Source organism: Dipodomys merriami, unplaced genomic scaffold (assembly GCF_024711535.1).
Source record: "Dipodomys merriami isolate MVZ:Mamm:240054 unplaced genomic scaffold, mDipMer1.0.p SCAF_20, whole genome shotgun sequence".
Lineage (NCBI taxonomy): Eukaryota > Metazoa > Chordata > Mammalia > Rodentia > Heteromyidae > Dipodomys > Dipodomys merriami.
The window spans coordinates 7,679,184-7,801,079 of record NW_027203382.1 but is presented as its reverse complement, the minus strand read 5'-3'; the positions used below and the strand labels follow the sequence as shown (position 1 = coordinate 7,801,079).

Sequence of the window (121,896 nt, the reverse complement as noted above, 5' to 3'; positions counted from 1 at the left end):
CACTGGCACCTGGCTGCATTATATTTTTTAATCACAAACTTTTTTTTTTAAGTTTGGTGGGTAGAAGCCAGAAAATAATAAACAAAGCATAATGATAAGTAGTTCTCTGTTTTATGGGGTAAAAAGTCACGTTCAGAGTTGATCCTTTTAGAACAGTGAGTAAGGGTTACTAAGAACTAAATTTAGTGCCTCTTCAAACCATCTCTTGTTTTCTACAGATACCTTCTCCAATACAGTAAGCCAATGAGTGACACACAAAGCTGGAGTGAGGAGGGCTCATATGTAACACAGGATGCTTGACTGAGAGGCCTTGAAACTGGCCTTTGACTTTCATCATGCATTTTGCATTTAGAAGGCAGCTGAGCTCTTTTCTCAGTGGATGGAATCCAGGGGAAAATTAAAGTAGATCTAGATTTTTGTCTTATCCTTTGTTCTTTTCACTTTGATGTAGAAGTCTTTGATCAAGACAGACATGAGATGCAAAACCTCTTAATGAAAATAGGAAAACTAAAACAGGCTGGGGATCACATACTCTGCTTCATTCTCTCACATAGTTATGTGTGTGATAGATTTTGCAGAAAGTAAAATGTGGAGTGGGGGAAAGGGAGGTATGCTATGATATTGTAACTGAAGGGTAGCTAGCATTAGAAGCAGGGAGATCTCAATCTCCAAAGCCATCGATTTTAAAGATGAAATCAAGTTAGGAAAAAAAGACAACCCTCTGTACACTATTTTTTTAAAAAACATAAAAAGACATATATATGCAATTAAAACATCAGTGTTTATTTGATGACACTCATTAAAGAAGTGGGGGGAGGGGTGACTACTGCTTTGTTTTGTTTTTGTTTTTGTTTTCTTAAATGCCTTAAGTTCTTTATCAACTAATACCAAGGGCTGTGCTTTGGCCCTAAAGTTTCAACGTTGATGAAAAAGTGAGCATTTCAATTACATAAAGATGGATATGGCTGCAAAATTGATTCTGATGATGCTTATAATAAAAAGATGCCCAGTGGTCAAATAGGTTAGAAAGAAGCTTAGCTCAGTTCAGCTGCTGCAAACATAGAGAGGTATTACCATATACCACAAACTTGTCAGTGTAAGTTTTGTTTTCATCCAACAATTGCCACATATTATTTTTTAAGAATTTAACTCCACAGTTGGATACTTTCTCCAAATCAAATTTATATGGAAAGTCGAGAACTTAAAAAGAAAGCAGAAAAAAATTCACATGTTAGTGTCATGAAATAAAATGATATTATTTTTTCTTTTGGCAAACTGCGATGGTTATACTATCAATGGTCTCTAAAATATTTTCTTAAATGTTTGAAGAAAAACAATTGTAGGTTTTCTTTTCTTTTGATGGACTTTTCTGCTGTTGGAATTTAGGCTTGAAATCAATTTTAGAAAACTTATTTTTTTACAGCTATTATTCTTTTTTCTTGTTCCTATTTGAATGGCTTGTGTCAAAAATATAAGCATCACACAGTAGAATATTATTAATCCATCTTATACAACCTGCTATAACTTCTTTTTGACAGATATGAGAGTTCAACAGGTTGCAAATACCTATAAAATATTTTGGGTAAAGTTTATTTACTCTTATAATCAAAAGGACATAACTAAATATTGGAGAAATTTTTCCCCACCAAACTCCAAGATTGCTAGTATGAATTCTAGTGAAGAATGTTCTTACAAAGATTTGATTGCTTCATACATTTGTGAATTCAAAATAAAATTATTTACACATCTTTTCTGTACCAGCTAAGCATTTCTGAAAAAGCTAAGGATAAAGTAGTGAGCAAAACAGCCTATGGCCTACTAAGAAGGAATTAGTGATATATTTATTGTATATGGTAAAAAAAAAACCAAAGGAATTTGAAATTACTTGTTATTTTATGATTCAACTGACACTTGGAATATTTAAGCACACTAAGTGTAGATGAAAAGTGGCATAAAGCTTTAGAATTGGAGCTTTAAATCCTATCTCCAAAATGTCATTTGTTATGATGCCTTGTACAAAGTACAATTTGCTTTCTGAAATTTATTGCTACTTTTTAATATTCAGAGTAGTAATTACTTCACAGTAGTCTTCAGAGTTATATAAGATGTAGAGAAAAGTACAATGATATCAGAAGTAACTTCAGGACAAGCAAATTCCTTGCTTCCACCTCTGTGTTTTTCTGAGCTATCAATATGGATGCCACTTCTTGATCTAGTTTTGTTGGAGAGAAAGGGAATAAAATAATGTACCAACTTAGAATAAAAACAAATTATTACCCTAGGTGGCAATGAAATCCCTTTTGAGGACAGAAAATAACATCATTGCATTTTATCAACTTTATAGAATTATAAAATGATTACAGCCTAATTTATTATGCTAAATTGCAATCTTTCAAACCTGGCCAGTCAGATAACTTCTATACAGGCCTCCGAAAGTACTTTCAATCTGACATAAACATGTAAAGTTATTGTTGAGTGATATAGCCCAATAAATATTATGTATAATTTAATTTGTACAACTAATAGTATTATACATCAAAAAGAATAACATATTTATGGATTCAACCCACTTCCTATTTTTATTGCAGAGTAGGTTAAAGTCCTATGGTTACTAATATTTTATTATCAGTAGACAATAATTTCCAAAGTAGAATTATATGAAATATTTTAAATAAAAGTTTGACAAAATACATGGGGAAATAGAATTCATTGAGGATTGATTTTATTATAGTAGAAAATTTGTAATAAGAATTTCTTCTTTTGTAAAACTTTTCCTTTTTGTGAATACTAGTGCAATATTCCAACAGATATTTTCTTTTGTCTTAGTATATATTAATTGATACAAGGGGGTTTCTTTGTGATATTTCAATAGATGTATCCCTCCTATTAGAGTCCTTTAACCCCATTGCTTCTCTCTGCCTTTCAAATGGTATTTAGTGGGTTTCATAATATTATCTTCATGTATTTATATGGGTGTGTTTAACATATTTTTATCCTGTTCATTTCCTGGTACCCTTTTCTTAGAATCTCAATCTTCACATCTCAGTCTCCTGAGTAGCTAGGATTTTAGGGGTGTGGCACTGGTGCCTGGCAATTTCATTCTTTTTTATGATTGAGTACTATTCTGATGAAAATATACACCTTTTATCTATTTATTGGCTGTAGTGCATTGACTACTTTCCTAGCTTGGCTATTGTGAATAGTACTATAGCAAACATGAGTATGTAGGAGCCTTTGTTTTATTCTGACATATCCCTTTGGATAAATGTCCAAGACTGATAATTTCTGGATCAAATGACAGTTCCACTTTTTGAAGACCCTCTAAACTGATTTTCATAGTGGTTGCACCAGTTTGCAGTCCCAGAAACAGTGTCTTAAGGTTTCTTTTTCCTCATATTGCCTGAATTTATTGCTGTGTTCTTGATGGTGTTAACTCAGACTGGAGTGTGATGGAAATCTCAGTGCTGTTTTGATTTGCACTTTCTTTATGCTGAGAACATTGAACATTTCCTCCTACATTTAATTGGCCATTTGTACTTATACTTTTGAGAAGTATTTCCTTTGCCCATTTATTAATTGGGTTATTGATTCTTTGCAAGTTTGATTTTGTAATTCCCTATATAGTCTGCTTGTTAAACCCTCTTCAGGTGTGCAGCTGGCAAAGATTTTCTTCCATTCTGTAGACTGTCTTTTCAGCCTGATGACTACTACCTCTCATTTGCAGAAGTTTTTTGTTTTTTTTTCCTAGCTCTACACAATTCCTTTTTGCAAGTCCTTTTTCTTATTTATGTAGTGATTGGAGTTCTATTCAGGGAGTTACTGCCTGTACTAGTAAATTCTACTGCTTTTCTTATTCTGTTCTGTGGATGTTTCAAAGATTCAGGTTTTACAATAAGATTCACTTTGAATTGGTATTAGCACAGGGTGAGAGATAGGGTCTAGTTACATTCTTCTGCATGAATGCATTCAATTTTCTCAGCATCATTTGTTAAAGAGACTATCTTCTCTCCAGCATATGTTTTGGGCTCCTTTCACAAAAATCAGAAGGTTATAAATATGTGGTTTCATTCTGGGTCTTCTAAAGTGTTCCATTGTTCTTCAGGGCTCTTTTTGTGCCACTAACATATGTGTTTGTCTTATGGCTCTGTAATATATTTATAAAGACTGGTGTTGTGATATTGCCACAGCATTTGCTTTATTTTATTTTTCTTCTCGAGTTTGCTTTGGCTATTCAGATCCTTTTGTGGTTCCATATAAATTTTAGGATAGCTTTATCTATCTCCCTGAGGAACAACATTGGGAGTTGGATGAGATTTGCCTTGAATTTGAGGATATTATTTGGCAATATGGCCATTTTCATGATTTTGATTCTACCAATCCATGGACAGGGGAGATCTATCCTCTAGTGGCTTCACTTTCTTTATTCAGAGTTTTATAGTTTTCATTCTAGAGGTCCTTCTCCTCCTTGGCTACAACTCAGGAACTTTGATGAGAGCTATCCCGACTCTCAGTTCCCCTATGGAAATCTCAATTGAGCTCTGTAGAGACCCTAGAGCAGTTCAAAGAAAGGCCCCTTCCAATATTGGATTGATTCTGAGGTTGTTTGGGGCAGAGAGGTTCAACTTTTGAGAGTACTATAATTTATTGCAGCATATTCCTGGGTCTAAAATATCAGGAAAAACCAATCATCCAAGTCAACATGTTACTTGTGATTTATATTGAAATAAATAACTTGATCATCTGTGGATTTTGATATTCTGGGATGTTCTGTCCCAATTCCTGTAGATACCAGATAGAGGAATTTGTTTGATTGTCTGTTGCTTAATATCTTAATTTATCAAAATCCACTCTCCAAGAAATAAGGAGGAAGGGGAAAGGGAAGTATGCCAGTAGCCAGGCTTACCCTCATGGCTCACTCTCTACCACTTGATTCACACCTCCACTGCTGATATTTTTCTAGTCAATTGGAAGTATATGTCAACGTGTTCTCTGTCCTGCCAGCTCCAAACCTGATCCTCATATCTGAGCCTCCTGATTAGCTAGGATTGTAGACACGAGCCACTGGCAGGAGTGTTAATTATATCCCTTCATCCTGTACTGGTCAGTAACAGATGTTAATTGTTTATCTCCACTTCCACTTCTGATATACAACTATACTACCATTTCTTTGAATTTTTCTATATGCCTTAGTTTTAGATGAATCTTTTGCAAACTGTATCTGCACTTATACTGTCCTTGAATTTAATTTGCTATTAGGTCCTCCCATTTAGTCAAGCACTGGGATATGCCATCTATTCCCAACATTCTCAAAGGCCTAAAATTCTGCTTCAGATGCCCTTAAGGTGAGGTTGGATTCACCTTTGTTTTTACCTCTCTGTGCTCCTGCCTTCAGTTAGATGTGGTGTCATGGTTATTCCTTGCTAAGTCTTCAGGTCATCAATGCACGAAAAAAAAAACTTAAATAATTTTATTCTATAATTTTAGCTGTAGGGAAATCAATAAGGGTACCTAGTCTAGCATGTTCCCAGAAACCATCAATATTTATACTCCAGTATGCAAATGCCTAGCACTTTTACATTAGAGATTCCTTAAGATGGAACTTTGTTTGCAGTATTGACTATGTAGGATTGATTTCCCATAAATAAGGCTGTGGGCATGCATAACACTGTGCCATATTTATGAAGTTGTCAGTAAAAACAGATCAATTGTCCAAGATTTAAATTTGGAAATTTTCTTTTATTCAAATTATTTTTATTAGTATAATTATATAAAGGGGATTCATTATGATATTTATGTACATGCATATGATTTTATTAATTAAATTCATAGCATGTATATTTCACTTTCTTAGCCCATTCCTCCTTCCCTCTCCTTAAGTTTTTAATGAATTTCATAATGATGTTTTCACACATGTATAATGTACTTCTAGTGTGTTCACCCCCATCATCAACCCCCCTTTCTTTCCCTAGTACCCCTCCTGCTGATTTCCTCAGAGATCTCTCTTTTTACATTATTATTATTATTATTATTGCTATTATTATTTTAGGTCTGAATTCCACATATAAAGGAAAATATGCTTTGTCTTCTGAGCTTGCCTTACTTCACTTAACATGATGATCTTTAGTTCCATCCATTTTCCTGTAAACAACATAGTTTATTCTATACATACATGGAAATATCCCAATGAAAACCCTTTGTACTATAAATATATGCCAATAATTGGGATAAAAGTAGTATATAACAATAATTCACCAAATTATATTTATATAGTAAAGTAAGATATTAAATTGGGACATTTTCAAATATTCACAGGTAAAAATCATTAGAAAATCTAGGAAATACTGACTTCACTAAAAATATAGGAATATATTCTATATCTTGCTCACTTTTGCAAACTTACTTCCCAACAATGAGTTGAGATTTTTTTGCTAATTTATTCTCCTATCCTTCTTCTACTATGCTGCCCTAGCCTACTATGCTCAGCTTTCTATTTTCAGCACATGACTAAGTATTTCTCAGTTTTTAGTATCTAAACACATAATTTCCCGAGCTTTTCTCTGCTGAGGAATATTTGTGTTTTAAGTACAATATCTCAGGCTCACTTCTCTATAAGGAATTCCCATATTAATGTTTTCACTCTAGTCTTCTAAACAATACCACATTTAAAATTATGAACTTCCTGGGGGCTGGGAAGGTGGCTCAGTGGTAGAGCACTTGCCTTGCATGCCTGAGGCCCTGGGTTCGACTCCTCAGCACCACATAAGCAAAAAGAAAAAAAGCCGGAAGTGGCGCTGTGGCTCAGGTGGTAGAGTGCTAGCCTTGAGCTGAAGAGCTGAGGAATAGTGCCCAGGCCCAGATTTCAGGCCCCACGACTGGACCCCCCCCCAAAAAAAAATTATGGACTTACTGTTAAAGTAAGTAGAAAGGCCTTAAAAGAACCAAAGGACATCATTTGCCTTGCAGATCAAAGAAAATATCAGATCTGTGCATAATCCAAATGAAGCAGACAGAGCCTTCATGATTAAATAAAGCAACTCACACTCAGGCTAGGATAAGATTACCTAAACGCAACAAGTAAGTTGTTGATTAATGAAAGAGAATGGATAGCAGCTAAGGATTTGTGTTTGTGCATTCTTGGTCAAAGTTGTGCCTTGTCTATAGATAATAATCATAAGACTACTGATCAAAATAACTTTATATTATAAATATTGCTCCATCTTATAAAAATGTCATTATCAAATAGGTAAAGTACATTATTTATCAGTTTCATATAATTGTGCCTCCAGGAAGCCTACCTAGTTATATTTTAAGGACAAGGTAAATATTCCAACTACTAAATTATCATTCTCACTGAGACTCAAGAAATAATAGACATCATTTGACAGAAGAAATAATAGACATCATTTGACAGATACTTGAAAGTTGAAAAAATTAGGAGATGGGACATAGGAGAACTTAAAGATGAGTTTACTTTGCAATTTTACATCAGGCTGATCTTGTTAATACTTGATTTTACACATTTGTGTCATGTGTTACGCATTATGTATGTATCTTACAAGCTTGTCCTGGTTATCCCAGTAGATTATAAGAGCCTTCAAAGCAAAGCTGTAGTACTTGTTTGGGTTTTAATTCTTTTTGGTGCTCTGTGTACTATCGGCCCTCCATGAATAGCTGAATGACTGACAGCTTGTGCTGGCAGTCTTCATCCAGAGGGTGGAGAAAAGCACCTGAGTCAGCTGAAAGTCAGCCAAGAATCACAGTCAAGTGTAATCTGCTGCATAAATATTACAGGACATTCTCATGCTAAAACGCAAACAAACAGATGAGGGACATGTGTTACAGGAGTAAAGATTAGGCTCTATTTCAATGTCTCTGGAACAAATAAAACACAAAAAAACCCACTAAATCAGAATCTTCAAGAGTATGAATGTTTTCTTAGAAAGAGCAAATCGGTAATTTTTTCCAGCTGGAGACTGAAAAATATGTTATGCTTTCTGAGTTATATAGAAAAGGGCCTATGATTTGCTCATCATCCCTGTTACTTCTTAACTTACCCAGGTACCTTCTAATCCAGGGTTCAGATGCTAACTCAACATGGAAAAATTGGTTTTGTCAGGACATTCTTTTTCTATCAGGCTAGAAACATCAGTATATACTAGAAACTGGTTATTACCTCATTACACTTCAATATACTCTTTCAGGCATATTTTTTGTATGCAATCTAAATAGTGTTTAAAAATTCATCTCTTCTAAGCATTCTTTAGGTATGCTAATTCATCCTGTCCTCACATTGTGAGGACTTGTCTTCCATTCACAAAAGAAAAAGTGAAGCCCAGGAAACTTATGCAATTTGTCCCCAACACAGATGTAGGACATGTTTAATGAAGGCAGAATTTGAGTTCTGAGAGTATAACCCCAGAGGCCAACTCTACTCTTCAATCCCATGCTGTCTCTCATGGGTACTAGGAATCCTATTGCATATAGTTAACCCTTAACCTCCACACATAATCACCAGCATTATTTGGCATAATGCAGATTTTAGGGAATATTTTAGACCTACTGAGACAAGGCCCAGGAAGCCGCTTCGTTAACATCGTCTCTGAGAGACTATAATACTCACAATCTTAGAATGTAGCTTCTAGAGTGAAAATTTCTTTTTAAGCATTTTCTAGTAACTTCAGTGTACCTATTTGGAAAAGATGTATCTGTACCTGCAGGATTTTCTACAGCATTTCCCTATACCTATATAGACCAATGTTCTAAACCTTTCGAATGACAGCAGCTCGCTGACGAACACAGTACATACTTGTAGTGTGTGATTTGTATTACTGTTTAATTCAAATCAAGCATGATTATTATGACTTCGTAAAACCCCTTACTTCTTAATGTTTTATATGATTCATCCATTAAAGGTCATAGATGTAAGTTTTAGAATAGTCAGAGTTAAGGAGCTATGAATATAATTTTATTTTTTCCCTCTCCTGCAAGAGTCTTACACATGGTAAACAAATGCACTATCAGTGAGTTACATCCTCAGCACCATATAAATCATTCTAGAATATTCATTCCAACAAGAATCTCTATTAGTAACACTTATTATCCCCTTTCTCAGTCTCAGGAAACCACTAATTTTCCTTCTGTCTCTAAATTTGCTAAAGTTTTGGCATTTTATAAAAATGGAATAATTTGACTAGCTTCTTTCACGGAACATAATGTTGCACCTTTAAGTATATTGTGTGTTTAATTTACTCATTTATTGGTTGAACATATCATTATTTATAATCATCAGAAATGCTGTTATAAAAATTCATATTAAAAATTTAGCGCATAGATGTTTCCAGTTCTTTAGGGTAAGCATCATATGGTGCCTCTGTGTTTAACCTTTTAAGAAATTGTCAGACTGTTTTCCAAAGAAGCCGCACCAGCAGTGTATGAAGGTTCCACTTTCTCTACATTTTGCCAGCATTTACTACAGCTGGCTTTCTGGTCCTGTCATCCTAGTGGCGAGAGGGGTTCTGGCATCTGGGTGTATCACAAGACAGCAAAGAAGCAGAAAGAGAATTTGGCTGTACGCAGAAGGGAGAAACAACACAGAAGACAATAAGCAAGAGGCTTGGGAAGGGGGTATGTTTACTTTTTTTTTTTGGTCTTGTGACACCTGAAACTAATTCAGCTCCAGATTTGAGGCTTCCTGTAAGACAGCATTGATCTATTTCTAAAGCTGGAGCTCTCATGATTACCTTCCAATAGGTTCCATACCTCAAAGGTTTTACCCTTTAACACTATTACACAAGGAGTCAGATCCCATTAGATGGACCTTTTGAGAATACATTCAGACCATATCAAAGCCATAGTAATGTTAAACATGCATTTATGTGTGTCTTTGTCATTTCCATACCTCTACTGTCTCCTTTTAATTGGATTATTTTTATTATTGGATTTATTTTTATTATTGGATTATTATTTTTATTTTAGAGATAAGTCTTCTGTGAATCAAATGATTTGCAAACGTTTCTTCCCATTTGTGTGTTGCTTTTTCATTTCTAGATGTTATTTCTCAAGGCCAAATCCATCTCATTTTTTTTGGGGGGGGAAGGTCTGGTCGTGGGCCTGAACTCTGGGCCTGGGCGCTATTCCTCAGCTCTTCAGCTCAAGGCTAGCGGCTCTACCACTTGAGCCACAGCACCACTTCCGGCTTTTTTCCTTTTTGCTTATGTGGTGCTGAGGAATCGAACCCAGGGCCTCATGCACGCAAGGCTAGCGCTCTACCACTGAGCCACCTTCCCAGCCCCCAAATCCATCTTAAAACATACTTCCATCCTTATTTCTGTTACAAAGATGATGTTTTGAGTTGAATAATGCTCTACCAAAATTTACGTGTAAATAATCCTCAATCTCTCAGAGTGTGACTTTATTAAAATAAAGGGTTGTTGCAGACTAATTTAAGTAGAAGTAGATACATGTTTAATCTCGGTAGAATACTTACAAGAAGGGCAAATTTGAACACAAAGAAGCACTCAGGGCGAATGCCACTACCAGAACTAGGAGAGACAACCAAACCTGATCTTTTATCTGGTGTGCGCAGAGGGAGGAGAGTCTTGCTAACACCTTCATGTTGGACATCTGTTCTCCAGAACTCGGAGCCCATGAATTTCTTCTAAGTCACTAAGATTACAACAGTTTTTAAAGTATCTCTAGGAGAATAATATAGATGCTTAACATGAAAGTTAGATTTATTCTTCAGTTTTAATGATTACATCAGATCAAAAGTCAACATGAAATAATATTTGTTTGGTTTATACTCCTGTTACCTAATTTTATGAAAATTAAGAGGCTGTTATCTTTAGTTTGTCTGTGTAAAGATCATAGGGTTCTACTTTAGTTTTATTGAGACAGTATCTTACTAGGTAGCCTTGTACATGCAGAAAGGGGAAATTTGAGGCTCATGTCTCAAGTCTCTTGTGTGCTGGAATTACAGCTATGTGCCATTATGTCTGGCCCTGTCACAGGGCTTTAAAAAGTATCAAAATAGGGCTGTGAAGGTGGCTCAGTGGTAGAGTGCTTGCCTTGCATGCCTTGCAGGCATGAGGCTCTGGGTTCGATTCCTCGGCACCACATAAGCCAAAGAGAAAAAAAAGTGGGAGGTGGTGCTGTGGCTCAAGTGGTAGAGCGCTAGCCTTGAGCTGAGGAGCTGAGGGACAATGCCCAGGCCCAGAGTTCAGGTCCCACGACCAGACCCCCCCCCAAAAAAAAGTATCAAAATAGTGCTAAAACATATCCATCTTTAATGGACATAAAAACATTTTGACATGACTTTTTCCCAAGTATTCCTTCCATTCTGTCATATGAAATAAGGGAAGTGACTTGAAACTCAGCACTTCAACACTGCTTTGCTTAAGAAAACAGTCATTCTACCCTTTACATTCCTGGTGGGTGGATTAGAAATGTACAAAATACAATTTCAGGGAATGAAATTTTAGGTGAATTTTAATGGAGAATTTCTGAGAAAAGGTTTCCAAAGAAAGCTTTCTTGTTCTTAACAAAGAAGTATGAAAAAAGTGTACTTTCTCCTCCTTAACTGTAGCCACATTTTAAAAAATATAATTTAGTACAAAGGAGTTGCCATTCAACAGAGTAGTTTATGAAATTCAGTGCCTCTTGATCAATGTCACCCCTTTTAACATTCTCACCCATGTGGCTATATTTTTGATCACATGGAAGATGGTCTTTCAAAAACTTGCTCACACAGAGGATGTCAGGATAATAGCACGGGAAGTTGGATTCATGATGAGGGGGAGAAGATTTCCCAGTTGTCAGACTTGCTCTGAGAAATGATAACTTCCTTATGGTTTTCACTAGTTTGGATCAAGGTTTTGGTTTCTGTACTCCAGAGCAGCTAAACTAGCATATAACCAATAATAGAACTCTTCTAATAGTTTCTCTTTACTTTATTTGGACATTCTTCTTATTAATATGTAAACTATAGAAGAAATCTCTTTGGTAATTGTTCTGCATTTTTGAACAAAACATTTTAAAATTTGATGTAAGTTTAGACATCATGAATTAATGCATAGTGGATGTGCTGAAGGTGGGTAACAGAGGTAATGAGATATTGTCCCTAGTCCTTTGGGCTGCTGGAAACTTCCCAGTGGTAATTCTTGTAGAGCTGCTGCTTTTTTAAATTTTTGTTCAAGACTGCTGAGTAAAAAATGTTTCCAAATGGGTATGCTGAACAAATATATTGTTTGTTGCTTACTTCACACCAATTAGACCAGTTAATACTGATAAATTTATACATGATATTGAGTATTCATAGTGAATGGAATGGCTTTCTAGTAATTGCATGTTAGCTGTGTCTTTTTCCCTTGAATACAAATCCCTTTAATAGACTGTTTAATTGACCCTATACTGACAAGAAAGTTGGGGGGAGGGGAGCAGCAATGTTTTGGGCCAGTTCATGCTGGTCTCCCAGACTGTGAGTCATCTGTTCAATGTGAAGTGTAAATTAGCAGATCCACAGAAGACCAAGTTCTTTATTTTGATAAAAAAAGTCTCCATCTTTATCAATTATTCAGTTTGTTGGTTCTGACAAATATATACTAATTATGTATATATAATAAGGTAAAGTATTTCACTATGCATACTTTCAATCAGGATATTTGATGTTCTCAATTCATTACTTCGTGATTTTCAGCCTTTGCACTCCTGTCTTCAATTTATACATAAATATACAATAGGATATTGTAAACAATATTCACTGTAGGTCACTGGAACTCATTGCTTCTATTGAATGTGACTTGGTACCATTATCCAGTCTCTCTTCATGTCCTATCTTCCACCCTTCACTTAACCAATCACTGGTAAACATTCAGATTGACTATTGACTATGCTTGTGTATGACAGAACACATGGTATCTGTCATTCTTCACCTCACTTGTTCACATCACACAATGCCCCTAGTTCCATTCATTTTGCTAAATGTTCACGCCCCCATCTTGGGGCTTGAACTCAGCCTGGATGCTGTCCTTGATCTTTTTACTCAAGGCTAGAGCTCTATCGCTTCAGACACAGCTTCACTTCGTGTGTGTGTGTGTGTGTGTGTGTGTGTGTTTCATTGGAGGTAAGAATCTCATGGACTTTCCCATACAGGCTTTGATCCATGATGCTAAGATGTCAGTCTCCTGAGTAGTTAAGATTACAGTCAAGTCGGGCACCGGTGGCTCAATCCTAGCTATTCAGGAAGCTGAGATTTGAGGTTCATGGTTCAAAGCCAGCCCGGGCAGGAAACTCCGTGAGACTCTTAATCGCCAATTAACCACCAGAAGACCAGAAGTGGTGCTGTGGCTCAAGTGGTAGAGCGCTCGCCTTGAGCTGAAATGCTGAGAGACAGCGCCCAGGCCCAGAGGTCAAGGCCCATGACTGACAAAAAAAAAAAAAAAAAAAAAATAGAAAAGTTTACAGTCATGAGCCACCAGCACCTGTCATGGTACATTTTTTCTTTATAAACAAATGGTGTTTGTTATTTTTCCTTTCATTGCTATTTGTTATACATTTGAATCCAAACATTACAATAGTATTCAACAATGATCCTGAAAACTATAGATGGGTGTGGGAGATAATGTCACCTCTCTGTTGATTATATTGACTTTGCAATAATTTAAAGTATCATGACTTTAATCTAAAGTGGAAGTTAGAAACTGGATTTTAGAAATGAAACTGTTTAATACTCTTCCCTCAATAAGGCTTCACAAAGTCAAATATTAAGATAGTATCAAGCATAAAGGAAATTCTTTATTATTTCTTTGAGTGTAGGGAGTCTGAAACATATTTGTTTTGTTTACTCTTTTATCTCCAATATAAAAACCACGAGTCTTTTAAATGGTCCTCAATGACTTTGTGTATGTGGGAATAGTAGGGATGAGAGGGAAGAAGTTGGCAAAGAAATTGTATTTTTATCACAGAAATCTCAGATAGGCATCTTTATCCACCTGTATTTGCTAATGCTAATTGTGAAGCACTTTCACCAGAAATCTTCAGAGTTGAAGCATTTAAACACAAGATAACGTGTTTCGCACTTAAAAGCATGATAGACTGTAGCTTACAGGTGAGGTGAAGTGATTTAACAAGCGATGGAGTTTTAAATATCTTGGATACTAAGTGCTTCAGTTGAAAAAAAATAACATGACCTCAAATAATAAGAGTTTCTTATCTAAGCAATAAAATGTGAGAGTCTATTTGAACAAAGCCCAAGTTGTTTGTTTTTGTTTTTTTGATACCATATGATATCTGGGTATCCATACACTAGTCCTGTGCTTTACTTTCTGACTTAGAGTCTGAAGTCCCCCTATATATCGACGGGGGCCAGCGGAAGGGCGCCCATTACCTTTCACCAGTGGAAAGAGGAATCAGATGACAGAACAGAAGACAAACCAATTAATCATTCCCTGAAAGGGGTGGCTGTAACATGGACAGGGAATTAGGACTCTTAATGTCACCATACCCATGCCCTTGCTCACTCAAAGTATTCACTGCATACATTTCTAGGATCAGGATATAGTCTCCCCCCCCCCCAAAGTAATTATCTGTCTTTCCCAAATTTGTGTTCTTGAGAAGACTGAGAAATTAAACGACAAATCCCAAGCATTGTTTCCACCAGGAGTGCTGTGAAGAAAACAAATCAGGACCAAGTCTTGGCAGCGTGGACTATGTACGTGTGAGGCTATTTTAGATGTGTGGTCAGAGAAGGCTTCTCTGCAGAGGTGACATGGGCTGAGACCTGAATGGCATGAAGAAACCAACAAGAACACTCTGCAGAAGGGCAGCTCTTGGGCGAGGAGGCTGCGCTAGCAGCTAGCAACGTAAGGCGGGACGGGCCCTGGCGACTTCCAGGAACGGCATGAAGGCCTCTGCGGCTTGGTAAACATGTGGATGAGCTCCCAGAGTGTAGGTACTCATTCTTGCTTGTATTCAAAGTGCGGTGGGTATTCATGGAAAGTTTCAAAGCAGGAGTGGGAAGTAACGGATGTAAGATAATGGACATTTTACACTACGAGATTGCATTTTTGGAGTCTTTGAACCTAATGTCTACCTCCCCGTGTTGGTCAAACAAGATCTTGGCCATCTCTGTTTGCCCAGGATGTTTGCGCACGCCGAGACTTGTTTGCACCCGACACCCTGCTTGCTGACAGCCTCGGAGGAGCTTGTGACAGTTGGCAGGCGCCGAGTGGCGCTGGGCCAGCCAAGTGGCGGCCGGCCGGGGCCAGGGCTGAACAGGAGGGGAGGAGAGAGAGGCGCAAGAGCTGCGGGCCGGGAGGGAGGAAGCCTCCTCCGCCAGGGTGGCGGCGAGGCTCTCCTCGAGGAAGGCAGCGGCGGCCCCCGAAGAGCCTTCCACCGAGCTCACGCGCGGCCCCAGGAGGTTCGGTCTCCAGGCTGGCCGGGGTTGCCCCGACCTGGCGCCGTAAACAATAGGGCTTCGTGGCTGGAGGCAGCCATCCGAGTGGCTGGCCGGGAGGGAAGCTGCAAAGACGAAAGGAGCTGCTGGAGCCCGGCCCCGCCGAGCCGGGCTGGGAGCCCAGCTTCAACACCCGCAGGGAATTGCAGGTGTCCATTTGGGACTGGGGTCAGGTGGGCCTCTACCCCACATCCTGCAGCGCCCCGTCCGGGTGGTCCGGGTCGGGCGATCCGGACCCGGGTTTTGCTCTCCGCCCGTATCTACAGGCCGCGCCCGGAGTGGGGTGCGGCGCGCGGTACCCAGACGCGGGAGGGGGGGGACCGAGGGAGGCCCCGCCCCGTCCATCGCTCCCCCTCCCCACCCCTCCGCCGCCCCTGGGACCCCTCTGCTTCCCTAGAGCAGCCCGATCCAAACCCACACGGAGCTTGCAGGGCGAGGGGTCCGGACCTCAGCCCCGCCAACCCACGCTTCGCCGCCCGGGAAGCGACTGTGGCCGTCGCAGGTTCCAGCTGCGCCCACGGAAGGCAACGTCGGGGGGGGGGCGCCGCGGCGAGGCCTCTCCCCCACGTCCCCCGGATTTAATGCACAGCGGGCCACCGGCGGCGCGGTGTGACTCCGGAGCGTCCGGGCGGGGACGGGGCTCTTCCTGCGCGGCGTCGGCGTGGTGCGGACCGGCGGGACGCAGCGGGCTCACGCAGGGGCTCAAACGGTAGAGCGCGGCGCGCGGCCGCGGAGCGCCCGGGCGCCCCGCCCCCAGACACGCCCCCTACCCTAGCTCCTCCCCCCGGCCCCCTAATTTGGCTGGGATTGAGCGGCTTTTGGCGCTCCGGCCTCCTGGGCTCCTTCTGCTGCAGTCGTGAAAACCCGGAACGACGGAGTCGCTGAAGGGCGGAGCGGCGTCGCCCCTCGCCGCACCTCCCCGGCAGCCCTCCCAGGCCGCGCTGGGCATGCTCAGTCGGCAGGGCCGCTTCAGCTCTCGGAGTAGGAAGCCTGGGCGCTCGGGTAGAGGAGCCGCGGCGGGGTAAAGATGGAGCCCTTCACCAATGGTGAGTGGGCGCCCCGGCACCCGGGTTCCAGGGCTCTCGCGGCCCAGGGGAGGGGGGGGGTCTTGGATAGCAGTGACCAGCGGGGCTGGAGGATGCAGGCGCCCTCGCCGAGAGCTTCCCCCGAGAACTGGGGTGGGGGCGGCGGAGGGAGGCATGGGGGGGGCCCAGGTGGGTGGGTGAGGGGTCGGGCCGGGCCCCGCGCCGCCGGGGGCTGGCGTGAAGGTCAGTGCCGGCGCCCGGCCGGGGCGCCGCCGGGACCCGGCACCGCTGCGCTGCCAGGTGAGCGGACCACAAAGTTTGGGCTGCGTGCGCACCAGAGGGGGCAAGAGGAAAAGTTGGCAGCCTCGTGGGCTCCTGGAGGAGGTGTCGGCCCCGACTGGGCCGAGGGGGATTCATTACCAACTTGTGTGCCCCGGGAGCTGTCCCCCTGCCCTTCACCGAGTTGCCAGCGTGACTTTCCGTAATAGGGCGGGGTGGGGTGCGGGGTTTGGCCCGGTAATTGCGGGGGGGGGGGGGGAGAGGAACTTACCGAAAGGCGGGGTTGGCCCCGGGTCCTGGCGACCGAGGTGCCCTCCCTGGTCAGTTGCGGGGCCACTCAGCAGGGTTAGCGAGTCTTCTCACCGCCCCTGATTTTCAGTCAATCCAGGGCCCCCAGCAGGGTGAGATCACAATGTGACAGGAGGCCAGAGTCAAAGCAGGCGCCTGCACCCTGAAAACAGCCTTGGCCCTTTACTGTAAGGAGAGACCCAAATCCCCACCTAGTTAAAACGATGGCTTTTGTTTGGACCAGAATTGCGGGAGTCACAATTTAGGGGTGAGATTTCTTACTATTTTTTTTGCGGTGTATTGAGTCTATGCGTTCTTCTTTATGATAGAAAGTGGGAAACATGCGAATGAAAGAGGCTACATGCAAAACTTAGGAATTTATTGTCAATATGCCTTTCTCTGTGGGTGGTTGGTTACTTCAGGTAGGTAGAATATCTCCATAATGGGAAGCAGTCTGTGCCCCAGGTGGGGTGGGTTTACCTCTAAAAGACTGAGACTTTGCCTACTACTGTAGTGGACAGACTTGGTTCTGTGTTGCAATTCAATGATGAGACTGTAAACTACTCATTATAATCTTTTTGTCCCTAATTCAGCATTTTTTATTCTATAGCCGTTTTTCTAAATGTGCTGTTTAATTTGGCTTAATGACGACAACCTGAACTCTGAATTTTCTTTCTCATTCGGGTTCTATTTATAATTACTAAGACTCTTAAGAGTAGTTTGGTGAAGTTACTCAGAGAATTGGGAAGACTTGGACTGAAAAGTCAGACACCATAGAGACCATTTAGTACTTGAACGGGAAGTATGTTTAACACAGTTCTTAAATCCCTGCAAATGAACCACTCCAAAGCTTATTCATTGTTCTAGGCAGAATACTTGGGAGTTTCTGTGTTTGTAGGATTTTAAATGTGAAGTTTCACCCAATTCAGTAAAAAAAAAAAAAAAAAAAAAATCTCCCCAACAGGGCTGAGTCACCCATGTGTGTGGTCTACATAGTAGTGCTGTTGGTTTGCTTACCCCTTCACCTAGCAGGGCTGTGGCACCACTGGCCACTAGGCATTATGAGGCCCAGTGAAAACATTTGGTTCCTGGTGGGACAGCATGCTTTTCATAGACTGCCCCTGGCTGTATGCCTGTATAGCTAATTTTGTATGGCCCTGGAATGATATAATATCCAAATGACCCTTTGGAGAAAAGTGACCCCACTCCTGACAACATTAAAGTGCATTCTCAGGTCTTAAAAATAGTCTGTATTCTCCCCTCATGGAATATGCTCCTGTAAATAAGAATATTTGCAAATTGTCACATTTGGCAGAACAGAAGAATCCGAGAGATGGTTTTTAAAAAAATAAGCAAATTTTAAGTTTCATATAGGAGATTGGATTTCAAATCCTTTCCTATCTATTTTCCAGACTTTTCAAAATCCTTGCTGAAGACATACTGACAGTGTATCATTTTAGTTAATGTAGTAATCTTTTAACATGGAAAATAGAAACTGGAACATATAAAGTAGGCAAGGTAGATGTTGATAATGTGAAATGGTTTGAAGGTTTTAGATAGGTATTTACCTCAAAACTTTTTTTTAAAAGGTTTACTGTAGAGTTTTCTAGTGTCTTCAAACAACATAGTATAATGGAAAGTATACTTATTTTTGTATGAAATCCTAAGTACAAAAATATTGGTCCATGTGTTCTACGGCTGAATATTTTGTCATCTTAGAATAGATGATTGAAAGATTTCTAAAAGCTCAGCATTGGCTTTTGTTCCACATTCCCCCTCTCTTTACCCAGTTAGACTTTTCTTGTGTATATCCCTGTATATACAGAAAGATAAGGGATTTTAACAAGGACAGTTTTTATAATTCTGAACTGCATATCGTTCAGCTATAATGGTTTCATTATCTGACCTATACATTTGTAAGGGAAGATAACTTAGTTTCTGTTTTGTCATTCTGGCTTTCAGTACTCATCTATCTCATTAGGGCTATTAGTTACTCATTTCCCATGAAAAGTTGCTGCTATGAGGCTATGTCTTAGTGCCAGGAATTGGCTCAGGAGATATTTTTGTCCTTGTCCTTTGGAGCGACTACTGAGTATAAGACTGAAGACAGTATATTTGGACCTCTGGTGACTTTATTATGGGGGAGGGAGATGTGTTAGACTAATACTTAAGATTGGTTTCACAGGAACTAGTGTGTCCTGTGAGATAGACATAAATGAAACTTTGAAGAAGTAGTGACTTCTGTATTTTCCACCACAACAGAAAGTTGATGGCAATTTTTAGGCAGAGGTACTAGATTAAGGCAAGTGTTAATATCTATTTACTTTTGTCCTCATTTGCATGCAGGGTTGAGATAATTCAGCTTAACTGAAGTTCACATTAAGTCATGCTAAAGCCTTAGCTCAATCCCCATTATCTGATTGAGAAAACCTGAGATTGGGCCCTGAAATCTGTAACTTCATTTTGAGGGTAGTAAAAGCATTCACTAGAAAGGAGTGTTTGGTAAGTTTATTAAGTAAACAAATTCAGGATTTGGGAGCCCAGCACTGAATAAATATCCTGATATACACTTGCTGGTTTGTGATGTGATTTGAAATAAATTTAGAGATTAGAAAAACACTGATATTTTCATCCCAGAACTGAAAACATAGTTTGTCTTTTTTACGTCATTGTTTTTTTAAGAATAGAGACTTGCATTTCTCTTAGTGCATAATGAAACAGGAGGCATTTTTTTTTTGTCAAATTAAGTTGTGTTTGCTTTGTTTTGATTGATATCTGAAAGTATTTTCCAACTTACCAATGGCAACATATTAGATATTTTGGGGTAGTAAAGCAGTGTAAAATTGTGTTGTCATCTTTTTGTCTAATAAACAATGAATTATATATATATATATATTTATTTATATATATATATATTTCCGGAAAAAGAAATTGTCGTATTATCTCTCAAAAATGTGAACTTTCCGGGTGCTGGTGGCTCATGCCTGTAATCCATCCTAGCTACTCAGGTGGCTGAGATCTGAGGATCGTGGTTCAAAGCCAGCCCTGGGCAGGAAAGTCCATGAGACTTTTATCTCCAATTAATCACCACAAAACAGGAAGTTACACTCTAGCTAGCCTTGGGCTGAAGAGCTCAGGGACAATCCCAGGCATGGAGTTCAAGCCCCATGACTAACAAAAAAAAAAAAAAAAAGAGCTTATAACATTTTATTTACAGATACATAAATAGACACATATATGCACCCCCCCATATATATATATATACATATATATACATATACATATATTTAATTTGTTTTGAGAGAGAATGTGAAGTGGAAGCCTGTAATTTCTCTGTAATGGCATATGAGTTGAATTTTGTTTTTGTTTTTGTATCTTAAGTTTTTCAGTTGGTAATAAGATACAAATGTTGATTTTTTTTTTGTTTTTTGTTTTTGGTTGGTTGTGGGGCTTGAACTCTGGGCTTGGGCGCTGTCCCTCAGCTCTTCAGCTCAAGGCTAGCACTCTACCACTTGAACCACAGCACCACCTCTGGCTTTTTCTGTTTATGTGGTGCTGAGGAATTGAACCCAGGGCCTCATGCATGCAAGGCAAGCACTCTACCACTGAGCCACCTTCCCAGCCCCAAGATACAAATGTTGAGATTTAGCATCATTACCAGTATAGCTAACTAGAAACCAACCCATTTTTTATTAGAAAGTAGTAGTAAAAACTTTCTTTCCTATTACCCATTTTCAAAAAAGTATCTTGAGATAGAATAGGAAACAGTGTATTTTAGTGATTATCATTGTTTTGTACATGATCCTGTATCTGAAGGATACAGAACTATAAGGAAGTTATCATATAGAACAGAAGCCAAGGTGATTTCCTGCTGTGTAATTCAGTCAGACACCCACCTTTGAATGTTCATTTACAAGTAAATTTTCTGCTAGGCCTATTTACTCCACAAATTACTCCATGAATGTGTCATCACATAATGTTAGCTAAAGAGAAGAAATGCTTGGAAGAATTGAGTTCTGTTTTCATGCTAGTTTAAAAGTACAGAAATGCAGAAGAAATAAAAAGCAATACAACTTTGTCTATATTGTCTAGACTATTTGACAATATTCTAGATATGAAAGAATGTGTAGAATTGTCTTTATATCCTTTTCATAGAATACTTGTCATCAATACACTGAGATTCATACTAATTTATGATAATATACCTATTAGGATATAGAGATATGGAAGCATTAATCCAAGATCACTCCAGACTTTGAGATAGAGATAGATTAGGCCTGTGAATCTTGGCAATTGAGGGGAGAAGGATGGTATAGCCATGTTCTGTCAATGATTACCTCATGCCTTGAAAACTATAGGAGTTAGTGCTGAGCTAATACTTCTAGGCATGTTCATAATATTGCTGCAACAAAGAGGAAAAATTGGTCTTTTAAAACTTGAATCCTTAGGTATTTTTGCATGTTTACAGGAAACCAGAATTGGGACTGGAGGGAAGTTTTGGAGCTCTTATTATGACTTAGGTCCTCCTATATATTATAGTCTGTAGAGAAGGCTGCTCATTGCAGTAGTGTTTCTGGATAGTAAGTATAACAGGAAGATATCCTATGTCTATGGAAGGATCTTCAGGAGTCCCTTGTAACCTGATCCACTGCATAATCATTTGTGAGAATCTAGGGGCACTTGTAGGACTTCAAATCTTGCAAAAATCTTTAGAGAAGATTGGAGCTTAATTGAAGAATTGTGAGGAAGATAAACAGAATACGGAGATTTGAGGGTAAAAAATGGCATTGCTACATAGAAAATTTCAAAATGGTGTGTCTTAAGGTGTGCCAATCTTAGCTCAGAAATGAGCCTTTTTAGGGGAGTGAGAACTTAGGTGAAGTCTTTCAACTTTCATGAAGTTGAAAGGTAGGAGTAGAAGAGGGAAGGTAGATGGGCGTGGTTGGACAAAAGGAATTGAGGGATTTGGAAGTGAATGAGTTAAGACTGGCCTTTGAAGTTCTAGGCAGGAGACAGAAAACATTTGCTTGGAATTTAATCATACTGTTTTCTTCATAATCAGGAAATTTATAGTCAGCTGTACGTTAGTACTATTTATGTTCCTGAGAATTTTAGATTTCAAGGGGAAGAAAAAAATGGCTAATGTCATCTACCCTTTTCTATCATAATAGCAGTCTCTCTGCTTTTGTAGTCTGTTGTGGTTTTTGGGTTTTTGTTGGGTTTGTTTTGTTTTTTTTGGTGTTGATGGCTTTTGTGTTTGTGTGTGCCAGTCTTGGAGTCAGGGCCTGGGCACTGTCTCTGAGCTTGTTTATGTTCAAGGCTAGTTCTACAACCTGAGCCACAGCTATACTTTGGCTCAGCATCCTGAGTAGTTAGGATTACAATCGTGAGCCACTGGTGCTTGGCTACTATAGCCTGTTTTTAATTCTTTTCTATTGGTTGAACAATGAATTGATTAATTTTTAAAATTTTACCATACTATCTAAACTAAGAGGAAACCAGATTACTTGGCAAATGAAGTTGAGGCTACTAGGGAGTTTCTAAAGACAGTGGAGAATAAAGATTTGTTGTAAAAGGCCCTTTGAAGTTCTTTTTCTTCTGTGTATTGCACAATGAAAGTTCCATGTATTTCAGGAATGTAGTCACTGAAACAAAATATGAGTCAGTTGTGTGAACTTTTCTAAGTTGGGGGATTGATTGTAGGTCTTCTAGAGCTTCTGAGTACTACGTGGGGAGCCTAAGCCAATGACATAAGATTTTGGGAGTCAAAAAAAAGCCTTCTTGATTTTCTTTGAGAACAGCTTCAACTGAGGGCATAGGAGAATAAAGAGTGCAACGAGTAGATACCTCTGTAGGTCACTGAGCCCTTCTTGCAGTAAATGAAGACCGGGGTTGTGAGGTAGTGGTTCTCAGACAACTGGCGCAAATGCCATTTGGTGTCTTCGAGGAAATTTCTGCTGGGAAGGAGTCTTTGGAGCATGGTATTTCTTACAGCTAAAACTGTTACTTTTTAAGATTTAAAATAACATTCATCACTAAAAGAGCATTATGTAATTTAAAGGTCTCCTTTAAAGAAAAAATGGATAGAGATTATCAGTAGCACTTGAGGAGAAGTAGGTGTTTAAAAGATCTTTCTTTTAAGTTGATATTGGTAGTATGATTTCAAGAAAACATAGAACCAACACTTGTTTAGTTTCAGTTACCAAAGGTTCTCTATGTTCAGTTAGGGAAAATGTGGTACTTGATGCTCTGAGCCTTGTGGGACTAGTATTCCTAAATTTACCAAGATCACATACACCATTATCCTTAACACTAATTATACCCTTAACAGTAATTTCTCTGCTCCTCAAACCGGTTACTAAGTGCCATCCCTCATGTCCACTGATTGAGTGACTAAGATTGAGAAGACTGATCACAGAGTATGTGAGGGGTGCTGTTCTGTATAAATAAGAAATATATTGCTCTTTAAAGTAGTGGTTTCTCTCTTGTATGTATTACTACATGCTACTAAGTGATTTTCCATTGGGAAGAAACACACAACAACAATTGAACATCCAGTGGAAAGATCTAGTATGACAGGAAGGGAGATAATGTAGAGGAGGGAGTCTATTACTCCCTAGAATTTTCCAAAATCACAATCAAAGTTCGACCCAACATTTCCCTCTTCCATCTCTCATTTTCTGTGACTGGAGAGTTTTTGAGGTTGTGCATTTGAGGCTAAGGGGTACGGCTAGATCAGTTCCTCTATGTGCAATGCTGTAGGGCTGTCTGGGTGACCTATGTTGAGACATTTTGCCCTTTATTAAATAGTCACAAAAACAATTCCCAACCCAATTAGATTCAGCTTTTGAGAAGGAATTTTCTAGTATCCCACAGAGTTGGTATGGAGGCCTGTATTGGTCACACACAACCTTTCACATGGCCATGTGGAAAGAGTAAAGGAGCTGAAGTTCTGTCATAGCTGCCCATTGGATAAGATCACTAAAAAGTAGGGCTGTGTTAGTGACATAACAAAATGACTAGTATAATATGTTAGTGATAGTATGAAAGCATGATATTTAGTCTGATCCTAACCAGAAGGAAAAATTATGGTGGTTTTTGTTTTGATATTAATCAAAAGATAAATATCAGATACATTTTGAAAAGAAATAGGGCCTAATCAATACTTTAGTATTGATTGTTGTTGAAATAGTAATAAATTACATATACATTATGATGTGAGTACTGCATGATTCACAACTCATTTCTTTTTTTTTTCTTTTTTTTTTTTAATTGTGAAAATACTGTACAGAGGGGTTACAATTACATGGGCAAGATAATGAGTACATTTCTTATCAAGCATTGTTGCCTCCTCGTTTGTTTTCCCTTCCCCTCCCTTCCTATCAACTCATTTCTTTTAAACATTCACCATAATTTCTTCCTTCCCTTACTCTTCTTCCTTATTCGTTATGTTTATTGAGCAATTTACAGGACACCAGGATACAGGCAATATGTTAGTCTACTTTGGCTGCCTCAGTGAAATAACAACAGACATTTATCTGCTCAAAGAGAAAGGTACCAGTGCAGTTAGTTTTGCCTCTCTTTTATCCTTACAGGTAGGTATCTTCTTTCTCTGTCCTCACTTGTCCATTTCTCTGTGCAGGTATGGAGAAAGTGAACTTTGGTGTTCATTCCTCTTCTTGTAAGAATTCTAAACTATCCTTATCAGATTAGGGTCCTGCCCTAGTGATCTAATTTAACTATAATCACCTAACCTTAAATCTTTTGCATCACATTGGGGTTCAAGACTTTAACAAATGAATCTCAAGGGGATCCTAATTCATTTTTGTCAGTTCTGGAATTATCAGGGTAAAGAAGATTGTGGTTTTTTCTTTTTTCTTTGTTGTTAAGGTGATGTACAGAGAGTTACAGTTACATAAGTAAGGTAGTAAGTACATTTTTTATTAAACTTGTTACCCCTTCCCTCATTTTTCTCCTACTTTCCCTTCCCTTATCCTCCCCACCCCCAAGTTGTATAGATTATTTCCAATATATTGTCTTGTGTATATCACTGTTGCATTGGTTCTTTGTCTCATCATTCTGTTGTTCCCCTTCCCTTACCTAATTCAAGTAAACATATATACTATATTGGGGTAACAAAATCAAATACAGTGACAACAAAGGATACACCATAGTGGGGAAGAACATACAAAAGAAACAAAAAGTCATATAGCATATTGAAAACAACAACAACAAAGAAAAACCTATTGTGTCCATATCTTGGAGTTCATTTTGCTTAGCATCATCTTACATGCTCATATGTACATAACTATTGAGCTATTCTGCTCATCTAAGATTATCCTAGATGTATACTAATTATTGCAAATAAGGCAAAGAACCTATGGTTCTTTTTTTTTTTTTTCCTGGTCATGGGGCTTGAACTCTGGGCCTGGGTGCTATCCCTCAGCTCTTCAGCTCAAGGCTAGTGCTCATCTAAGATTATCCTAGATGTATACTAATTATTGCAAATAAGGCAAAAAACCTATGGTTCTTTTTTTTTTTTTTCCTGGTCATGGGGCTTGAACTCTGGGCCTGGGTGCTATCCCTCAGCTCTTCAGCTCAAGGCTAGTGCTCTACCACTTGAGCCACAATGCCACTTCCAGTTTTCTGGTGGTTAATTGGAAATAAGAGTCTCACCTACTTTCCTGCCCAGTATGGCTTTGAACTGTGATCCTCAGATCTCAGTCTCCTGAGTAGCTAGGATTATAGGCACAAGCCACAGGTGCCTGGTGGGACTTATGTTTCTTTGGGTCTGGCTTAGTTCACTTAATGTGATGTTTTTTCATAGGAGCAAGTTATTAGAATTCATAATCCTACTTAGAGGTGTTCAAATGAGCATATATGGGTTGTTATTTTTCTGAAGATAGGTGTGCAGAATGGCTCAAAACGGGTCCCCTCATACATCTTCCCATTTTATATTTGCTCTAATGCCTTTTCAAATAGTACACATGCTCAAATAAAGAGGTTTGGAGAATTGACAGTTTTTTTTTTAAATCTTCAAGGCTGTTGTTCTTCTCAATCTGTTCAGTCTCAGGATCTCTCTTTTTTTCTGAAAAATTGCTGTGGATCCTAAGAGCTTTTATTTATGTCAGTTTTATTTTTAGCTACTGTGTTAGAAATTAACAATGAAAAAAATAACTTTTCCAAAACAAAAAGGTAAATGAGACACTTTTTTTTTTTGTCAATACACATCTATTAATGTCGGGCTTAATACAAGATAACTGGATTTTCAGATTGTGTTTTCATGCAGTTTGTTGTGATATCATATACCATACATGGCATGAAAAAATATTCTATGTTCATGAAAGAGAGTAAATGTGAAAATATAAAATAGCATCTTATTATAAAAATAATTTCACTTTGAAAGATCCTCTGGGAGTATATCAGGTCTTCCCCAGGGTATCTCTGCCACATCTGCTGCTTATTAAATCTGTCTTTTATTATAACTGAAGAATAACTAGGAGTCCAAGAAATTAGGAAGTGGAGTTGGAACTGAGAGAAAGGAGGCAAAAATGCTTTAAATGCTTTGGCCTAGGCTCTGGCCTAGAATGTCTGCTGAGCAAACTTATTGGATGTCTGCTTATTTGACAATCCCACAGTTATTTTTTTCAGCATTGGATGGTTCTAAATCAGGGAAGATGCTGAACTTCTTTAAACTGATTATGTTATAAAATTTTATTTTTTAAAATCCTTGTTTTAAAGGGTTTTCAGTTTCCCCCATTTCTAGCACATACAGACTTCCAACATACGATAGAGAGACATAATTTTATCTTCTCAGGCATTTTACAGTTTCGTAGACTTACCTTAATTTTAGTGAATTGAAGGTCTCTATAGCTATGCTTTATTTACTTGGCCCAATCTGTAGACCTAGGGGTCCAGGATGATACAAAAATCTTTTGTCTTGATATAGAATGATATAGAACTTTAAGAGAATAAGATAGGAAATGTACTCATTAATTGCTCATATAACTATAACCCCTCTATACAGCATTTTTACAATAAAAAATGTACAAAAAGGGGCTGGGAAGGTGGCTCAGTGGTAGAGCGCTTGCCTTGCATGCATGAGGCCCTGGGTTCGATTCCTCAGCACCACATAAGCAAAAAGAAAAAAGCCGGAAGTGGCGCTGTGGCTCAAGTGGTAGAGTGCTAGCCTTGAGCTGAATTGCTGAGGGACAGCGCCCAGGCCTAGAGTTCAGGTCCCACAACTGGACCCCCCCAAAAAAAAATGTACAAAAAAAAGTCAATCCACTCCTTTCTTCTGGGCTGTCATAGGCCATAAATAACTAGGGTTGATCCATGTTTCCAACCTTTACCCTGTGCCTAACTAGGTCAGTTGGGACCAGCCTGTGAGGTTTGTCTGTTGTACCTGAAACAGAGAGCTAATCTGTAATTAGCTTACTGAGATACGGTTTCCATGTGCCTGTGGGGAAATTAGGGCACATCTAACACCCAGAGTGTTGGATGCTCACATTCCTGACTGGCATTTTGTTAGTGTGATTGGTGATAAAAGGTATAAACTGGAGACCAGTCCTATCACAAAATATGTGGATATTTTTTATCTTGTCCTTTGCTTAGAACAACTTTAATAGAACAGTTAAGCACATAAGACTTACTTAAATCCAAACTAATTCTTTTGTTTCTACCAACAACTACTTACTGTGCCTCCCGTCTCCCATCTGTCTTACACACACAGGCATATGAGGCCACTTAAGGTCCAGTTAATTTTTTTTTTAATTGTATTTTATTTTATTTGAGAACATACTGTACAGAGGGGCTACAATTACATGGGCAGGATAATGCATACATTTCTTACCAAGCATTGCAGCCTCCTCCTTTGTTTACCCTTCACTTCCCTTCCCCGCCTCCCCCCTCCCCCCACCCAATTTTACCCCCCTCCCCCCACCCAATTATACCCCCCTCCCCCCCCCACACCGACATTGTAAAGCTGGTTTTGACATGACATTTTGTACTTCTCATTGTTGCAACAGGTCCACCTGAATCCTTAAACAACTTGTTTGTCCCCATCTCCTCCACATGTTATACTGACATCAAATATAGTGAAAGCGGGGGTTACACTGTGGGGGAGGGACATACAAAGCAACAAAGAAATAATCTTATAAATGCGTTAGAAACACATGCATGAAAGAAACGAAAACATTAAAATACATATTTAAGGGTTCATTTTCCTAACATCACATTATCTGACCTTTTCCGCTTGACTCATACCTATACTAGATATTGCAAATAAGGGAAACCATGGGACCTATGCTTCTTTGAGCCTGGCTTACTTCACTTAATATAATTTTTTCCAAACCTTTCCATTTCCTAACAAATGGGGAAATGTCATTCTTTCTGATGGAGGCATAGAATTCCATTGTGTATATATACCACATTTTCTTGATCCATTCATCTACTGAGGGGCATCTGGGTTGGTTCCATGTCTTAGCTATGGTAAATAATGCTGCAATAAACATAGTTGTGCTGGTAGCTTTAGTGTGGTCTTGTTTGTAAACATTTGGGTAAATGCCCAAAAGTGGGATTGCTGGATCATAGGGGAGATCTATGTGAAGTCTTTTGAGGAACCTCCATACTGCTTTCCAAAGTGGTTGAACAAGTTTACATTCCCACCAACAATGAAGTAAGGTTCCTTTCTGTCCACATCCCCTCCAGCATCTGTTGTTGTTAGAGTTCTTGATTTTTGCTGTTCTAACTGGAGTGAGGTGATATCTCAATGTTGTTTTGATTTGCATTTCTTTTATGGCTAGGGATGTTGAACATTTCTTCATGTGTCTATTGGCCATCCTTCTTTCTTCTTCAGAGAAGCTTCTCTTTAAGTCTTTCGCCCACTTATTTATTGGGCAGTTGTTTCTTTGAGGATTTGTTGTTGGGTGGTTTAATTTTTTGAGTTCCAAGTATATTTTAGATATGAGACCCTTGTCCGTTGTATGGCTAGTAAAGATCTTCTCCCAATTGGTGGGCTTTCTATTGATCTTGCCAGCTATGTCATTTGCCCTGCAGAAGCTCTGCAATCTTATGCAATCCCATTTGTCCAACCTTTCTTTGATTTGTTGTGCTTCCGGGTCTCTATTCAGAAAATTTCGACCTGAGCCAAGGAGACCTAGGGTTTCTCCTATTCCATCCTGTAATGTTTTCAGAGTGTCTGCTTTGAGTTCAAGGTCTTTGATCCATTTGGAGTTGATTCTGGTGCAGGGTGATATATAAGGATCTAGCTTTAGTTTTCTACATGTAGTTAACCAATTTTGCCAGCACCATTTACTGAAGAGGCTGTCTTTCTTCCATTCTATTGTTTTAGCTTCCTTATCGAAGATTAGATGGCTATAGGTCTGTAGGTTCATTTCTGGGTTTTCAATTCTATTCCATTGGTCCTGAGGTCTGTTCTTATGCCAATACCAAGCTGTTTTGATTACTATGGCTTTATAGTAGAGTTTGAAATTTGGTATTGATATTCCTCCAGCAGTGTTCTTTCCGTTGAGGAGCGTTTTTGCTATTCGGGGTCTTTTATTGTTCCATATGAATTTTTGGATTGCCTCCTCTATTTCCTTGAAGAATGAGGGTGGAATTTTGATAGGTATCGCGTTGAATTTGTAGATAGCCTTGGGAAGTATTGCCATTTTCACGATGTTAATCTTGCCAATCCAGGAGCATGGGAGGTTTTGCCATTTTTTAAGTTCTGTGTTGATTTCCTTTTTTAAGATTTTAAAGTTTTCATCATAGAGGTCCTTCACTTCTTTGGTTAAGTTAATTCCTAGGTATTTTATTTTTTGTGGGGCTATTACAAATGGAGTTGCTTTCCTAATTTCAGCCACACTTTTCTCATTGTTGGCATATAGAAAAGCCATTGATTTTTGGGGGTTAATTTTATAACCTGCTACTTTGCCAAAGTTTTGAATCAGCTTGAGTAATTTGGGAGTGGAGTCTATGGGATTCTTTAAATACAAGATCATGTCATCTGCAAAGAGGGAGAGTTTTATTTCTTCTTTCCCTATTTGGATCCCCTTTATGTCTGCATCTTGTCTTATTGCTGTAGCTAGGCATTCTAATACTAGATTGAAGAGAAGTGGAGAGAGTGGGCATCCTTGTCTTGTTCCTGAGTTAAGAGGAAATGGCTTTAGTTTTTCACCATTGAGTATAATGCTGGCTGTAGGTTTGTCATATACAGCCTTTATTGTATTGAGGAATGTTCCATGGATTCCTAATTTTTCCAAAACCTTCATCATAAAAGGGTGTTGGATCTTGTCAAATGCTTTTTCTGCATCTATTGAGATAACCATGTGGTTCTTATTCTTGCTCCTGTTGATGTGATGAATAATATTAATTGATTTGCGTATATTGAACCAGCTTTGCATCCCTGAAATGAATCCTGTTTGATCATGGTGTATGATTTTTTGGATGAATTGTTGAAGTCGATTGGCCAAAATTTTGTTGAGAAGTTTTGCATCAATGTTCATAAGGTCCAGTTAATTTATCCTATAGAATAACTAAATGGAGAAGGACAGTTGCTTCCCACTTTGGCTTCCGTTATATGGAACATAATATGTGGCTAAATAATATGTTTCTTTATATAGAAATGCACGTCTTTCATTTTCAGAACTTTCCAGTGTCTCAACTGTTGGTATGAAAGTTTTCTCTTGCCTAGTTGTATTTTGGTAGTTTCTTTTTTAACTAAGAACTTTGTTGGTGGGAGTGTAAACTTGTTCAACCACTTTGGAAACAGTATGGAGGTTCCTCAAAAGACTCCACATAGAGTTCCCCTACGACCCAGCAATCCCACTTTTGGGCATTTACCCAAATGTTTACAAACAAGAACACACTAAAGCTACCAGCATGACTATGTTTATTGCAGATTTTATTTTCTTTTTTAACTAAGAAAAGCTATGATCATTTGTAAACCTTTACATCCTAGAATGTATATATAGATTCAAGTTGTCTAAAGTAGACTAATATGAATGTAGATGATATGTCTATCTTTTTAAAAATACATTGGAGTAACTATTAACATTTACAGACAACTAGCCCTTCATTCTGCTAGTGTTTGTAAGAAGTATCAGTAATATTTTTACTCAGAAGACCTTGTGTGGTTCCTTTGTATCAGTGGACTGAAAGTAACTGAGAAACAAAGACTTAGAGTCTAGCTTGTGAACATGAAATTATTTAAATGAATACTCCTCTCAAAATGATCTTTGTATGATTAAAATAAGTAATGAAGCCTTTCAAATTCCTGATTCTTGGTGTTATATTTAAAGTGAAGGCAAAAATTAAAGTAAAGGTAAGATAACAACAATTAAAAACATGCCAGACATAGTGGCACATCCTTGTAATCCTGCTACTCAGGAAATGGGGATGAGGAGGACTGCAATTTGAGGTGAGCCTTGGCAAAAATTTAGGTGTTATTAAAACAAATAAGCCACTTACCATTTACTTACACCTGAAATCCTAGCTATGCAGGAAGCTTCAGGGAGGATGATCTCAGCCCATAGCAAATCTGAGACCATTGTCTGAAAAGCAAACTAAAGCACAAAAAGAGCTGGGACAATCAACTGGTACAAGGTACCTGCCTGGCAAATTTGACGCCCTGGAATTATATAGATCTTTATGTAAATAGAATCCTTTTCTACTTAGCTTTCACTCAGCGTAATTTCTCATTTAAAAATAATTACTGAATACTGTTCTATTGTAACATGTATCATTTTCTGTTTTACTATATGGTGTATATTTTTCAAGTCTTTGCTTTTGTTTCTTTTTAAATACATAAGAGTGGAATTGCTGGATCATAAGATAGTTCTGTGTTTAATTTTTTGAGGAACATCTATGCTATCCAGAGAGGTTGAACAAGTTTATATTCTCATCAATAGTATACTATGGTTCCTTTGTCCATATACATGCCAACATCTGTTATTATTTGTATTCTTGATGATGGGAATTCTAATGGGTAAAATGGAATCTTAGTGGGTTTTTTGTTTTGTGTTGTGTTGATATTTTTGTTGGTTGTGGGACTTGAACTCAGGATCAGGGCACTGTTCCTAGACTTTTGTGCTCAAGGCAGTGCTCTACCACTTTGATCCACAGCTCTACTTCTGGTTTGCTGGTGGTTAATTGGAAATAAGTCTCATGGACTTTCCTACTCAGGCTGGCTTTAAACTGAGCTGCTCAGATCTCAGCCTCCTGAGTAGCTAGAATTATAGGCATGAGCCACCAGCACCTAGCTTTAGTGTTGTTTTGATTTGCATTTCCTTTATGCCATAGATGTTGAACATTTCATGTGTTTATTGTCCATTTTTACTTCTTCTGAGAAGTCTCTGTTTAGCTCGTTTTTTCATTGAGTTTTTTCATTGAGTTGTTGAGATTAGACCTTTGTTTGATGTATAGCTGTCATATATCTTCTCCCAATCTGTAGGTTGTCATTTTGACTTGTTACCTGTGTCCTTTGCTGTCAGGCACCTTTTAGTTTGATGCAGTCCTATTTATCATTTTTTTCTTTGATTTTCTGTGCATCTGGATCTATACTCAGAAAATTCCTATGTTGAGGAATTGTGATATATCTCCTACTTCTTTCTTTAATAGTTTCATGGGTTCAAGTCTTACATTGAGGTCTTTGATCCATTTTGAACTGATGCTGATGCAAGGTGATGGACAGGGATCCAGTTTCAGTTTTCTGCAGGTGACTGTCCATCCAGTTTTCCCAGAACTCTGTTAAAGAGGCAGTGCTTTTATCCTCCTCCTCCTCCTCCTCTTTCTTTCTCTCCCTTCTCTTATTTTTCTTTTTCTCCCACAAACAATCCCACAACTAATATATATTCAAATGTCATCCAATAATCATATATGCATATATAAACATTAGTGATATATGTTTATCTTTTAGGTAACATTCACATCTGAGTGAAAGTGTGACCTTGTCCTCTGAACTTGGCTTACTTCACTTGCCATGTTCTTCATTTCTACTCACTTCCCTACAAACAAAATAATTTCATTCTTTTTGAAGGCTAATTTTTTAATTTAAAATTTTCAATTGTTTTGAAATTTTACCTGCTGAGATTTGTATTCTAATTTGTTTCAATATGTTCTTTATTTTAGAGCAGAGACATAATAATTTAAAATGGAAAGGTCTGTCAGCTATTGTCTTTTCTATGGAAATTTGTTCATATTTTCTTGGTATATACACTAGGTTTGGATTATATCCTGGACATTGTTAATGATATGATATATTGTATAGACTCCAGTTTCTGGTTTGGCCTCTGGAAAATGCTGAGTTTTAGCAGATAGTTAGCCTGCTCAGGTTTACACCTGAAGTTCCATTTTACTTTCTGTGCAGTATCTTTTCTAATCTCAACTGTTTTATTAGCCTTTAATAATGATTTCCAAAGATGTTCATGTCTTAATCCTTGAGGCCTGAGAATATGTCATGTTACATGGTAAAGGGGGACTAAGGTTGCAGTTAAGAGCTATAGTTGGGCTGAGTGTAGTGGTGCATAGTTATAATTCTGGCATTGAGGTGGCCAAGGCATGAGGACTGGGATTCAAGGTTAGTTGGGCTACAAAGTTAGACCCTGTCACAAAAAGGCCAAAAAAAAAAAAAAAAAAGGTTTAAAATTTACAATGGTTAATCTGCTAATCGTAAAATGAATGCTCAGGATTATTCACATGGGTTTAATGTAATATAAAGGATTTTAAAAGTGGAGGAAAAAGACAGAAGAATCAGTATTAGACTGAGGCTTTTGGAAGATATAAGTGGGCACAAGCCAAAGAATGCAAACAGCTTCTAGAAGCTAGAGAAAAAACAAAGAAATATTTTCCTCTAGAGACTCTAGAAGAATCACTGTTGTACAAAGGGGTTTCACTGTTAACCCTTTGGCCCACTGAGATCCATTTTTTATTTCTTTATTTATTTTGTCCATTTGGGGACTTGAACTCTGGGCCTGGGTGCTGTTCTTCAGCTCTTCAGCTCAAGGCTAGCGCTCTACCACTTGAGCCACAACCACTTCCGGCTTTTTCTGTTTATGTGGTGCTGAGGAATTGAACCCAAGGCCTCATGCATGCAAGACAAGCATTCTACCTCTGAGCCATCTTCTGAACCTCCACTTGTTATTTCTAATCTCCAGAACTATACGCTGAATTGTGTTGTTTTGATCTCCCAAATTGCTGGAAACTTATAATAGTAACAGCAGAAATTAATGTCATTTGCTATATAGATTTTGATCTATCTTGAATATATGTAGCTCAGTGGTCATTGTATATTCTTTGAGGGCTCATAGGCTAATTTAGCGCATCCTCGTTTCTTGGCATTCCCTCCTTTTGGCATTCCCAGCATAGCCTGGAAGATTTCTGGTTCCTCTGTGTAGAGATGTGGGTTTCAGTGAAGTTTTACCTAATTGGCATTGTCACCACGTCTGAGACTGAAGCCTTCCCTCAGGGATAAGTGGAAAAGGAAAGAAAAGAAAACAAAGTTAAAATGGCCGTTCATCCCCATGTGGATTGCTTCACAGAGTTGTGACTTTATAATTCACCATAAAGTGAAGTGACAAATGAGAAGTAATCTGAACACAAATTTGTCTAGATTTTTATAGCTTTCCTCCAGTCTCTTTTAAGTGTTGTCTCAGATCTAACTTAAGTACACTTAGTGGATTGCCTCTATTGTTTTTTTCCAAAAGTTTTATCTAGACTTCTTGGAATAGCTTTTTTCATCTGTTTCATGAAGCAGTTAAGTTACCTAACTGCTAGAGCAAACATGACTGGAAATGACGCAGCTGACTTTGGGTAAGCTCTTAACTATACTAGAGTGTTGGAAGGAAGCAGACCAGTCACAAATGTTAGATATGTTGTGGATGCCAGTTTCTTACTTTTCTTTTCTCACCATAACAAATGATCACAAATGTAAACATTAAAACAGATATGTATCATCATATAATTCTATAGGTTAGAGCCTTAACATGAATCTTCCCAGACTGAAATCAAGGTGTTACAGGGCTGTGTTCCTTTCAGTAGCCTCTAGGTAAGGTTCACTTTCTTCACTTTTCCAGTTTGTATAGGCCATCTGCATTCCTTGGCTACTGGCCCCATTTTTCATCTTCAAAGTTGGCAATGGGATGGTAAGCCCTTTCTATATTACTTTACCCTGCTTTCTTATACTGTTTCCCTGTTCCACTTTTAAAGATTGCTGTGATTATATTGGCCCAGAGTAGTTTCTACAAGATTAAGTTTAGTTTTTTAAGATGACTTTACATTTAATATAACTATGCATTTTGTGGAGGTTTCTTTGGGTAGAATTGAAGAAGGGATAGGAGTGAGATTATTTTTGTCATGGTTCATGTTATACCAGTATTTTTCCCATGGTCAATTCACCAGTATAGCCATACGAATTACTTACATATTTCTTTTTAAAATTTTCCATGGTATAATTATAAAATTCTGCAAATTCAACATTGATAGAGTGCCAATACTGTAATTTTTACTTTTGACTCAAAAACATCTGTCAGACCATTTCATTCCCTGTATAAGATGCAGTCCAGGATCACACAGTACATGTAATTATCATGCCTTTTCCTCTTGGAATACTTTCTCAGATGTGGTCTTTCATGACACGAATGCTTTTGAACAATGCAAGACAGCTTTATTGTTGTTGTTTAATGTATTGCAATTTGAGTTTGTCTGAGATTCCTCATGATTAGCTTCAGGATTTCCATTCCCTGGCTGGAATACAACTTAAAGAGAGACTGTGGTCTGGGAAGGTGGTGCAGTGGTAGAGTGCTTGCCTCTCATGCATAAGGCCCTGGGTTTGATTCCTCAGCACCAAATAAGCAGAAAAAGCCAGAAGTGGCGCTGTGGCTCAAGTGGTAAGAGCGCTAGCCTTGAGCTGAAAAGTTGAAGGACAGCACCCAGGCCCAGAGTTCAGGCCCCATGACTGAAAAAAACAGAGAGAGAGAGAGAAAGAGATAGAGACTATGTTCTTCTCAGGGGATCACATCTATCCTTCATCAGTGAGGAACTATTTATCACTGGTTCTGAAATAGGTACATTTGACCTTAGAATTACTTATATATTTGTAAGTGTAAGTCTTGTATATGCCTCTAATATTAGGCAATGTGTATATTAATTGAGCATATTGCAGCGTAAAATTATCTTTATTTCACAGATTATACAAGTGGCTTTATTAAATTAATATTTTAAATAAAAGGAATAGTTTACTTTCTGAAACTGTAAATCATAATCAGAATTGGCCTTCAGATGAACTTACAAATTTTCTGAGACAGGCTGCTTCAGTAAAATTTAGTGAACACATATAAACAGTAATTTGAACAAAATAATAGATTGTATTTGGTTTAAAGCTTAAACTGTTAACTGAAATGTGTTTTTGTCAATTGGGAATTGTCATAAGGAATTACCTTTTCAATATAATAGATGTCCTTTTCAGTACAATATTTATGTCCAAACAAGTAACAGAACAAATACTGATTTTTCTCCAGTGATCATATTTTTATTTTTTTCAGACTAGTATTTTTAAGAAACTAGTAAAAAGTGTTAGAAATAGTTGTAATAATTTTTTCTCATTAATGAGTTTCATCACTTAGACAAGAAACTTTTACATAGAATTAACAATTGCTCATCCCACATTCGCACTTTACTATTATTATTATTACTACTTACTATTATTATTACAGGGAAAAAAAACAGCAGATAGTATTTTTCAAAAAATAACTTATAGTACAACATGAGAAATTTCTCTAAAAGTACATTTCCCCTCCCCCCATTATCATATTGGCTCTTCATTTTAGCTGAGATCAGTATGAAATTTTGTTGCTTTAAAGACTGTTGAGTCCTCAACTAATAGTTTGCTCCCTGGCATGACTTTTATTCTTCTGATTTGGTTTTTAATCTTGAGAATTTATTTTGTTATAAAATGTAAGCATCCATTTCTGTAGCTCTTTTTAAAGAAATGAATATGTCTGGAATAGAGCAATGACATGGAATCATGTAGACTAGCTTCAGTTGATGAATACATTGACAATTTTAAGATACCCTATTATTTGTACTTGTCTGTGGTACAGAGACAAATGAACTTTCTGAGGTTGCTTAACCATTTCCTGTGAGTCTGGGAAAGAGGTTTTCTTCAAAAGACAGAAGTTAACTTAGCTGGCGAGTTCTGTGGGTTAAACTCACTGTTTCATTTCTGTCTTCCTGTAGAGAAGTAAGTGTTTACAAATTTAAAAAAAAAATCCCATCATTTACACTGACCAGATACATATCTTTAAATAAATGGCAATTACTTTATGTATAAAATTTTTGAAAATTTGGTTGGGGCTAAGTTGTGGCTACCTCCTTATTCTCTAAAAATTCATACACTTAAGTCCCTCACAAAAGTAGTTTAGAATGTAAATGTGGACTTATAGTCTTCAAATAGATAATTAAGTTAAATTGAGGCCTCTAGGTATGCTCTCATTCACATCTATTTCTGTCCTTATAAGAAGAAATTTGTGAACACAAAGAGACACGTGTGCAAACATAGAAAAGGCCATGTGTGGATGTAGTTAGAAAGCAGCAGCTGCAAGAGAGTGAACAAAGAAGAAACCAACCTTACTGATACCTTCCTCTTTGATTTCCAGCTTCCTGAATTATGAGAACAAAGATATCCTCTGGTTAAGCCATCTAATCTGTGTATTTTTTTCTGTAGCAGTTCTAGAAAACAAATACTCATGCTTACTGTCATCAACACCAAAAAGCAAAGCCCATATATGTGTATTTGTAAGTGAAATGATTGATTCAGTTAAGTGTAGATGTTGTGGTGGTTAAAAAGGTAAATTGAGGAAGTACATGATAGAAAATCAGCTAAATTAGCAATTCAATATTTTAGGCTGTTTTTAAGTAGATTACACAATGGATATTTCACATACTAGTTATACAGCAAGTAGAATACTAGAATTAGATTTTCTGAAAGAGGTGAAATCAGTTACAACATAAAACAAATTGAGAACCAAGTCTATCTAAGAAAACTGTGGTCAAAATAGAGAAGAATTAGTCCAAAGTTTCAGCAGTGTGGGAAACACTGTTATACAAGTAGAATTTCCAAAATGCAGGACCCAGAAGACATGCCAATTACCAAAGCTGGAGGTTATATGTGTGCAGTAAGGTCAGATTAATTACTTCATGTCTTCTTTTGGTAAACAGCCTAATTTATGAATTTCCTGAAGTTTTTAGGTGGAATAGTTGTTAGGTGACTGAGCACAAGGACTGCAGTAATTTTCTTGTTAATTTCTAGTGCATGCTTAGCTAGACACCTACACTACAGGGAGTGCTCATTGAACACTTGTGAAACAAATGACACACACCACAGATTAACAATGAAGGAATGAAGGAAGAAAGGAAGGAAGGAGGGAATGAAGAAAGAAAGGAGGAGAATAGGAAAGAAGGAAGAGAGAGAAAGAGGGAAAGAATAAGGGAAGAAGGGAGGAAAGATGAAACACAACTGCTTTACCCTCATTAAGTCTTGGTTCACCATGACTTTTCCCTTTAAACAACATCCTTAATTAAGGCTCAATTTTAAAGACCTAAAGTAATATGCTTTCTTGTGGTTAAGCAAACAAGTCTGCACTCTAAATAAACCATAAGGGCATCATAACAGTCTCAAAAAAAGACACTGTCTCAAAGAATACCAACACTAGGAGAGTGGATGAGAGTGGCTCAGGTGATAGGAATAACTGAATAGCAAAGGTGAGGCACTAAGTTTATAGCCTAATACCACCCAAAGAGAAAGAAAAAGGAAAAGAAAACCAATCTAAAGCATATATGAAAATAAGTCTGGAAAGAAGCAAGTTAGCCTTAGCAGCTGTGGTTATTCTGTGCCTTTGGATGGACATCATGGTAGCACAAGTGGGTAACTCAGCAGTTCTTTACAGTGAGGAAATTGGTTTGATTTTGTAATATACAGGCGGATGCATCTATTTCATTTTGTATCTTAGAGCCTACTTTTGTTCCAGCTCAAACAACAGACACAATACAACAAAGCTAAGCAGGCTGTGGTAGAAAACACAATTTGAACTTTGCCTTTTTCACCATTAGGTCTCCCAGATCCTTAGCATTAAATACTCTTGTTTAAGTTTAATCTGGGTTTACTCTTTGTGAAAATTGAATGGGTGCCTGTTGCAAATTTTGCTAAAAGGACTTCTGTGTCTTCCCAAAGATCTTCTTTCCTTTTTTTCTTTCCCTTTGTTGTTTCATTTCACTTGCACTAAAATTAAATCAGTATTATACAGATCAAAAGAATTATTTCTTAAACAAAATGCTTAATTAAATAGGGATGCAGGTTGACCCATTGTTGTAACAATGAGATGTACAAGACACTAAGACACTATGTTGAAAATGAACTTTACAACTTTGGCGATGGGGGTGGGTTGCGGGGGGAAGTTGTGGAGGTGGGCGAGAAGGGATGGTAGAGAAAAAACAAAGGAGGAGGCAACAATGCTCGATAGGACATGTACTCATTACCTTGCTTATGTAACTAACCCCTCTGTACTGTATTTTTACAATAAAAAATACAAAAAAGAGAGAATTATTTCTTAGTGAATAGTGTCTCTATTTTCAGACCCAGGAAAGATATCATGTAGAAATACAAGTATCATAAAACAAACTCTGTGAAGTCTAGACTGCTGTTGATCAAGTAGAAAAGATAGCACAATGTAATTTTCTTAATTTCAGCTAACCAAGCCTTATTCCTCAGCAGTAGTCTAGCTAGAGAATTTGCATCAAAATGCTAATTAAGCTAATATATCTGGAACTCTTTATGAGCCTTAAGGAATGGAAGACCATTCCACTAAACAGTAGCCTACAATGTAAAATTTGAAAAGATTAAATTTCTGTAATATCTTTTTTATTTTTTGATAGGTCAACCATTGTGGCTCATGCCTGTAATCTCAGCTATGAAAAAAGTAGGATGATCATAGTACAATATTAACCCTGGGAAAATGAAATTCCTTTAGGATATTGCTTTAGTGTTAATAATAATGTGAACACTAAAATAGATGCAAAATAAAAATTTTAGGCTGTATAAAATCTAAAATTCCAAAATGGCATTTCTGTGGCCGATCCTAAACGACATCAAGAGGCATAGCACTAGTGTTTATGGGATCCAAGGAACAACAGATTTCTGGATTTCTGTGAATTGTCTATAGATGTGTTACAGATGACATTTAAGAACCATCTTTCAAGGCAAAGGTGTGAGGAAGAAAATTTGTTTATGTATCTTGAAGGGAAATCTTACTATGCTTGTTTGAAAAGTAAATAGTATGTTTATTTGTTCATGACTTTGATGCTCCTACACTAATTACTTAATAGCAATGAACTCATTGTTAATATGATACTTCATAGTTTTCAAAGCAGTGACCTACTTACCTTATTTGATACTGGGATCTTATTTTACTATTGGAAAAAGTAGTTTGAGTATTTCTAAGTGTTGGCCCTTGATAGAGTCTCTAGGTTTTGCTTCAGTGTATTTAATGCCATAGCTGATTTAAATTATATACCAGCTTTGAGAAAAGAAGAGGAAATGTAATGAGTAGTCTTAGTGTCCGATATGCAATGGTCCTGTGTCCATAATCTGAAGTATTATGATATCCAGCTTTTTTATTACCCAGCCCACTGCAGGTGTCTGAAGGACTTTGTTAGTATGTAACTAGCATGGATTCCATTTTACAACAAGTTTTAATAAACCTAGATTCCGACATTGAAGATTTTAAGTCATTTTCATCAATTAATACTTCATTTTAATGTGTTAGATACTGTTCTATTTCAACATTCTTTGCAGGCTTCTTTCTTGTTAGTCACTGGGAATGCCAAGATGAATGATATAAGAGCTTCTCCCTAGAAGAATTTTCCAAAGGTGAAGCAAACTTTGCAATTGTAATTTATTTGGAATTTCCTTTTTCTACAGAGTAAAGTAGGCCTAAGATTTTTTTCCCTAAGCTTTCTTTCTTTAAAACTATGATTTTTTTAAATTGTAAGGTATGTACAGAGGGGTTACAGTTACATAAGTGAGGTAATAAATACATTTCTTGTCAGATTTTTAGAAAGCAAAAAGTAACTAGGATTCATATGTACCCTGTATACTAGAAAAGTACATATGGTGTCTGTTTTGGAACTCACTATTTCATCCTTCAGGAAAAAGGCTATATGGACTAGCAGTATTTTCAGTTTTCATATTTCAGATCTGAGAGGGCTGGTGGTGTGGGATTACTCATGATTCTAGAATGGGTGTTTTGATTGCTGTCTGTAACCTCTGTAGAACACTGGCAGGGCACCAGCCTAATTAACACTGCACCATCTAATTATAAACAAAACTATATGCAGTGGCCACCATGAAGCAAGCCAGCACTGGATAATCTTCCAAATTGGCAGGATTATTTCAGAATAACTAGATAATATGAAGTTGACTATAAATCAAATTGTTTTTCCTTAATTGTCCAGTAGTTACCATGGAAGGAAAATGAATTGTAGTAATATATGTGTAAGTCTTACTGGATTATTTTTTAGAAGTCTTATAAGCACTTCTCCACTGCATTTCTTCTAGCCATTTTTTTTCCTAAAAGAGAGCTATGCATCTTAAATATCATAGTACACTGTTTTAGGAGGAGGAGGAGAATTGTTTGATTAATAATAGATTTGAATTTTGTGTTTGTATGTGTATGTGCTGGTACTGGGGCTTGAACTTAGGGCCTGGGTGCTATATGTGAGCTTTATTTTTTATTTTTTGCTCAAGGCTAGAGCTCTACCACCTGAGCCATAGCTCCACTAATGATTTTTTGATGGTTCATTGGAGATAGACATCTCATGGACTTTCCTGGCTTCAAACTATGATCCTTAAATCTCAGCCTTCTGAGTATCTAGGATTACAGGCATGAGCCACTGGCTCTGGACTGGCTTGAATTTTTTTTCTTTTAATTTAATTTTATTCATTTTTTGTTTATGTGATACCAAGGAATTGAACCCAGGGCTTCATGCATGCTAGGTAAGCACACTACGACTAAGCTTCATTCCCAGCCTGCCTTAACTTTATAAAAAAGACACTAGGAATTTTAGGAAAGGGAAGGGGAAAAACAAAATGGTGAGACAAAGGACAAAGGGTGAACCAATACAACAGTGATACTCACAAGACAATATGTTGGAAATGAACTTTACAACTTGTGGGGAGGAGATTGAGGGGAGGGAAAATGGGAGAAAAACCAGGAAGGGTAACAATGTTCGACAAGAAATGTACTCACTTCTGTATGTAACTGTAACCCCTCTGTACATCACCTTCACATACAATTACATTAAAAAAAATCCTGTGAATACTGATAGATTTTTTTTAAGCCCATGACTGAAGAGAGTGTTATAAAGGGATGGGAAGAGGGTTCAAGTGTAATGTGGGTTTAGCAGCCATACATGCTTGAAAGAAAGCAAGATGCTTAAATTGAGTATGGTCCCACGTACTGGTCAGAAACAGTGACAGTGTGTATGGTTGTATTGCTTTACAGATTTATTTAAGCATGGCTGAGAGCCAAGGTCTGATTTAATTAGTTTATATATAGAGTTTAGGCACTAAGTCTCTGAGGTCCAGAGCAAAGGTACAAGCTGTGGAGATTCATTACATGTAGCTGTAAACTATACTAGTACAGGATCCTTTTGTGTCTGCAAAATGGTCTTACAGTTGTAATTATTTTAATGAAGTAAGATTTTTTAAAGCAGATGCTTAACAATAAAGCCCTTTTTCTATTCATAAGTATATAGTCAAAATTTAAGTGGCTATTTATAGTAAAAGAGGTTTCCCTTTTTAAAAAATGGGCATGTTTGGTGGCTCACACTGTAATCTCAGCTGCAAGGGGGGTGAAGGATCTGCAGGATTATAGTTTCAGGCCAGTCTGGGCAAATCGTTACCAGGACCCAATCAGTAAATGAAGCATGGTGGTTCACATCTGTAAGCTCAACTATGAGGGAATAGGTAAGAAGATCATGGTCTAAAATTGGCCTTGGGCAAAAATGTGAGATCCCACTTGAAAAATAACTAAAGCAAAAATGGGCTGAGAGTTTGGCTCAAGTGGTAGAGTACCTATCTAGCAAATGTGAGGCCCTGAGTTCAAACCCTAAGCTGAAAGAGGAAGGGGAGGCAGGGGGAATGAGAGAGAGAAAAAGAAAGAAAAGAAAGAAAAAATAAGAGAACAAATGGTATAAACATCAAATACAGAGATGGATGAAGGCTTTTTATTAAGGGTTATGGAATATGAATTTTCTTAGCTTCAGTGTAACTGTTGTTACTACTGGCTGAATGATTTTTGGTTTGCCAGATGTTCTTGAGAGAGAGAGACAACTGTAAAATGGGCTTGTTAAAGAGAGTATCTGTCTCTAGGCATGACCCAGTTCTAATTTGTCATGTTAATTAGCATAACTGGACTTTTGAAATGCAAAAGATTGATCTTAGAGATTCATCAGGGATGTATATATGTGGGATTTTATGTCAGTTTCTAAGTTTTAGGAGGAAAATTGTTCCTTCTTGCCTGCCAGCAGCAACTTTTGCCTTAATTTTCTGTTTTTTCTGTCTTTATATTTCATTAGTTTCTGCTCTGTTCTTTATTACCTCTCCAACTTTCTTATTATTAATTTATCTTTTTGCAGCTTCTTTGAATGAATAGTTTTATCAATAATTTTAAAGCTTTATCAAAGAACCCAAAGCAACAAATTTCTCACACATTTTTATATGATTTTAGAATTTGTTTCAAATATTTTTGTAATTCCTTGAAATTCCTTTGACTGATAGATTATTTACTAAAACATTGTATATTTCCATTATAGAAGGAGAGCAAGGTTTCTAAAAAAACAAAGGAGGGGTTAACAAGGCTTGACAAGAAATGTACTCATTAACTTACTCATGTAACTATAATCCCTCTGTATAGCATCTTTAGAATAAAATAAAAAAAATTAAAAAATACAATTTCCTGGACAATTATACCTCTCTCATTGATAAAGCAGGTGCTTAGAATACATGAGGCTCTGGCACCAATGATAGGATGGATAACAATAATAAATAATAATGACAATAATAATACTATTTTGGTCATTTAAACTTTATTGAGGTTTATTTTATTTTGACTTGGTGACTGTTTTAATCTATTGTATTCAGCAGTTGTTTACTTAAAAATTTTTAGATGTCAGATGGATCAAGTTGGTTGATATACTTGGTAGGATCTTCTGCTTTTTGCCCTGTCCAGTATGAAGAGAAATGTGATACATTCTGGGGAGAGGAATTTTATTTTTCTTTTTATGAATTTTAAAGCTCTGTGGTTAGATATGTATTAATATCTTATTTACGCTGTTGGAATTCTCTTAATTTCTATCTACAGCAAACCTATTTGTGCCTTTAAATTTAAGTTGCAAAGTGTATAGTTGGTTCTTGTTCTATTTCCCATATGGTGATACTCTTTGCCTTTTAGTTGGAGTTTTTGATTTGGTAACAATACATGTGGTTATTTATACAGCTAGGGCTAAGTTCATTATTTCACCAATTTTCCTTTTGTTTATTTCTCCTATACTGCTTGAGGTAAATTTTGTCGGTTTAGCTGAAAATGTCTTTATACTATTCTTGCTTCTGAAAGATATTTTCATGGGTATGGAGTGCTAAGTTGATAGTAGTTTTTGCTTTTGTTTTGTTTTTCCTAGAAATGTTGTCTGTGTTAATATTCTGGCTTCTACTGTTGAGACGATAATTGGTGTTCTTTGAATTATTATGTATATATTACATACAATAATGTAGGTAATAATAATAATAATAATAATAATGTATCAGATAGTTCATGGCCTTTTCTCTCTGTATCTCCAAAGATTCTGCTGCTAAGGCCATCCAGTGAATTTTTTTTTCTTCATTTAATTTTAGTTCTTGAATCTTTCAGTCCTGCAACATTTTTTTTCTCCATTTTGTTCCTTACATTTTTCTGACAATATTGGGGATTGAATTTGGGGCCTCATGCTTAGCAGGCACTCCACCACCTACTGAGGCACACTGCTAACCCTTTGGTTCTTTTGTTTGTGTAATCTCAAGTTCTTCGCCGAGATTCCTATATTTACATAGTCTCTTTTTTAACTAAAAAATTCAGTTCATTCTTTGTAACGTATTTATAATAACTGCTTTCAAGATTTGGCTAAGTGCAGTATCTGGGCCATTTAATGTGGCCCACTTAATGTTAATTTCTAATGACATTTTTCCTTGAAGCATTTTCTTGTTTCATTTTTACATTATGATTTGAACAGTAATGAGGACACATGATAGAGGTTTTACTTTTTTAAATTTCATTTTCTTTTTTTGTAGGCAGCTAAGTTACTAGGCAGTCAATAATGTAGGCTTAGTTTCATTGTTGGTCTCTGGAAGTCTCAGAGTGGTTCTTGGGCCCTAGCAACACTCATCTTCAATTTTTCCTTTTTTCCTATGGATTTTATTAGAGCTTGGTTTTCCAGTTTGTTAGTATGAGTGTACAATATACTTGCTCTAGGGTGTGACTGTTCTTACTGAAGTCTTCCTAGTGTTTCAAGGTGATGTCCATGGTGTTAATGGGTTTTCTTCATTCTGGCTAACTTGGACTGCTCATATTTCCTTACATTGCTTGATATCTAGTATTTCTGTTCCATCTTAACTTCTTTGCAACCACTATTTTGTAGATCTTGTATAATTATGTCCTGTCAAAGAGTCTCGGGAAATCTGTAAAAACTTCTCTGTGTCCTCTCCCCCTAGTACTCAGCTCTCACCTCTTTGGTACCCTGATCTCTGCTTGTCAGCTCTGTATTACTTGGACTCCAGCTTGTCATATTACAATTGAGAGATTGTCCTAAAGCAGAGTACCAGAATGATTTTGAGCTTGAACTCACCTTCTCTCAAGGGTCACATTATTGTTCTTTATTTAGTATGTGAGAATGGTTGCATCATTTTGTGCAGTTTAATAGTTGTTTATAAGAGAAGCCATACCCTCATAACTAGTTACTCTGTCATATCAGATGAGGAAGTCTTCCACAGAAATATTATGTATTGAAGTGAATGTTGGGGTGGCTTTTAAAGCAAAACCCTTCTCTCTCCTTTCCTTTCCCTTTCCTCTTTCTTTTTCACTTTCTTTTCTCCTGCCCTGCCCTATCCTTCTTCTTTCCTTCTTTTCCTTTCCTCTTCTTGAGATGGAGTCCTACTATGTTGCCCAGACTGACGTAGAACTCTTGAGGCTCAATTAATACTCTTTCCTGGGTAGCTGGGACCACAGGCACATACCACTGCTCACTGCTGAGAAAAGTATATCTTGATTCCTCATGTTGAGGACTAAAGGTAAAATGAACTTAGGGTGTTAATAGACTAAACCATTTTTCTGTGATCTTTTTGTCTCCTATCCTGTCACCCACTTCTTCCTTCACAAAAGTGATAAAAGGTTAATAATGGAAGAGAGCTAGAATAAAGACTTTATTTGGATTTTGGGTTATTATCTTTCTGCATCTTGTCTGGAAAATTAAAGATTGTTTGGGAAAAAGCAAAATATACCAGGGGTAAAATATATCCAGAGATTAAAAAAAAACATAATAGGGAGAAAAGCATACAGGAGTTTCTGTGTTTGAATTTTATGGCACTGCCTATACATTAAGGTATAAGCAAACAAGGTGTGTTAGCAAAGGAATTATTTACATGCATTTTGTTCTATGTTAGTAACTGCTTTTTAGATTCTGGAGAGATAGGATATATCTAAATGTGCAACATAACCTGAGCCCTGTGACTAATGACAAGAGCTTTCCTTGATCATGGGTTAGGAAGGTTGGGTCACATTTTGCCTGATAAGACTTAGGCAGGGGAAAAGAATCAACTTGTTTTTGTTTCTGAAGTCTACATTTTCTTTTTCTATTAAGCTAACCTTCATTAAGATGAAATCTCTTTTTGATAGAAGAGGATTTTATTAGGCAAATACTATGATAATTTGCCACCATTTTGGAAATTTACTTCAGTTTCCAGTTTGAAATGGTTTAGAAGATAGAAATCCGCTCACACCTATAATCCTAGTTACTCAGGAGGCTGAGATCTGAAGATGGCAGTTCAAAGCCAGCCTGGGCAGGAAAGTCCGTGAAACTCTTATCTCCAATAAACCACCAGAAAACCGGAAGTGGCGCTGTAGCTCAAGTGGTAGAGCACTAGCCTTGAGCTGAAGAGCTGAGGGACAGTGCTCAGGCCCAGAGTTCAAGCCCCATGACCAACAACAACAACAACAAAAAGATATAAATCCTGTTTTATACGTGGAGCTTTTAGCTTCATGTAAATATATCACAGGAGCTGGAAAAAAACAGAACAATTTTGTTAGATCCTTATTTGAATATAGCTAGCTTGTGTCTGCCCCAGAATACTTACTTAGACTATGCCTATTCTTTTAAAGATGTTTTGGCTTGTTAATTTGAAAATCCTATTTCATTTTCTCAGAAAATGGGATGGTTAGTGTGGGAAGTTTGCGCCTTTTAATTCAAGTTGCTCATTGTTATTTGTCATGGCTTTTTGTACTGACTTTTTAAATTGCAGTTTAGTCCTCAATCTCTTTCCAGCACCATCTGTATATTTTCCCTGGCCTCTCACCACTTCCTCTCTATATTTATAAAACCAGAGCAATCATTTGTGTGTTTTTTTAAACTTTATAATTGTAATAAAATGTAACATTTCTCTTCTGTTTCAACCTGGGCTGATAATATTTCTGAATATGTTTATGAAATCACATGGTCTGACAAATTCCACCAGGCTTTCTGAGTTTCTTAGTCATCTGTTGTCTATGGAGCTAATGCTCCCCTGTTTCTCCTAAATGTCACCTGTCCTTTATTATTCTCAAGCTGCCTTTGTCTTCTCCACAGTTGCCTGTGGCTCTGGGTAAATGAGCTTGTTTCTCCTGTCACCCAGAACATAAAGCCTTCTGCTTTTCCACTCTCCTAGGTTTGACTTTTCTCTCTCTCACCTCCAGGCTCAGAAGAAGCATGCCTACCATTATGATGATTAATCCATCTCTTGGAGTTCTTGTGATCTCTCTCATCTTTCTGAAATGCTATTGCATTTCCCTTCTCTTATCTGTCTACATCTACATTTTTATCTTTCTTTACTTTTTACTATAAACACATGTACTTAATTTGTTTCCATGTTAAAGCAAACAATAAAAAGATTTAATTTTTCTGCAAGTTATACTTTTAGTCCTATGATTTCCCTTAGTAATTCCTTCTTTGGAAAATTAGAATCTGGATCCCAGTCCCCTGGTTCCACTGAACATACCTGATAGAAGAATCACTGATTCCTTAGTTGCTAAACTCAGGCACTTCTCTAGGCCTCACTTTACTGACCTTTCTAAGTAATTTAATGTCAAGTACTTCCTTATGAAAGTTTACCTTTGGTTTCTGGGATGCTCATGATTTTCCTATTTCTAGGCAGTCCATTATTTCTTAGTATCCTTTGTCACTCTTCTTTTTTGTGCCTCTCTTAAAGTGCAGATGCCCCTTGACTCTTTTCTCCCATTCATGGTTTAAGATAGTAAACACAGGTTATTCATCTTCCAATATCCCTCTTCTGGGCCCTGGCCCATATGTCACCCTTATGACAATCCTACAAATTTGTAAGATTGCCCACATTTATACATGAAGAAATTGAAGTTAACAGGTAACCTGTTCGAAAGTAGTTAATAGAAAAGTCAGGACTTAAACATTTTCATCTAAAATCAAGTATTCAGCTTTGCACTATGCTATTAATGAAATACTTCTACACAGATACCTGTTCAGTATATTAAATATATTATACCCTATTCAGAATGCCATTTCAGAAACCCATTCTTGAGAGAGAGAGAGAGAGAGAGAGAGAGAGAGAGAGGAGAAAGAGAATATAAGAAAACTTATATTTTCACTTTCAATGAATGACTTTGCTTCTTCCAGTTTTTCAAACCAGACTGTATGAAGGGATTAACATTTATTTCCTGCCATCTCTTGCTTCTTGGCTCTTATGGTCCATTTGGCCTAAGAGAGCATTGATTCCTGTATACTCTACCTCTTAATATACCTAACTTACCAGTTATTTCCTCTTCACCTCCACTGTTGTTGTAGTTGAGAATTTTATCTTGAGCTAGGTTTTCAAAATAAAGACTCATTGAACTCAAAGTATCTAACCTATGAACCAAGGTTTTTGATTTTTGTTTATTGGGTTAAATTTTTTAATCTGTTGCAGAGATATTGTAACATATAAAATTAATAATTGGAAAAATGACATGAAAAAGGACATGTAAAAACAAGCATTTAAAATGCTATTAAATTCAACAGACACAAAAGGATTCTATCAGATTGCAATTAAATTTTTGAATACTAATTTTCTGTCCTGTCAGATAGGTAACAAAAGTGTATGGATTGGCATTGTCCACAGACAATGTCAAGGACCACAGGTTTGCAGTACCTGATGAGAAGACGTATCTTCACATCTTAAATTCTGACCATGTGGGTTTATGTTGTATAAAAGTGGAATGTTTCAGATAGGAACATTTGGCTTATAAATAACTTCTGTGTGTAGGTTTTTAAGTGGTTTTAGAAAATTCCTGCTTGTCTAGGATACTATCTTTAGTAGTAATAAATTCTATTAGAGCAAGGAGTAATCATTTGTTACATTGTAGTTTGAGCTAAAATTAAAGAATCAAATTAACTTTTAAAAAAGTAGACATAAGCCAGGAGCCAATGGCTCATGCCTATAATACTAGCTACCCAGGAGGCTTAGATCTGAGGATCTCGGTTCAAAGCCAGCTGAGGCAAGAAAATCTGTGAGTCTCTTATCTCACACTAACCACCAGAAAACCAGAAGTGTCGATGTGGCTCAAAGAGGTCGAGCTCTAGCCTTGAGCTGAAGAGAGCAAGAACCCAGAGTTCAAGCTCTGCAACTAGAAAAAAAAAAAGTAGACATAAAGTATAGTGTTCATAAACTACCTGTAATAAAAGTGATGGTGTTATATGTTTGGCTTGAGATAACTGTACATACCAAAACAGTATGATTCTAACATTGTTCAATAAAATATGGCAGATGGGTTGATGTGCTTCATTACTGAAAGATTAAAATTCTACACAAGAGTTAATCTGATGGGGTATTGAATAATGAAGGTAAATTATCTGGATTTTGTCCAGATGAGCTCAGAGGATATAAGAAGGAAGTGAAGACAGGAGATAGTAAATGGTCTGAGTACAGAGTACTCCTTGGCTTGATGTAGGACTTGGATGAAGACTCAAATTCAAAAATAGAGCTCTAAGGGAATGTGAGACATGAGAATGTTCTAAGTATTAGGGCGGACACTCTACCAAGATTTGGGTAGAAGTATATTACATGGAATGAATCCAGGTAGTCCATATTGTTGTCTACACCAGGTCTAGCACAGAAGAAAGCACGATGCCTAACAGCCTTTTTCTATAGGATAGCAATAACAACAAACCAACCAACCGTAAAAAACCAAGAAAAAATCTCGAAAGGTTTAAAATTAAACAATTATCTAGTTTATAACACTTCAGGTACTCACTACCACAGAGATTTCCTACCCCTCATAAGAATTTATTGAGAGTTTAAGAACTTTTTTTTTAAATTCAACTATTTTCTAATAATGAAGTGTATGCCTGCCAAAACTCAAGTAAACATACATAGATATAAGCTAGAAAGTGGGGCACTATAGGAGGCTCAGAAAATTAAGTTTTTAGAAGTAGGATGTTGTAACTGATCATCTATTTCCAGACCATTAACAGGAAATGCATAGATAGCTGCTTGCTAAACCTACATCTAGAAAATAATTAGAAATTTTATTGAGTTTTTAAGCCAGGCCATGGAATAATAGATGCTCACCACGTACCCTAAGGTGGAAAGGAGAAGTGAGGGCATACAAGCAGAAGGATCAAAGGAGGATAGCAGGTAATAGCACCCTGGCCTGTCAGAGTCATAAACAGTGTGGGATGCCAGAGCATGCCCAGGTGTACTGTGATGGCTGTTATTAGGATCACACCATATGGCATCAACGCTTTCAGACTTGGGTACATATAAATCATCTGAGGGTTTTATTAAAGTTCATACTTAGGAAGAGGTCATGAAAGTCTGCTTTTTTACGAACTTTAGTGTAGTGAGGTTGCTTCTGGTCATCATATACACTTCACCCTGGTATGTGTCAGTGCTTCATTTCTGGGCTCTGAAGTCAGTTAAATGTCTATGCACACACAAAAAAAGTCTGTGCATAGCTGTATGACTATAAAAACAAACCCATTTCTGTTTGTTTGTTTTGTTGTTACTACATGCCTGCAATAGAATATTTACTACTTTATATAATTTATTGTGAGGTTAGAAGTTAGTTAGATGTGGATAAAAGTACCTTGTAGGGAAAGGTTAGTAGTGGTTTCAAATGTGTTTAAACAAAGAATATTAAATAGTGTAATACTAGAGTTGTTGATATATATGTGGAATTAATTATCCTTTTGAGACTGTTTTTCTCATTGACTTATAGAAATTGGAGGGGCAAAATTCTTTGTAGTTTGTCAAAGCTCTCACTACTTATTCATCCAAGATTAACTAATACTGGTGGGATATAGTTTACTTGTTATAGATGGAAGTATGTTGTACTTTTGAATGCTGTAAAAAGCATGGAAAACATGTTGGATTGCAATTTTTTGTAGAGTTTTTGTGTAGAGTTTTTGTTTTATTTTATTTTTTTTAATTACTGCTTGCTTAGGAAGTTTTCTTTTTTTAAATAAAGTTTTCTTACAATTTGCTGTTTCCAGTTTGCTATGGGACAAGTCTATCTTCTTGTTTTGCTGCCACTTGAGCTTCGTAACAAGCAAACAAGTGTGTAGTAGTCCCTAGGGGGAATGTGACTCAGTGACCACGGAGTCACTGGGTCACTTTTTCCCTCAAAGCCTCTGGAACCTGGTTTGAGGCCTTTAGCATATGAATACTGAGGTCCAAGGGCCCAAATACAAGAGAACTGGACTACATTCCATTTGATCCTACTTCTTACTCTGTGGGGTCAGACTCAGCTGCAGGCCGACTAAAACACAAGTCGTTTAAAGCCTAGATTGTTGATTAAGAGTACATTAAGGAAGTTAGTAGGTAAGTAATCTCAGCTGTCTTTTTCTTTTTCTTTTTTTGCTAATACTTGGTTTGTTTAGCTTTTTTATTTCATGACTGTTCTATATCTACTTTTATTCATGCTTGAGTTTTTAATGATTGAATCAAGAATCTAAGTATCTTTTTTATTAATGTTTTTTTAATTGTGAATATACCGTAGAGGGCTTACAATTACATGAGCAAGGTAATTAGTACATTTCTTATCAAACATTGTTGCCTCCTCCTTTGTTTCCCCTTACCATTCCTGCCCTCCCATCTTCCCCCCCCTCCAGCCAAAGTTGAAGTTCGTTTTTCAACATAACAGCTTGTACATCTCATTGTTGCAATGGATCCACCTGTATCCCTATTTAAACAATTTGTTTTTTCCCTTCCCAGCCACAAATTATACCAATATCAAATATAGTGAAAACAGGGGTTATACCGTGGGGGAGGGACATACAAAGCAACAAAGAAATCATCTTATAAATATGTTAGAAACAATAGCAAGAAAGAAAAACAATTTGAGTCCTTATCCATCAGAAAGAATGACATTGCCCCATTTTTTAGGAAATGGAAAGACTTGGAAAAAATTATATTAAGTGAAGTAAGCCAGGCCCAAAGAAACATAGGTCCCATAGTTTCCCTTATTTGCAATAACTATTTGTATATGTCTTGAGTCAAGCAGAACTGGTCAGACAAGTTGATGTTAGATGAAATGAACCCCAAGATAAGGTATGTTCTTTAATTTTGTAGCTCTGAGATGGGACTGTATGTCATGTGATTTACAGAATCTTAAAATTTTTAGACTTTACGATTTTAATAAGTCTTAGATTGAATTTGATCTTTCCAGAAGATGTTGTATTATTGTATTTCCCTGTAACTCTGAACTTTATCCTTTTGTTCTGATATTTTAGATCGACTTCAGCTCCCCAGGAACATGATTGAAAACAGCATGTTTGAGGAAGAACCAGATGTGGTGGATTTAGCCAAAGAGCCTTGTTTACATCCTCTAGAGCCTGATGAGGTGGAATATGAGCCACGGGGTTCACGATTGCTGGTGAGAGGTCTTGGTGAACATGAGATGGATGAAGATGAAGAGGATTACGAGTCATCTGCAAAACTGCTGGGCATGTCCTTCATGAACAGAAGCTCAGGCCTTCGGAACAGTGCGGCTGGCTACAGGCAGAATACAGATGGGGCTTGTTCTGTACCCTCTACCAGGACCTTGGTGGTCTGTGCTTTTGTCATTGTAGTTGCCGTCTCTGTGATCATGGTGATTTATCTGCTGCCTAGATGTACTTTTACCAAAGAAGGCTGCCATAAAAAAAACCAATCAATTGGACTCATTCAGCCACTTGCAACAAATGGGAAATTGTTTCCATGGGCACAAATTAGACTTCCTACTGCCGTTATGCCACAACGTTATGAACTTAACCTGCACCCAAACCTAACCTCAATGACATTCAAGGGTTCTGTGACAATTTCACTTCAGGCTCTTCAGGCCACCTGGAATGTCATTCTTCATAGCACAGGACATAATATTTCAAGAGTGACTTTCATGTCAGCAGTTTCAAACCAAGAAAAACAAGTCGAACTTCTGGAATATCCGTATCATGAACAGATTGCCATTGTTTCTTCTGAAGCTCTTCTAGCAGGGCATAATTATACCCTGAAGATCGAGTATTCAGCAAATATCTCTAGTTCTTACTATGGGTTTTATGGCATCACCTACAAAGATGACAGTAATGAGAAAAAGTATGTAGATCTCTTCAGTGATTCTTGTTTGATGCTGAATGATGACTCTTTTTGATATGTATCTCTTTGTTCATACCAGAGACGTTCAATGCATCTTTTTTATTTTTTTTCGGTCTGTTGTGGAGCTTGAACTCTGGGCTTGGGCGCTGTCCCTGCGCTCTTCAGCTCAAGGCAAGCTCTCTACCACTTAAGCCAGTGCACCACGTCTGGTTTTCTAGTGGTTTTTATTGGAGATAAGAGTCTCACAGACTTTCCTGCCCGGGCTGGCTTTGAACCGCTATCCTCAGAACTCAGCCTCCTGAGTAGCTAGGATTACAGGCGTGAGCCATCGGCGCCCAGCTTCAATGCATCTTTTTAAGTTTAGAAAGTTATGTGAAAAATGATATTTTGGAAAACTATAGTGCTTTCCTTAGGCAGAACTTAGGGCTTGTATGGTGAGGTAGAAGTAGGTTCTTCTGGGGAAAGGAAATAGATGAAGATTCTATGAGTTATATTCTTTATTACAAAAACTCAAGTTATCTTGAGCTTTCCATATTTTATGAGATGAATCTATTTTCTATCATTCTTTGGAATTTTTATTAGTAATAGGCATTGATTATGCTTTAAAACCTACTTACCTAAGGTGTAGAACTTTTAGAAGGTGTTTAATGAGACTGAAAGAGGGCATCAGAGTGGAATGCTTGCACATATCATTTTTGAATCCTTAATCTTTACTGGTTCACTTAAAAAAAAAAAGTCTGATTATTTAATTTCTCTTTGAAAGAGTCCAGGCCCCCCAAAAGTGAAATAAAACTTAAAAGTATTCAGCACACACACTTTGTACATTAATATTAGTATTCATAGCATGTAGCTGGGATTTCTAGAAAGATGCACTGCACAATATGTATAAGTTGTTTGTAAATTGTGATAGTATCCAGCCTTTTATTGAAAAAGGTCTGTATACATCTGCTTTATGCAATTGGAGCATTGTTTCTCATCATACTGTATAAATTAGTATGTGAATTACTGACATTCACCATTTGTTTAATGTATGCTAAAAAGGAAGGAGAAAAGAGAGAAATACTTAGGAAAGAATATTTTAAATCTATTTAAAGAAACTGCTTCTTTTGAGGGGGGGGGCGGATCTGGTTGTGGGGCCTGAACTCTGGGCCGGGCCCTGTCCCTAATCTCTTCAGTTCAAGGCTAGTGCTCTACCACTTGTGCCACAACGCCACTTACGGCTTTTTTTTCTTTTTGGCTTATGTGGTGCTGATGAATCGAACCCAGGGCCTCATGCATGCAAGGCAAGTGCTCTACCACTGAGCCACCTTCCCAGCCTCAAACTGCTTCTTTTTAAGTGGGGAAAGAGACAAAGTAAAATCTATGGTTCTAATCACACGGCAGTTTGTTGTTGTTTTTATTATTTCAGAGACTTTTAAAATTTTAAAGTCCCTTGAAAGAAATAAAATCATATTTTTTAGAAATAGAGCAAGCCTGGAATAAATACAACAAGTCAATGTATTTTTCTGAGGTGCATATCTAATTAGCTATCGAATGAACTTCTCTAACTTTTGTGAAATTTTTCCCTACTACTTCTATCAAAAAGCACTGCAGTGCTAAATGGGCCGCTTGCGTATAAAGTCTTACCTTCTAAAGGAGATTGAGAAACATCAAAAGCCGCTATAATTTCCTATCTTGTAGTATTAAATTGTACATGTATTTTTATATGTTTGATAGTTTTATACTTGTGACTTGAACCTGAAAAGGCTGGTCATATTTTAGTAAAGTTTTATTGCTACTTTGTAAGAATATCTAAATAAGAAGTTTTTATATTTTCTTTTTGTAAAATACTTGTACATATTTATAATATGATAAATGTCTCTCTATTTCAGTTCTTGCATGGTATCTGAAACTGAGCACACATTTGAGATTGCAGCCACAGCCTGGGAGTTCTTATCTTTAGTCCTTTTACTATAATTCCCATCATCCTAGAAATACAGAATATACATGAAAACCGTCACTTTGTACCAACAGACCTTTAAATAATCTCTTTAGCCATCTCATCCAATCAGATGATATTGTCCCCAATCCTTGAACCTGGTTCAATAATGGATATTGTGTATGAGAGTAAAGTGACTTTTGGCATAGTCACATGCTTACTCTCTTACTATGAGCTAGATTGAGTTGTGGGACATGCTAGAAAAATGGAATATTATTCCTCAAAGATAAGAAATAGAGTATTACAAATGATATATTAAAGCCTTAGGTTTGTTTGTGAAACTGTTACAAGCAGAATATGTTTATTTATCTGACTGCTAGAATAAAGTAAAGGCCTCACACTATTGTATATATTGGTAGAGGATGAAAGTTGAGAAGATTATAATTATACCTTTTAGGATGTCTGAAAACTATTCTTTCTAAGCAATTCTTAATTCTAGTAATTTTTTGTTATTGTCTTACTTGAAATTTTGTGTATTCCCATTAGATAAGTTTTTATACTGTTCCTTTCTATAGTACAATTAGAATAAAGATTTAAACCATAAGATAATTAGGGGATTTAGTATTGTACACTTTGCACTGACACTGAAAAATGTCTATGCACAATAGTAAGGAAATTTTACCCATTTTCTGCACTGCTGCTGACCTATTTCTATGTGTATTACTATTATTATCATTATTTGACATGACTGAGTTTGGATTCAGTGTCTCATACTTACTAGGCAGGTACTCTACCATTTGAGTCATGGCTCCAGCTCTCTCGCCGTCCTTTTTGCTTTTATAATTTTTTTTTTTTTTTTGTCGGTCATGGGTCCTGAACCCAGTCTGGGCCTGGACACTGTCCCTCAGCTCTTCAGCTCAAGGCTAGTGCTCTACCACTTGAGCACAATGCCACTTCTGGCTTTTTCTGCTTATGGGGTACTGAGGAATCAAACCCAGGGCCTCATGCATGCAGGGCAAGCACTCTACCATTGAGCCACCTTCCCAGCCACCTGCTTTTATAATTTTTAATGGGGTCATAGCTAGAATGACAGGCTTGAACCACTGTTGCCCAGTTATTACTGGTAGAGTAGGAGTCTTGCAGACTAACCTAGCCTTGAACCATAATTCTCCTGCTATCAGTTTCCTGACTAGTTAGGATTGTAGGTTTGAACCACTGCACCTAGCATATGTATATTCTTGCTTTTGTACTTGTTTCTGTAAGGACAGATGACTGTGTTGGCCTTTGGTTTACAATCCTTAGCATTTCTTTATTTCTAATACAATTTCAGTCAGGATCTTTAGTTATCAAGCTTCTGGTTTTTCTTTTTTTTTTGCCGGTCATGGGGCCTGAACTCTGGGTCTGGGCGCTGTCCCTCAGCTCTTCAGCTCAAGGCTAGTGCTCTACCACTGGAGCCACAGCGCCACTTCCGGCTTTTTCTGTTTATGTGGTGCTGAGGAATTGAACCCAGGGCCTCATGCTTGCAAGGCATGCACTCTACCGCTGAGCTACCTTCCCAGCCCGCTTCTGGTTTTTCTTATGCCATTGTCTGCTATACTGAACTTCATGTCCATTGGCCTAAAGTCTGAGGCTAATAATTGCCAGTTTACTGGGAACAAAAGGTTAGAAACTACTTAAAGCATTTGATATGCATAATAATTTTCCCCATCTAACTCAAGAAGTAGATATTAATATTATATCATGAGCAACTCAAATCCAAGGTCGTTTTAACTGCAGAAGCTGCATACTTAATCACCATGATGTCCTGCTTCTCTAATTTATATTTCTTTTCTCTGTACATTGTTATCCCAGTCCTCATTCTCTCACCTGACCCCCAGCGAATTCATAATTGGCTTGAGCACTTCTGGAGGAGAAGGTGCTGAAACTAAAAAGAAATGTACTCATTACCTGACTTATATCTAACTGTATCCCTTCTGTACATGACCTTTACAATAAAATTTTAAAAATAAAAAACTCCAAAAAAACCATTTTTGTTAGAAAACCAATTGTACATAAATTTCATTGTGCTATTTTTTAAGATGCACACAGTATACTTTGATCAAATTCATCCATTCATAACATTCACTCTTGATACCCTTTCTTTTGTCAGTTGTGGGGCTTGAACTCAGGGCCTGGGCACTGTCCCTGAGCTTTTGTGCTCAAGCTAGCACTCTACCACTTGAGCCACAGCTCCACTTCCAGTTTTCTGGTGATTGATTGAAGATGAGTTTCAAGGATTTTTCTACCTCAGCTGGCTTTGAACCTGGATCCTCAGATCTTAACCTCCTGAGGAGCTAGGATTGCAAGTGTGAGCCATCAGTGCCTGGATTACTTTTAATAGTTTTTAAAGTGTTTTATTGTGCTATTTTTATGCACGTGTACATATACACACACAACTTGTATAGTATTCAGCCCCCTGTTACCCTCTTCTTTTCTCCTTCTCTCCAAACCCCTTTCACAGTTATGTCATATTATAATTTTTTAAAGTCTAGAATTAATATTTTTGAAAGCAAATATAGAATCGAATATAAAATAATAGGTGTCAGATATTCAGCCTAGATTAGACAGACTCTTAAGTATTAAGAAAAAGCCTTCTTAGAGAGTTGACAACTAGATACTGAATTTCTTTTAACAATATTTTTTATATTATTATATAAAATTGTTAATTTTGTTACATTATCCCTAAATAGATTATTTTTGTATGAATAATAGGACATGATCAAATTTCATATCTTGGTTTTATTCTGTTTAACTACAGTAGAATATTGGGGAAGGGGTAAAATATGGAATGATAGAAATATAATAGGTTTAAATTGTTGTATGTATATTGCTTGCTACCTTATTATTTACTTAATAGAAATATTTTTCAGCTCATTCTTACCAGAACAAATGTATAGTAATTTCAAGTGTAGAAGACTCGAAGTTATCCAGCATCTATAGTAAAATCTCTATCAGGGTATCTATTTGGTATACAAGTAGATTTTAACTAAATTTTAACTAAAATATTGGTTTTGGGTATGCAATCTTATAAAAAATCACAACATAAAAATAAGGAAAATGAGATAAAGGTCACAGATTTGCCCAAAGTCCTATGACTGGTAAATTGTAGAGTTGAAGTCTTCAGACCTCAATCCTATACATTTTCTTTTCTATTTGTCATCTAACAGCAAAACCTAAACACTAAATAGGAAAGTCTGACACATCTAAAGTGGTTTTTATAGGTATACAACATTGCGTGGTCCCTGAACTATGAGTTTCAGTACCAGCGAGCTGTACTTGCCCTAACCACTCTATGGCTATGTGTGGAATGATCTCTCATGTGGAGATTTGCTTTTGCTCTCTACTTAATGGGAAAAAACCACATTTTTTTTCATTTGTTCTTTTTATACTTTTCTTCCTAAGCATCTTTAAGGAGAATAAAGGAGAAGAGAATATTATAGGAAAATGGGATTTTTTTCAGTCTTCGCAAATGTATAGGTTGTAGATTTAAGGGTTTGCCAGTGTGCACATGATTAACAGCAATTAATGAAAACCTTTCTTACTGATCTTCTAGAAATCTATTTAAGATATCACTGGCCAGCCGTATCCTACTTTTGTGATTTCAAATCCACACTCTAGAGCCACCAAAGTGCCTAGACATATACTGTTTGCTTGTGCTGCCCACCCTTTCTGGAGGGCACTCTTTCTTTCTCTACCTTTTCAAACACTCCTCAGGTTTTAAGACCGTTTTTACACTGTTTACCAATTCACTTAGTGTCATCAACTTCTAGTCAGAATTTGTTTCCTATCCTTCATGCACACTTTGTTTTCACGATTAGGATATTATTTGCAGTCTCACGTATGTTTCTTTCCTTTCTGTAGGCCTTTGCCTTCAAGCCAGTTGTGGATCCTTTAATCACTGAGATTTTATGTATTTATCTTAATGTCTCTAGTACATGGCAGGGTGCCTTGAATAGAAGGTGTTCATTAACTATTGGATTGAATTTGCATTTGTTATAGGTACTTTGCAGCAACTCAGTTTGAACCCCTAGCAGCAAGATCTGCTTTTCCTTGTTTTGATGAACCAGCGTTTAAGGCCACATTTATCATCAGGATTGTAAGGGAAGAACAATACACTGCTTTATCAAATATGCCTAAGGTACCGTTCTTTTCTTCGAAGGTAAAATCCTTGAGTTGGCTCTCTTTCTGTAAGAACAGCTGAAAAAATTTTAAACCAGGCAGCTACTAAGAATAACTAGAATCATGTAAATGAATTATTTCTTTAAAATACTTGAATCAGCATTAAATAACGGTGTTAACTGGGATTAATTGGGAAGTCAGCCTGGGGGGAGAACTTAAGAAAAGACAGAGATCTGGACTGGGAAAGTATTGGTAGGAAGTATGAAGTGAGTCCTATGTACTACTAAAGCTCTGCAGATACTAAAAATACTATGAATTAGTCCAACTCTATAGAGTGATATTTTCTGAAATACAATGTTTCCTTATTTTAAAGAGTGTTATACAACAAAATCTTGTTTGTGTTATTGTAGTAAATGAAAAACTTACATTCTTATAATTTGTAGGTTGAGAACAGGAACAGAAGCCTCTTTCTTGAGTGTTAACTCTCCATGGGAGGCACTGGGGGTGTCACCAAACAGAGCAGTTTTCATCCTAACAGAACCAAGAGTTCCTTTTTTTGTCTCAGACCCCTGAGTGGCTACACGTGCAGCAAGATGGGAGCCTCCTGAACCCATAACTCATGTAGTAAGGGGAGGGGGGAGCAACTAAACCCTCTATGTCTTGGAGTCAGCCCAAAGAGAAAGCAGACAACGTAATACCTAGGACAATTCTCCCAAAGCTCCATTCTTCTATAATCCCGCAGTATACTTTAATTGTTCTCTAAAAGAGGTGAACACCTGCCTGCCTAGTGTCCCAACACATACTCATGGTCGGAAAATACTGCAAATTGCCACCATTCCTTTATCTTGTATCTAGTGCAGACTTAGCTAGTGACATACCACTTTTGACCTCACTGAGCTTTCTTGGGGATACTCAAATGGTTCTTTGTGAAGCATTTTCAGATAATTTGAAGGAATATCCAGGCATATATCTCCTTAAAGTGGGACTTTCCTACATCATAGGAGAGTATTGGGGCTTTGTGGAGTTTTATGTCTATGGCTCACATTTATTTAAGGTCACATTGGGGCCAAACTCTCAAAGATTTCCACTGTATCCATTGTGCCCTCATGATGAAATATGGTAGAAACAAGTGGAAACTTTAGATCCATCCTCTCTTCAAAACTTGTGACGAGAGAGTAAAATATGCCACTTATTTCCAATATGAAGTTCTAGTTTCTCAATGTATTTGACATTGTCATTTATTCCTGCAGTTGTTGAAACTGTGGTCTTTTCTCTTTTGTATGTAGAAATCATCAGTTCCTATGGAAAATGGACTTGTTCAGGATGAATTTTGTGAGAGTGTGAAGATGAGTACTTACCTGATTGCTTTCATTGTGGGGGAGATGAAGAACCTGAGTCAGGATGTGAACGGAACCCTGGTATGTTGATGTGGTAAATATCTCAGAGCCTGTTTCACAAGATTCTGAAAGTCTTTTTTGCATGAATAATTCCTGGTCATTGCCTTGCGAAGAAAATCAAGCTTTTAGATCATATTCTGACATATTACAGCAGAAATGCTATTCCGCATTAACTGTTATCAATGTTATTCATTTAATATCTGAAAGCCAGTAATTTTCAAGTTTCTAATTTTAAAAGGAAATTCTAGTCAGGCAATATTTGTATGCTAAAATTTCTAGAACAGTATTTTACAATACAGGATCGCAAGTCTTTTGCAACTATTTAGGTTTAAGTTAGTTATAATTTAAAATTCAGTTACTTGGGGTCATTAGCCACAATTCAGGTGTTGAGTAGTGTTCATGTGGCCAGTGGCTACTATGTTAGATATGTTGTAAATTAGATGAATCCTCTTTAAAAAAGCAAATTATGGAAACTAGGGTTTAGTTAAATGTTATAGCCTGCACTTAGCATGAGTGAGGCTATGAGTCCAATCTCTACCATAAGAAAAAAGAGGGAGAGAGAAAAGGAAAAAAGAAAAGGAAGGAGGGAAAGAGAGTGTGGGGAGAGAGAGAGAAAAAGATTTCTGACTGAGCAGTAGAGAAAGAATGTGATCATTTAACTTAAGGATCTAGTTTTTCCACATCTTGTCAGAGTTGACCATTTCTTCAAATAAGTCTTCTCTGTTTTTCTTCCTACCTATCTGTACCTGCCAATACTTATCTGTAAATGATTATTTGAGTGGATTTTTAATTTCACTAGAAATCTAATAATCTTTTCACATACTGGTGATATAGAAGGAAAAACAATTCTTCCCCTTCCTCTAACCATTCCTCTTTTTCTCCCATCTTTGTTTACTTTTTACTGCTCATGTTATTTTAGAATAAGCCATATAATAAGCATAAGGACCAGGTCGTGAGAACTTAAAGGACATGTTCTTTGAAGAAAAGAAAAACAAGTGCAAAAGGACAAACTACCTTTATTTTAATCATTATATTCCAGAAATAGGGATAGATGAATCCTTTGATCAAATTTCAGTTTTGTTTATACTTCTATCATATTTATTGGCCTTATGCAGTTAAACTGAAAAAGAGGGAAAGAATATTGCCCTATTTAAGTAATGGGGGTGATTCTTCCCTTAGCATGTACCCTGGAGTGTGTGGATGATAGCAATCATAAAGCTGTTGCTCCCTCAGCTGGTTTTAGTTACTGTGTGGGCACCTGTAGTGTGAGCCTTTCACTACATGATTTTCTTAAACTAGAACTTGATCCATAAAAATAAACCAACAACTTATATAAACTAACATTTTTCCAGCCCTGTTAGAAAAGCTAGTAGGCCATACTTGCTGAAAAATAGTGTTGACCTATAATCAGTTTTTCTCCAACACGGTTTTATAATTGTACACGTTCTGTCCCATATATTGACTTTAGATTCTTCTACACTAGTGCCTACTAGATGCTAGTTACTCTGATAGGTGCTGAAAGGGTTAAACTTCAGTGTTGGCTTTCAAATAACTCACCATCTTCCTAATTCCTAAGTAAGAGCAACTGCATATAAGGGGAAAATAATCCTATCACAAAATTAGATGGGAAGATACTTATAAATTACGGTAATTAGTTAATTTGAGATATCATGGTAGCTTTAAGAGAACAAAAGGAATTAGTACTTTTTTTTATTGTTTTTGTTTTGAAATTTATGGGTGGAAAGGATTTGTGAAACATTATGGCATATAAAAAACTATAAGCAAGAGTTTTGTCCTGAAAAAAAAAATCACATACAACCATGCATTTCTTAGATGTTTGAGTCCTGAGAGTGCTTTTGTGAATATGATGGCATTTTAATTGTACCTGTCCTTAAATGATCTTTCCTTTAGGTTTCTATATATGTTGTACCAGAAAAGATTGGTGAAGTTCATCATGCCTTGGAAACAGCTGTGAAACTTCTTCAGTTTTTTCATGACTACTTTGAAATTCAATACCCACTTAAGAAGTTGGGTAAGAACCAAACAATGTCTTTGGTTTCTATTGTAATTGTAATGGAGATGTGATGTCTTAAAAATATTTTGTGGAAAGGGTTTAAAAGAAAAATCAAGAGTTTGTTAATGTTTAAAACAAGGTTTATAATTTTTTAGATTATTCAGATTCCATAAGTGGATCTGAGTCTGGTTACTAAAATCTTTATAAGTTTTAGGGGCTATCACAAAGGTACTATATACGAGGGGAAATTTGCTGAGAGCTTAGTTGGGACTTTAAATAACCCTAACTCCTAAGAAGTTCCTGATTTAACTAACTGAAAACATGTAAAGGAAGCTCAGGAAAGTAAAATGATTTAAGTACTATTCAATGTGGATTGGCCCTGAAACTTGGCTTTATTTGGTTCTACTTAAACTGCTATGAAGTTCAATTTGAAGAAATTTTTTTTCATATAGTAAGGAACAGTTACCCTAAAGAGGTCTGTCTAGTATTCTCAGCTGACTAGATAAAGCATGGAAGACTCCATTTATTAAGGAGAGTGCCTGATGTGTAAAAAACATTTTGATTCCATGAGGGATTTCCTTTGATGAGAAGTTGATCCACTTCTTTCCTGTTGTATCCAGATTTGGTGGCCATTCCTGACTTTGAAGCAGGAGCAATGGAAAATTGGGGTTTGCTCACATTCCGAGAAGAGACTCTTCTGTATGACAATAGTACTTCATCAGTGGCAGACAGAAAACTTGTTACTAAAATCATCGCTCATGAGCTGGCCCATCAGGTATTAATTGACAACATTGTTACACTCATACTTCTGGGCAACTTTATGTCCTAGATTTATAGATTGTATTTAGATGTTATCACTCAGTTCCTTTTTTAGTATGACTTTCTTTCCTAATAAGAAATAAAGATGCTTTTTGAAGACAAAACTTCCAGATGAAAATATGGTCTGTTTGTATAGGACATTATAGTTTAAATATTTTTCACATCAAGTATCTCATCGGTACTCTAAAGTGAATAATAATCCCATTTTACTGGCATGGAAACTGAATCTAGGCAAATAATTTGTTAAAAATAACATGGCTATTAAATGTGGCAGCATTGGGCCTTTAAAGAATCTTCATGCTAGCTTTCTTCTAATAATAAATACAGAGTTGTTTCACCTCTGGCAAATGCTAGCTGCTCAGAATAAATTTGTAGTGCAGGAACTTTTCCCCTAAGTTTTATAACTGTCTTCTGACAACTTTATGTGTGTGCTTGCTTTGGGATGAGGCCTTGCCCACTAACCTTGACTCATGATAACTCTTACCTGGGTTTCCTTAGTTCTGGGACTACAGTATGTCACAGCAGACTTGGCTTTCAACTCTTAAACCATAGGTATTAGGTCTAGATTTATTCTTTCATCTTCTACTAGAATTGGGTTCTTTATTCGGATGAGAGAAAATGTCCTCAGTGAAGGCTGAGCTTTTCTCTGTATGACATAGAGTAAAAGAAAGAAAATTAAATGAGATCTCTCCATATCAGATCTTCTTCTCAACACCTTGTTCCTGTTGGGAGGTGCTAGTTGTACTTTATCTAGATGTAAGGTGCTTATTAGTGTTGGGTATGGTTTGGGATGTCACAAAGGAGCAGTTATGAAGGAAGAAAGGAAGTTCTTTGGTCAGCCCACTCTTTGCCTCAAACACAATGTATCAGACCCTCCCTTGTGAGCATTTCTCGACAAGCTGGCATATAAAATGGTGCTTACTGTTATAAGTGGGTTATTTTATTTTGTGGAATCTCCTCTGAGTTTGCTATTTCTGGGACTATCCACCATCACATACAGTATTTCTCTGATTTTTTTCTTTAGGACTTATAAACCATCTTGCTGTAAAACAGGTTTTAAGATAACATCTTAGAAAAGAATTCTCAAAAAACAGTTTTTTGTGAGCCTATTCTGTGACTTGATCTCAAGGCCTGGGTCCTATCTTTGACCTTTTTTTGTGTCAAGAAGTAGCACTTCTTGAGCTCTAGGTGATTTATTAGAGATAAGAATCTTCATGGACTTTACTGCCCAGGCTGACTGCAAACTTCATTTCTCAGATCTCAGCATCCTCAGTAGATTGATTAATAGGCCTAAGCCACAAGTGCCAGCTTCAAACAATATTTTGTTCCAACTTTTGCTATTTTTGAGTTGAAGATTTTTGAAGTACGTAATTTAGGAGAAATCTTATATATAATATATATTATTGTAAAGATACTGTTCAGAGGGGTTACAGTTGCATGAGTTAGGTAATGAGTGCATTTCCTATTCAGCATTGTTGCCCCCTCCTTTGCTTTTCCCCTGTCATCCCTTCCCTCCCACCTCCTCAACTCCTCCCTCCCCCTCCAAGTTGTAAAGTTCATTTTCAACATAGTGTCTTGTACATCTCATTGCTACGATGAGTCAACCTGTGTCCTTGTTTCAGCATTGTTATTTCCCTTCCCCTCCCCAAATTAGAAAAATATATATACGAGTTGCAGGGCTCCGGAATCAAATACAGTGAAAACAGGGAGGAGAAATCTTTTTCTCTGAAGCTTTCTCATAGAAAAAAGTTTTAAAAAATCTTTCTGATTTCATGTGTGTATGTGGTGTGTGTGTGTGTGTGTGTGTGTGTGTGTGTGTGTGTGTGTGTGTGTGTGTGTGTTTCTGTGTATCTATATATGTCAGCTTTCTTAAGAAATTGAATTGGATTGGATTTTGGTTTGAGTCATTAAATGCGTGTCTCAAACTAGGGCAACTTAGAGGAAAACAGAAAATATGGGCCTTTGGACTTTAGGAGAATTATCTCACATATAAATTTCCTTAGTTATCATATACCTTTGTATATATAATAGAAAATAATATTACCTTAATATTAGAAGAGCAAAGAATTTCATTATTGCCGGGGCACCGGTGGCTCACACCTATAATTGTAGCTACTAAGGAAGCTGAGATCTGAGGATCACAGTTCAAAGCCAGGCTGGGCAGGAAAATCTGTGAAATTCTTATCTCCAATAAACCATCAGAAAATTGGAAGTGGCACTGTGGCTCAAGCGGTAGAGTGCTTGCCTTGAGCTGAAGAGCTGAGGGACAGCACCCAAACCCAGAGTCCAAGCCCCACGACCGACAAAAAACAAAAGAAGAATTTCATTCTCTAGAAAGTCTCACTATTAGGAGGTAGCAAATACAATTATTTCCCAATATAGCAGTTTGTAGGTTGACAAATATGCTGATAGACTCTTATTTTTCCATTTAATTAAGCCATTAGAGTTTTTATTTACTTTTAATGTAAATTGGCATAAGTTTTGCTAAGTAATTAATTTGAAAAGTTGGCTTAAACTGTAACACTGGTATGCTTTTCAGATACTTTAATTATAAGCAGTTAATCTGACAATGTATTTAATTATTGGAGAGTTCCTAAAATGTAAATATCATGTTTGTTAATAGTATATTTTTCCCACAGTGGTTTGGTAATCTGGTAACAATGCAATGGTGGAATGATCTTTGGCTAAATGAGGGCTTTGCTACATTCATGGAGTATTTCTCTTTGGAAAAAATATTCAAAGAGCTGTCTAGCGTGAGTATACCATTTTTTTTTGCTGGCTAGAAATGTATTTTTATGTATTTGGGGTAAAAAATGTTTCTAGAAAACAATAGTGATATTGGACATTGTTATTAATATTTATACCTTTTAATAAGCAAAAATTAAAATTATGCTTTTATTTATTGAGATATTTTATTGAAAAGCAAAATTATATAAAATTATTTTTATTCTTAAGATGAATATTTTAAATTGATACATTTTATTTTTGACAAATATGGCCAATCTACTTGAAGGCATTAGATAAATTTAAAGTCATTTTTGAAAAATAAAACATTTTTACCCTGTGTGTAAGGAAAGAAAACATTATGCCCTCTTCTAATAATGCTGCCTCTGCCTTACCACTGAATACATTCTTATAATACTGATGCACATGATGATATAGAAAAATAATTGCCTTTATTAGGTTTAAACCATATTTTTTTGGTTTTCTAAGACTTGGAATGCCATTCTATTATAGAGAGACATAATGATGTTGTTACTGTGTTATTAGACTCTCTGAAGGTATTTCCTGTTCTTACGGATATTTGGATATATCCAATCATGATGTAATAGATATCCTCACAATAATTCAAGTTCTGGGTGGGAAAGTACAAGTGTCTTTCCCACCACTAAAAGTTTAGCCTTGTGGAAACATGATCCAAGTACTTGCAGAAGAAATCTGAGAACTTTCAGTTTGAAATTTCTGTATAGGGCTTATTTTAAAATGTCAAGAAATAGGAGGAATTACTTTTTAGCTAAAATACCAATCATGATATTCCAAATTGGTTGGTATATGCTACTTTCTTAAGCAATGAAATATACAGTTCCACCACTTGGTGGTGCCCAGAATGTTTATAAAGCTTTTATGTATTTTCTAGAGGTACTCATTTGGTTCTGTTTAAGTATTATTTTGCATTTTAAAAATGGTCCTCAATTAAGAGAAATGCATATTGTCTTAATAGAAAAGCTGAACTACGTATCAGGAATAAATTTTAAAACCAACTTTTAAAAGAAAATTGTGTGTGTGTGTGTGTGTGTGTGTGTGTGTGTGTGTGTGTGTGTGTGTGTGTGTGTGTGTGTGTGTGTGTGTGTGTGTGTGTGTGTGTGTGTGTGTGTGTGTGTGTGTGTGTGTGTGTGTGTGTGTGTGTGTGTGTGTGTGTGTGTGTGTGTTGGTAGTGAGGCTTGCACTTAGAGTCTCAAGCTCTCCCTGGGCTTTCTTGCTCAGGGCTGGTACTCTACTACTTCATCCATACTTCTTGGCTTTTTGCTGGTTAATTGTAGTTGGAGTCTTGTAGACTTTTTTGTCTGGGCTAGCTTTGAACTGAGACCCCTCAGATATCAGCCTCCTGAGGAGCTAGAATTACAAGCATGAACCACTAGATCTCAGATTTTATCTTAAAAATATACCCTGACCTTTTCAGAATATTCATCTTCTTGGCATTTACTTTGTTTAGTAATAATGTTAAATTTATCTTTTCCCTCTTCTTTAGGAAATGCTGGTTTTTAATGGGTAGATTATACATATATAAGGATTATAAATGTATTTCTTAAACTTAAGGAATATGTGTAAAAGGCACAGTCTTCTGATATTTTCAAAAAGTTTATATTCTAAGTTTAGTGAATGCCAGGCTCCAGGGGCTCTTACCTGTACTTCTAGCTACTCAGGAGGCTGTGATCTGAGGATCATAGTTTGAAGCCAGCATGAAGAGAGAAGTTCCAGTGAGACTCTTATGTTTAGTGAAGGTTTCATAGTGACTTTAAATACTAAATGGTGTAAATCATTAAAAATTGTTATAAATACTTTGACTTTTATACTGTTCATGATGCATGTTTCATTTTTTGCTAGTATGAAGATTTCTTAGATGCTCGATTTAAAACCATGAAGAAAGATTCCTTGAATTCATCTCATCCAATATCATCATCTGTTCAGTCTTCAGAACAAATTGAAGAAATGTTTGATTCTCTTTCTTATTTTAAGGTACTGCTATACACACAAAAAAGTACCTTACTAGCCTTCAAATTAGTTTCATATGTAAACAGTCTGCATGATTTGGATGATGTTAAAGGTGAAGTGGGTATTAGTTTTCAGTATCTTGTTGAACTTCAAAGTATTTAGATGCTAAGCATTTAAGTCGATTGCAATTTTGTTCCTTTCTGAGATTTTCTTTGTTTCTGTCTTCTTTTAAGTGACTAGTGTTCCAGTTAGTTAAACAAGATCTTCCAATGTTGGTTTAGTGTGTAAATCTATAGGCAGCATATAGAATAAGAAGGGTCTCGGCAATCCTTTGACTGCGTACTCGAAATTGAGGTATGTTTTAGGGCCAGGTGTGATGGTCCAGGCCTATGGTTCTAACTACTTAGGGGTAGAAGTAGGAGAATTACATTTTAGGCTAACCTGTGCAAAGTGAACATGAGACTAAGTGGTAACAAGCATGTAGGTAGCCCTGAGTTCAGTCCCCAGTACCAGCATGGAGGTATGTTTAAGATTATCAAAACAAGTACAAAAAGAGATTTTTAACAAGTGAATATTGTTCTGCAGAATGTGAAACACTAGGTTTGGGAATGAAGAAAGTATAGAATATTAACAGGTCTGGCAGAATCACCATTGGTTTGAGAAAAGAGGAATGAGGATATCAATATTGTGTTGGGGTAGGATCTGTCAGATTACTTGGTTAATAAATTTCTGCATTAGGATACAGAAGAAAATACATAAAACATGCAAGGAGATATTTCATATAATCAAAAGCAATTCAAGAGGCAATATGTGCTATAGTAATACAGAGAATTTCTTCTGCCTGAGATGCTGAAAGAGAATCTTTAAAGGAAAGTGGAAATTGAGCTGAGTTACGTAATAAGAAAATCAGTAAAGAGGAATGGAGAAAGTAGGGTAGGACAGGAATGGAATGATGCGTCTACAAAGAAAAAGTCAAAACTACCCATAGACAAAGAATACAGGAAAGATGAAGCTAGGATGGATTGCATTGCAAAAGTCCTGCATTCCATAAGGAATCTAGATATTTTTTTTCTGTAAGTAATGAGAAACCTTAGAAACATTAAATTGGTTCCAGTTTATAAAGTGGATTAGGTGGGTAGAGATCTAAAGTTAAGAAATTGCTACTGAATTACAGATTCAAGCCTATCAGGGAAAATTATAGCACTGTTAATAATGAGCAAGGAAATCAGGAGCTTAATTAGATACATGATGTATGTATTAGTTCCCCCTTAGTTGTGGTTTCACTTCCCATGGTTTCACTTACCTGGAGTTAAGCAGCCTTTGAAAAACATTGAACAATCTGGAAATAAACAAGTAACATGATACAGCTCAATCTGTCTTGCCCTGACTTGAATCATCCACTTTTTCCATATATCCATTCTATGTATGCTGCCTTCCTGTTAGCTGCTTAGTAACCAGCCCAGTTATCAAGATCACAGCACATATGTTTGATTAACACTTAGTGTTTCCTTTAAGTGAACAATTAAAAATTGTTATCTTCATAAAAGAAAAATGTCATATGGTGAAGTTGCTAAGATCAGCAATTGAAATAAAGGTATTTTGAGATAGACTGGACTTCTACTTTCAAATAACTTTACTATAGTATATTATTATAATTAATTTTCTTATTATTGTTAATCTCTTGCTGCCTAATTTATAAATTGAACTGTCCTAAATATGCACACACAGGGAAAAAACACAGTCTCTACAAGCTTTGGTATTATCTGTGATTTGGGGCATACACTGTGTGTCTTATAAAGTATCCTATATGGATATGGGGGAATTATGTATCCCAGTTAGTTACTGTAGTGATTCTGAAGCTCATACTGAATTTGCCAATAAGGAAAAAAGTTTAAATTTCAGTTCTGTTCTTACAGAGAACAGAAATAAAACTTTTAGGATGTATTATAACAGAGCCTTCTCTACCTCTAAAACCAGTTTTCTAAACACAGACTTCATTGTCTTTTGAGCCTCTTATTTCCATAGCATATGGGTCACTATGGTAACAACTTATTTTACAATTGAGAGTCTGACAAATATTCCACTTCACTACAAAAAGACCTATACTTGGCAGTTGTCAATATTTTGTACAAGATATAGTATGACAGTAGTTACACCAACAATATAGGTTATATTGAAGATCTGCTTTTCTTTGTGGAGTCTGGAATTTTATTGTGTACGAAGGCACCTAGCCTTGAGTTCAAACCCTAGCCTTCCCTCCCCCCCCAAAAAAAAAGACAGTAGATGAAGTTAGCAGAATTATAAGGACCAGATCATAGGCCATAATAAATACCTTAATTTTAATGTAAGTGAAAAAAGTTTTTTGAACAGAGGAGTATTATGATACATCTTATTTTATGAAAAGAGCACTCTGGTTGTGAGTAGCATGTGGAAGAAGAGTAACTAGTTAGGTTGAGTTAACAGATGGATAGATAGGTACTAGTAGTGAAGGAGGCGAGATAGACTTCCAATGGTTTGTAAAATTTGACAGAGTAAAATAACGGATAGATTAGCTGTAGAATATGTCAAAAAACCAAGATTTTTTAACAGCTGCAGAATGGAGCTATCATTTGCTAAAATGGAGATTATTGAGATTATTGAAGGCAAGAAGAAAATAGTATGAAATATATTTTAGATATACTATTTGACATACTAAGTAGACAGTCGGTGATAAATCTGGAATTTAGAAGGAAAATACAGTTAGATATATGTAAATTAGGGAGTGATTTAAAACCTTCAGAGTTGAATCAACTAGGAAGTAAATTTACGTAAAGAAGGAAAAAGGTCCAAAGATCTATAGAGCAAACGCCAGGAAACATGGAAGTTTAATCATTGGGAAAACAATGCCCAGCAAAAGAGACTGAGGAGATCCTCCTGGATAGAATTAAAACAAGCATAGCAAACAATAGTGCTTGCCTTGTCCTAGCAACTTGAGTGGGAGAGATAAGAAGAGCATTATTTAAGGCCAGTCTAAGCAAAAAAAAAAAAAAAGTAACACTATCTCTCTCTATTATATATATATATATATATATATATATATATGTATATGTATATCTATACATAGATATGGAAATCAGGAAAGGCTTCACAGGTGGGGTGGCTGTTTCCAGAATGGGAATGGTTACATGTGTCTCAGTGAATAGTCTTGCCCTAGTAGTTGCCTACCTGCCTGGTTATGAATTATTAATGCATACTTGCTTCCATGTACATTCATTAAACTCAAGCACATTTAAAGTGATTCTTCAGTTGTTATTGCTTCACATCACGGTATGCTGAAATTAGAAAATAGTACACTACCTATAAAGAGATTTGTGAGAGCTCTGCTAACTTCTTGTGTCTGCCTGTGAATTCTCCTGATATTTTTAAGTGATGAATGGGGGTGGAGACACCAAAGAAAATTTAGTATAGTTTTCATTAACAATGTGTTTATAAATAGTGAGCATTCATGATATTACTAATATTCAAACAGTGAATTACTAATAAGACCATACAAAATGGCTCATGGCTCAGTTAGCATACATGGGAATCAAATTCCATTAATTCCTTTTCTGATCCCTTAATATAATTTTACTTGAATGTAGTCTGCATCTATTTAAATAAGACTAACAATGTATTATGTTGTATATATAAAACTACATTTTTACAGAGATTTTAGATAACATATAATCTAATATTTTCTTCCTTTTCCTTTTTGTTTGGAATAGGGAGCATCTCTCTTATTGATGTTGAAAACTTACCTGAGTGAAGATGTGTTTCAACGCGCTATCATTCTTTACCTGCGTAATCATAGCTATGGATCCATTCAAAGTGATGATCTGTGGGATAGTTTTAATGAGGTAAGTGATGGATAATTCATTTCTTATTGTAAGAGAGTTTTCTGTTTATATGTAAATAAGTTTATGGTATCAGGAGTAGTTATTTAAGAGAGAGGATAGTACTTTCTATATTAATAGTTGTGAAAGGAAAATTGAATTTAATGTCAAGCAATGAGAGTGCTGGTCTTAAGTATTGAACAGATATGCTGGCCTTACACAGCTATGATTATTGTGTGCCTTAGTTTCCACTTCTATTTTTTATGAAAAGGAAAATTGTCTTCCCTATGTTAATAGATTAATACCATATTTTTTATCCTTTTTTTCCCCCAAATCTCTTCTCACTCATGGAATCTACCTTCCATTCATGGTTTTATACTGTTCACCATGAATCTCTTGTCTTCTTAATCCAGATCCTGTACAGTAGATAATATATCACAAACTGACTGCCTTGAGCTGCAGACTGCCCTAGTGTTGTTTTGTGCTTTTTGGATTTTGTTCGATCTACAAATATTCTAAGAAGCAGAGTAATTAAGTAAAAGTTATGCTTCAAATGTATAATCCTACCCTGCCTCATTGGATGTATGTTAAAGTGAGAGCCCTGAGATTGCATAGCTGTTGTTTCTCTGATTTAGGGCCATAGTTCATACTCTGGATAATTAGAGATGTGTTTAAAATTGATTCAATTTTTGACCATGTCCTCCTGAAAATAAAATACTAAGTAAATAAATGCATATACCAAGTACATATGCTAAGTACATATAACACACAGTTTTATGGCTGCTGGTTTAAAAATATTTGCTTTGGATCTTTCCTGTATATGCCTGATTGCTTAGCTCCTGAATCCTGGTGTTTCCTACTATGTTTTAAAATTTTCCCCTAGATCTAATTTCTCTGCTTTCTTAGTTCTCTTTGAGAAGAAAGATCAATTTTATTAACTAACACTTCCAAATCATTGTTTCTTTTTCTCTAGTCACATAGTAGCATTTCCAAGCCATTTCATTTTTTTTAACTTTTATTTTTTATTTTCCCATCCCTTTCCATCTTGAAAGCCATTTCATTTACTTTATACACTTTGTACAAATTAGTTGTACAAAGGAGCTCCACTGTGATAATTATATACATGTATAAATATATATTCATGTATATAACTGTACAAATCCATCAAATTCACACTGTCTCTATTACCCTTTCTTAACCCTCTCCTCATCTTTTGACATGTAGAATGTATTTTTGCCTTTGTGAATAACTGTAACTTTTACATTGTGGTGTCCTAGTTCAACCTTGTTACCTTCAGGTTTTTTAGCATCCACATCAAGTTTTCACATACCATAAAGCAGCCCCTTGCTTTCTTTTCCCAGCCTCAAATCCAGAAAGTTCAGAGACATAGAAATATAAGATTAATATTCCAGTGACTTTGGAAAGAACCACTCCTATCTTTTTGTACCCTAAATTAGTGGGCATGTGATTATTGGTGGAGGCTCTGCAATAGTAATGTAGCATAGCAAAATTAGGTACATGATGACTTAGTTCTTTACAATTCAAATTTGTATAAAGTAGAAAAACAGTCTATATCATACATTCAGCCTTCCTTATTTAAAGTAGTGGTTTATAAATTTCCTCTTGGTTACTGATAGTCGTAGATTTCTTAGGGACAGCAGGCTTTATAGGGTCTGTGGACTTAGGATACTGGATTCTATTTTACCAATAAGTTCATGTGTTTTCTGGGAGATAAAAATCTATGACAATCACAGTGTTTATAGTTGTTCCCTAAAGAAAGTTCAAAGCAAAGGAATGGATGCTTCTGCTCCTGCTGCTGCTTGCTGGCACTTCCTCGGGAATGGGCCTTTAAGGGACCAGAACTGAGAGAGTAGAGGTAGGAGAACAAGAAGAAACTTCTGAGTAGAGGTGAAGCCATTCTACAGCACATGTAATCATATCACTGAAATGAATGTTATGTTCAGAAAGAGAATTTATCCCTTCATCTTAATAAATTTAATGATTTTAATTTTAAATCTCAGCAAGTTGATAACAGATATGCTGCTTTTCATCATACTGCCCTCCTCATACCCTTCCATAACACTCAGTTCTGTTCTAGGTTACTTTCCTTTTAGTAATTGGCCAATTACCTTGGTTAAAAATACAAATTCAATGGGGCTGGGAAGGTGGCTCAGTGGTAGAGTGCTTGCCTTGCATGCATGAGGCCCTGGGTTCTATTTCTCAGCACCATATACGCAGAAGTGGCGCTATGGCTCAAGTTGTAGAGCGCTTGCCTTGAGATGAAGAGCTGAGGGACAGCGCCCAGGCCCAGAGTTCAAGCCCCATGACAGGCAAAAAAAAACCCCTACTAAACAAAAATACAAATTCAATTTAGCATTCATGCTTCTTTACTATATTAACATATGTTTTCATAAAATATGCTAGGGAAAAAGGGAAGGTTACAGATAAACTAAAGAGCTAAAACTAATTTTATTTAAGTAAAAATGTTGTTTTTTTAATAGGTAACAAACAAAACGCCAGATATAAAGAAAATGATGAAAACATGGACTCTGCAGAAAGGATTTCCTTTAGTGACTGTTCAGAGGAAAGGAATGGAACTTTATATACAACAAGAGAGGTTCTTTTTAAATATGAAACATGAAATCCAGCCCTCGGATGCAAGGTTCTTTTCCTTTTTCTTTCTGTTCTCTCTTTCTCTTGCTCTCATTCTCATTAGTCATGGGACTTGAATTAAGGGCCTTGGCACTGTCCCTGAGCTTTTCTGCTCAAGGTTAGCACTGTACAACTTTGAGCCATAGTTCTACTTCCAGTTTTAAGGGGGCTAATTGGAGATAAGAGTCTAAAGGACTTTCCTGCCCAGACTGGCTTCAAACTTCAATACTCAGATCACAACCCTCTAAATAGCTAATATAACAGGTGTGAGCCACCAGTGCCTGGCTGTATTGTCTCTTTTGCACTCATTAATTGAAGTACTTCTAAAAATCTTATTGGTTCTTATGAAATGTCACAAGATTACCCCTTTCTAGGAGCACTTTGAAAAATTTCACCTTTCTGCTCCAAACTCAGCAAATCATGAAAGATTGGAAAGAGAAATAATACTTCAATGTTTTCTTTTTACAGCTACCTGTGGCATATTCCAATCTCCTATGTCACTGATGGAAGAAATTATTCAAAATATCAATCGGTGTCATTACTGGACAAGAAATCAGGTTTGACTATAATTAACATTTGATAAAAAATAAAAAATAAAATTTTAAAAAGCTGACCAAATACCAGATAAGAGATTTGATTTCCAGTGTGTATATGCTCTGAACTGGTCCAAGACGTCACTAAAATGAGGTTGATTCTATATATGCACAGAATTAGTCCTTAGTTGTAAGGTATATACAGAAATTTGCAGGGAATGTGCTGACTATCTTGGTAGAAAATAGTAAATGCCTTATTTTTATGTTCTGGATAAATAACCTTTTTTATAAACTAAGAAGGAATAAAGTAGAGTAGATTCTTTTGTTTGGGGGGGCGGTTCCGGTCGTGGGGCCTAAACAGCCTGGGCACTGTCCCTCAGCTCTTCAACTCAAGGCTTTTTTCTTTTTGCTTATGTGGTGCTGAGGAATCGAACCCAGGGCCTCATGCATAAAAGGCAAGCGCTCTACCACTGAGCCACCTTCCCAGCCCATAGAGCAGATTCTTAAAGCACTAACCTGTTGTCTACTTCCTACAGGTGGTATATGGCAAATTCATTGACATAAGTATGGTTGATGATTTATGGGACCTACATTTATAGTAAACACTTACTATAACATGTCCTGTATATATAGAATACTTTTGGTAATAAAAAGTTGAGGTAAGAAATTATGGTAGGCAGGGATGAAAGTGATCATAAAATTTACCGCATACCTAAAACTAATTCAAAATCTGAAACTTAGAGCACCATACAACATTCAAAATGTTTCAGATTTGGGAGCAATTCAGATTCTGGATTTGGGGTGTGTAACCAGTAAAATCTGTACAAATAGTACAAAATCTGAAACAAATTCAAATCAGAAATAATTCTGGTCCCAAGTATTTCAGATAAAGGATATTCAATCTGTATATGCTGACCCATAAGGAGTCTATAAAAAGCTTTCAACCATCTGTTAAATGCCACTCTGATATGCCATACCGTGTATCATTTTAATTTACATACTAAAAGTACATACAGCTCTTTAGTTCTGTAGGAATTAGTAATGATGTTTTAGATTTCTGAAAAAAAGAGGAAATGTTCTTGTTTGAATTAGAAGCTTATGTTTAAATCTGTATGCTTGAAAAGTAAATATACCTTTGAGACGTGAATAGAGCTAGATTGCTTGATTCATGTTTTGGCCTAACCATGTATCCCTTGTGTGATTATAGGCGAGTTATTTGACTTCCCTGAGCCTCATCCTCTAGAAAGTAAAATAGAGATGGTAATTATACCTACTAAATAGAGTTGTGAAAATTATGAGAGTTTGTTTATATATGAAGCTTCTAAAATAATGCCTGGTGGGTGATAGGTACTGTAGAAATGTTAACTTGTTATTACTAACATTATTCTTATTGAAAAAGCTTGTCTTTAAACATAGTTTATCTATGTTACATAAAATATGTTAAAAAGAACAAGATTTACTCTCATCATAAGTATTCTATTAAGTTTTTCTTTGCATTTAAAAAATAATTTTTCTACCTGATTGAAATCATCATGTACGTGTGGTTTTTGTAATGTGCCTTAAAAGAAAAAAGACACAGTATGTGGGGCGCCAGTGGCTCATGCCTGTAATCCTAGCTACTCTGGAGGCTGAGGTCTGAGGGTCACAGTTTGAAGCCATGTGGGTCAGGAAAGTCTGTGAGACAGTTATCACCAATTAACCACCAAAAAAGCCAGAACTGGAGCTGTGGCTCAAACATTAGAGTGTTGGCCTTGAGCAAAAAAGCTTAGGGATAGCTGCCAGCCCTTATATTCAAGCCCCAGAACTAGCAAACACATACACACATACACACTTACATAATAATAACGATAACAATAGTAGTAGTAATTGACTTAGCCTTCCCTTGTTGATAGATACTTGATTCAATATTTGTCTTTAATCCTCCTTTTAAAATCCTTCAATAAAAATTATAAACCCAACATATTTTTTCTATTATATAAACTGTAATGCTTCTCAAAAATGAAGACAGTTACCTGTTGTGATCTGGTACATGTGACTGAATTTCCCTAGGAGGTAACAGTGGACAGTGCCCTCTGAGATATTGGAATGTGCCAGTTTCATTGACACTTTACTACAGACTGCTGTGTAGTGGTGCTGCTACTGTTACAGTAACAATAGCAAGTCTGGGTATTTAAACAAAAGGAGCAGTTGGTGGTACTGTGCTATCTTGATTAATATAACATGGATGTAGGCAAGGAAATGCTGCTTTCTCTCATAGATCAAAACTCTAGATTCTAATTCAGCCTCAGGCTGCTAGTCTATACTATTTGAGCCACAGCTCAGCATCAAAACTTTAACCTTTAAAGGGACGTTAGAAGGACACACGCTGTTACCCAAGAGAGAAAGAAATAACTCTGCCTCTTTGTATCTAATATCACAGCTGAAATATGGCTGGAATATTTAAAAGGAGCCAATGAAGAAACACATTAAATATTTGTTGGTATTAGCTCTTTTAATATGTGACCTTGTTAAATTCCTTTTGAAATTCATACTTCATAAGTTCGAATTATCTTCTTTAAACTTTATATTTCAAAAGTGACTCAGGCAACCATGATCCTTACCCTCAATGGGGATTGTATCTAATATGGGCATAGGTATAAAGGAAGCAGTATGTTCACTATATTGTGAATAGAAAAGTAGAGAATGTTATTTGAAAATATAAGTAGAGCATCAACCTTATGTGGGTTGAGGGAAAGCTTCGCTGGAGTAAGCAGTCTTTTGTCACTGTGACAGAATAAGAAGTAAGAGACATTTAAGAAGAATGATTTCAGGTCTGGGAAGGTGGCTCAGTGGTAGAGCACTTGCCTTGCATGCATGAGGCCCTGGGTTTGATTCCTCAGTACCACATAAGCATAAAGAAAAAAGCTGGAAGTGGCGCTGTGGCTCAAGTGGTAGAGCGCTAGCCTTGAGCTGAAGAACTGAGGGACAGCGCCCAGGCCCAGAGTTCAGCCCCATGACCAAAAAAGAAGAAGAATGATTTCTGTTATTCAGCCCACAGTTTCAGAGGTTTCAGTTCACTGCCAGCTGGCTCCATTGCTTTCAGGCCTGTGGCCAGGCAGAGCATTGTGGCAGAAAGACATGGTAGAGACTGCTCACCTCTTCACAGCCTGAAAGCATGTCGTTGAAGGATGTATTTTGCTCTGACCCCTTCCTGTCTCTTTTGCTTTTTGCTTCCTGGCTGTGATGAGATGAACAGCTTTTTCCTCTGCCATGTCTTTCTCCCACAATGTTCTGCCTTGCCACAGGCAAGATTCTTACTCTACAGGAATCTATAAAATATAATTAGCTTAATCTAGAACTGAATCTGGGCCAATATACAATGAAAGCAATATCGGTTACTTCCCTTCTTAATCTTTATTTTCTCTTCTATTGCTGCTGCTATAATTCAAATTTGGAAAGTCCTTGTTGAAAATGTTATGTTCTTAAAAAAAATATGTGACCTAAGATCAATTGAATCTTCTTGGTTTCTAATACTCTGATGCTTAATTCACATGCACTCTTAAAGTGCATTTTCATATTTTTTGATCTTGAAATGTAGCAGACAGGGTGACGATAGGCATGTTTTTATGTTATGCAAGTTTAATACGGTATTATTATGGTGCACGCATGCTCTGTACTGGGGCTTGAACTCTGGCTTCAACTGATCTTTTTCCCTCAAGACTAAGCCACTTGAGCCACAGAACTAGGTTTTTAGCGGTTAATTGGAAATAAGAGTGTCATAGACTCATGCTTGGGCTGGCTTCAAACCACAATCCTCAGCCTTCTGAGTAGCTAGGATTATGGGTGTGAGCAACTAGTGCTGTATTTCAAAATTCCTACTTCCTATTAGTTTTAGGGTTGCTCTATTAATTCATTAGTTTAATCACATAACAATTATATTTTGCCAATATCTTTATGGCTTTTTCCCTATATACATGAATTTTGAACAATTATTTGTTGTTTTTCATAAGAAAAGCTAAAAGGTCCATTTTCAAAGCTACATATTAAGGAATATACTGCAAATGTTTCTTTCTCCTTTATTCCTACTTTCTTGTCTTACTCTCTTTAACAATAGGAGAAATCTAACAGAAAAAAATGTTTTTTAAAAACATGTAACTGTATTGGAAATATTTCTGTGAAATTAAAAGACATAGCAATAGCCAAGCACAGGTGGCAGTGGTTCATGCCTGTAATCCTAACCACTCAAGAGGCTGAGATCAGAGGATCTTGGTTCCCAGACAGCCTGGGCAGGAAAGTCCAGAAGACTCTTATTTCTAGTAAACTCAGAAAAAGCCAGAAGTAATGCTGTGGCTCAAGTGATAGAGCACTAACTTCAAGCAAAAGGAGCTCAGGGACAGTGCCCAGGCCGAGTTCAAGCCCAGGATTGGCCAAAGGATAGATAGATAGAGAGAGAGAGAGAGAGAGAGAGAGAGAGAGAGAGAGAGAGAGAGGAGAGACCTAACAAGAAGGAAGAAGAAGGAAAAGGATGTAATTAAAATGCTTACCATGTGCCATTAGTGTTCTTGTTGCTTGCTTCCCTATTGAGAAAGGGAATGAAGCTGGGATGGTAATGCCTGGTAACTGGGGTGGGGGTCCTACAGAGGAGCTACATGTGTCCGGCTAGTCCTCTGGAACAAATGGACATCAAATTTTATAGCTTTGTAGAAAAACATGTTTTTGTTTCCATTTTAATGTTTCTTTGTAAAACAGTAGTGGATTTCATACCTCATTGGTTTTTGAAAAAAATCACAATTAAGATCACTTCATCTGGGTTTCTGCCATTTAGGATTGGAGTCACTTGTTCTTATTTTTTTCCAATTCAGTGGACTGTAAAAATGGAACTGTTAATCCTTTTATAAATTAAAAGCATATGAGGGTAGCTTCATCCACATGTAAACTTCAATAGTTACCTCCCTTGTGTGCAAATCTATTATTTTTTGATACCTGTGGTTTTCATTCTAGATCACTCAGAAGTCCTGAAAGAAATTCTTTAAACATTGATTCTTTAAACTGTGACAGTTCTCCTGCTTTATGCTCTTGGCTGCATTCCTCAATATTCATTCTGTCAACTTGATGACCATAATAATTTCAAAGATACTCTTAGCTCTATTCCTGTGCTCTGCCATCTGGACTTGGCTACAGCATGGCATGTTGCTTATCAGCCAAGATACTTGGTATTTCATAATTCCCTGCCCTTATCTGCTGCAGTAATTACCATCCCTATTCCTTGTCTCCTTTTCTATGCACTGGAGACTTGGGCTCTTTCACTTTTCCTTTCTTGAAAAATGCTAAGAATTGTTTGTATTAACTTGGAGAATGCTAATACTTTTGGAAGAACTAATAACACTAATTTTATTAGTCATAAGTTTGCTAAGAATAGCTCAAACTATTGCCATCACAAATATTCCTTAGAAGCGCATTCTGCATTTAATCTGATTGATCTTTTCCGTATGTCACTATGTCAGCCATACAATAGAAATTAGTACTGACTTTCTCAACAAGAAAGAATAATATGTCCTATTAAGATGTATGTAATCAAGGGCTGGAGGCATGGCTCAAGTGGAAGAATATCTAACTACCTTGCAAGTACAAAACCCTGAGTTTAAAAGAAAAAAAGTCTTTTCTCTCTTAAACAACTTTTATACTAACAATAGACTGAAGTAACAAAGGTAATTTGATGTATTTGACTAATTCGTGTATTTGAAGCTGACAAGCAATAAAACTATAGGTACTAATATGTACTTCATTTTAAAATTGTGTTTCTGAAGCATTTCATAACTGCAAAATTTTACTAAAGAACTATTATAATGTGAAATGTTAGCATCTAAATTCTTCAAATAGGAGCTGTAGTAGGTCTTGAAATGGAATATTAAAGGGTATTTAATACTTGAAAACTACATATAAAGAAAATGGAAAAAAGGAGGGAGACCTGGTAGTTGAAACTGTGGGATAAATAATTGCATGTAATTCCACTGTATGATGTATATTAGTTAAAACACATATAGAAAAAAGCTTGACAAGAAATACACTCCAAGATGATAACAGATTGGATTATTTCCCTGATCTGTACTCTTCTTTATCTTATAATTAAAAATTTTAAAGTATTTATTACTTTGAAATAGGATTATATCAGAATTATATACATACTTCATTCAGATTTGATTTGAAACTCTTTCCCATGTCATAACCATCACTTATTAATTTGTTCATTAATTTAATCAGTATCTTGTTAGCACCTGCTAGGTACTTTGCTCTGAGGACTGCAGTATTAGCAGTAACAAAACAGGAAGCACAGAGGACTTATATTCTAATAAATAGTGAATCTCTGGGTACCTAAAAACATACTGCTATTACAATGAATCCATATTCTTGTTGCTGACTTTTAAAAGTTTTTTATTTTGTTGTCGGTTCCTCATTACTTGTATTTTAGTTGAAAAAATTCCATAGAAATTTCTAACAATTGTGCCAGCATTTATATATCTAATGGTAGGGGTCCAAAAAGCACATCTAACATTTCTATTCTTTTATGTCAATTATTTCATATTTGTGCCCAGGGAAGTCTTAAGCCTTCCCACTCATATATTTTGCTAGCTTTGAATCATGTAACTTTTTGAATCGTGTAACTTTGCTTTATTCTTCCTTTACAAACATTACAAAAGGCAAGACTATAGCTGTCTATTGTTTTCTCCTCCTGCCCCACTCTATATACCTTTGCCCCTCATTTCTCAGCCAATAATGAACTTGGGAACAAGTTTAGTACATGGATACCAAACATAAATTCTCTTAGGGTCATAAACACTAAAGGTCCCCCCAAAACTTTTTCACCTGGCTAACACTTATGTGTGCTAAAAAGAACAAATCACTTAAAAGAATTGCAGTTCTGTTGTCATTTCTTCCAAGAAACCTCACCCTCTCTTTGGGGTGAAATATTTCTCCAAGCGAATGTTACATTTTCTTTTTCCATCAGTGCCATTCACATGATATTGTACTTTATTACACCATAAAAGCAGAAACGTATCTACCTTTACCATGTGTGCTCCATTGCTAACCCAGAGCCAATAATGTATGATAAATAAATAAATCTTCAGTGAATGTGTGGTGACCTTTGTTAAAGTGAAAATAACTGCAGAAAGGTACAGGTAGTTAAATATAAAACTGTGGGTTGGAGATTAAGCTCAGTGGAAGAGTACTTGCCTGGCAAGTACAAGTACCTGAGTTTGGTCTTCAGTTCTGAAAAAAAAAATGTGGTGTTTCATCTGATAACAAACAAAACACCCTCTGTTTTCCCTTGTGTTCTTACTTAATGTCTCATTTTGTTTCTCAGGTGTCATCAACCTTACAGAACAAGTGCAGTGGGTCAAAGTCAACACAAACATGACTGGCTATTATATTGTACACTATGCAGATGAAGACTGGGCAGCACTGATCAAACAGTTGAAAACGAATCCTTATGTTCTGAGTGACAAGGACCGAGCCAATCTCATAAACAACATCTTTGAACTTGCAGGGTAGAGTATAATTGGTTTGCACTATTGTTTATAAAAACTGTTAGTGAAATTTTAAAAAAAACAACAGTTCAGAAATGGTTGAAAGTACTGGTAAGTGTGACTCAGTTACAATTCATTTTCCAAGATGAGGGAAATGCAAGAGCTGTCCTTTGCTTGCAGAGAATTTATAATCTAGAAAGATCAACTAAAAAACAAAATGCCAATAATTCAGCCATGTAAAACAGACTTTAATAATAATTCAAAACTAGATATCAGCAAGTAGGATGCATATTTTTCTGAATAAGTTATTGTAGGAATTCAGGCTTTATGTTGTTTCATAAGAGAATTATCAAGCATTGGTTTGTGTAAGTGTGAAGTTTAGCTTTTATCCATGGGTCTGATGCACATGGCTGGTGGTCTGAGCCTCTGTCTGTTTGCTCCTCCTCATGCACTAGAGAATCCCAGTGCCAAGAGTGGCAGTAGCCTCTTGTAAAAATATCCTCTAAAGAGATTACCAGTTGAGATTGATAATAGGCCTAGAAGCATAGAAAACATTCACATGGATCTCATATGACTATACTCGACCTTCCCATTTTGGTTTCTTCCTTATGAAGTAGCCTTCTTATACATAACACCGTGACCACCACTGCTGTAATTCTACACTGATTAATTTTTAAGTGGATCTTTCCTTAACAAATTATGCAGAAAAATTCCATACAAAAATAAATACTTTTTTCTTTTCTTTTCTTCCTTCCTTCCTTCCTTCCTTCCTTCCTTCCTTCCTTTCTTTTCTTCTTTGTCATGGGGCCTGAACTCTGGGCCTGGGCGCTGTCCCTTAGCGCGTCAGCTCAGGGCTAGTGTTCTACCACTTGAGCCACAGCACCACTTCTGGCTTTTTTCTTTTTGCTTATGTGGTGCTGAGGAATCGAACCCAGGGCCTCATGCATGCAAGGCAAGTGCTCTACGACTGAGCCACCTTCCCAGCCCCTCTTTTTTTTTGTGTGCAGCATTTGGGGCCTGGCACTATCCAACTCATGGCCTGAATACTGTCCCTGCACTTTTGTGCTCAAGGCTAACAATATATCACTTCAGCCATACTTCTGCTTCCTGTTTTTTGGTTATTAATTGAGATCTGTCTCTTAGACTTTCCTGCCAGGTTGGCTTTGGGCCTTGAACCTCAGATCTCAGCCTCCTGAGTAGCTAAGATTACAAGCATGAGCCATTGGCACTCAGAAAACTTATTTTTCTCTAATTTTTTCTCATCTAAGACATTGTCATGCTGTTACTGAGTCAGTGGCACAGGTGGCTTATGTAATAAAAAATAAGGTATGATGTGTATTTAAAATTCAACTTTACCCATGAACAACTTAAAAGACAGTAATCCGAGTTTATGCATTACAGTATTCCACTCTAAACTTACAGTTCTCATCTACAAAACTTGCCATCCAGCCATGCTGCTTTCCCTCCAGCATGCCTAGAGTTCTGCATAGCGCATCATGTTTACCTTTCCTATTGTATTCTTTAGCCTAGGCAAGGTGCCTCTGAAGAAGGCCTTTGACTTGATTGATTATCTTAAAAATGAGAACCATACTGCACCTATCACTGAAGCCCTGTTCCAAACAAACCTCATCTATAACCTTCTTGAAAAACTGGGATACATGGATCTGGCTTCAAGACTAGTGGTAAGTCTGCCTTTTGGCCAGTTTCTATTGTTGGCTGCTCTTAATATTGTTCCATTCAGCTTATACTGAGCTAAAAACAAAAACAAAAAAAAACAAACCAGCTGAATTCCATTTTCTTCATTTTCTTGATTCTGAAATTTTTACTTTAAATCAAATCCATTGCTCACCATGATAAAGGCTTCCTATGAAGAAGTATTATTTCAGTATTAAGATACAGTACTAAGCTCTCAAAAATGAGCTTATATGAAAAGAAAATGTCTCTATTGAAGAGCTGTTTTCTTTTTAAACAAAGAATGCTTGAAATGGACCCTTTGTTCAAAGTCAGCATACCTATTAATTCCTAGTCATCAGTATACAAAGGCAGTTGCTTGTACTAAAAATACCCTGCTTAAGCTTCTTGCTGATTTTCCTCCAGCGTGAAGTGATACTTGTGAGTAGAAATGTCTCAGCAGGCACTATAAAGGATTCTTGATACTGTACGTTACCTTAAAACCAATCTTACTGGAGGCATGGCTAAAGGAGTAGACGGCCTCCCTAGCAAGTGCAAAACTCTTAAGTTCAAACGCTAATATTGCTTCAAAAAATAAACCAAAAAATCTTAACAGTTGTTATTTTAGACACTTTCAATACTGAACTGCTGGTTGACTCTTTAAAAGCTTGGGAAGGAATGATAAACTATTTATATCAATTCTCTAACTCAACATATTCCTGGCATGCTCTGTAAGTTGGTTTTTCAAGATCCCAGGCAAAAGCAAGTTTTATGAAAAGGACAGAAGTATTGGACTAGGAATTAGAATAAGTCTTTTGTAGTTTTGGTGACCTCTCTGGCAAAAGGAATGGCTTGGGTTAAATCATTTTTTTGAAAGAAACTCTCTACCTGTCTTGTCTTACTGCACAATCATCTGTGGTATGCTGTCTTATCACGTGCATGATTCTCCCTGAGGGAGGACCTCTGGACAGAGATGAGCCATGTGGAATTGCAAAACACCAACTCCCCAGAAGTTTCTGATCTGATCCCAAGAGAGACTACCTATTAGTGAGAAGATAATGCTAAATAATTTCTGAGATCTCTTTCAATAGTTAAGATTTTTAAAAAATCATTTTCCATTCCATATCAGCTCTAATAAGAACAAGTACTGGGAACATGACCTGGCCCATAGTGACACTAAGAAAATGTCATTGATCTTAAAACACATATTTACCCTAAGGTCCTTCTCCTTTATCCACCCTGAGTCCCACTCTAAAGAAGTATGTTCCTTATAAACATAAAGCATTCTAGGAAACTGGGAACTACCTAGCATGAAGATGCAGTAAGAAAAAAGTTACTTAAATTTTAATAGTAAAAGATTCCAAAGGCCCAACTCCTTGAATTGAGTTTAATATCTTTGCTTTCAAAGACTAAAAATGAATAGAATTAGTAGAGAGAGGCATGAGGAAAAATACTAACTAGCTGAACAGCTTCAGAGTAGATAGATATTCTGCCTCCTTTTAGGATATACTTAGAACCAACAATAGTCCTTTTGTAGTGGGATAAAATATGAGTCTCATTTCTTGCTACCTGTATTACATTGAATAGTGTTTCCTCTCCCTCAAATTCATGTCTCTTTGAAACCTGAGGATGCTGTAGTATATGGAAATACATAGGCCCTTTGCAGGTACTATCAGGTTAAAACAAGATTATACCCAGTTGCCATCTAATCTAATGACTGGTATCTTCAGGACACTAGATTAAATTTCAGAGACAAAGGTGCATAGAGAAGGGCATGTCAACAATGGTAAGACTGAGTTATGTATCCATAAATCCAGAGATGCCATTGGCTACTGACAGACACTTGTAGTTAAGAGGAAGTCATAAGATAGATTCTTCCTAGAAGAAACAAATCTTACCTATGAGCACCTTGACCTTGGCCACTAGCCTCTGGAACTATGACAAAATAAACTTCTTAAATGTTTTTCCTTCCTTCCTTTCATTTTTTTTCTTTCTTTCTTTTCAATCTTTCCTTTTTTCCTTCTTTCCTCTTTCTTCTTACCTCCCTCCCTCACTCCCTGTTTCTTTCCTTCCTTCCTTCCTTCCTTCCTTCCTTCCTTCCTTCCTTCGTTCCTTCGTTCCTTTTTTCTTTCTTTCTTTTTCTTTCTCTTTCTTTCTTTCGTTTTTCCTTTCTTTCTTCCTTTCTTCCTTTTCTTTCTCTTTCTGTCTCCTCTTCTCTTCTCTTCTCTTCTCTTCTCTTCTCTTCTCTTCTCTTCTCTTCTCTTCTCTTCTCTTCTCTTCTCTTGCTTGAACTCAGGGCCTCTCATTCTTATTCAACTTCTTTGCTCATGGATGAGACTCTACCACTTGAATCATGAAGCATGATTGGAGATAAAGTCTTGAGAAGTTTTCTGCCCATGTTGTCTTTGAAGAGTGATTCTTACATCTCCGCATTCTGAATAGCTAGGATTAGAGGTGTGAGCCACTGATACCAGATAAATTTCTTTTATTTTTTTAATACCAAAAGTATAGTAAGTTGTCATGGCAGCCCTAGGAAACAAATGTGCTACCTTAACTGGTATTGAGTTGATATAATACTAATCACCTCCAAAGTAATTCTATAATTAAAAATAAATACATTAAATGAAATAATTCTTGTCGGATAATTAGATCCCCATATTGGAAAAACGGGTATCTACTCTAAAACATAACCACAAACCAATTCAAGATCCACCATACATCTATGTGTGAAAGGTAAAATTTATGTTTTCATAAGTAAACATAATGTCTTGGTATAAGCAAGATTTATTTAGCTAAAGCCAATTTTACTTTAGCTCATCAAGAGGAAGAACTTATTTCTTTTAAATTTGTACTCTAATCTTGTAACATCAAAATTCTCAAACTATAAAGTTAGATATCAGGGACTCCTACCTATAATCCTAGCTACTCTGCGGACAGATAAAAGGAGGATCACACTTTGAGGTAAATCCAGGCAAAAACGTTTACAAGACCCATTCTCAACCTATAGTTCAATATAGTGATGCATGGCTGTTGTCCTAAACTATGTAGGTTCCAGGCTCACCTGGACAGAAATATCTTCAACACTTCATCTCAATAGAAATAAACTAGATGTGGTTGTATATACCTGTCTTGACCCATGGCAGATCATGGTTCAGCCATGTACCAGACCCTATCTCAAAAAATAACCAGTGCAAAAAAAGGGGGGCGGGAGGTGGGGAGGCTGGAACAGTAGACTGCCCGCTAAAACAAGCAGCAGACCCTGATTTTAAATCCCAGTATTCTAAAAACAAATAAAAATTCTCAAACTCTGAAATCAATTTGTAATAGGAGTTGGGGTGGCCAGACCTTTCTGTGTCTATGAATCCAGTGTTCAAATGTGCTAGGGTCTAATATTGTTGTCTAATTTGTTTTTATGCTATTTTAATCAGAAAATTATGTATTTATTGGTATGAAAACTACAAATAATGTGGCACATCTTGTGATGTTTTTGTGGAGTTGTGGGTAGAGTCTGGAGATACATTTAAATTGTGTTAAATTGTTCTCATCTGAAGTTAATGTCAGAGCATAGCCATATTCCTATTTTATCACTTACAAATCTCTTATTCTCTTATATATGAGGTATGGGTGGGATAAATGCTCTACAATAAAAATTGACATTTCACTTTTAAGAAACTCAGTTGACCTAGGAAAGAACTCCCTGGGCGTATTAGTGTAAAATTAAAGCAGTAAATCAAAACATAATATATAACATCAGGGCCAGCATCTTTCCCTGTTTTATTTTTAAAATCATTTTATATTATTGTTGTTACATTTTATTGCATATCCAGCATTTGTAGCTTATACAACCTATCAATTGATTACTACTCCTCATGTCCTGTTTTTACTTTATGAAATCATAGGATTGGGTTCTAGAATTCAGAAGAGTAATGGGGAAACTCTAGGAAAACAGGCTTTATTTATAAAATGGAAAGGTAATTTTTAAAATATAAATATTGAAAATATAACTTGTGGCTGGTCATCATAGCTCATGCCCCTAGTCCCAGCTTTGTAGGAGGTAGAGATCAGATGGATTACAGTTCTAGACTAGCCCAGACTGAAAGTTAACAGGATGTTTACCTTACTAAATAAGTTACTTATTATGATAGTACACTCCTCTAATCTCAGCTATGCAGGAGCTGTATGTAGGAGTAGCACAGTCCAAGGCTAACCCTAGGCAAAAATGAAACACTATATGAAAAACAATTAACAGCAAAAAGTGTTGGGGTAAGGCTCAAGCAGTATAGCGCCTGCCTAGCAAGTATAAGGCTCTGAGTTCAAACTCCAATATGGCAAAAACAAAAAAAAAAGAAACTATAATCTGAATTACTTAACTGATCTTATCATAGTTTTTCTAGAAATAGGATTGTTTTATAAAACTTTTTATGTTATAATTTGAGATATATTTAAAAATCAATTGACTTTATCTTAATTTGCCTCAGCCTCTCACACTGTTCAGTGTTGTTGGCACTTAGTGCTTTACTGTGCCATTTCCCTGGGCTTCTTGTGTTGTATGGTCTCAATGAGCATTGCTGTGATTTCTCCATGGAGACTTTTCTCACTAACGTTTGAACTTGTAAACTTTATTTGCTTACATAATTCTTTTGTGTTTATTTGAAAGTAGTGTGTAACTTTTGAATTTCTTCTATTCTTTGCTCATTTTGGGCAGTGGATTGTCACAATACTATTGATTCTGTTCTATTGAAAAGTTAAGAAAGTTCAGGCAAGCTGTACTGTACACTGGCATGTGTACACGCTGGGTCTCCTGCACTGCTTTTATCAATCCCTTTATTAATCAGTATATCAAGTCAACCCAGTCCCTTGCATCCTTGGCCCCTCACACATTCCACAAGGCTTCCCTGTCTCTCTTCTACTTGCTTTTAAACAAATGAAAACAAGGTGACTTGTAATAATACAAACAACTCAGAGTCCTTCTTTACACAGATTCACTTTTCCATTCACTGTGTAGCTTCACAGACTTACTCAGGGAAAGTCTGCCAAGAAAATGACTTCAGCAATTTAGAACTCTTCAAGTTGGATTCATTTAAGGGATTGACAGTGGTTCTCATGGAGAAAGTTACATTTTGTAATGAACTTGAACTCTGCATGTGGGTGTTCATTGTACTATTCTTGTATTTTTTTCTATAGGCTTGAAAGTTTTTACATGAACAGGCTGGAAAAAATAAACTATGAATACCTATTCCATGCAGTTAGCTTAACTCACTCGCACATCAAGCTGATGATTTGTTTAATTTGCACTGCATTTACACTGGATTCAGAAACATTTAAACATTATTAGTAATGAAGTATATTTTTCTCTTTGCTTTATGGTTTATAGATTCTAATGTCATAAGGTCAGCCATCATAGCCAGGATCATCATAAGTGATGCTTTTTGGCAGGAGATAACTTCTTGCAGAGTACACACAGACTAAAAGTTTTCTACTACACAGAGGTCATTAATTCTTTCTGAGTTATATCATCATAAGTCTACCTTGACTACAAATTTGTTATTGAATGTTTTTGTCCCAGCAATATTTAATCTTTATATATCAGTTAATATTTAATAAGCACGTAATGTCTGTGCTCATTTTTCCCTCAGTATATAAATGTTGGGGAAAAGCCATGAACTTCTATTTACTGTTTTGATTGTCTAAGTGGTAATCCTCCATTTTCTTTCTCTAGACCAGAGTATATAATTTGCTTCAAACCCAAACCCAACAACAAAGTTGGACTGATGATGGCACCCCATCTGTGCGAGAGCTTCGGTCAGTCTTGCTGGATTTTGCTTGCACTCACAACCTGGGTGACTGCAACACTACTGCCATGAAGCTGTTTGATGATTGGATGGCATCTAATGGGAACCAGAGGTGAAGCACACATCTCCTTGTTACTTAACATCTTGTTCTGAAACCAGGATCTTCTCATTCTGGGTTACAACTGTTATAAAACTAAATGCTAATGTAGAGGAACTCAGTTCATATGTGCTCTCAAATAATTTGCCAACTTAACTATTTTTTGGTATATAGTTCAGTAATACTAAGTGTATTAGCACTGTTGTGCACCAATTTCCAGAACTCTTTTTTCTCTTGCAAAACTGAAACTCTGTGTGTCCATTGAACAAGATTCTTTCCTCCACACACCTACTGACAACCATTATTCTGCTTTCTGATTGAACATACTAGATACAGCATATAAGTAAAATAAGATAAAATATCTGTGTTTTTGAGAGTGGTTTAATTTTACTTTGCAAAATGTCTTAGAGGTCATATGTGTTGTAGCATGTGTCAATTTCTTTTTTTAAGGATGAAAAAAATATGTGTACATATGTATGTATTTAGCACATAACATTTAGCCATTTATTCAAGAATAGACTTTTGAATTGTTTCTGTTCTTTTGTCATTGTGAATAATACTACCATGAACAGAGGTGTATAATGTTCCTTGGAGATTGGCCTTTCAAATCTTTTGGATATGCATCCAAAAATGGTATTGCTAGATCACAGACATTAAAAAACATATTTTTTAGAAACTGCCATGCCAATTTGTTTTCCGTAGCAGCTTACCAATTTACATTACCACAAACAGTGTGTAAGCATTCCAGTTTAACACATCCTTGCCAACACCAAGTGGAGAGGGGGCAGAGTCAAGCCTGTTCCTTATACATGATGGCCAAATGCTGTGTCGCCTTGCTGTATCCCTAGCTCCTGATTTCTGAGTTTTTGATATCAAGCATTGATAAGGATATCTGGTGACAAGCAAGTCATGTTCAATTCAGGATACAATATAGAAGTTGGAGTAAGTAGTTAGTAGCAGTGTTCATGGTGATAATACATTCTTTCCTAGTTCTTTAGTGGGCATTATGGAGAGAAGATTCATATATCAGATGGAAAGTTGGGATGGAAAATTTGAAAGCCATTTTTACCTCAGATCTAACTCAGGGGATGGACTGTGTTTCATCTCCTTTTCTCATACACTGCCTCACACATTTACTGTTTTATTAATACCATGATGTGTTGTAATGTAGTGTGATGTATTTTCCAGATTACTTACACCATTTTTGTACATGGCTTCAGTATATTTCAGTATTATTCACATTTGATTCCTTTTTTCTCCCTCATCCCTCTAAATAGTCCCATAGTTAGAATCATATTCTGTGTATATGTATAAATGTACATAAATATATGTGTATGTATACATATGTACACACATACAGTGTACACATGCAGACATATACATATATACATATGAAGGTGTCTGTGAATATGTATGTCTTTTAGGTCTAGCTTCACCAATGAGTGAGAACGTGATATTTGGCTTTTTGAACTTGGCTTTTCTTACTCAACATGAGGATCTCCAGTTCCATCTATTTTCCTGCAAATGAAATAATTTCATTTTCTTTATGTCTATGTAATATTCCATGCCTTTGTTTCTTATTTTTTATCCATTCCCCTATTGTTGGACACCTGGGATAATTCCACAGTTTGCCTGTTGTGAACATGCGAAATAATTACGGATATACAAGTATCTTTCTATATTGATTTATATTCCTAACAGATACTTGAAGAAAGGTTCAAACAGCCTTATCCTAAAAAGAAATATGAATTAAACTACACTAAAATTTCATCTCCCTCCATTCTAAGTGGCTATTGTATAGAAATAAACATATGCTAACAAGAAACTATCATATACTGTTGGTGGAAATATTAACTAGTACAACCACTGTAGAAAATAGAATGGAGGTTCCTCAGAAAACTAAGATACATCTACCCTTTCCTACCTCTATTGGGCATAGACCTTTTTCTTTACCCTAAGTATATAGTTAAGACTTCTGTAATTATTACCAAACAGGCCCCCAAAACACCACCACCAATCAGCTCCTTCCTTTTTGTGTTCAGAATATTTCCTGTTTTTTTTTCACATTTTATTATCTCTCTTACAGCCTTCCTACTGATGTCATGACTACTGTATTCAAAGTTGGAGCAAAAACTGAGAAAGGCTGGTTATTCCTCTTAACCAAGTACAGCTCTGTAGGCTCTGAAGCAGAAAAGAACAAAATACTTGAAGCTCTTGCCAGCTCAGAGGATGTTCGAAGGCTTTATTGGTATGGAATTCAGTGATAAAATGGAGATAGGCATTATACATCTACTTCATAGCATTGTTGTATTGAAGACTTCCAGTGTTGTCTAGTACTATTATTTGCTACTAATAAGGGTACATTATAATTAATTAAATTAGTTTGTTTTTTTTCTTTCTTTCTTTTTTTTTTTGTCAGTCATGGGGCTTGATCTCTGGGCCTGGGCACTGTCCCTGAGATCTTCAGCTCAAGGCTCTACCACTTTGAGCCACAGTGTCATTCCAGTTTTCTGGAGGTTAATTGGTGATAAGAGTCTCATGAACTTTCCTGCCCTGTCTGGTTTTGAACCAGGATCCTCAGATCTCAGCCTCCTGAGTAGCTAGGATTACAGGAATGAACCACCAGTGCCAGGCTCTTTTCTCTTTAATGGTATCCAGGTTTTAAGTAAGGCCTTACATTTGCTCAACTTGCTTGCTTCTTGGCCTGCCCTCTGTCCATAAACTATGCTTCCTGCTCTGCATTTTTGCTGATTATTTTGGAGAATATAAAATCACATAGACATTTCTGTCTTGACTGGCTTCAAACCTGGATCCTCTAGATTTTAGCCTCAAGTAGCTGGAATTACAGACAGGAGTAACTGGCACTTGTGTGAAGAATACAGGTTTTAACAGTAGTTATATACCAGCCTACTGAAATAAAATGTTTTTTATCTGAAAAAAAAGCCAGTTTCTAGAACTATAATAAATTATGTATTATTTTAAATATATATTGTATACATATTTCTTAAATTTCCTTAAATTTCAGAAACTATTAAGTGGCAGTACATGTGATTATTTTAGTGATTTCTTCATTTAAAAATAACAAGTTTTCAGTTTATACATTAATTTTAGACTAACCCAATAGTTATTTTCTTTGGCTTAGCCTAGAACATTAATTAAGAAATCAATACAAATTTAAGTTCTGGTGTCACTTCTTCATGAACGCTTATATTGGAGGTTTGAATCTGTTCTGCTTTTCAGGTTAATGAATAGTTGCCTTCATGGAGATATCTTTCGAACTCAGAAGTTGTCATTTATCATTAGAACAGTGGGCCAGCATTTTCCCGGACACTTATTGGCTTGGGATTTTGTCAAAGAAAACTGGAATAAGCTTGTACAGAAGTAAGTTTAAGTAACTTTTCCCATTTCTCAGGTTCTGCATTTAGAAAAAAAAGCTTTATGTTGTGTTGTATAAACATAATTGCCTAACATGAGCTAAATTTTGCATGTTGGAAATGTATCTATTGCCAAGGTATCCTTTAAGAACTCACCACATGCTAGATCACATATAGCTTGGTAGGTTTGTCTGTTCATTTGTCTTCTAGAGCAAATACGATTTTCTGGGTGTGTATGATCTTTGAGAAGCATATGAATTTTTCTATATATCCCAAATCTTCCCCTCCCCCACCGTTTTCTGCCCACTTTGCCTTCCAATGTAAGGAAGTATATAGACACGTGACTCCCTGAAGGGCAGCAAGACTCCACTCGGCCTCAGGCAGTAAGGCATTCCTTTCTGCTCAGAAATAGGGCCTTGTTTACCAGCACCTGCCTCATATTTTCTTATTTGTTTTTTTCCAGGTTCCATCTGGGGTCTTATACCATACAAAGTATTGTTGCTGGATCAACTCACCTATTTTCAACAAAGACACACTTGTCTGAGGTTGGTTGTATAAGTGGGAAGAAGGGAAACTGGGAAACCCTTTCCCCCTAAGCTATTGAATTTATATGAAATGGTGATTTATTTTTCATGCTGATTCCTATTCGTTCTCTGTTTCCTTTATTAAGGATTTTGCTTCCAGGTCACTCTACAAGGGTTGGATATATGACAAGGAGGGAAAATTCTGAGTCCATTCACAGTACTATTCCCTTGTCATCTTAATACAAACTGTTTAAGTGGTTAATATAATTGTCTTGAGGAATTAGAGCAAAGGGCAAATTTAAAGCACTAAGGCTTATTTCAGATTCTACTCATTTATTATTTCATGACCATATTTTTTCCTTTTAGTTAGAAATAGTAAGGAGCAGAGTAGTAGTAGTAATAATAGTCGTCGTAGTAGTAGGGAAGATCATTTTCTTCAGACATCATCCTCCTTGATTGAGATCTCCATATAGATACTTTGAATGTTAAGGTACTTCTCTGTACTGTTTTCAGGATATTAGCACAATCATCTTTAAGTTAAAGCTTTTATCAGGATTATCAGAGTTATCTAAGACTTACTAGCTATCCTTTTCTTCTTTTAAAACCCTTGCATGTGGAATTTACAGGTAAAGTCATTCTTTGAAAGTCAATCAGAGGCAACCTTTCAGCTCCATTGCGTCCAGGAAGCCTTGGAAGTCATTCAGCTGAATATCCAGTGGATTGAGAAGAATCTGGGAGATCTCACATGGTGGCTGTAGCCCAACAGCTGCACCTCATTCTGTCGCCCATTCAGAGAGCTGTGAATTTGGGCTCTGCTGCTTTTGCAAAAGTCAAGGTGAAGCCAGGACTGTTGCCAAGTGTTTGCACTGTTAGAACTCTAGTTAGCTCAGGGCCCAACTGTACTTTCATCTGCCTTTTCTGAAATGTCTTTTGGCAGTATGTAGTTATTTATCACCAAATTATATTCACCTATATGCCAACCATCTAAAAAAACAATGAGCAGTTTATCTGCTTTAAACATATACAAATGGGAAAGAAATTGATTTTGGAATTCTGTTCTATTTCTCAGTATCCAAGGAGTTACTGACACAATGAAACAAAGAAAGGTCTACTGTAAGTGCCACCATCTGTGCAAGCTGCTAATTGTCAGCCATTTATTGCTGCTTGTTGATAGATGCTATTGGAATATGGTAGAGTTAGCCTTGAAGACAACAATACCAGGGCAGTGAGGCATGCAGCTCTAGAGAGCTGTTCTCAGGTGCACCGGTCTACTTTGGTTTGGAGTTTTGAAGTAAGCCTTTATTTGCTGAAAAGATTTTTTTTTAAATAATGATAACTAATGTCTTTTTTCCCTGTAAAATAGCCAGGTGCTACAGAAATTTTTTGTTTAGTTGAACAGGCCAAAAAGTTAATATTTCCAAATATGTAACACTTTCTGTTTTTATTTTTTACAGCATTACCATAGGAAAATATTCCAAACTCACTTAGCTTTAATTAGAATTATTTTATTCATGAATGCGATTATCTTCCCTATCTGTAAGCCATCCTCATACCTGCTCTAGACTGACCCTATGTTATAACACAGTATTGCTATATTTGGAGCAAGCATTCTGTTTACACTGGCATTTTTCCTCATGACATTTTTTTTATCACCATTTACTAAGAATACTGTTTGTTGCCTTTTGTCTTCACAAATCATACACACTTTCTGAATCATAGCCATGTATAGATTTCCATTTTTAATCATATACTGACATGTTAGGAGCATATTTTAACATAAGGTCCTTGAAAAGTAGATTTTTTTTAATTTGACGTTCACCATAGTACCTTAAAGGAACAAAAAGAATGTGGAAAGGAGCAAATTGAAGTAATGGTTAGCATGGTGAGCTTTGAATGAATGTTTTCCCCACTATTAAGATCAGTAGTTTTTAATTTGATTGAAAAATATATTTAGTTTTTCTTTTGGTATGGCCAATGAATGAAAGAAAGAAAAATGAGGGATTCAAAACTGTATGGCATTTTCACTCCTTCTAAAGGAGAAATACTGTACTTGAATTTTTTGAGCTATGCAGACTTATACCTAGGTTGTTGTGTTTCATTGATTCTTAGCAGAGAAGTTTCCTTCCTAATAGCTCCTGTGACTTTGTATTTTGTTTGCAAACAGTGTCTGTGTACATACAAAAGGGAGCTGCTCCCAATGAGCACTTACACATCAGAATCAGGCAGTAGAAAAGGTTACATTTTTTATTCAGCAGATGTGAACTTAGAATAGGTGGGGTTGTGTATAAAATTATATTTTATTTTATGGAAATATTTTTTATATAAGAAAATATGAAAGTCTAGAAAGCTAAAAAATATCTTGCTTTAATCCTAGTATATTTTCCCCCAAGTTGGTCTTTTCTAAATATTTATCTCTCTGTTTTTAAGTGGAATATATTGTATCCTGAGAATCACAGATCCATCAAAAAATGTGTTATACAAACTGAGATGATTTTAGATCTTTATCTTTCTTATGTTTTGGTAAATGATGATAATTTAGTTAACACTGAAAGTTAGTGAGGCCTTGTATTTTCAATGTGAAGGAAAAGTACTAACTTTGAGTAAGAAGTTTAGGAGTTTTTTGTTGCTAGTTTTTTATATTTCTAAATTCTACTTTGATACAGTTTAAATTTTGCTACTTCTCAAAGTTAGTTAAGAACTTTCAGTTTTACAGCCCATCTCAACATTACTTCGAAAATGTGTTAACTTTGCATATGGCAAATCTTAATCTTAAATAATATAATTTTTCTGTTAAAATATGTGCTTGTGTGTATGTATGGATATGCGTGGTGTGGCATGTTATTAAAAGTAAAACCTAGCTGGGCGCCACCAGTGGCTTATGCCTGTAATCATAGCTACTCAGGAGGCTGAGATCTGAGGATCGTGTTTCAAAGCCAGCCTGGGCAGGAAAGTAGTCCGTGAAACTCTTATCTCCAATTAACCACCAGAAGCCCAGAAGTGGAACTGTGGCTCAAGTGGTAGAACACTAGCCTTGAGCTGAAGAGCTGAGGGACAGTGCCCAGGCCCAGAGTTCAAGCCCTACAACCAACAAAAAGAAAAAAAAAAAGTAACACCATATAAAAATGGGCAAAAAGAGGTAACTTTTGATCTATTACTGTCTACATACTCAAAGGTTCTTCATTCCCATGTTTTATTTATAACTTTCACCTCAATTACTTGTAGTTTTGATAGAACTCATTTCATTTCCCCACAGAATTTCATATTTTTATGTTATGTTAATCCATTTTTAATGGGACCTCTTAGTAATGAATCAGAGGTATAATTTACAGTATAATAAGTAAATTTTATTCTATGCATTATGTTTCTACTCAGACTAAAGCACAGAAGTTGAGCACATAGATGCCTGACACAGCTGGGTACCCACTGAATAATCATCCTGTTCATTGCAGAGATAGTCTGCTTGAATGTCATGTAATAGATATATCATACCAAATTATTAGGAAAGATAGAATTGGAAATCCATATTTGTGGATGGAAAATCTGGAAACCTATAAAGGTAGTAGTTAATATGAATTAATGGGTATGTTAATATGAAGTGATAAGATATGTTAAACTTCAAGTAGTGGCAACTTCTACCATGAGCTATACCTTCCTTTGTTTGTCTATTTGTCTCTTTAAAATGTGTTTGCTCTTTCTTTGAGATTCACAAACGTCACTAATCATAGGTTTGACTCTAATTTTCTTTGCCATTTGTGTTTTTACTTTATGGGTTTTAGCTACTGTAGGAACAGAAGAGCTGTTCAGTCCTGGGTATACAGAAGCAAATCAAGCTGCATTCGAATTATTGGTACCAAACAATTTATTCAATTTATTGTTAAGAAGAAATTAAGAATTTATTGGATTGCTGATAGTCTGTTACTGAATTCGTTTTAAGATAGTCTTCAACTTAAAGCATCTGGAACTCTGGACCCATGATCTATCTACATTCAGATTGGTGAACACTTAAATAGTCCCACACGTTCCATGAGCCTGTGAGCATGCTTCCGTGCAGCTCAGTGTGGCATCTCCAAGAGCAGCCATTCCTTGGCCAAGTTCAAAACTTGGATTTTATTACTTAGGTGAGAATTGATGTCATAGGTATGATGTAGCTCTTTTCACCTTTGCCTTTGTTGATTTTTTTAATTGAAACTAACTCTCCTTTTAAAAAGCTTTCTTTCCCCTAACCCACTTGTATTTTTTTAAATCTAAGGCATATATATATATACATATATATATATATATATATATATATATGTATATATATACTGGTTTTAGGTTTGCTTTTTTTTTTCCAGTCAGGGGGCTTGAACTCAGGACTTGGGTATGGTTCCTGAGCTCTTTTGCTCATGGTGAGCACAACCATTTGAGCCATAGCTCTACTTCCTGTTTGGGGGTAGTTAAATTGGAGATAAGAGTTTCATGGACTTTCTGACCCAGTTGGCTTTGAGCCGTAATCCTCAGATCTCAGCCTCCTGAGAAGCTAGGATTACAGGTGAGAGCCACCAAGCACCTGGCTAGTTTTTTGTTCTTTTATTTTGTGTTTCACTCTCTGCATTGGCAATTAACTACCAAATGAAAACTGGAGGTCCAAAAGTATGATAAATCTCCTCTTCTCCCCTTCCAGTATTGCCTGACTGGGCAACAACCAGTATAATAGTTGATTGATTTGTTCATTTATGAGGGGGGAATGGATATATATTTTTCAAATGTACATATGTATTCTATATATTTTTATATTCTTTCACTTTATATCTTTTATCCTGGTGAAGTTAAATATTACCCCAGGAAACCATTTTCCCATTATTGTGTATTATGGGCAAAAGCTAGAGTACTTATTTGGTTTCTTTTTTGGTTGGTTGTTGTCTAAAGTAGTGTTAGGAAAGCGAAGTAGTTTGTTTTAAAGGTGTGTAGAAATGTTTTTGCTGCTATTTTGTGACTGTTATTTAGTTCTGTATTTTGCCTATGCTTCCTGTGGACATGTAGATAACCCATGAAGTTCCAGAAGTATGGCATTGTCCCATTTACCTGTCTCCGTATTGCATGCATGGACAGACAATAGCTAAGACTAGTCGTAGTGGCTGTTGCTTTGGGCTACTCTTAGAGACCGAAGTGGTCTGTCACTCAATTGTATATAGATGTTTTTCTATTTCATTTTGTACTTGTTCTTTTGCATGAGTGCATATATGCTTAATGAAAATTAAGGTTCAAAGTATAGCGGATCTCCTCTTTCCTTTATTGCTTTAGACAATAGATAATTAAGTAACATTGTTTGGGGATAGGGGAAAGAGTGGGGAGGATGTTTATAAATATACCTGCTACTATATTGTCTTACTAAACTTATTTCATACCATGTTCTTGTGGACATAAGCATACCTAATGAATGTATAAACATTGCCTCTTCTCCCTTACTGTCTATAGGACAATAGTAATAAAATAGTTGTGGGAGTGAGATGTTTGGAGAGTGTAGGAAGGGAGGTATGCTTAATATATGCTCCTATATACTGTATGCAATTCATTGGGTGCCCAAATTGGACAATACCAACTGAGTTCCACATATATAACAATCTCCTCTCTTTATTGCCCTTATTGTCTGGATGGGCTACATGATCATGGTAGTTGGAATTGTTTTTGAAACTTGGATTTGTTGTTGTGTTGTTTTGTTTTGCTTTTGTTATATAAAAGAAAGTGGTTTCAAAATAAGGATATGTAATTATAAAATACAAGTAAACATTTTGCTGCTTTTTTTTGTTTAATTTGCTTTTCTGTCTTATCAACAAATTTCTTCCTTCTCCCTGTTGTGGAATAGTGGTGTGGTAATTAGTAGAGTAGTTGATTTGTTTGAGGCTTCTCAGGGCTTGGGGTATGTAATTTTTAATGTATGTACATGCTTTTACTTTATTACAGTATTTCATTAGGTTCCAGTCCTTCACTTTGATTGATGGGTTCCTGATGAATCCTGCAGCTCTGCATGTGTAATAATCTCTTCTAGGCAATAATTTTCAGGTTGTTTGGGTCTTTTTTAAGTTTTTTGAAGGGTGTGAGTAGACTAAGGGTAAGATATATGGTTTTTTAATGTATATAGTTTTCATTACTATACTGTGTTACTTCATTTTGTACAGAATCCTTTGCATGGATATATAGGTAGCTAATGAATTCAATGTAGAAGTCCAGATGTATGAAAATCTCTTTTTCCTTGTCAATAGTTGTAGCATAGTTTTTTGTTTGTTTGTTTGTTTGTTTACCCTCCTAGATGGTTGGGTTATATTAGACTAGACTTTTAAATCCGTATATAAGAGGGTTTGCTGCTTTTTTTCTGTTACTCTATTTTGTACCTGTGGACACTAAGTACACAGGAAGATTGAGGTTCATTCTATGAAAATGTCTCCCCTGTCCCTTTCCCTTATTGCCTATGAGGGCAATGGCTAGTAAAGTAGTTGCTCAAGTTTCTTTGTCTAGAGTGAGGGTGCATTTGTACTTTCTAAACTGTATATAAATGTTTGCCAGTTTTTTCATTCTTTTGTTCTCAACCTGATTTTCTGTGCAGACTTTTAAGTATCAAATGTAATATTGGCCTATAAAGAGGCACGGGCTGTCTTTTGTCTGTTGCCTTTAGACATAGGCAATGGTGTATACATCCAGTGGGGCTAGTTTATTTCTTGGTTGTTTTGGTTTTCATTTGGGTTTTTTTTTAAGGGAGTAGGCTTAATAGAGAAAAGACTAAAGATGTATATATTTTAAATATGTAAATATTTTTGCCACTTTTTGGCATGAAATTTATTTTGAATCTGGTCCTTTGCATGACTAGATACTTAATGAATGCTGAGATTGACTCTATGAAAATTCTCCCACACTCCCTCGCCCTCATTGCCTGGTAGGCAATGGTAGAGTAGATATTTGTGTGTCTGTCTATTTGTTTGTTTATCTGTTTAGGGGGATTGATACACATTTTTTAATGTATGTAAATATTTGCTACATTCTGTGTGTTATTTTATGTAGTGCTCAGTCTTTTACTGGGACTTGTAGATACATAATGAAATACAGAGGTCCAGACGTATGATAATTCTCCTCTTTCCCCTTCCCTCATTGCCTGAAGTGGCAATAATTTTATAACTGGGGTTTTTTCTTATGTGTGGGAGGTGGGAGGGGATATTTGTGTGGGTAGTATTTAAGGGGAAAAGGATAGGATATATGCTTTTTTAAATTGTATATGAATATTTTTATCTTATTGATTGGTACCTAATCCTTTGCATGGATTAATAGGTACCTAAATAAAATCGAGGATCAGTGTATGACAAATCTCCCATTCTCCCCTTTCCCTTATTGCCTATGTAGGCAATAGCAATTAGAGTAGTTAGATGTTGTTTATGTATTTGTTTGTTTTGGAAAAATTTCTATTTTTGCAAGAGAATAACTTTAAGTATAAATATAGTTTCTTTTTTCTGTTATTTTAGTTTTATATTTAGTCCTATACTTGGATATGAAGAGCAGAATGAAAATAAGGTTCATAATATGACAGAGTACTTTTTTCCCCACGTATCTTTTCACTTAACAGTAGCCAGTATAGATGTTTATGTGGTTATTTTGTTTTATTCTATAGAAATATACCTTTAAGGTTGTAAATACATATATATATATACACATATATATACAAATATATAGGCAAGTTCTATATTTTGTGTGTGTGTGTATATATATATATATATATACATATATACCTACACAAAATATTTCCCTTTAATACTTAGTTCTTTGCAGGGCTCTGAATGTACCTAACACAAGCCTCACTAAGTCTTTGGCATCTGACTTGAAGGTGTAGCAGTGTGACACGGTGTGAAATTAATAGCCACAGGCATGCAGCAAATAGGATTCAAGTGGGTACTTAGATATGGCTGATACTGTGAATGCTAAATCAGATCCAGCATTTCTCATGTTGTGTAGAGTTAAATGGTATAAAAGGGATCTACACTTTTGTAAATAATAGAAAAGCAGAGACAGCACTGGGCAAAGATTTAAACTTCGTTATGGATTAGTCTTTCAGAAAGTGGTCAGCCATTGAGGCCAATGAGCCAATAATAGTGATCTCTATAACTCGTTCTATGATGTTTAAAACATAGCTTCTACATGGGGCCTGGACTTCTGAATTGTCTAAAATCTCTTACAGTTTCATCAGTAGCTATTTATGTTTGTCCAGGAGAAATTATTTTGAGCCTTGGAATGAACCTTTGCGTTATTGCTGTTGTTCCAGTGAATAACGACATGGGTCCAAAAACTAATCCAAAAAGAATTTGGAGGGCAAGCCCTTTGCATCTGTCTCAACACCCACATGTGGCAAGACAAGTTGGCCTTTTCTTATTCAGAACGTCTGTGGCTGCATCTGTTTCCTCACAAGCTGGACCATTCCTGCTCTTTTTTTCCCCTTTTGTCTCTAGTGCCTGCACTGTTAGATGGTATCTTCAGTTGCATTCAAAACTTAAAGCCACACTGCCTCATTAGCCTAGTGTTTGTGTGTGCATTTCATGCACTCAGGCCTGCTTGTTTGCTCTTAGCGTTCTTCTATCAAATTTCACGTTGTCTCTTCATTCACCACATGGTAAACGTTATAACTACTCATTTGTCTGCATCAAAGAAAATGCATGTGTAAACCTCCCTCTCTCCATTCCTTCCTTGCAGCACCTTAGCTTTTTTCTTTCACATTTATAATGATGCTATTCCATGATGAAGATTTGCCATATCATTATTTAAGAAACTTTGAGTGATAGGACTTTTAGAAATTGCAAAGAAATCTTACCACATCAAACTCTCAGACTTTAGTGCTAAAAAAATTAGGCTGTACATTGCTGTTACTTATACTTGATGCTGTAGGGAAAAAAATGTTTATTCATGACATGCTTAACTTTGATCACAGAAGAGAAACGGGCACCTTTTTGGAGTTAGTCATGGTAGTCATTAGTCATATTTCTGAACAGTTCTTAATTTGAAATACTTCAAAGGAAGAAAAGGTCATGGCTTAGCTCAATGAAATGCTCCACCAGTACAGTAATACACTGAGTGTGTATATGTATGTAAAATGAGAATTATAGCATAACTGGAGCATTCACATTAATCAACAAACTCACAAACCTTAGTCTCACCACTGTCTTGATTAAAACCAAGTATTCCATGTTGCTGTGAAGAATTGTCTCTTTCAAATACTTTGGAAAGTAATTTACTTGGGAACTTATAGTGGTATTACAGTTCTGTATTTAAACACCTGTAGAGATCTTCAAATCCTTCAGTCTGAGTTTGTGAGTACAATTCTAAATTTATATCATAATCTGTATTCTGTGGAAGATTTGGAAAATAATATGTATATATAATATTGTTTATGCAAATTGTGTTGTTTCACTTGTAAAGGGTAAAACTTATTTTTCTTTATACTTCTGATGGGTTTTTTGTTTTGTTTAGTTTTGTTTTTTGCATATGACCAGCACTGATTGAAAGGCATGTTTAACTGCAAACACTGTTGCTTTTTTGTGAAATGAAAATAAAAGTATTTAAATACAAATATTACTTGGAGTCTTCAGATTAAACGATGTACATAAAGGTCTTGTTTCTTCTCAGCTTATGAATTCTGTTAGGGCACCTCAACATCTATATTATCTTTCCTAATTTGTTCTGACCGCATGAGTATAGATAGTATCCTTAGAGTCCTTTAACACTTATAGCTCACCATATGTCAAACCTACACTGTGGACATTTGGCAGTGGGGGCTGCTCTTGGACATCATAGGATATTTAACTGGCCTCTAATGCCAGTTGCAATGGAAATGGAAGAAAATTCCATTAGCAACCCCTCCTCTCCCTTGGTCCCTGTTGTGTAAACCAAAAATGTCTACTTCACACATTGCTAGATGTTTCTTGGAGTGGAGGCTAAAATAGGTACATTAGGCAAGAGGCTCAGTAACAGTTGGGAAAGCTCCATCCAGGACTGACATTGTCCATGTGTTGTTATTAAAGGGGCATGTGGGCACAAGCCACTGCTGGAAGGCCCTTCTGTTCAATGTTTTCTGATACTGTTGCTCTTCTATAAGAATATAATTTCTGCATAGTTGCACATAGCTGCTCTGTGGATTTATTGACTGTGTCTTCATTTTCTTTATTGCAAAGCCTCTAGTTTCAGAAAATGTATTGGAACATCAAAGCTTTTAATGAAACCTTTGAAAAAATGCAAGAAATTAAAACTGTTGAAAGGTTCTGGCTCATAGACTGGCATCAGTCCAGACTGGAACAGATTTCAGTTATTCTCCACATAGAGAGTTGTATTTAATTTTTTAGCTTCATTGTCTGCCACTTGTAAAACTAGGATACTAGCTACCTACCTAGGGTTATTAAACTATATAAAATAACTTTCATGGTCCTAGTGTGGCATCTAGCACAGGTACAATAACTGTCAGCTGTATATTTGAAGTGTCATCGCTTGCTGAGCTGTATAGGTTTAACATCTTCAGTAACAAATGTAAATAGTTTTAATAAAAGTCAGTAAGGTTATAAATAATAAACTTGCCCATTAAGAAGTTACAGAGATACAATCTAATGTGCTTTTTATCAAGTTAATTTGAAAAGCCTTAAATGTGCTAAGATTTGTTTGCATTGTAGTAAAGCATGCAGTTACATGCTTTCCTAGTGGAAATAAAATCCTGAGGATGAATTTTGGTTAATTATGGGTAAACATGAAATAAGATCCTGACTCAAATAATTTTCATTGGGAATCATCTGCTTTGAAGTAAAAACACAAGGCATAATTTGTGGAAAACAGACATTGTACATTATAAGTGCTGTTAACAGATTTTTTTTCATTCTATCAATTTATTTGCCTTAAATTTGCAGAATTAAGCATACTCAATTCTCAATTCTAGTAGAAAATAAAAATATATGCAACTTCTGCAGTAGGTGGCAGGATGCAGAGAAATTGGCCAAATATTTTCCAATCTCTGGTGTTAGTGCTAAAAGGAACTTCTGTTTGACCTTTTCTAGCTCCTTCTTGTTATAGACTAAGGGCACCAGAGAGAAGACCTTGGCTAAAAATCCTACATAATAACAAATATGTGTTACATTTGTGTATGTATTTAGATTGGAAATTGTTTGTACTTGAGACAATGCTATGCAGTTACCTACAAGCCACTTTTTCCTTGAAAAGGTTTAAGAATTTTCTAAAGAGGTGTTTTCTTTAATTTTCCATATGGAGCTAAATTAATCTATTTTAATTGCAGGCTTAAACTTATGGAAATAATGCAAATACCATGATCTCAAATGAGTGAATCTGTGTTGTTTGGTGCATTGAAGTAGCGCAACCTTAGGTACAGGTACTCATGTCAGGAGGTTCAAACTGTCATCACCAAAGGCAGTTTAGGGATAAAATGGTGTTCAATGGCAGTGACCATGATGTGCGTCTAGGGGGAAAAAGTAATTTGAAACAGACTTTTTAACCTCAGTCGTATCTCCTAGAACATGCAGCTTACTGTTCTTCCTGGATTTTTCAACAGCTTTTGTCTGATGCTAGAAAGAGAGGAACTGCAAGAATTCCCCAGAAGTGAGAAAAGCGTGTTAAGGAATTCTTAAATAAGCTATGTTACTGCTTTGGTCTTTTTGACAGGGATAACCTGAATGCCAAATGGTTCCTCTCTGTGTACCCCACATGCGTGTCTGTCTCTTGTCTCTTTTTATTTCCTTCAGCAGACTTAACCTCAGAACTTAGTACTTCTTCAGGATTCCCTCCCACAGGATGCACTGATATCCTGAGCAAGGTAAATTTTCCCCAAGATATTGTCTAAGGAAGAATCTGGCAATACCCTCCTGTGCCACTGGGGGAGTCTTTTTATACCCTCCTCTCTCTCCCTTCCTCCTTCCCTTCCTCTCCCCTACCTGTTGCCCACTCTCTCACACACATTCACCTTTTGGACTCCTCACTTCTCCTGAACTTCTTCTTGATTTGAAATGTCTCTCTCCTTTAGAGTACTATAACTCAGTGTGTACATCCAGGTGCATGTGGCCAAGCAGATTGGGAACTGAACACACCTGTAGAACTGTAGTTAACCACTGACTGCACAATTTAGAAGATCTGTGGCCTTTTGCTCTTTAGACATTCGAGTCACCAGTTCTCGCAAGTAACTTACCAACTGTATACTTTAAGCAAGCACAGTGTTCTAATAAAAGGAAACTTTGATTGATTGATTGATTGATTGACTTATTATACTTGGGGTTAAACCTAGGGCTTTGTGCTTTCAAAATAAGTGCTCTACAACTTGATTTATGCCTATAGACCTAACCTGTGTATCTTTAGATCTTTAGCAGCTTTTCATTCCTAACTATGTTTTTCCCTGGCTAATATGAATTCTAGCTTATATTATCTCAGTGCATTCTGACTTTCAGTGAGAGAAAGTGGATAGAAGAAGGAAGCCAGGGAATACTTGTAAAATGTTCTTCATGGATCATTTATTCTATAAGGCCTGTGATCTACTCATTATGCACCAGGGTCTGTGCTATGTGGGCACATAAGCCTTGACTCTAATGGAACAGTTGGATCCAGTCAAGAGAATGTCAGCTGTGTTTTATAAACACAGCCTGTGTGGTGGGTGGTAGATAATTGAGGGTATTTGGGTTTACAAAGAGAAATGAAGGGTGCTGCTCTAGAAGGTATTCATCTGAGGCTGGTATTGCTCTAGTCTAACTCGCTAACAGCATACCACCTAAATAGGGCAGAACAATGGACATTCCTCAGCTAGAATTCTCCATCTGCTCATTCAAGAGTGCAGGGGCATGTAAGAGGTGGAGGCCTTTCTACAGATGTGGTTTATACACTGCATTTAATAGCTGTATCTTTGGATCCACGCTAAGTAACCACACTAGTACTCATTCCTAGTGAGTGACAAGAGATGGGAAGGTAATTGTATGTTCAGTTTTATTCCAGACTTGCCTTATATTCTAATTTGCAATTACTGAGCTTGGCTCCCCTCCACCTGAATTGTATAAGTGCTGAATTCCTCTGTGTGGCCAAGCAAGAACAAGGAAAGTGTTCAAGGCTGAATTATAAGATACGGAGTCTTGGTTTGCCCCTAAGTTCAATTTGAAAATAAGAGTCTGTAACCACCTTTAGTTGAAACCCCACAGGGGAAGTGCTAGAGCACAATCTACAGGAAATGCACTGTTTGTCTGCTTGGCTTCTAGGTAGCAGGCTCCTGCCTCCATCATTTAGCTATTGCCTTCCAACTCTAGTAACCCAAGCAGAAGGTCTGATCTTTCACCTCTCCAAGTTCTTTGATTTAAACTAAGCATGGTCTACTCAGGTCTTTCCAAATGGGCTTGGGAGTACAACTTCACCTGAGGTGTGCCAGGAAAGTCTGGTGAGAATCTATTCTTGCTCAGTGCCCAGGATTGATGAGGACTGGTTAAGAATACTTGGTAGTCCTGAGGTGGTTTGGAGTCCACAGAGACCTCATGGAAGCAACCCCAGATCAACCAGGGAAGAAGCTGAAGGAATTCAGACATGGGCTCTCATGGTGAGAAGATGCTAAAGAGAACTGGAGGACCCCAAAATGAAATATTTCTCTTTATACTTGGATAGAGCTTTAAAGCACATTCTATACTACCTGTAAAATGGCTGAGCTGATCTGTGATCTGATTTGGATAGCAAAGAAATTGCCACCAGCCAGAGCATGGATAAGGCTGTCTCCAACAGGAGCTAGGAAAGATGGTACCTTCCCTGGGCAACCAGAGTGTTCTCTGGGAGAGATAATGCAGCCACTTCATCACTTCACAAGTCACTGCAGGCAAAGGTTATTTACTGGTATTTGAGATATGAGCCCCTTGGTGAATTAGACCATAAAAGAGTAATGGTCTTTAATAGCTGTCCTTGTTGGCCTTAGAGATGCTTATCTTGAGTTACCTCACAAATGTGCTTAACACATACTAAGGCTGATGTATTCCGTGTTGGTGTGCCATGAAAAGTAATTCCAAACCAGGCACCAGTGGCTCATGCCTGTAATCTAGCTACAAAGTAAACAGATCTAAAATTTTCAAGGCTAGCCTGGGCAGAAGAGTTTTCTAGACTCCATCTCCAAAACAGCTAGCAAAAAAGTGGGGCTGAAAGAATGGTGCAAGTGCTAAAGAATCAGCCTAACAAGTACAAGGTGCATCCAAATAAGTAATCCCAGTGTCATTACAAGTACAAGGTGCATCCAAATAAGTAATCCCAAGTGTCATTACCCAAATGTGTGGGGGAAAACAACAGTAGCGCAGGCTCCTCTGCTTAAAAATTCTATCAGGAGCATTCCTTCGTTCACATCTTATCTGTCCAATTCAGGTCTTCAAATATCTATTATATTCAACTGAGATTGAACTATTAAGAGAGATGGATAATTTAGCACATTAGACACTGGACTTTGTTGGGGAGATGCAATTTGGCAAACTTTATGATGTTTTTAGCTTAGATTTCCTCAGTGTTTTGTCTAGGTGATGATAATTCTGAAACAGATTTTCATGCCTTAAGATAGTGAGCTTTTTGGTAGTCTGTGCCTACTTAGAACTCTCAAAAATACTGCCTAGATCACATTTACTTGCCACTCGGCTAGGGAAAAATATAGAGAAGAGAAAACTGAACAAGGATCTCTGTCTTTTTCTCTTACACACACACACACACACACACACACATTTGCTGGTGGGACTGCTGAAATAGAATAAGGACACATGTATTTATTCATTTGTGGATAGAGTGAGAAGGAAACGAATATTTGAAAGATGTTCAGGAAGTTCAGCCATGTACCACATAGACTCCTCCTCAGTCCATGTAGGCTTTAAGTAAAGATCCGCTCTGCTTTTCAGTAGTCTAGGAAAAATCACATGGTCATAATACATTTCTAGAATCATGTATTGAGTGGTGAGTTTGACTTCCAACTAGAAGAAATAGTTTGTTCTGTTTATTTCACTCACTAAGCCTTATATAAAAATTCCTTCTCTGGCCATTAGATTTTATAAAAATTCTTCATTTGGTTCATTCATTTTCAAAGAGAGCTTTCTCAGACATTAGGCAAACCTAATTAACATAAGCCAGATAGAAAATCAATTACTTACCTGTCTTGAGCTATGTAGAGTAGGTTTGCAATGTTTTGTTAGATGTAGTAGGATGAAGGAAACATCGAGCCAGGGTACAGAGGATATGAATGAAACAAAGTACTTATAATTTTATCTTTATTTCTTACTTGAACTTTTTATACTATCGTGCTATTTTCATAATTTAAGGAGAAAATTTATTCATGTTCAAATTTATTGTAGAGAATATAATTATAGAATGAGCATCTCTCAACGTTTACTTTTCAAACAAAACTGCAAAATTGTTGGAGTCAACTTTTTCAGAAATTTAGAAATTAACCAAAAGCTTGCAGCACTCTAGGGAGTGCTTAGTTAGGGAAAACAGTGAAATCTCAGAACAATGAGAATGCTGGTATTTTTACTTAGATCACCCCCTGAAACCAGCCTAGCACCAGCCTTGAAAAAATAATGACTGGATGTGGAGCTGTCTCAAGTGGTAGAGCACCAGCCTTGAATGATAAAAGCTAAAGGACCATGTCCAGACGCTGAGTTCAAGCCCAGTTCTGACACAAAGGAAGGGAAGGAAGGAAGGAAGGAAGGAAAGAAGGAAGGAAGGAAGGAAAGGGATGGAGGGATGGAGAGAGGGAGGAAGAGAAGGAGGGAAGGAGGAAGGAGAATGAGGAGGGAGAGAAAAAGAAGAGACTGGATTCCTGGTAATGAAGTGGACAGATGGACTTCATTCCCCCCAAATTGTCTTGTTTTGGTCTTTCTATGGTTCTTTAGGAAAACCCATTGAATAGATTTATCTTTGTTTAACCATACTTGTATCCATCCAATGTTAAAACCTTCTGCGAAGAGAATAAAGATTTCCTGGATGTTTTGATATTATTATGACTGTTTGAATTAGCAGGGTAAACAGTAGCCTAAATACATTGCAAGAAAGTAAAAGCTGAGAAATGAGATACACAAAACAACTTTTAAAATATCTCCAGTATATTCCTGGGAGCCTAGTTAGACCACTTCCAAGTCTAGGGCTGTGTATGTGCTTAGAAAAGATAAACTCACAGGGAACTGGTGGCTCACACCTGTAATCCTAGCTACTTGGGAGGCTGAGATCTGAGGATCGCAATTTGAAGCCAGCCTAGGCAAGTTTGTGAGACTCTTATTTCCAATTAACCACCAAAAAGAATCAGAAGTAGAACTTCAGCTCAAGTGGTAGAATGCTATTCCTGAGAGAGAGAAAAAAAAGCTTAGAGACAGAACCCAGACCCTGAGTTCAAGCCCTAGGACTGGCACAATAAAAGTTGTGGGAGGAGACAAACCTGACCTTATGACTATAAAGACAGGATTTAAAGACTAAGGCAAGAGTTGTCAGCTGCCTGACAGCATTGAAGGGATGTCCACTATGCATGCAGAACACCTTGACAGACTGATCACTTGGTTAGCTTATTGACAAGTCACTAACAAGTCTTAGAGACTTATCAATTCTAAGTTTTTAAGAAAACCTTTGATCATTAAGCTAGCCAAGTAAGCATATCAATGACCACATATGACAAAAATCCTGAATTTGGAGAGTGTCTACTACTAAAAAAATCAGTGACAGCTATACCAAGAAAACATGAAAGTTGCAAGAAGGAATCCAATTTCAAGAGTGCCATATAATTTGAATGTCCAATTTCCAACAAAAAATAAGTATTCAAATAAAAAGGTATGAAATACTTCCTATAGATACATTTTAGATTAATTTCCTTTTGTTGTTGTTGGTAGTGGTAGTGCTAGAGATTGAACCTAGGGCTTCACAAAGTACATGTTTTCCCAGTTAGCTGCACCCCCAGCCTCCCCATTTCTATTTCCAATTGAAGTTCAGCACTACGCATGGTAAGCAGAAACAATGGGTTCTTTAAGATAGTCATCCTAATTTCTAGAAGTTCTGAATATTTTATATGACACAAAAAGCTGTATTAAAACTGCAGATCAAATGAAGCTTGTTAATCTGATTTTTTTAAGATTATCCTAATAATAAAGAAATGATTATTATGTGATTGGCCTCGATAGAATCACAAAGATCTTAGAAGTAGAAGAGAGCAATGCATATAAGCAAGACTCCTTTGGCCTTTACCAGGTTTGAAGAGCAAGGAGCACAGCAGCTAAACAGTGGCTGCCTACATAAATCTGGCGGAAGTGAGGAAGTACATCCAACACAGACCCCACAGAAACAAACAGACTTGATTTAACACTGATGTGATTCGTGTCAGACTTCGGACCTTCCAAAATGTAAAAACAATGATTTTGTGAAAGTGCCAGCTGAAACGGGTGGCATTTGTTACAGCAAAACACATAAAGTATACTCACAGATACTAAGTATATCTGTGAATGTATTTTTTAAAAGTGGAATCTAAACACTGGCTATAAAACTGGTGACTATAAATCCCATAATTCTTCACTGGGTTCAAAGAGCTCTAAGCTTCAACAAGTTATTTCTAAGACCAAGCACAATTATATGACTACAAAAAAAAAAAAAAACAAAAACCACTTCTCTATGCCACCACCTGGAGATGACTTGGTCAGTTAGTACATATTTATAATCATTTTTGTTAAAAAGAATAAGATTATTTAAAAATATGCAGAAGTCATTATTGGTGATGATTCTCTCAGGTATGGGGAATTCAGGGGGCAGTAAAAAGTGGAAGGACAATTGTTTTCAGAGAATCCTAGTGGAGGGAATGTAAATCAGCAGTGATCACTACCTCTGTGGTCACAGAAACATTTGAGTTTGGTAATTTTTTTTCAGAAAAAATACATTTATATACCTATACACACAATTTCACATTTTTGGGATTTGCCATCCTCTGCAGTTCTATAGACTCAAATTATAACCAGCTGATCTAAAATGGAGATTTGCATGATGATGTCGTTGGTTTTAATGTGAGAAACATTACTTTGAAAACGTTCATGAGCTGGAGTCAAAAATTAGCATACTAGAAATAATACAAATAATCTTTATTTTAATTTACTGTGAGGGACTAGATTTTCCTGGAAGGGCTGATGGTATTTGTTTTTGTTGTCAGTTGGATATAACCAATACTTCATTGGGCAGGGATGTGGGCTCTGAAAGACTGACTTTGTCAGCCATGGGATTTTGAAGCATCACTTTTTAAAATTTTCATTTTACTATAAAGAGGCTGTACAGAGGGGTTAGAGTTACATGAGTAAGATAATGTCCATTTCTTGTCAAACATTGTTACCCCTCCTTTGTTTTTCTCTTATTATCCCTTCCCTCTCCTACTTCCCTCACACCCTCCACCTGAAATGGTAAAGTTCCTTTTCAACATAGTGTCTTGTGAGTGTCATTGTTGCAATGGGTCATTCTGTGTCCTTGTTTCAGCATTTTGTTATTCCCCTTCCCCCCCCCAAAATTAGATAAATGAATATATAAAAACTGCAGGGTACCAAAATCAAATACAGTGACAACAGGGGATATACCATAGGGAGAAAAACATACAAAAGAAACAAAAAAAATCACAGAGTACATTAAAAAACACCACCACAAAGAAAAACCTCTTGTGTCTGTGTCTTGGGGTTCATTTTGCTTAAAATCATCTTGTGTGGCCATATGTACATAGCTTTTGACCTTTTCTGCTCATCTGATAAGATTATCCTAGGTGTGTACTAATTATTGCAAATAAGGGAAACCATGGGACTATATTTCTTTGGTCTGGCTTACTTCACTTAGCACTTTTGGCTGATGCACCATGGAAAAGTTTGCTGTGAAGAATGTGGCCATGATATCCAGACGAAGAGGAAAAGCTACAGGAGGCTAGCAGGGTACATACATGTCAATGAATTTGAATGAAACTTTAGGGATTTGTAAAGTATATTTATTCATATGTTTTCTGAGCTCTCCCCACCCCCCGCCCCTGCTAATACTGAGCTTGAACTTAGGACCTCATGCGATTTGCTTAGCCTTTTTGTTCAAGGCTGGCCTTCTACCACTTGAGATACGCCTCCACTTCTGGCTTGATAATTAAAGATAATGGTCTCAGATTTGTTTGCCTAAGTTGATTTTGAACCACAATCTTCAGATCTCAGACTTCTGAGTAGCTAGAATTACAGACAGGTATGAGCCACTAGCACCCAGGTATATAACACTCTTAGTAGAGATATGTTAGGAGAAAACAAAAATTTAAAACTAAAACTTATAGCCACAAGGTAGGCGGTAGTATGTGATAATTTAAGGTGCTCATCTTCAATCCCACAGCTCAACAGGACCTGTCTCAAGGCTTAGCCGAATGCCCACAAAGTGTCTGTTTTATCCAGGGCAGCTTTTATTATATATGTGTGTGCACGCGCGCGTGCGTGCGCGCGCGCACACACACAAACACACACACAGAGTGCTTTCTTTCTGTGGACGTTCATACAACATAGAAATAATATTCAGATATTCCTTCAGTGAAAGGTTTTAGGAAAATGGAGAAAGAAGATGGTGCCAGAATGTGTCTTGGGACTTGAGGTGGAACCGGTGAAGATAATCTTGCTGAGCCACATTTAAGAAGGATGCAAGGAAACAGTGATATTATTCAAAGAAAAAAAAAAAATGTCGTTGAAACCACAGTTCTAATGCTTCCCAATCAGAAGCAGGTGTAAGGGCTATGCTATACAGCTAAACACAATCATTCACATATAACCCAAATACTAGAGAAATGGCAAAAAGAACTTATAAGAGAAAAGACTGAGAAAGAATAACAGACAGAATAATTTAGGAGCAGATGCCAGGGCCTACCAAATTTAGCAGTGTCTGGAAAGGAGACCATATATTCAGGAATATTTCTGGAGAGTCCAGCCCTTCGTGAATTGGGCAAAGAAGATGTCCTATCTGCTTTTCATGAATCTTCAGAGCATGCAAAAACAATCAAATTCGGAAAGGATTTTAACCATCACTAGATGCTTGAAACTGATTACCTAGGACTTGGAGAAGCCATAGGAGCTAGTAGGGTTGTATCAGTTTTCCATCACTGAGATAAATACTTGTGACAAATAATTGAAAGAAGGAAAGGTTGATTTTAGCTTCCTGGTTTCAGAGGCTTCAGTCTGTACATGGTTGGTTTGGGGTTTGTGTGTGTTATAAATTTAGTGCTCCTGGCTCAGTCATCATGGGAGCTCAGGTCAGAGCTGGTTCATGGAAGGCAAGAAACAAGAGAAAGGGAGAGGGAAGAAGGGAGACAAGTCAGGAAGGAAGTAGAAGAAGGGAAGGAAGGAGGAGAAGAAAGTGAAAGAGAGAGAGACAGAGACAGAGTGATGGAGACACAGAGAGGGCAGAGAGGCTATTGTCCCAACAACATTCTATTCAAGGGCACACCCCCAAGTAACCCAACTTCTTTCAGTAGGCCTGGCTTCCTGAAGGTTCCACCACGTCTCACTGCACCACAGCCTGGGATCTTCCAAAAGCTAACGGACTGAGAGAAGAAGAGCTGACATCTGGCAACAGAGAGAAAGTGGAATGAGGGAAAACGAAGAAACTAAAGAAAGAAATAATAAATAGCAACTAAAACTGAAAATGAACTGAGTGCTAAGACTCAAGTCTATAAAGGATTGTGAAGTATTATATTTAGCCTAAATAAGTAGCTATTATTTGTCAGACTGCCTGGGGCTCTTGCAGATAATTTGCATAGCTATAATTAAGCTACTTTTCAAAATGTTGGCATAAATGGATTCTGTTGGGAGTCAGTTCCGGAGGCTGTGGAGGGAGCCATGCTGGTCTTTCTGAGGGAGGCTCTGCAGGCAGAACGTATGGATTCCCAAATATTTGTATCTGGTGTATGACACTCCTGGCCTTCCAGACATCCCTTAGATGAAAGCATTGCTGCTATAAGGTAACAACAAAGACATGGAATCACATTTAACTGGCTAGGAGCTCCTCTTATTATGACATACGCTTCAGCCCTAGTAACCTCTGTTTAAACAGATTTATTTTTAAAATGTTAGAGTATAGTTTACATATTTAATAATCATTCTATTATTATTAGTCCCATCTTACCCATTTCTAGTCTCTGTGGGCCAAACTTCCGTCTTACCATGCTCATGCTAATTTGGCTTAGAGGAAATAGGTAAATTTGAGCCAGGAGCACTAAATTGATAACACATATACACAAAAACAAAATAAACCAGTACATGTGTTCTAGTAAATGGCAGAGGATGCTTCTTAGCTTTGGGGGGGGAGGGGGTGCAGTTCATAATAGGGCCTGGAAGAACCACCAGCCTGACAGGCAGTTTGGCAATTCAAGAATTCAATTTTCCCTAAGGATATGTGTAGTCAGTCTTATCAGATCTTCTGCTTTAAAACCAATATTTCTGCAGTCCCATTTATATATATATATACATATACATATATATATATTCATTCTCTCTCTGATTTCATAGTTGTTTCTCCTTGCATGTGCTGTGCAGGCCACATTTTAACTTCACAGGTAGATATAAAACTGGTGGGCTGACATTTTGAAATTCTCAGAGTAGATGGCTTGCTTAACTTGGATGTGTTTACCCTAGAATAATTTTATAGAAATGTATTATGTATTCTTCATAGAGGAGCCTAAAAGATTCAGCAAGCTAGAGAAGGTTTTTTTTTCTGTATATAAGCATCAGAATATCCCAGTTTCCTTAGAAATTTAGTCATTGGTCTGAGGGAGGCATGGGGCTAAAATGTCAGCTAACTTTGAAGGCCATGAAGTCTGCCAGTTCAAGTCTCACCCCACCAGTGGGAAGAGAGCATCCTCTATCATCCTAACAAGGCCATGCTGATAATAAAGTAGACATACTTGCACATAGTATTAGACTCTTGTTTTTCTCTTCCCACCCAATACACAATTACCTCTGTATAGTGGCTAGCAAATGCTGATCATTTTTCTGTGCAGCCCTAATGTCTACAGGATTTTCACCTCATAATATGGAGGAGTGTAAAAGTTCCCAAGGGCCACAGAGATTTGCAGATGAAAAAATTAACTGTGCCTTTGGTCCTCAGAATGCTGCTCGTGTTGCTGAAATCTGTGCCTTAATCTAGCTGATCCAGGGCTGTTTTCCGGTGTGGCCTCTCAAGTGATCCAGGTAACCTGAGCTCCCCAGCTCTCTGGCCAGGCCATGCAGCAGGAAGGAGACCATTTCCTTTCCCTTGGAGGTAATGCTCATCAACTGGGCAGGGCCATTTGTTTAAAGGCAGCTTCATTTTCTGCTTGGGAGGTGGGGAGGGGTTGCCATGGGCCTCCTCCTAGGAGCCCTTTTCAATGCCCAGGAAGACAGTAAGCTGACTTAGCAGACAATCAGCCATGCAACAGCTGGAACCCATTAAGGTTGGCAATTTTTGCCCAAGGGATAAAAATGCCTTTATATTGGCAGGACCAAGGACTTGCTCCCAATTGACCATATTTGTAAAAGGATGCTGAAGGGAATCTAAGGCAAAGGCAGTGAGTCTTTCCCCTGGAGCCCTTTTCTTTATACCAGAATGACCTGCCTGTGGAAGTAATTAGGTGCTGTGCTAATGGGTCAACTACACTTCACTATGTCCAGAAACTGTTGTCCAACAGGATGCTGGTCCAGTCTATGAGAATGTCTATGAAGGAAGTATTCAAATAAGAATAATGGTGTGCTTTTCTTTTGTTGTTTCTATTATTGTCATTCTCGAAGCCCAAATATTAAACAGTATGTTTTCATCTACAGAGATAAGATATGGGTATAGAACAGGGGATGTAGGAGCCAAAGCTCATAAGGATATGAGTTGGCAGGTACAAATGTATCATTTCCCCTTGACCTTCAACTGTTCTTACTGATGTATAGTATTTTCTTTCCTGCCTCTCTTCATGGTAAAAGCATCTCATAATTCACGACCTTTCCCCTCTGCCTGTCTGCACTCTGGTTGAGATCCTACTTTTCTGTGAAGAAGTTGGGCTCCTGGGTAGGCTAGAGAGATTTCAAGGCTTTAAAATAGTATATCCTTGCTGGTTTCATCACTTAACAGAGTGCCTGACTGATATGGCTGCTGGAGTCTTATGATCCTAACTTAGAACAAATGGCACAGAGTTCAGAGCTTGTAAATGAAACTGCATTGTCTCCTTAGGAATCAGAACTGCCATGGAAGTTAGCTTTGGTTTGCGGGTCTCAAAGTTTCCAAATTATAGATCACAGTTCTTTGTGCTGACAAACCTAGAGTTTTCCCTGAGTACTTAAGAAGGCAAAGGGTTACAAATTTCAATTATCTTAATGTTTATAAAAGTACATTCAGCAAGAGCTTTGATGGAAAACTCTCATTAACTATGACTATAGAATACTTTATTAAATCATTCATGATAAATTGAGAAACAAACTATTTCTGTGAAGGAGGGGAGGCCAAGAGGAGAGAGTAATGGAGAGTGATATCTTACATGAAATAATGAAACTTGTTAAAAATTGGTTAAAGAATGGGAAAGGGGACAAGAAGGCAACAGAGCAAAGGAAATATCATCATGTGATTCTTGTGTAAAATTACAATCAATATGCACTAATAAAAAAAGTTAAAAAGAAATAATAGATAAATCAATGTTAAAAGAGGGCAGGTAGCCCCTTTCTAGCAAGTAGGGTCCTGAGTTCAATCCTTAGAGAAAGAATCAGATAGACAGAGACAGAGACAGTGGTAGTGAGAAAGAGAGGAAGGAGAGGGGAAAGGAAAAGGAGAAGGAAAAAGGGTTTGTTTTGGCTCACAGTTTGGGAGGTTTCAGCCTGTGATCAGCCCATGGTTTTTCAGCTCATGGAAAGATAATGCATAATAGTGGGAATGAGTAGTAGAGAAAGCTGCTCATCTCCTGACAGCTGAGAAGCAAAGAGAAAGGGAAGGGGCTCAGGTCCTAATGTCCCCTTCGGAGGCACACTGTTCAGTGACTAGGCCCTGTCTCTTAAAAATCCCACCACCTCCCACAAGTGCCTTGGGATGGCAAGCAGCCTTTGCACAAGGGCTTGGCAAACACTTATCCAAACCACAACTAGTGGTTCTTTACCTGCTTTCAAGCAGGAAGAGTCTATAGATAACCTCTAACTGTTTGTAAGATTTTGCTGTTGTTGTTTCTTTGACATAGACCATATATTCTCAATGGAGTATTTTGATTATTTCTTTCTTCTGTTTTTTGAGGGAGTGGGATGGGGGATAGTAAATTAGTACATATTTATATTATGCTGCAATGATAGTCTATCTTAAAAATGCTACAACTTGAAATCTATACTTTCTCCTTATGGTGTATTCCTCCTCATAGTTTTCTTTGTCTTCACAGAGTAGCACTTACATAATGGGGACAAGCATTCAAAGATGCTCTGAGACTAACATAGTGTTGTTCTATGGTGTGTTTGTCAGTTGTAAGAAACAACTGAGAGAAGGATTGGATGTCCTGGGAAAGAATTAGAAGTAAATTTCACATGGGAACAGTTCTGGGCGAATGTGTTTCTAAGATTTATTTTATTCCACAGGTGGAAACAACTGTTAAAGAAAACTCTGAGCACAGCACAAGGGATCATTATTGAGTAATAATTACTTGTGTATGTGTATGTTCAGTTCTTGGGAGAAAGCTTATGGAGATTTTCCCAGAGGCAATTTATAAGTCTTCTGGCTAAACTTTAGATGAAATTTGGTGAAATTGAGATCCTATGATTTCAGGACTAATTATGTCCTTCAATGCACCTTTATTTAATTTTCATCCCTTTAGCTGAAACCTGACTCTGAGGAATGCAAACAGGAAAGGGTGGTAGAGAGTCTCTGTGGGTTGAAGTGTCTTTGAGACACATTTGTCTGACAAACATCCCCTTCAGTGATGTCCTCTGGTCTTTTACTGAGGTGACTTTGTTGACATTATGAACAATGTTTCTGTACCAAATGACTTTCTGGGATCTTTCTTTCTTTCCTTCCTTCTTTTTCTTTCTTTCTTTCCTTCCTTCTTTTTCTTTCTTTCTTTCTTCCTTCCTTTCTTTCTTTCTCTCTTCCTTCCTTTCTTCCTTTCTTTCTTTTTGGTTGTTGTTTGGGTTTTGTTTCTGGTAAGTTAAAAAATCAGGTAAACAAAATGAATAAGGAAGAGAAAGAAAAGCAAACTTTTCTCATTGTTTTTCAATTTCATTCTAACATCTTTTGCTGTTTTTTCTCAGTTCAGTTGGATGGATGGAGGATGCCAAAAAAAATGTAAATAACTATGTTGAAAGTGAATAACACATTTTTCTTGAGCAAAACAGGCTAGGCAGTGTGCCACTTGAATTCCAAAATGAGATCAATGTTGTAAAACAATGTCCCAGAATTCTTTATTAATTTAAATAACGGAATCATTACTAAGCCCTGGCTTCAACTGAATGGAGAGAACTTGAATGTGCCTCTTAATTAAAACCACTGCCTTCAAGAATACCAAACACCTACTAAATTGTGCTAGTTAGCAAAAAGATGACAGATTACCACACTGCAGGGACCACACTGCAGCATATTGCATTTGGGAAGGCAGATGTGATAGACCTGCACTTAATGCTACACTGCTGATAGGGAAAGACCACCTTGAGAAAAGAAAAGAAAAAGGAAGAAATGGGAGGATGTGTTTTTCACTTCACTCTCTTGCTTCATACAAAGGTTATTCATTAAATTTGTAAATTGTGAGATACATTATACCATTATTATTATTATTATTTAGCAAAATAAGTCCATTCATCTCATCCAAATGCACTTTAAACCTGGGACTTAAGGTGTGTAATTTCTATGAGGAATTTTATTTGGAATTAAAAGTCTTTGTTCTTCCTTGTTGTGTCTGTTTTCTATACTCCTAACCCATAAACCTTCCAGATACCCCATCTCTAACTTTTTATTTTCTCTGTATCTCCTTTTTTCTAGATGAAGTAGTGCTAATTTTGTTAGATTTCTAGAATGAATTTTGAAGTTGAACCCATGAAACATCATAGCCTTGAAAAACTTGTTCCATTTGCTCTAATTGCTTCTGCATGAAAACAAGAGATCTAATTTTCAAATCTGTGTTCCCTCTTTTCTTCCAACTCATTAACTAATCTAATTTGAAAAGTCTTTAAGGTTGAACAGAATTTGCAGGTAACTACTTCCCTTTCCTTGGCACCTATTAAATGCTTACCCCTTTTCCTCAACTCAAAGTGATGTTTCAAGAAGCTAATGCTTGAATGCAGTCTGGAATGTATTTTATACCATAGTTTGTTATGCAAAACAATTCCTGTGGTTAATAAATAAATAAGGAACACAATTAGAAAGAAATGGGATTCCAAGGCAGAATAGAAGAGGATTGTGAAATCAGGAAAAGAGGCAGAATATTCAAGGATATTCCCTTCTTTTGAAATCTGTTTGCAACAGTCAGTCACTTATTTCTGGCTTTCTTCCCTGCTACTCAGAGCAGCCAAGACCCTACCAAGATTCCCTGGAAGAGACAACTGAATTAGACTGGAAAAGAAGCAGATATGTGAACCTGACAGTTGGTTTTGACTCCCACCCACTGAGACAGTGGAGAAGTTTATTGTTTCAGTTGATACCTGCTTTTTGGTGATATACTGTTTGTTGGTGTTATTTCTAAAGCTATTCAGTTACTTTATTTTGAAAGGTGGGTGTGAAAAAAGCCCTTCTTTTTCCTTGGATCTAGTCCACATCATAGCCTACAAGCAACAACTGTTATGTGTCAGTCATTTTCCGGGCCCGGCTTGTGAATGATGTCTCAGGAGGCTTGGCCAGCAACGCTGAGGTACTGGAAACTGTTTACGTGAAGGGATTCTGTACTCCTTTCTAGAGGCCAGTATGTTTACTGTTGAAAACTACAGAGGG

At 36.9% G+C, this 121,896-nt stretch overlaps 1 protein-coding gene across 3 annotated transcripts; it reads left to right on the top strand.

The window, feature by feature from the left end:
• Positions 1-16,415: 16,415 nt before the first annotated feature.
• Lnpep (leucyl and cystinyl aminopeptidase) lies at positions 16,416-107,173 on the top strand. 3 transcript variants are annotated; one of them, XR_011373719.1, is made up of 20 exons: positions 16,416-16,497; positions 53,119-53,959; positions 59,916-60,054; positions 61,322-61,453; positions 63,344-63,464; positions 64,067-64,221; positions 66,905-67,018; positions 68,871-69,002; positions 72,722-72,853; positions 75,331-75,491; positions 75,950-76,038; positions 83,357-83,540; positions 85,045-85,201; positions 90,910-91,094; positions 93,166-93,327; positions 94,320-94,460; positions 94,917-94,998; positions 95,604-95,812; positions 106,731-106,798; positions 107,006-107,173. XR_011373719.1 is itself a non-coding variant. In XM_070031026.1 (18 exons), exons 1-18 carry the CDS (start codon positions 16,479-16,481, stop codon positions 95,733-95,735), a joined length of 3,078 nt encoding a protein of 1,025 aa, XP_069887127.1. In that variant the 5' UTR covers positions 16,416-16,478; the 3' UTR covers positions 95,736-104,562. The 3 variants fall into 3 exon arrangements, 2 of the variants coding, with proteins under 2 accessions (XP_069887127.1, XP_069887129.1); XM_070031026.1 differs by lacking the exons at positions 106,731-106,798; positions 107,006-107,173 and having other exon boundaries at positions 95,604-104,562; XM_070031028.1 differs by lacking the exons at positions 16,416-16,497; positions 106,731-106,798; positions 107,006-107,173 and adding an exon at positions 17,158-17,311 and having other exon boundaries at positions 95,604-104,562.
• Positions 107,174-121,896: the final 14,723 nt, after the last annotated feature.

Excerpts from the sequence above, each read along its gene's own strand:
- Lnpep (XM_070031026.1), top strand. Across the intron at positions 67,019-68,870 it reads TATTCAAAGAGCTGTCTAGC|TATGAAGATTTCTTAGATGC; the intron begins GTGAGTATACCA and ends ATTTTTTGCTAG. Across the intron at positions 75,492-75,949 it reads ATCCAGCCCTCGGATGCAAG|CTACCTGTGGCATATTCCAA; the intron begins GTTCTTTTCCTT and ends TTCTTTTTACAG.